General features: G+C 36.8%; 1 protein-coding gene across 1 annotated transcript; it reads left to right on the top strand.

The window, feature by feature from the left end:
* Positions 1 to 35,958: 35,958 nt before the first annotated feature.
* DNTT (DNA nucleotidylexotransferase) lies at positions 35,959 to 128,233 on the top strand. Its single transcript, XM_063338619.1, has 11 exons — positions 35,959 to 36,161; positions 39,522 to 39,696; positions 46,062 to 46,187; positions 56,945 to 57,115; positions 58,347 to 58,418; positions 61,464 to 61,587; positions 62,886 to 63,018; positions 92,845 to 92,947; positions 101,534 to 101,797; positions 103,261 to 103,344; positions 127,779 to 128,233. The coding sequence occupies exons 1-11, from the start codon at positions 35,959 to 35,961 to the stop codon at positions 127,863 to 127,865; spliced, it is 1,542 nt and encodes a 513-aa protein (XP_063194689.1). The 3' UTR covers positions 127,866 to 128,233.
* The last annotated feature ends 15,946 nt before the right edge of the window (positions 128,234 to 144,179 follow it).

The raw sequence follows: 144,179 nt of genomic DNA, 5'->3' as shown, positions 1-144,179 counted from the left end.
ACCTGAGTAGCTGTGCTCTAATGAATCACTTTGCAGAATGGGAGCCATTGTTAACACAAACAGCGATACAACCCCTGATGTATCCAGGAGACAGCTTTGTTGAGCAATGAAGCCAAGCAAACATAATTTCAATGCAGTGCATAAATACATGATAACAATTATTTTAATTTTAAAATAGATCTTAAAGGTCTTTAACTTCAATAGCCACAGAAATGGAATTAGTGGAATTCCTCAGAAGAGGAATCACCCCATTTCAAGATGATATTTTATTCCTCTCCTCTATTTAGTTGCAATCAATTAGCCACACTCTTATGCAAAAAATTCTACAGAGGTCAACAAAGGAAGTTAGAAGATCATATAGTTTTTCAGGCATTGTTCCTGGTATCTGTAAATTCTTATTCTAAAACTCACGTAGAATTCTGTACTAGTAAATGATCTTAATCATGCAAGTTTTATGAAAAAGCTTTTACATAAACAATGGCTTTAAAATATATATTTTCTTTAAAAAACCCCAAACCCCTCTAGGTCATACTTCCTGAGACATTCCCTGCCACAGTTGTGTGCTAATGGCTGATTCTACATATCTCTACTTTCTCTGAAGGGGGAGAAGTGCTGGCTGAGATTTCTGTTGTGCAGCAGGGTTCCTTGAGTCAGAGATGTAAATCAACCCATTAAAATGGGAAATCACAGAAACTGATGAAGTGTGTATGAAGAAAGACAATGTCAGATTATTTCCTGGCACTGTAAGGAATACAAGTTTCATGCTGAAATATGCTTGAATGATAGCTCTTATGAAATACTTGCTTACCAAGAAATGAGATCCATTCATGCCCAGTTTTTCTACAACCACAGCAGATTCAGGCATTCCAAACTAAGGTAAGAAAAAACAGAATTATTACAATTGTATGAAACTTGACATTTATGAACATGCTCAAATACTTAGGGTTGTAGAAATCTTTATACCATTTGACATGGATAATTAGAAAAAGAATATTGGACAGAATAGCAGTAATGATAAGAAATAGGCAGTGACTTCCACATAAGAGATGAAACACGGTATTACCTTTTTCTTAGGAAGACAGATTACAGGGGATAAGGGCGGATAAAATTGTGAATGGGGTAGACAAGAAGAAATTACGAAGCATCAAATGTAACATTAATGGAACAAGGAGCCCAACAGAAATACACTGTGGAACTTTAATTGCTATGAGATGAAAGGAGGCCAGCATTAGAAATGGGTTAAAAGGGAGCTTGTGACAAAAGTCCATCAGTAGCCATGCAGTCACCTCAGGAAGTGGTTACATCACTGACTCCTGGAAAATTAAGGCTATATAAGAGAAAGCTCTGTTGTTACATGGCTGTTTACCAACCCTCTGCACACACGGGCTGCTGCTTGGCTTCAGCAGCAGATGTTTGGGCTAAGTGTGTCTTCCGCTTCCCATGACAAATGGGCATTTCTGGAAAGAATTCAGGTTCAGAAACAGGATTTCTTTTCTGTAACGTGGTGGTGGTGTCTTTTAAGAAAGTTGGTATTGATTACAAATGAAAATGAAACAGGAAAGTCCAGGAGTAGTATCTCTTTATGACAGAAACTAAATAGTAATTTGGAAAAAAAAGCGGTCATTTTGCATTCCATTTATTAAAAAGTAGGATGTCTTCAGCCCTGCTCCATTCCTTAATGAAAATCTCACCGTGTGCTAGATGGTCTCACATGGCTTTTCAAAGAAATTACACTGTTTCGCATGGAAAGTGGGGAAAAAAGTTTAGAAATCTTTTCTTTAAGGATGTACCACTCTTGAAATGAGTTTTTGTATTTGTAATGCTTAGCTGTAAATTCCTGTAGCAGTAATGACCAACTCGGACAACTAACAGAGAAATATTAGTGAAAATAAATTATTCTCATAGAAATATTTATGTGGATTTTCTAATGTAATTATTTCTAGAATACTTAAAACTGATCATGCTTAAAAACATCCAAAGTGTGTTTTATCTACTTTTTTTTGACATGAAAATGTAATATTCAGACAGTTTGTTCGGCCTATAAGCCAATATGCTTGACTTTATAAATTGTGTATTTGTACTATGGTCAGGAGAGAGCTGCTTGTTTGCAATACCGAATAGATCGCAACTCAAAGTAGGGGGTTGCTGCGGGTGTTGGACCACCACTGGTTGGTTGTGGAATGTACTAATTTGCCAATAGTTGCACTGTTGTTGCTGGAGAGTAAAGAATCAAGGTAATGCACAATTTCTGCTCTTGGCTTTTGCCTATCTATTTCTAGTTACTGGCTGTGATGAGCTGCTTTAGTGCTTTGCCTTATGCTATTAATCAACCATGTAACTTTTGTGTAAGGGAAAATTTGATCTTTTTACATGGTTAGTTTGTCAGACAAGCAGACATCTCACTACTGGGATTTAGTGATGATCACTGAACCTCTCATTTGCTTACAAATGTGTTAACTCCATAGCATTAAGATTAGTCCTGAGGAGAGGGACTAGCCTACATGGCAAACACAGACCAAGCAGATAAACTCTGAATGCAACATTGAATATCTCAGTGTTACTGCAATTATGGTGTAGATGCAAGATAACAAGGAAGTACATGCATATGGCCAACAGGTTTCCATTATTAGCTTTGCTTATTTATGAGGAAAAAGCAAAATCAATAGGGTTAATTATTTTTTGGTAGTGAAGTTATTGATTTTATACAAAATGCCTTTCATGAGGCTGGAAACACTTTGCAGAATGGCTAGTTAATAACTTCTGTACTTATGATACAAAAATCTGTTTTGGAGAAATATCATTAAGACTGTTAAAGTTAAGGAAATGCTAAAATTGCACTGTACATATGTACGTATGCCTTGTACATACATATTATGGCACCAAACTCAGTATCCCTCTTCTAGAAGACCCAGCCTCAGTCACAGCGCCTAAAAGCTGATGTTACTTTCTGAACGGCTGTTCAGTATATTGTGTTCTGTTCGTTGCTTACTCCTTGTCTGCTATTCCATACACCTGTACTGCACAGTATTCAAACCTTCTCTGAACCCAGAATGATTTTTCTTTTTTGTTATTCTGAGCTGTTCTACAGCACTCTTCTTAAAATTGTCCAAGTGCTTCAGAAATATTAACTGCTTCTTCTAAGCCCATCCTATGAAATGAAAACTCTATTAGTGAGAGGAGTTGAGGTGCATGAGAAATAAAGCTCATGTAGTATCCAGTGGTTTTGGATGCCTAACTACAGCTATTTAGGATCTGTGAGATATACACGTGTATTTGCATGTTCAATATTTGGCATTTTTACCTTCTGAGCAGAGTTGCCACTATGGTTGCAACTCTCACCTCTCGCCACTTCTGCAAATCGGAGCCTGGAATTTCAAGTCACGCACTCAGGGAATGTCATGTTTTTTTCTGGGTGACGTGCATGGCTTCAGGTAAAAATGCTGAGCTGGGGCAGTGACAGAATCTGATATTTCAAGGCTGAATTGAATCAACGTTGCCGTGAATTCATTCTTTCTTTTTCAGCAAGCCATGGCCTTGTGCACCTTACAATATCTGTAACGGCCCAGAATAGTGCACAAAACATACAGGTTTCTCTGTGTTGAAAGAGACAGATTTTTGTGAATGGAAAAGGCAACACACGAAGAAGCAATTACAGGCTTTTGTAATGTGTATGTAAAAGGGGGCAAATTCAGGTTATAGAGCTAATCCCACTTCTGGCACTTTTAACATTGAGTACTTGTTTCTGCAACCTTAGCAGCACTATTTTAGGGTTCATGTACGTGTATGCCCAGTCTCTGGGCGGGGGGGATCCAGCACAGCCCCCTGGCGCACGGCTGGCTGTGGGAAGGACGCTGGTTCCTGGTGCTCAGGCGCTGGTAGCAGGAGCCGAACAGCTCTGTACGTGGTGGACACAGGCAAATGGCTGCTGCTCCCCAGTGCTAGTCTCTGACAGACAGAATGGCCCAGCACTTAATGCTGGTTATACTGTAGTAATTAGATCACTTAGCTGCTTTAATCAGTGGTGTGAGTGTAAGCATAGACATTAACAGCTTTTTATAAAGTTGGAAGAGTCTCTTAACAAGTATGAAGGCAGTAGTTATGGCGTGCCTGCTGAAATTTCCCTGGAAGCTTCCAAGTTGTTGAACAATTGTTATTAATTTTCTGTCTTGTATTCTCCTGTAGAATTACAGGGTACTTTAAAATCGTTATATCTTCTATTAATTAGTCTGGTTTCCTTTAAGCTGAAAGGCCTTGAGCTAATTAATCCTCTGAGTAGCTGTTCACAGTAATACGTTTGCAGTTTAGCTGATACATTATCGTTATGGTATGAATTAATTCCATGAAACAGGTTAGCTTTCTCAGCGTGGGGACAGTGGTCCACTTGTGATACATCTGCCTTGTAAAACTGTTGTGTTTTTTTTTTTTTTTAAATTGTATGTGCATAAGCATACAATGGAAGCATACAAAGCAAAATGGAAAAATTAATAATAAAAAATGGGCATTTTTAAACTTTGGCCTACTTGTTATGTGGCTACAAATGGAACTCTTGTAGACACTTTTCATAACGCTGTATTATTTTCCTTGAAAAAGACAGAAAAATTGTATATATAAAATTATATAGAGAAAAAAGCATTTAAAAAAACCCAAAAGGAATGTGAAATAAGACTATATATCAAAATGCAGTGAATGCACTCTATTGTGTATGTTAGTTGCAGGTAGAAGTCTAAAACCTGAGTCATAATATTCAGTAAGTTACAAGGAAAAATCTGATATAAAAAAATTGATTTATCACGGAGGATATATTTTACATATTTTGGAGGAGATTATTCAAGTAGTGAAAGGATGACAAGCTTGGAATATTTTGTGCAATTCAGGTTATTTTACATATACTAGAAAGGACATTGCAGAACTAGGAAAGGTACAAGCAGAAAAAAGAGTGATTAAAAAAACCCAACTCAAGTACCTTAAAATTAAGCAACACTTAGAAACTACTGGGGGTATATATGCATTGAGAAGAAAAGATGAACAGTAGATTCTTATTGATGAGCTGTACATTTCAAGGCGCTATTCTTATATCTAGACCCACCTTCAGTTAAATGGTTATTTCTTCCCAGATGGAAATAAATTGTGACATGAAATATCTTTTCTATTATAAGAAATATCCCTGTGAGCAAACATTTTTACATGATTTGCCATGTAGGACATCCTAGCTAATAGCTTCTACCATGAATTAAATTTCTATAAAACCAGGAAAGCACCAAGAAATTTACTTAATAAGTTCTTGGGGGTGACAATTGCTGACTAACCTATTTTCATTACTTTTGAATATCTGTGCTAGATTTAGGACAGGATATCTATTTTTCAAAGGTAAATTCGGTAAGAGTTTCTGCTAGCTGAATATAGACTGGACTGTCTAAAGTGTTACATATACATTCAGTACCTGTCTTAGGAGATCTGCAACTTGAAAAGCTGTCCAGTTCTCAACCTCTTCTTGAGATGGTAGTTTTGTGGCCATGTTGCTATCCAGTGAGAAAGACTTGATCTATGAGTAACACTGACCTATTGCTTCACTGGTTTTTACTGAGCTGCTGTAGAAATCTTAGGAGGAAGTCCTTTTTGCAACTTTCTTCCTGTTTGCTCGCTTAAAGTGAACGCCTATAGAGGGCAATTTAGGAAGTACCAATATTCTATGAGTTACTCTTTCCAGTGTAAGCGAACTGTAAGTCATTATATCAACATATGCAAATGTAAGTCATTACTGAAATCAGTTAAACAAATTCTGCTGCAAATCGGTGTATAAAATATTTCTGACTCATCTTACCAGATGTTTAAATATGTCAACTATTTTTCATAGCTATTACAAAAACAATTAGTGATAGCTTTCTCTTGCCTACCTTGAACTCCTTGATCCAGTTGCTTGGATCTGCCTTCAGCTTGCATTTGACTTGCTTGTGGGTTTTGACATACTGTGCTGTGGTGTTTAGACAGATGAAAATAGAGCTCAGTTGCAGAACCTTTACCAATTGTCAACAAATTCATACCAGTGCTACATTATGTTTTCAAAAGGTAGGGCTACCATGAAATGCTTGTACTGAGTCAGACCGTAAGCTCATCCAGCCCAGCATCTTCTTTTCTGACTGTGGTCAGAAGTGAGCTACCTAGGAAACTGTATAGAAATAGGACAAGCATGTAAGACTTCCATAGTATTCTCGTAGTCTCCAACCAGTTTGAATGCAGGGATTTACTGGTCTGGATATGGTTTCTGTGTATGCTGTGTGCATGTATATAACTTACGTTATACCAATGATTCCCAAATTTGGAGCCATGACCGTTACCCTTGAAGGAGGGAGGTGGGCAGTGGACTGGGCAGGCACAGTCAGGAATTGTTCCTGGGCTGCAGGAGGAGGAAGACAGATGTTTTCAGTGGGGCCTGGGGCTCAGATGGAGTCATAGAATCTTAATATGGCTAGAGTTGGAAGGGACCTTAAAGATCATCTAGTTCCAAGCCCCCTGCCCTGGGCAGGGGCACCTTCCACCAGACCAGGTTGCTCAAAGCAAGTCAAGAGGGAGCAGAGTGGAGGAGGCTCAGGATGGGCCCTTCTGCCCCTTCCCACCCCCGTCCCTGTCCAGCCATCTCCCCTGAGCCGCGTCCCTGCCCCAGCCACAGCCCTTCGCTGCCTCTTCACCTCTAACACAGAACACACTTCCAGTTTGAGAGGAGCGGCATACGTGATTCTTAAATTGGAGAAGGGGGCAGGGAGCATATTCTAAAATGGAGCAAGGGGGAAAAGTTTGAGACATTGCTTTGTAGAACAGGCAATAAAATTGCAAAGATGCAGCTGCTGAAATAAACCCAGATTATTTTGCTCAGCAGTTCTAAGTCACCACAACAGTAGAAATATGAAAGCTTCCATAAAAGGCCGGAGACCAAGGAATGCTGTATTCTGCTTTCCAATTACTCTTCCTGTTTTATTTCCCAGTGCAAAATGGATTTGTGGCACATGTTCAAAGATTAAAATGGGTTTCAGCTAAGTTGAAATGTCTCATCTGCTATCCTTCTTCAAATTTTCCTGCGTCTATTTTTCCTGTTAGATTGACTGACAGGTCAATTGTTGCCAGTGAATACTCTTAACTCTTTACTGTCTTGTAGCTTTGCAGAACATTGAATCTGGCAAAACTTAGCATCTGGAGTTTCAGAAATGCAGAATTGAGGTCGAAGCCTTTGTGTCTTCAACTTTGCCTCCTCAGAATAATCTCCAAGTGCCTGGCTGTGCACACTATAAAAAAGGTATGTTGAATTTCATACTGTTCTGGCTGTGAGTTGTTCCAAGGGGGACAACATCTGCCCGGATGACAAGAGGGAGTGATACTCTCTTCCACTGTGTGCAGGAGTAGAAAGAGTTGCACGCATTCTTTAAGAAATTTTGTTTGCCCAGTTTGAGCACAGGCATAATTGTGTTGGTAATACACAAGTAGGTCTTCATGTATGGTGGAGGTGGGAAGCAGCTGGGTGGGAGATATGTGTGAATTACCATTTTAATGGTTGCTTGGGGGAAACAGCAAAATAACAGATGGCATCAGATGTGAAACATGAAGAAAGTGAAGCACAGCAATGGTGTTATTTCTGCAGCGCAGGCTGAGTTTTGTTACTGAGTAGGTGTAAGCAGTTTTAGTTCAGAACATCTCAAAGGCAGGTTAAAAATAGCTTTTTAAGGATTTTGCAATTTAGTGCATGCTGACAGCAGTACCCACTCCTCTTCTCACCATGGCCCAGCAGGCCACCAGCATTTTCAGAAATACTGGTGTGCAAGGAGCTGCTCCGTGCTGCCTGCTGCCCTCCCCTGTTATATCCCTACACGCCTGGTCATCTGCAGTGTGAGCTGAAGCTCTGCCCCGCCAGGTTGCCCACCTTGCTGTGCCCAGGCCTCCCTCTTCTCTCTGATTGCTCTCCCCAACACTAACATTTTGGCTAATTCTCCTATCATTGCCTGTGTTGATGTTGCCTTAATTTGTATTCAGGGTTTTCAGGAGAGCACTCCCAAGAGGCCAATATTTATGCAGGTCACCTCTCTCCACTGAACGAGACAGAGATCTGTTGGGAAGGTCACATTCAGCTTTGTGTTCCCAAAGGGGCTGTAGCAGAGGTGATTGAACCACAGGGACTGTACCTTGCAAGAAATATTTTGCATTTGTGTTTTAGTCATATTAAAAATGACGACAACAACAAAAAAATTAAAAAAAGGGATGTGGGGGGGCTCATCTGGGATCCTGCAGCTGATCTCTCAGTGCCAATATTGATGTTGGCTTGATCAGTGCTGGAGTTTTCTTTCTTCAAGTGTGTGCAGTAAAAATGCAGAATATTTTCATGCACTTCTACTTGCTTTCCACTACCCTCAAGGGGATTATTTCAAGAATTGTTAGCTAGGAGGACTCCGGATTTGGTTACCAATTCTACTTAGTACGTTCATACCCCTCGTTACCGTATGCAATATACCACCTTTGATGGCAATCCAAGTAAATATATACACTTGAACACATGTAGGCTGTGCGGGCTGCAGTGGGGGGGATCTTTGAGCAGAATATTGAGGCTTCCAGATGAATATGGGCACAGATGCCGTTTCTTTTGAAATGGCCAGGTGCCTACACATAACTTTGAAGCAGATTATAGAGACTTGAATGAGAACAAGCACTAGCCTTGGGCAGCTCATGCTCACTTGCTGTTGGGTATTCCCTGGAGTCTTTTGATCTGGCGTGGACACTGTCAGTCTTCAAATTGTGTTTGAGTACATGTACCCAAACACTGTTATTATTTAATCTGTTATTTTAAACTGTTATATTATTATATATTTACATATTAAATAAAGTACATTTATATATATATAAATAATATTTAATCTGTTACTTTAAACTTGTATCTAACTAGAGACAGTAACACTTTACATCCGTACTGTTCACAATTTCACTCCTCAAAAAAGGTGGAAATTTGATTCTATATATTAAGAAATTTCATTTTTCTGGACCCCTTAGGAAAAATGGTAGCTGGTACTTGAGAACTACCAAATTTCAGAGGAATCTTAGCTAATGTGCGCATTTTTATACACCTCTAAACAGAAGGTCATTTTCATATGTAACTTGTACATAAAGCAGAGTTAACAGGTCTTTACAGTATATATTTGGATTAATTTATTTGCTACAGTCTGGAATGTGCAAGCCACACGAGAGGCGTGTTTTAACAGGCTACAGCTCCTTAGAGTTCCATAAAGTAAGTTCTCAATTTGCCATTTCATAGAAATTTCTAATAAACAGTGTAAAAACTGATTCCTAGATCATACCACTGTCATCTCTTACTAAATACAACTATATATTTTTATGAACATAAACACTAAATGTGTTAAATTATTTCAAAACTTTCGAAGTCAAGTTCTGCTTTGCAAAAACCCGTAGCAGCTGCATGCAACTTACTTTACTGCATATAACACTAGCATACTGCTCTTGGGAAAATAGACTTGAGCAAAATAGCTCAATGAAGTATTACTGTATATAAATGAGCAATTGTCACTGATTTTTTTGCGCATTTTATCCAAAAATAATGAAAGGAACATGACTTACCATATACGAATTTTTCTTCTTCAGGCACACATGTTGGAATTGATTCCAAACAAGTTAAAGGAGCAGTTTCTCATGTGTGCTCTTCCTCCTTAAACTGTCCCATATGTATTTTGTTGTTGTTAGTGTGATTGACAGGCTTGGCATTCACAGCTGGTGGGAGAGAAACATTCTTAAAGTAAAAAGCTGGAATAGTGTCACAGTCTGAATAAGTTCACAGAGAACATCGGAAAATGAAGGCTTACTTAAAGCTATTTGTCTAGAAATTTGATAAAACTTTGCTAATTGTTTTTGTCTCTTTTATTATTTATTTAACAGTAAATAAAAATAATAGAATCAACAGAAATCACAGGGTCTGGAAGGGAGCTTGGGAGATCTAGGCAGGGCATCATCAGAGAGGCAGGATCAAACTAGATCAACTAGAGGAAGTTGAATCAGTCTTGGAAGTCAGTTTGGTAACCCCTTTTTCTAACTGTGAGTGCTTGGGATAGTGTGAGGTTCACCACATCCTTCAGTGGCACAGCAGGAGGAAGAACTCTAATAATTCTGTGCTATACTGCTGCAGGGTGCAAGAGAAGGTGCCCATTGATAAGGCTAACTGTTGTCTCAGCACCAGAGGGGCTGAACCTAGACCTCCTCTCTTTCCTGAGGGAGCAAACCCACTTTCCTTAGCGTCTCTTCCTAAGTAATTATTGTCTTTAGTCTTTTTGTTCTTAGCACTCTTTTCAGTTTGGCTTCGTCTTAATTGAAAAACAGAGTGGCCAAACTGGTCTTGGTATACGATTCTTTATCCTGTGATAACTGCTTCTGTTTCAGGGATATCCCAATGTACGCTAGAAGAGTGCTAATGGAAGGAGTTTCTTAGAAAATTACTTTCTGCAGAAACATTTTTGTCCTGAGGATGGTTTAGGTTAATTGCATTCTGGCATGTGCCTTTAGCCTTAAATTGCTTTTTGGTTTTCAACATTTGTGTTTTGGAATTTCTTGTTGAAATTCTAAAAATTGTGCTACAAGAAGATATTTGAAATCACTTACACAGTGTAGCAATGCTGTATTGCTTAAAATGGACACCTGTTCTTACAATAATAAAACTGTAATGCCAAATTCGTAACAACTTTTGTAACGGTGTGACCTATCTCAGAAGACGATTGTAACTCCAATCGTGGCAGACTGAACAATTTTCCTGGTTTTGCAGAAGAAATGGGGTTTGGGAGCTATAGCTGGTTCCATATGACAACATATACTGCAACAGTGGCAACACATAGTATTGTTTTTTGAGTTGTAATTGCATTTTTAAAATTTTTTGTCCTACTGTGCCAGCCAATTATATGAGGCATGGAAATGAAGTTCAAGAGTCTTGGATTCCCTTTGTGACTGATGTAAATTATTTTTTTTTTGATGGTGTGGATAAGTCAATTATGGAGCCTTTCAGAGGCCAAAGGGAACTCTGCCTGCCTAAATGCTTCATGGATCTTTGAAAATCTCCTTATTTTCTGTCCTAGTGTTTTCTTCCATCCTTGTTTCTGTGAGAGGATTTAGTACTGTAACAGGGAGAACCATAGGGAGCCTTAATATAGCAATGATTTCCCAAATGTTATGAAAGCTTTTGTGTTATGAAATAAGCATGTGGGTTTTGTAGATGTCTGTTCTTATGGTTGTTTTCTTTTTTTTTTTCCCCAGTAAATAGTATCTTTTTGGTTTTACTAACTGCATGTTGTATTCATTTTGTGTACTGTTTGTTTTAAGTTGTAATACAGGGCAATAATCTGTAGAACTTCTTTAAGCAACTATCTCACAAGCCAACATAAAATTCATTGGAGGATTCTGTCATGTAGATTACGTTGTTAAAAAATAATTAACCATTCATGGTAAAGAACAAAACCATGTACTTGTATTACTTAATTGAAATCTCTCTCTATGTAGCCCTAAACAGTAACTCTTAAAACGCATTTCCTTCTTGTGATTGCAAAAGACCCAGACCCAAAGAAGCCTTGAATGGAAGAGAACAAAACCCACAAAAAACAAACCCCAGACCCCAAAAACCTTGCTAAGAATGGTTATCAGCATTGCTGTACTGAGGAGACTATGATTGTATGCTGATTTGAAACATTCCACCTTTGAATCACTTCCTCTGTATTCACTTTGCTGCATAAATATGGCCTCTTTCTTTATTCCACTTGTTTTTCAACCCATTCCTGGGGCATGTCATTTCAGATGAATTTTAATTATTGCCAAATGCTAGGGGGTTTTTTGTTTGCCTGTTTTGTGTTACAGAGGCTGGATACGCGGCATAAAAACCATTTTCTTAAGGACAGTTGCTCTTTCTGTTGTCACTCAGCCTTCTAAAATCTTTTTATATGGATTTTGATTGTTAGTTTGACCTTCTCTTTGAATATAGCAACATATCCAGCCATTATTCTAGAGAAATTTTCCCACATCCAACCATGCATTAAAAATGTACTTATTCTCACATGTATTTGTTTGTAACCTGAATTTTGCACCTAGTTTTCTTTATCTTTTCAAAAATTCATGTTTTTAACTAGTACAATAAAATATAACAGTAATAAAAATCCAACCTGCTACAAAAGTGACATTGTTCATTAGAAATTCTCTTTGATTTTTTTTGAAGGCTGGAATTGATGCTGTAGTGCTTGGTTGTGATATCCTTCACAAGTACTCAATATTCTTTGCAGTTTAACTGAGCCACTTCTTTGATTTTTATTCGTTTGAACACCTTGGCAGAACTTGCTGTCTATTCCTCTAGATTCGTATGTTGGCTTGTATAGTTTGCACTTACATTTTATATCGTTTCTTTATAGAACCTCTCCTTCCTCAAAATTCATCTGTGTTGACTGTTCTCATAAAATATAGGAAAATGTGTATGAACAGATTTCCATCTGGCAACACTTATATGCATTAAAATCTAGTGAGTAAATTTCAAAACAGAAAAATAGCATTATTTCAGTGTCTTGCATTATCATTTAAATAACATTCCTAGGCAGCTTAAACTTGAAAAGCTATGACTGATGCTTATTTTATTGCGTTTGTGTTCTTTTGGTGGATTTTGTTAGTATTATGAATTCTTAGTCTAACACTTTTTATTTCTTTGAGGCTTGTACATTGATACGTGTAGGAGGTCTTTCACCATGTACATGACTCTTGATATGAGATAAATGGAAAAATGTTAAATCCCAGTGGACGTACTAATGCATCATTGCATGGTATTTTACAGTGGAAGATCTCAACAAAAGGTTGACCCTGTAGGTGTTGAAGACTACTGTGAAGTTAGTATGAGAACCAGGGTGATGGTTTGTTTTCTTTGTTGTTTTCTTTTTTTTTTTTTTTTTCTGCATCTACTTCCCAGGTTCAGAGTTCTCTGTCATTGCAATGAGCTTGGCCAACTTCAGCTAGCTGTAGTTAGAGAAAATTCCACGTGATGTTTCTAAGGAATCTGCCCCCTTATGACTTCTAAAGGAGGGCCAGATTTAAATAAAAATACACAAAGATATGAATTCATTTCAACTGTTACAGAATACCACTCATTTTTTTTGAGGTGCAGGCACAGAGGTACATTCTCCATTCTCCACTTGCCCCACACTTCCATTTCACTCCTTATAACGCTTGTAACTTTTGGAACAGCCTTTGATATTTCAGTACATCCAGCTACCAAGCAGCAGTTATGTTGATTTCCACAGTGAACTAGTATTAGTTGAGTTCACTGAATTGATAGAGGTTTGAACCAGAAAAACTTGTTGCAACAGATTTTTGAGTTCTATCTGAAGTATTTGTTGTTAGGATGCATTGTTAACGGGAAATGTAAGGTACGTCATGGGAAAGAGAGCTGCTTGTGTTTTGAAGAGGGATTTCCTTCTGCTTAACATACAGGTTCAGAGAAGAAGGATGACGTTTCTCCTGTGCTCTTCCTCAGCTGGGGAATTTAGAGAGAAGCATCAAAACAATAGTGAAACTTTAGTGTATCATTGTTATAGTATCATCAGTATTATAATGTATACATAGTATGAAGTATATATAGTGGATATATACTATATAGTATAGCAATATAGTAGAGTATTATGATATAGGGTTTCTGTGCTATGGAAACATGCAGGTTTCATTCAAAAACATGTACAGATGAATTCACAAAGGTCATAGCTTCAGTTCTTCTATTTCCTTAGAACAACTGAGATAAAACTGGACAGGGAAGATAACTGGATAGGGGAATAGGACAATGCAAAATCTAGGACTTTTCTGTAGGACAGCAGAAGATCTGAGGGGAACTGCGGTCAGTTGTCATACAAAGGAGGGAAGATCTGTGAATAGAATCTGAGATATAGAGTTGTTTGGACAAGGTGTTTATTGCTTATTGTACCAAGAGAGCATGTGGAAGGAAGGAAGCAGAGAGTAATGGTTTTGGGGAGCCCAAAGGGTTCAGGGAAGCATGTTATTCGCTTTTATAGATAAGAGGAACTGGGTGGAGCATGTGTGTCAGCTGGCCAGCATCCAGATGTTGTTTGCACCAAAAATAAGCAGACCTTCTCCATACTTCCAGTCAACAGAGCCCATTTTCCCTCAAAATGAGGTTGGAAAAATGAACCACTGAGCCTGTTAAATAAGGACAGAAGAAAGGAGGAATTCAAAAGGAAAAGGGGGGGCTTAGAAGATGGGTAGAGAAATTGAAGATATTGACAAAGGGAGGGGGTGTAGAAATGGCAGGGTACAAAAAGTAAAGAAAATGAGAAAGGAGGTGATGTGGAGACAAGCTGTATAAATAGAGAATGTTTCTCAAGGTTTTTGGACTCATAAATAGAGCTTTTACATGTCTAGTGTCCTTAGCCTGCTGACATAGATAAAACTTTATGAGCAGAGTTTATTTGACAGTCAACAGAGAGAGAATATGATAAAATCTCAATAAATAAGAAAGACCTTAAGACCTGAGAGATCTATAGGTTTGGTGGTTGTGTTTTTTTTTTTTTATTCTGACTGCAGTATTTGGGGGGGATGTCAAAAGCATATTTCAGGAGATATTATGTTCATAACAATACTTTTAAAATGAAAGAACTATCAGGAAAAAAATGACAAAAAGTACTTTTTAATTTTTCTTGTTTGAGTCACACAATAATTTCATAACTTTTTATTCTATCTCTTTTTTGTTAGTTTGGTTTTGTATATCATTTAGGTAATGGTAATGTCATCAAACCTCTCTATCAACATGGTATTAAGTGAAATTAGATCTAGGTAAAATGATCTTATGATAACAAGAAAGGCATGGAAGGAAGAAACGTTCAGTGACAAATTCTTCCCCACACCAAATCTGGAGGAGTCTTCTATTCTTATATGCTAAATACAATCAGAATTTAGTATGGTTATGTCCGTTGCCTTTCCATTTTTCTTGTGAACTAGCTTTTGCTTTTGTCAACCTTTCCTCCATAGCTTTATCATCTCCAGTTCAATTGTCACAGAGATGCTCAAGGAAAGCTGTGACTATTCTCGCAGGTATCTTCTTTGCACAGTGCCAGTCGCTTCTTGCAGTATGAATTGATGACAATCCAGAGTTGTTTCAGTTTATTCCTCTCTCCTCTCTTCCAAAGGCAGAAACCATGCTAATGATGTTAGCTTATTTCGAAGTAAGTATGTGCTGCCTATTTGAAAAATGATGGACCTTCCAAATATAATTAGGTAGAGGTTGGATAATGACATGGGATGTACCAAAGGGCAGTTTTGTGGTACCAGATGGAATTAGTGGCAATGAAGGTAGTAGCTGACTACTGCTTGTGTGTGTCTCGCATTGCAAACAGCACCATTAAAGTACATCTCAAGATTTTTGCTATCCCTAGGGAATATACTAGGGAATGTTGGGCTCAATATCCATGCATATTGCAACCTAATGGAGAAAACTCCAGTAACAGCTGCTCTTGTGTGTTGTAAACATTCTTCTGATAAGCTTTTTAAGGATCTAGATATGAGGTGTTCAGTATGCATCCATCTCCTGACAGTATTATAAATATTGTATTTCTGACCTTCAGATTTTCTCTCTTGATCTCTGGTTAAATGATATGTTTGCCAGTTTGACACTGCTGACATTCTGTCTGCTTGGTCTAACATCATTATACCATGATTCCTTGTGATCTCATTGTCATGGGAATGATATATCTCAAATGATGAATATACTTTAAAGCAACGTGGGAAATAAACACACTGGCTAAGCTTCATTTGGAACAAGAATTTTTGTTGCAAAATGCCTTCTTCAGTGACCAGTATAAATGATTTATGTAATGTTGATGTATTTAAGAACATTGCTATTTCATCAGATAATGTAAAAGAGGATGAGCTGCTATTCAGGTGGATACTGGATATCTCAATCATGGTTTTAGGCAGATTTTTCCCTTGCTTTTGATTTAACATGCACTATGTTTCTGGGCTTTTCAGGACAATAAACTGAGCAGTAGTGGAAGTAGAAGCTTCCTGTTTTCCTCCAGTGGTGAATGCCACTTCTCTAGAAATGTTCTCTCGTCTAGAGCTGGTGAAAGTGAACTTCACTTTGAGAAGTGAACCACAAACCATGTGAGGTGAGAAAGAGAAGAAATGAACACATAAAAATTTTGCACTCTGGTATAATTTTTTTTTATATGCTTGTTTTATGCTTTTGAACACACCTTAAAAGCAACCCTGCCTTCGAATTCCATGCCTGTTTTCGGAAGTTGATTGGATGTATGATGTGAATGAGACCTTGATAATGTTACCTACGTTCCTGATAAATTGAAGTCTGTTTTGATTCGAGTATTTTGTGAAAAGTCAGTGTGAGTTTTTTATGCATAACCTTCAGGTCCTCATTCCTTTGTTATTAAAAAGAAATGAAATGAGAACTTAAACATAAAAAAAAAAATTGTCGACAATAAATGTCAGGCTGATAAAAACCTCACCATTGACCTTCAGAACAGTGAGAGTTGACTATGATGTGATTATCCTCTGAGGTCAGAAGTTACAAATCAGATGAAGCAGTGATGACTTTAGTCCTCTGCCACCTACACATTCTGCACATGCATCCTATGCCTCATTTGCCACATCTTTTCCACTGTCCAGAACATGATCTATTATTTCTGCTTGCAATTTTGCTTCTCTCCATTATTGGTGAACTACAGCAGACAATTGAATTCTCTGGCAATTCTCACCTCTTGGTCGGTTCTGCCTCAGTTCATAACCAAAGCACTTAATGTGCTGTATATGTGATTGGCACATGTAAGTGCAAAAGCTCTGGGAGCATACGTTGGCCCTGATACACCTGCATCAGCAAAATGAAATGGAATGGCCCAGAGCTTATAACTGATTACAGATTATTTAATGTCATTGTAAAATTGCTCTTAACTGTAGTTTGTCTCTTCTCTTTCCTGTTAACTTGGGTGGCTGACCTTAGTTTAGTTTGATTTACAGGCACAGAAATGGCTTTATCGTTTAGAGTTACCTCTCCATCACAGTGTGTGCTGAAGGCATTCTGATCCCGTGGCGCTCTCACATCACTGAGGTGATGCCATCGCTGTTGCTTACCCTGCCAGCCCAGCTTTTGGGTTTCTACTGACAGTTTGCAAAGTGCTTTGCGAGCCATGTTTTTGTTTCTGATTTAAAGAAAGTTCAATAACATTTAAGGGGCAATAACTACCAAATAGTTTTGAGATTACATCTGGAAAGCCACACAGTCACTTACTCATTAAATATTTTCTTTCCTTACTGGGGATCTTTCTCGCTTTTCTCCCCATAGCTTTATCTAGCAAGACTTGATAAATAAATGCAGGTCCAAGTGATGTTTAAATTGAGGCACTAGAAGACTTCAGTACTGAAAACTACTTTGCATAGAGAAGGAGTCAATAGAGGTTCTGCTCTGGATGGACTGAGCTCAGAAAGTTCATGATACTATAAATAAGTTTTTTCATTTTCCTTCTCGTTCTCACAATAGATGAATTGCACTCAGCTCTCTTACCTCTTGCTGTGTCTCTCACAGCACGCAAAACCCTCTGACTCAACACTCTCTGCAAAAGCAGAACAGCAGGAGAGCAAGGCCAGAAAAAATGCAGTATTTTTGTGGGGGGTTTCTTAGATTAGTCTCCTTCAGATTTCATATCTGTACCCCAGGAAACTTGAGAGCGCAGGTACTTGCTTGTCAAGAGGCTCTCTGAAACAAAAGCAAGCTGAAACACATCAGTCCTGCACAAGTGTGGTTACGAATCTCGGAGAAGGCGAGGAACATCCTAGGAGGCATGTGATGGCAAACTTTGGCTGGCTTTCTAAAAGACTGGCTTTCATGCTGCTACTGATAGAAAGCTGGCTGGAAAAAAAGTGCCCCTTCTGTTTGATGTGAGGCAATATATTTATACGGATTGCATTTCTGCTTCCTTTTTTTTTTTTCCTGGGTTTCTGTCAATTTGTCTGCCTTAAGATTACAAACTACCTGTGGGGGTGGGGTGTTGTCCCCCTCTTGAAAGATTAGAAGCATCCCAAAAATAAGGCAATTCTATTGTGGAATACACAGCCGCTTTCTGTGTTTACTCACCCTGTCTGTAAGACAGAGCTTTTGTATTTATGGCATTTAATTTTCTAACACAAACATCCTTGACTGTACTACTAAGAAAATATGTTTACAATTAGTTTCTACTGTTAAGTGCAGTTTTAGAAACTCTTAAAAATATTTCTGTGCAACTGCATATAGAATTCTAAAGCACTGTCCTGCAAAAGTAGAGTCTGTCCAAATACAATCAATCTCAGAAAGAGCAAAGTTGAAATGTAGCATTTCATATAAAATGTCTCAGCGATGTTTGATACCTCCATATCAGTAGAAGGATTTAGGAGAAAAGTTGGCTGGAATAACCCTCCCTGCTTCAGAAGGTAGCCACCTTCTTTAAGACCTAGTTATAAAATTTTTACTTAATAGAAGAATTTGTTTCATGAGTATGACTTTGGAAACTTGGAAAGCAAAAATCAAGTGAGCTTCTTGAATGGAGCTGACCCCCCCCACCCCGGTTCGATTCTTGTGCATCCTTTAATGTGCTTGTAGAGAATGGATCTTTAGATTCTTTCTTACGCTCCCAGAAGAGATTAAAATAGTACCGAGAACTATTTATCAGATGTTATATGGGAATGTCAGTATCAAGGCTTAATTTTTGGTGAGGGGGTTTTAGTAGGTTTTTCCCTAATTCCCCAGTGGATTGTATCTGTTGGGCTGTTTGCATGCTTAGAGTGGTCTAATAAATGTTCTAAACCGTTTTTTTTTTTTACATTCACTCTCACAAAATATAGTGCTTGCAAAATTGTCAAGCTGATTATTTTGTTTAGAGATTTAAATTGTAGATCCATCACAGATAAACCCACTCATTTTTATAAACTGAGTAAGCAAAGATAAAAGCACTATCAGAAAGGATGCCTTTTAGCAAACTGTTTTATCAAAATGACCCCAGAACTACTCGGTTAAAGTTCAGGGAGAAGAACTTGAATCAAATAAAGTGCTGTTTATTTCCAGAGAGGATCTGAATCCTTAATGTGCTTTGCTTAACATTACAGGATCTTCTGGGAGGAGTTAGCACTTGCCTTTCTTTGAAGTTGCCAGCTGAATTCTGAAGACTTTTCAAGAGAGCAGAGCACTTTGCTGGACTGACAAAGCACAAAGGTGGTGAAATCACGTTGCTGTTAATGAATGTTTTTCAGTGCATTTTGAGAAGATGAGTTGGAGCTAAAAAGAAGTGAAGGGGCTTGATGGTAACTATGCATAAACATGATGAGGACATAGTATGAGGAATGCATAGAAGCACAAACTGCATTGAGGAATGAGATACCACAGTTGGTTATAGCATGTGAGATACCCTGTGTGGTTTTGGTCAGCACTAGAGTGAAAGTGGGAACAGCAGGAGACTTTTTGAATGGTGAAAGGCATTTTATATTGAGCAGCTTTTAATCTAGCGCAGCTGATTTTATATAATGTCTAACTAGTAAAGCTTTCTTCTAAAAGAGTTGCACAATGAAGTTGCAAATCCATTCTGTACGTTATGAAACGAGTATTTTGAAATAGACTGCTTGATTTGAGGAATGAGTAGTGAACTCAGAGGTGGAAATTTTTCTCACCAAATATACTCTTGCATGCAGCAGAATGTACGTGCACATACTGGACAGTTTTTTCCACTTCTTCGGGAAAATTTATTGAATACCATTTTAATAATATGTCATTTCACTGTGCTACATTTATTTCTTACAAATACAATTTCAAATAATTCACTTCAGTAACAAATCTCCTATCAACAATGCATAGATGTATTTCTAGTCCAGAGTAAGTCCCAATAAGAGCAAGACACTGGGCAGCCAACCCTGATTTAATCAATTATTTTCCTATATATTTGTTCTATATATTTATTCTGAAATTTAACAGTGGTGATCAAAAACTCATTTCAAAGCAAAACAATGAACAATCATCTGCAGCTGCAGACAATCTGCAGTTGCAAATAATCTGAAGTTGCAAATATCCATTATGACATATTTATTCAATGAAACAGTTTCTAACATGAGTCGCAATGCTATAGGCCCAGCTTAACTCTGATGATACATGTACAGTGCATATATGAGATGTTAGCATTTAATTAAGAGAAATACAAAGCATTATAATGCCATGTTGTAACAGACCATAAGGGGGAGTACTTAACAACTACATTGAATCGTTAGAGTTCAGGAGTAGAGACTGAAAGTGTGAGCTTTAATGCAAGGCAGCTGAACGTAGGTAATTTCTTCAACTCTTGTTGACAATGAAAATCATTTTCCTAAAAGAATACTTCATTATTCCAGAACCATTATAATTAGTTTTCAAAATTGGAGCGGTGTTTTTGGTCACTTAGAAAAGAGTGTGATAGTTTCTTTGTTTATTTGACTGGATGGTTAATTTATTAAGCGTAAAATTGGGAATATTTACTCATCCACAACTACTGCTTCTTTTTCTTTCCCATATTTATGCCCTAAACACAGGTTCTGTCAGCAATATTAGCATAGATATTTAATGCATTTCTTTTATGTTGATATTCTTTACCCAGAGACCATTTATTACTGTTGTAACTGAGATAGGAATCTAGCCCACAGTATACATTCATGCAGGAGACATTTGCAGCTGTCAGATAGTTGGCAGCTCATTGGCTTGTTTTGAGATCTGTGGATAAAAAAAAGTGCAGATTAATGACAAGATATAGGATTGTATTTTTTTTGCTAACTGACACTTGCTATCGAGGGGGCTGACTGTTAGTTTACCCTGGTAAATTCCCTGTGGAAGACTATAGTAGAGTAATGCCACACTTTCGAAAGAAAATGTTACACTTTGACTTTTATTTCGGAATCTTCATTTTCGTCTTAAATGCTATTTGCACAATCTAAGCAAATCATAATTACCAAAGTTAGACAGAATTCCTAATGTTACCCTATGTGTCAGCAGTGGAAGTACAACAAATTCAACCTCAGAGCTTTGTACAGGTGTGCGACAGCCTCTCACTGTACCTTCATGAGCAAAATGTTGTGGTAACTCTAGAAGATATTTCCAAAATCTGCTTTTTATTGTGACCAGCATATGAAAAGGAGAAAAGTACTAAAGTGCTTAGTTTCACCTTCTCATTTGTCTGCCAGGGCTGATAATCCTAATGTGCGTACATCACCTGGTAAATAGAAACTATATTATGATATGCCAGATTCTGGCTTTGATACACTTCCTGGTGAATAGATGTTTGCTGATGCTATCATTTCAGGACTCAATGTTTGTTCAGTTTGAAATGAGGTCTTAAATGAAGGCTTTATTTGAAGATGATATACAGCCATTGATTGTAAACCTAATGGATTTTCTCTCTGCTTTTGGATTGATTAAACAGTGATTTCTGAGTTAGAGATCTGGGAATAAGTGATATCGAACACAGACATTCCATGTACGTTTTCGTGCTTCGGTAAGTCAAGTTCAAAGAAGTGTGTCAGCAGTATATTTGAAATGATACCTTAATCTCCATCAAACCATCTCTTAAAATCACCAAAACCTTGAAAGAATTTTCTCTCTTAACAATGAACCAAAAACTATTGTTGCATTTTTTTGAAAGGATTACATTTTTTTTGCCAGTGAGTTTGTGTTTAGGGGAAACAGTGAGTGTGTTCTGAGTCAGAGGCAGTAGTTCTCACTCTCTTCTCAGGTGAACTATTCAAGTATTTGACATTCCTTCCCTTTCCCACCAAATCCAGTGATCACAAAAATTTGGGAATTTAGATGAGCTGTTCTTAGCACAGAATCATCCTCATTTAGGAACATCATCCCTTTGTGTTGATGTAGTTGATACAAATCATTCACTGAACAATTCTTCAGTTCCATTTCAGTTTACTTTTTTAACATTTGGTGGATAAACAGTGCTAGATCAAACACTGGAATCTGGCTTAAAAAAGAAAAAGTCTTTTATTGATTTATTTCCATCTTATGGACAGAATTATTTGGCTTACAAGCTTCAATTAAAAAGAATGAGATTAGTTTCAGAAGAATTTATATCTAGAACAAATCCTATGAAGAAAGAAATTAAACATATATGGATAGTAACAACACTTCTGTGACGCAGATAAGGGTCATACAAGTAATCAGGCTGGAATTTAATTAAGTCTTTTGGCCATTATGCAAGATATTATGGTATAATATTCTTGCCTGGATAGTATAGTAATAAATAGTTGGATAGAAAGAAAACGTGGCCTGGATTTACATACCCCCTTAATCTCTGAATCCCTCAGGAAAAAGTTGCTGTCCTGAATGCTTGGCGATATGGGACTGCTGTCTTCAATAAAGTAGTACCAACTCGTGTTTTCGGCTTCGAGCATTTGCCCTACCCAATACAGACAAAATGTTTTTAGCATTCACAGAAGCGAAATGTGCATACACGTGTGTACACACTGGTATGCAGGTACAAAGCACTTTTTTTTTTTTTCTGCACCGGTTGCGGAGTAAAGGGCACTACTCTTCCCTAGCTCTTACTGAACTCTTGTTTACTTATTCAGGCTTCTGAAAATCTTAAATGAATCACAAGCGATTGAAACACAAGTGTTCTTGCCATCTATTCGATTTGCAGTTACATTAGCTGAAGCAGAGATAATCCAGAAGCTGGCCGTAAACCAGGAATGAAACTGGAAACTACTCAGTGTAGAAATCACAGTACTCATCTTTAGTCATCTTTTCATGAAAGCTTCAAATAGAGATTCATAAATTCATAGGTGTTAAGGTTGCAAGTGACTAACAGTCATTATAGAGCGTGACCATTTCCATAACAGAAATTATGGTGCATGTAAATAAATTCTTCCTTTATATCCTATGACTGTGATTGAGCTAAAGTATATAGTTCATAAAAAATATCAAGCTTTGATAAAAAGTTTCCAGTGTTTGAAAATTTGCCATAATCCAGCTGCACAGAAACTGATGAAGGTGAATGGATCACGTCTGCCATGTATTTCTGGTGGGAGCTTGAATTTATCAAGATAGCTACATTTTTCACCATATCAGTCTAAATCCCATTATGGCTAGTCTTGATACGCCAAAATATGACTATTAAAAATCAAGATAATAGTGAAAAAAATGTTTGCAAGTTCTTTAAACAATAGCATATGTTTAAAAAACCAAACCACAAACAACACCCCCCCAACACTGTTCAGTGCTGTTGTGAAAATCTAACAAAAGCTGGAGATACAACATAAGGTATATGGAACTGGTTGTTCTGAAGTTCATGTTGCCTATGCGCATTTAGGACTCAGTGTTTACAAAACTTAGATAAACCACTTAATGTCACCAGCAGAATGAGGTGAAATAAAGCAGTAGGGTCATGCCCTTATTGGCATTACATCTAACTAATGTTTCTCCAACAGTGCTACTGTTCTGCTAAATTCAGCAGTGTTACCTCTGAGATGTTTAATTAAGATGGGAACTTCTATGTTGACTTGTCTTTTAATCACCTTTTGGAGAATGGAGGCATTTCTTTTCAGTGAACTCAAACTACATAGTAACACCAGCTTCTGCAGAGCAACCAGTGCTGTGTTACAGAAAAACATGGAAAAGAAGTTCTGGGAGAGGAAAAAACTGGAAATAGATTAAATGCTTTCTTTTAAGATTTGTGGATTTTTTAAATTGTCACTTAAAAATTATATTTTAATATAAAAATTAGCCCTAAATTTAAAAATAAAATAAGGAATTAGGAAAACAAGTATTCTGAAATATTTTTATGTTACCTGGATTCATAGCAAATGAAACACGTTGTTCAACCTAAGCCGAATGTGGGTATTTTTTGCATAATTGATACAAGGAATTTAATTTTTGGTTGAATGAACCCTTTCAATCAGAGAGAGAGATTCCATTTCATTTCATGGAAAAAGCTCCACCTTTTCCAATCAAACAAATATTTCTTTCACAATTGTTCAGGAAATGAACAGAAAACACTTTCTTTACCTGCTTGCATTCCTACACCCTGTGTGCTCCTCTGCATTCAGTATAAAGCACTCGCCAGCATGAATGCACTGATTTGCCCAAGAGCTATATTTAATTTGGGGCCTCATAGGGTCACTTTAAAGGATGCAGAAAAGGCTTAGAGTTAGATTACATAGAGAAAAGCTGCAAAAGCTCAGCTGAGAGTTCTGCAGAGGGAAATTATTGTTTGTATGACCACAAAACCAAGCCAGGTGGCTCCTTCTGAGTCAGGTCTGACTCCAGTCTGTCAGACACTGTTAGCCCAAACACAGCTGTTACCTCCCCACACCTAACACACTTACACAAACAGGAAAGTTATTTTTTATATGGGAATTAATTAGCCATAAACTCATTTGGCAATGTGGATGAATAATCCCAGCAATCTTGCCTCCTGCTACCCTAATGTTGTCCACATGCTCCGAATTGCTAGCCCAATAGTCCTTTTCGACATAGGCCATGGAGTCCTATTGAGTTCTGCTCTTAATTCTGCTAAACTCTGAACTCTAAAGATTTAACCTATTCATTAATGTTGTAAAATGATTCATTTTAGCCAAAGTCCAAGCACAGGTTTCAGACTTGCGCCAGTGCTCAGTTAATTTTCTCATTTCTAGACTTAGTCTAAAATCCAGGCAAATGAGCACCATTTTCCCAAAAGCTAATAATTATCCTAACCCGATTGTTGATAGGGATATATTTCGTCACCCATAATAAATGGAGGCTGCTGTGTCCTGGACTAAATCTGGTCTGGTGGCCGTTTTGATACTGATATCTAAGTATACATTATCTGACCTTGTTGATCTGGACCCTGTCCCAAATTTAGGCTTTCTTATCTTAGCTACCATAAGTCCAAGGTTGTTCTTACTAACCATATTTGTAGCCATTTTGAACACCTCTTCTGGGTAAGTACAAACCAAACTTAAACCCAATATAGATTTCTGAACCTACTTCAACCCTTTTTTATTCCCCCTTGTGTCTTTCAGCTATAGCCGTAACCTTTATCCAAAACATCATCCTATTCTATTAACATGCAAAAGCAATATTTATTATCCAAAATATCATGGCCCAGGAGGTAAAATCATATCAAGAGAACTAAATTTCTAAGTACAGTCCTAACCTTACCTTACTGGATCCTGCAGAAGCCATTGCCCTTGATTTCAGGTTGACACTGCTTTGGTCATTCCCTTATTATTTAGAGTGGAAATAAAAGCAGTTCTTCACCTCAAGGTTTGTATACAGATGGGCTGAGGTTTACGTTTCAGGCACAGAGTTAACAGTATCTCAAAAGATTGTGGGGCCAGATACTTGTGTCTGGGGGTTACAGGATTGCTGCTTAATAACTTGCAACATAGGCTTTCTTAAATGCGTATGGTTTAAGCTTGCTGTCTTTGAGTCCTAGGACTGCACTGGAAAACTGTTATGTGTTCTCACAGCTGAAAAAGATTGAAAAGCAATGATCTAAATGGAAGGTGAATGAGTTTGGAGCTTCTAGTCACTTGTGAAAATAAAAAAAATCTGAAGGGTGACACAAATTTACATATATGCCTATTTTGAAATGGGAGGAATGGGGAGAGTATCGACTACTTTTCAGGCATATTCAGCATGAATTAGCGTGGGAAGTGATATATGACTGTTTAGGTGTGTCCACTTAATTTATAGTACCAAAGCAATCTTAACAAGGTTGAGTGTTTTTAATGTATCCATTTAAATGAATGCCTGTAAAACGTGGCTTCTCAGGAAAGAAAGCAACACAGACCTTCAGTCATCACTGTAATGAGAAAATATTCTCAAATTTAACAAGAAAAGAAAACCTGAGCAAACACTGTTTTAATGTATTGCTAAAATCTTTCTTGCTTGCTCTTGAGGCAATTGAGGAGGCTGTATAGCCTTTTCTAAAAGGTAAGTCAGAAAGCAACTGGCTCTACCATCATATTAATGAAGTGCCTTTTCAGCTGATAGTTCTAACATCAGGTTCCTCAGGCTTTGCAAGAGCAAGTTTTCCTTGGTGGTTTAGTGTCAGGTGCAGCAGTGGAGTTCTTTTGACTCAGACATTTTACAGTGAGGCTGAGTTGTAAGTGTTCTTGTCAAATGTGCAGTACTGGGTTGTGAGTAGCAAGGTGGTAACAAATTGTAACTCCATCTGTTATATGTACTAAGCATTTAAAGTAGTTTAATTTTATGAGTATAATGCTCCATTATTTTCCTAATCATTTTTTCTCAATGAATCTGCTAAATTGCTGTGCCAAGCAATGTAAAATAGCCATGAGGACATCTTAGGAATCCAAACACATACAGTAGGACTGAGAATGACTGAAAAAGTCCTGTAAATTACTTTTTCTTTTCCACTTAGTCCTTTAAAACAAACAATTTCTGTCTCTTGCGTTCACCCTTCCATGTTGTACTGCCATTTGTTTACGCTGGTGTTTGTGCTGCAGCTTGTGGGTAGCGCAGCTGCGGAGGTAGTGTGAGGTGATCCTGCGGTGGTTTGCCGTGGAGCGGCGGGGGGTGCGCGCCACGGCTTCGTGTCTCACCACAAAGGCTGGTGGGGGTTTGTGTTTTCTTGTCTGTTGGTTTTGACCAGTGAGTAGTAAAGAGAATATGTATAAATGGTTGTTAAAGATGAAGAGTGTTTGCCCCAACAATTAATTCAGCTAACTGTTAGAACCGGAACTTTAAAACTTTGGCAAAATAATTTTATATGGAACTAAAGAGATAAAAAATTATGTGTGTGTATATATATAGTATATATGTATACACACATAATTTAGAATTAAACGCACATGCTCTAAAGATATTTTAGATACCTTTCGACTTTTATTTGACAGTGTCTATCAGAGAATAGCTACTTAGGGTATTTGTTAATGGCCTGTATCATATGGCCTTGATATATGCCTGCATCCTTGCCATCATCAAATCCTTCTTACTCAGAAACCGCTCTCCTGGACAGAGACAGCTTTTTCCACTCACTGCAGGAAAGTGAAGAATATTATATCTTCTAATATTCTCTCCCTCAATTGTGAAATTTATTATTCCCTCTCAGAAATGTCTGCTCTTAGAGTCTGATTTAGGTAGTTCCTTTAGTCTACCTCTATCAGTATTTATCAAGAAATATTTACAATGCCGTATGCAACCAGAACTGAGTTCATCTGAACCTTTTCTTCCAACCCTCTTAAGCTGAGCATAACCCACAGTCGGTCTCCCCGCCCCCACTTGAGTTATCAACACCTGTACAATGCGCAGGAAAGGATAAAGGAGACATGTTAACTTGCATAACTGGTATGCCAGTGAAATAAGTAACCGGGAAGCCATTGAGTCTGCATAAAGGGAACTATACACAACATATAGCTACTTGTGAGAGAGAATTTTCTGGATTTATGAATGAAAATATCTGATATATGAAAATATACATGGATTTTCCCTCTGCAGGTTGTGCAATATGACACATTTTGTACCTTATTAGATGCCTACACAGGATAATGAACTGACTGACCAAACTTTCTGTAGATACAAAACCATAGTGTTAGCAAAATATAATTTTATCAGTGAACTGCATGGTTCAGTGATTATGACACTTGTATATACAACTTACAATTCTTTAGTCAAATCTGTGTGTATAGTTTGTGTATCATGTCCCATTTTGCTTAAGTAAGCTTTTTGTTACTTGTAAGAGACATCTTGGACTGCTTTCCCATATATTTAAAAGCATGACTACATCTTACGTCGTTATTTTTAATTTTAGTAGTTCACTACTATTGAGGTATCTTCCTCCACAGACTTTTTTGTCTTGACGTGCTTTTTATACCATTCACTTACAGCTGTCAAAGCTGTCGTCTGTGTATGTTGTTATACCCATGTCTTCCTCATTCTTTGGAGGTTATTGTGCAAGTGCTGTGCATGTTATGTTGAGATATTCAGGTGTTCTGTGTGATGAGTCTACATGACACAGACCGGTGGGTAAGGCTGTAGGAGAGAAAAGGCAGTATTTTCCTTGGTGCTTCCTGTAAGTAAATTAGTGGTCTGGCCTAAGTACCAAAATCCACAGGAGATTGTCTCCAAATCCTCCTACTTGACTCATTTGCTTTGGACAGTGAAAGCTGGGTAATAGGTTGGCATCACTTCTATAGTACTTCAATCAAGGTTGTAGAAGAGCAGCCCAGAATAGCTGTGAATGAACTGGTTGGGTTTTGAAAACATGTATGTAGTAATATTGTCAAAATAATTGTTCTTGGCGATATGGTAACTTTGGCATCTACTGGTACCTGCTCTCCATAACCATCAGCATAGTTTCGGGATTTAGGCCTTTCTGTCCTCTAACTTGGCCTGATTTTATGTCTTTGTAATTCCACATATTTCAACAGAGTTAGACAAAATGGAGGCTAAATTTGTCTGTGTATCATGCATGTATTCGTGACACTTTGAATTCTAGTGCATTGTAAAGCTCAAATGATCTGCCAACAGCAAAAGAAAATGATGATATTGAATTGTCCTTAAAAACATCACGAAGTGACTGAATTAAAATGTCCTTAAATTATAAACACTTTAAGCATGTATTTTTAGTAAAATTTTGAGTAAATTGTTGTAACAGAACAGCTTTTGCAAATAGATTTACCTGCTTTATATCCTTCCTGCTGTCATGCTTCATAATACATGATGATAATAATTAGTTTGTCATGGGAATAGAAAACTAGAAGGGTATAGGAAACCTTAGTGGAAGAAAGTCATTGAAGCTTTCTGACAGAAAGTTCTTCAATACAGTGTGGTCTTCTGATTTGTCACTTAACTATTGAATTACTGTCTCCATTCATAGTTATGCGATAGTTCATTGAGTCTGACTTGTCACATAGCAGAAAATTAGCTTTCATTTCTTAAAACTGAATCCTCTCTGCAGCAACGAACACGGGAAACAGGAGTAAAGCTCATAATACAAGAACTTCAATTAAGTGGAATTATACTGTCTCTTTGAATAGTATAAAAATATGTCAAAACTTGTGATGAAATTTCCTAATAAGCAGGTGTGCATCGTAAAATAATGTCATGAGATATACATGTGTGATTTAAGGAGTCAGAAAGATGGCTCTAAAGGCTGCCTTCTCAAAAATATCTAGGGACAGTGTGGTTTTCTTATAAAGATTGATCAACATATGCTCACAGCTAAGTATGCAATCTTACACTGGGACAGGGCTTGCAGGGGCTGTTGCAGCTTTGATTTGACTTAGTGATATTGAATTTTCTGCAAGATGAAACAAGGGAGCAAATTTTGAGGTAGCCTGGAAAAGGAATTGCCAGTGGCTTTGAGAAGTAAACTTTTATGCAGTTGAAAAAAACCTAACTTTCATTGTAGTGAAAGGTAGAGCCATTAAATCTACACTGCGAAATAAAAAACATTTAAGTATTTTGTGATGCCTTAGGCAGCTGCCAAATTATAGGTGAAGTCAGTAAGAAATTGAAAGAATGCTTTTGTGGAAACTGTGTCAAGAGTGGTTTTGGATTAAAAAAATCCAGCTGGATAAAGCAAACTCTTTCTTGCTATGAATTAATCATCCAGCTAGGTTACTTCTGCTGTAATTAGTTCTGCATTAGTGGAACTCAGAACCTCAATAAATCAAAAAGGTGAGAATTCTGCCCCATTCCACTCTGCTTTCTAGCTTCCTTCAGCTCAAGTTTCTAGAATAAAAAAGGCTTCTAATCGATTTTTCCTTCACCTGCAAAATTCACGTCACTCAGATGAGCATCACTTTTGTTTTCTCTCTGGAGATAACACAAAGATACGTGTAGCCTCAATAGCAATTCTTTCAGCGTCTCTGATGCTGGCTCTGACTTTTTTCTACAGCTTACTTCAGCAGAGAGTGCAGAAGGAGCTCTGTCAGGACTCACGGTACTGTTAGCCATTACCTGTTACTTGTGCTCAATAGCCAGAAAGTGAGATAAACATTCTTATCTTGGTGTGATTCACATAAACTTTTGCGAGGACAAGGGGACATACCATATAATATTATTCATAAATTTTTCTTCCCTCTGCAACAACATTATCTATGGTATTTACTCCTATTTACACCTCTCTTGTATTACCTGGTCTGATTATCTCCTCAGCTTGATGATGTGGGAACTGTAAGCCAAAGCAGCTTTCCTGTACTACTGAAAATCAAGTGTATAGTTGAAAGCTTTATGTGAAACATGGCAATAGCCTTTTCCTGCTTTTTATTATTTCGGCTTAAGTACATCTATCTTTATTAAATGCATTACACTTTACTATCTGTAAGTGTAGAAGGCATAAATCTCACACATTCTGCTGTTTGTATATTCTGTAATGTAAACAGATCTAGAACTGCATTTGCAGTGTTATTGCAAGGTGCATCAATTCTACCATCTAGTAACTATTGTAACAACCAATTAAAAGAAGATACGTGATCAATTTAGCTGTTATATTATTATCTTACTAGAGGAGTGGGGGAGGAAATAAGGATCCTTTATGAGAGAATGAAGGCGGCAGGATAAAAATTCTTATATATCAGCATATTAATTTTTAGTATTATCTTTTTACATAAGAAGTTTCTGAAATGTCCACAGGAACATTATTTGGTCATCACTGACAGAAGTAATCTTTTCAACTAACTAAATATAGGCTACGCAAGACCATTTGTGTAGCTCCTCGTCTCTGAAAGGTGGTTTAGTATTTGTTAATTAACAGGAATGTCTGGCAATGAGATGAATGTGAGAGTCTAAATAAATGGTACTCAATATCCAGAGACCTTTACCTTTGTAAACTGTGTTTGGAAGAGATGCATAACTGTCAAAGGACCTGCTGTACCGTGTATATTGATGGGATTATGCAGATATGTCTCTACTTGTTGCTGGGGTGTTCATGAGGCTCTCATGAGACTACAGCATGAAGAAAACCACTGATGTGCCAGCACAAAAAATCAAAGAATAGTCCAATAACAATCACAACAAGGAGCAGCAGCTACCATTAGCAGAGTAACCAAAGGGAGCAGTTGTAAGCCTTGTTACTGAACTGAGAGACTGAAGGAAGAGTGAAAATAATAGTTTCCAGGGAATATAGGCATATTGATGTGGGTAGGAAGTAGCTCCTGCCAGGATTTGTCACCAATTACTTTTCCCCATGCTGTAAGGGGGAACCTTATTGCTCTAATTATTCAGCATTGTGATACCGCTCTTCCCTAGCTTCCTCAGAAAGGGCTTAGAAGAACAAACCCCGATAGCTGTGTATACAGTCAGTTAAAGAAGCTGTCAGCTCTTGGTATGGTTTCTACATGGGGAATTTTTGAGAGGTGTTGCTAAATACATTTTTCTTGTTCAGGTTTTCATCTCCAATTTGGGGGCAAAAAAAGGAAGAAGATAATAAGCAGCTATTCTGGCCACATACATCAGAAATGTTGTACCTTTGATGACAGCAACCACAAGATTTCCTGTCTTCTCTAAGCCTACTTTATCTTACATGTCAAATACCATGATACGGCCAAGTAAGTACATTCAAAGCATGCTATCAGTTCATCAGTTTTTCAAAATTCTTGGTCATCTGGGTATTTTATGGAGTTTATCATCTTTGATGTGAATAACTCAAGCATGTATACTTCAAAGTTGCCCCCTGAAAGTGCTCTAGTAGTTCAAAGCATATAAACACCAAAGGGGATGAGGGAGAATTGATTTTTAAATGTATCTGAACGTTTCCAGACCATACTTATGAACATTTCCTTATCTTTAATAACAGTACCTTTATTCAAAATGCTCGAATCAAATGCAACAGCATGATGTTCTGTTTCTTTATTTTGTAGGCTAGCCAGATTAGTTTACCATGCTTGTTTTGTAAGAAATTAGTATATGGGGGGAAAAAATAGGGACTAAAGAAATAGATTCATGCGATGTATGTTCAAACATGGTTTGCTGGTGCCAGGTGGTAGTGTTCAGGAATGCCAGATACTGAGCCCTTTTGACCGAAGGAATTGTAAGATATTGTTAAGCTCGTTGATTACCTGCTGAACGATAATGAAAGCTTTCCACGTAATGTGGAATAGAGGACAGAAACTGGAGGCCTTCATGAGTCCATATAGCTTCCTGCTGACAAGTGAAGCAGAAGATTGAAGTAAAACAAATAAACGGAAAGATGAAAACAAAGCCTGTACTTGTTTGTAATAGATAAAACTTCACAAAAAAAGTTCTTAAATACCTTATATTTTGGTATATATGTACATCCTTCAAGTTTGTGCTTTCTCTAAGTGTAAGTGGTACAAATTTGGAAAACTTCTATGTAATAACTTCATTAAAAAATATAACTGGATTCCATGAAATTTTTACTAAAACCAGGAAAAACACCTGCCATATTATTTTTAGGCATAGAGAGATTGGTAGAACAGGTATCACCAGTAAAGGGAACACTCAGCAGCCAAAAAGCCAGAATTTAAACAGAAGGAAAGTCATGGCAATATCTGGACAAAAGCAAATATCAGAAGGATTTTAAAATTTCCATGAAATTTCTCATTGCAAAATGCTAAATTACCTAAGACTTTAAAATGAAAAAGCTAAGAAAAATTAATCCTTGCATAAAAATACTGTGTGAAACACTGTTCAGCCTATGTGAAATCAAAAAAAGGTATCCAAACAATCACTTCTCTAGTTTTTATTGATGGTGCTTGAGAGATGCTTTCTCTGAAGGTTAGCGTACTGCAGCTGTGTATTAAAAGCACCTTTCGCTACTCTTCACAGGAAAGCTATATAAAATGGGTAGATAACATTTTATAAAATATTTACAATGCAGTTCACATGAAAGCAGGGCACTAAAAGACTATCTGACAAAAATCAAGAAGATGCAGTGAAAGCATGTGGGAATACCGAAGTTTGGAGGAGCTGAACTGTTCTTTCCAGAAATTTTATTTTCCTGCACTTTTCCTCCCAAGGAAACCCCCTTTGAAGCCAGATCAGTACTCTGGACTTCAGGCTGAGGTGCGTACTAGATACTGCTTTGAGGACTGCTTGGGATGCTGTTGTTGGCACAGACATCACAAGTGGTGAAAGCTGTTTACTTAAATGCCCATCAACACTGGAACAGGTTGCCCAGAGAAGCTGTGGATGCCCCATCCCTGAAAGTGTTCAAGGCCAGGCTGGATGGGGCTTTGAGTAGCCTGGTCTAGTGGGAGGTGTCCCTGCCTATAGCAGAGGGGTTGGAACTAGATGATCTTTAAGGTCCCTTCCAACCCGAACCATTCTATGATTTCTGTACGTCTTGTTCTTAATCTGTGCCTTTGATAGTGCACAAAACTGATCCACAGCAAGAACATCAGAACATGGAAATTTGTCCTAGATTTCCCTCCAGGGCTGTGAACTACTCTGCACTCCAGGAGACTGTACTGAGATGGAAAATTTTCTACAAGTTTCTGTGGTTTTAGGCCACTAATCGTATGTGGTGGAGTGCAAGGTACGTTGTGTGTGGTGTCGTGATTGAGATAATGGGATACTTCTCCTTTGTCATAAGTAAGACACATGCTTTTTCTCTGCTGTATTTGCCCTCTCCCTAATGCATATTCTATTTTCTGTGTTACTATCAAAAATATTATAATGTAATGTTGTGGGAGAGTAGGTTATTCACTCATCTGGGATATGGAAATCCTGTTAATTTTAGAAGGTATGTTTAATAAAATTTCATCATTGGCAGAGACCTTTTCATGTTGTTATACTGTGTTTACTAGACAGAGAAAATCTCTTTGCATTAGATTCAAAGCCAGAAATTGATTTCCAAAGGAGACGGGTGCCTAGGTTGCTTAGATATTTTGAAAATCCCAGTAGGCCTCTGTTTGCAGTTTTTTGGCACCTAAATACCCTTGAAAATCTGGCTCAAGAGTTATTACAGTAACACGAAGGAATAATAACTTATATTTTTCATGCCAGAAGGATTTTACTGGCACTGAGCATCTTGATGTTACACTGGGGGAAATTATATTTACATGTTTGAGAGCACTGAATTAATTATAACATAAAATAAGACTTTGTTTAACATATGTAAAGAATCTGTTCTCAAATACATTATTCCTGGTAGGGCTTGAGATAAAGTAAAGCGTTTTACTAAGGCTAGGAAGACTGTAAACAGGGAGATGGCCAGTGTTCAATGGTTGATTAGTAGTCTGGAAAAAATACACGGAGCAACCAAAAAAGATTGCTCAGCCTTAATGCCAGACTCATCACTATTAACTTTTTTTTTCTTTCTTGCTGCTGTTCTTTTGCTTAAGCCTCTTAAAGTCTTCTTGTCCATTTTCCAGTTCCTATGAAAATACCTCACATAATTTCAAAATAACCTTGAAATGATTTATTTTGACAATTTTAATGTTACGAATCAGAAAGAGGAATAGATATTTTGGCTTCTGGATTATCCTTAGGCAAGGGAAGAAATGACTGGAGTCTAGTCTATATACTGAACTATATATATATATTTTTTTCTTCATGGCCTCAGGAAGACCCCAGAGTTGAAAGCTCTGTATTAAATTTTGATGGTTAGTTTCTGTTCTGACGAAAACTGTTTCTGTGATAATACAGTTGAATCAGCAAGAGATGTAGGGCCGGGAAAATGTCAGTAATACTTTTATAATTTAATTTTAAACTCATGTCCATAATTGCAGGAAACAGGTTTTGATTCATTTTTCCTTAACTCAGGTTGTATATCCATCTGTGATAAAGTGATTGAAAATAAAATTGATAGATCTAACTTAAGCAGGATTTTTCTACCTTGCTTCCTTCCTCCCCTGAACACGAGCAATGAGAATTGCAAGATATAACATTTCTGACACATTCTGAAGGACTGGTAAAATCCAAATTCTCTGCTACACTAAAAATAAAAATCCAACTTGACATGGAAATGGGGATATTTATTGCTGAGGGAGATTTGTGCTGAAATAGATGCACATGCTGTAAACCTGGTTGTTTACGCTCACTTTGCTCTGATGGAAGTTCAGGGTGATACCTAACTGGATCCAACGTAATGTCTGCAACAAATTTTAGTGTAGTTCTCTGATTACCAATACCCCGTCCTCTAGGAGAAGATGGTTCACAGCCTTCAGAGTCTCCTCTGTAGTTGGTTGGAGGTCACTGGGTGCTTAAAAGCAGGAGGGTAGTTACATTTTCCCGGCTGTACCTGCCACAAATAGCAGTATTTCAGGGCAAATAGTAGACAGCAATGTTGTCAATGCATGCCAAAGGTATATTTGCTAGTGTTTTCTCTTTGTCTTTTGTTGCCTTAGTATCAAAACAGCAAAGGATTTCTTTTATTGTAAATTTAATTTCAAAAGCTTATTTTTTTGTTTGCTCTCAAAAAAACCCTATCCGTTTTTAATCAAATTAATTACACAGTAGTAGTAAGTGTACAGGCTATTCTACAATATACTATACTGATATACTGTCATTTAGTTGTATTCTAGGACATAGTTCCTACCTAACAATAGGAAAAATATATTTATATTTCTTTTTAATAAATTGAAAATGAATGTGCCCTGCAACTTGGAAAAGTGAGATTTGGAAAAGATTTGAAAGCAGAAATTGATGGAATGGGCCATTAAACCAGCTAGCGATCTGGTTGGTATTTTGAGATAATTTTGCTATGATCAATATTATTTGGATAAAGGCTTTATAGGTAATGGCTGTTTTAAGGAATTAAAGCATATTTGCACCACCTGTCTGGAGTAGTTCTGTGCAAGAAGTCCCAGCTGGTAGAAAGCAAGTGATGTTTCTGCTTGTGTAGCACCTGTTTTTGATTTCAGAGGGGAAACAGAAGAAAATTACTTCAATGGGTGGGGACATTAAATACAGCTGCTGCCTGGCAGAAAGTGTCTCATCTCCCTTTTACCCAAGTGAAAACACTTCTACCTTGTGTCATGGATAGGATCAGAGCTCCAGCCGTATTCTCCCAGGGGAAGAGACGGAAAGGGATGCATTCCCCAAACCTTTCCTGCAGTTATGAAATAAAGTTCAATAAGTTTGTCATTTTTATTATGCAGAGGAAGATGGGGATGACCAGAAGGACGTTTTTGATGGAGCTGGCAAGAAGAAAAGGTTTCAGAGTAGAAAATGAGCTAAGGTAGGGAAATGTTTATATGTATAGAAATAACATGTAGTAATGCTGCTTGAAGCATTCTGATTTAATAAATGCAGTTATACAAGTGACTGTGGGTTTTGTCTATGTATTTGGTGGATATACTTTGCTCTTCCCACTATAAAGATGCTTCAGGATTTCAGTGCGCGTTCCTAAAGCATAGTTCATTTCTATTGTTTTCTGGGCAGAGAGCAGGGAGAACACAAACATTAGCAAAATTTCTAAATTTTAACCTCTAAAATCCGTGGCTCTAGTTTATCGTAAGTCTGTCAGTCTGTCAGTTTTAATGTCTGTATTTTTCAGTGTGCTGCTTCTCACATGGAAAATAAAAAATGTAAGGTGTGAACTTGCAAATGTTTTTCATGTGATATGTTTCTATGAATTTGTATAGTCTCACTTATTTCCCCCTTGAAGTCAGGTTAAGACTAATATAAACTTAATGGCCAATTCCTGAAATGAAATAAAGTTAAATATACAGGAATGGAAAATGGGGTGGGTTGAGGGGGGCATTTCTCTAGAACATCTCTGGTATTCTAATATTTAATCTTCCTGTGAGTAATACACTAACGTGAGTCTCAAAGTTACTGGCTCATACGTTGGTACAATCTGGAAGAGCATTGGAGAAAAAAAACTAGGAATAAAATACCACAGATATGGCATTTCAGGGTGAAGTAATATACTCCAGCTGCAGATTTGTCTGGTGGTGTTGCAATAAGCCAACTCATTTTGGAAGAAGCCTTCCTCCAAACAGTGCTTTTCATGAGCACTAGTTATATCCTTATGCAGTTTTCCAAAAGCTTGCATCATTATGTAGGTTCTCTGAGAGGCTGGAAGAAAACCAAGTATTGATCATTTCTCTGTATCTGTATGCAGATAGTATCCAACTGTGTCCTCCCTATAACAGCTCATTTCCACAGATTTTTCAATCCCATCAACTTTGAAAGCCTGAGGAAGAAGGGAGGATGAAATAATTTGTAAAGCAAGATTCAAGCAGGTATTGAACAGAAGTAGGCAATTAGCATATGATACAAACCTAATTGAATTCTCGGGGAAAAAAAACCACGAACTGGGCTGTTCCGAATCCTACACTGACAATCCATTGAGGACTGAGTAGAGGCTTTATCTTTATCTGGGCTGCTTTGACACACAGGTATTTATTGCCAATATTTCAGAATTTCTGTAAGTTGTATGCAAGGCAGGTGTTATGTTTAATTTCAGCTTAGCTGCTACTGGATAAAACAGAACTATTTAACTGTTGATTTTTGTTTTTTGAAAATACCAGAGGAAATGCCATGTTTTTTATGTTCTGTGCCAAGAAGAAAGCACAGCTGTACAGGTACCAGAGGAAACTGGTGCACAGTAGCTAAACTGCTGCTGCAAGCGTGATGGCAAAGTTCCCAGATCTGCAGCTTGGTACAGATACATTACATATGAATATTTTATATAAAGTGAAATAAACCACAGGAAGCAGAAGCTCTGTGTCTCTAACTGAATTATTTTTTGTTACTCAAGTAAAGGTGTGACAGTTTAATTAAAGTAGAGCCTAGCAGGGTTAAATAATAATAAAACCAATAGTATTTTATGGACATTCACCTAACCTAGATTTGTAATCTTTTAGATTAAAACAAATTGGGATTTTGAATTTTTTTTTTCGATTGACTCTGACAAGTTGCACAATATGGGCAGAAAAGATTGTGCTGTACCATGACAGTTTTCCTGTTTCTGAAGTACAGTACATTCAATACATTTCTTATATTTCCAAAATATTACATAACTCTCCAATGCATTAAATGTACTATAAGTTTTCTATGGGGTGACTCCAGTATTTGTCATTGCGGTTTGGCAGTTAAATCAGTGACTATTGGTATGAATCGGGGTCCTAGGGATAGGCCAAGGGGTTTTGTTGGCCTCCTAGAAAGTAGTTTGCTTTGAAAGGTTGTGCAGTTTGCCTTTAATAGTTAGCGCACATCAGTTTTGAAGTCCATACTCTACCAGTGGTACCCTGTCTGCTTGGACAGGCTGATGGCTTAGCTTCTCCAGGTGTTACAGAAGGGCTGCAAAGCAATCTGACAGGTCTATTTGAAATGTACTGTACAGGCAAAAGGCTGTCAGCAGCATGGCCTAGCAGGAAGCTATGGAAGCTCGCAAATGGAGGCAGCTGCCATCAGGACAATTTATGTTCCAATTCTAGGCTTATTTCTATAAAAACTGAGTCAAATAATGACACTGTCTGTCTGTGTCTTTCCCCCAAGAAGTTTAGGAGTCTGTTGACAGATATGAGTTAATTTTAGCATATATTTCAGAGGTACTGAGGTGCTAATGGCTTACTGAAGAGTTTCCTCCTTTATCTGTTACTGTCTTTGTGGGGGACAGCACCTTCCTGGGGTGTGTGGAGGGGGAGCAGTAGGAATCACTCAAAATTTCCTACCAAGTTAGTAGTTTTCTAAACTTGATGAAGAATATCAGCAGGCCAGGTAGAAATTTACAGATCATCCTAAGTATGTATGTAATTCTTTTTCTTTAAACATAACTTTGTCCCTGCCCACTATTTTCCTGTGTAAGGTGCAGAACTGTGTCTTTTTAATCATGAACTATGATGGGATTCATTCCAATGTTATTCTAGTACATCAACCCAAACTTGGTGTGATAACCTTTGTGCTACTGCATTTTTAAGAAACGCACACCACATAATCTATTGAACAATAACTCAATCTGTAAATTTTATATTCACTAAACTGAGATATCAGTTTTGTATGAGACTGGCCTCTTAGTAGTAAGGAAGTTGTCTTTAGATGGAGTGCATAATTCATGAGATTCAAGTCACGAACATTTGACAATGCCATATGTAAAGAGCATAATGTAAGTGCAGAGAAGTTAAATTTACAAAAATACATTACTAGCTGTAAAGATTTAAAGAATTATTGTTAACAGACTTTTTTGTACTGTAAAGCCTTCATTCGTTGATCTGGAATATTGGAAAGGGGCTGTCAGGTATTGTGAAGCAGCCTTTTCATTATGGTACTGCTTGTGCAAGCCAAATATTTTCATAGTTGCAAAAAAAGTGTAATAGGATAGTGTCTTACGGAAGGCAAATGATGCTGAAAGAAAGAAAGTGCTGCACTTACAGGAGCTGTCAGGCTAAAGTCTTTCCTCAAAGCAAATTCAGTGACTGGAATAGATATATTGTGATATGAAAACGTAACTGTTTCCCACATCCTAACATACAATATAGACGACAATTTTCAGGAAGTGCATGGTAAGTAAATATGGAAATAGCAGCTCTGTATCTGTGCACGGTTGGGTTCAGGAAAAAAAGAAAGCTTCTTTTTGTGTGCTTCTTGACAGTGACTCTGTCACTCATATTGTGGCCGAGAACAACTCTTACCCGGAGGTGCTGGACTGGCTGAGAGGACAGGCTGTGGGCGACAGCTCCAGGTTTGAACTACTGGATATCTCCTGGTTCACAGCCTGCATGGAAGCGGGAAGACCAGTTGATTCAGAAATGAAGTATCGTCTCATGGTAAGAGATACTTCAGTGCAAATACAGTGGTTGTTTTTTTTATTTTTTAATTTTTTTTTACCTAAAGACATATATACTTGTGATATAATTTTGGAATTTGAAAACTTTTTTTCCCTGAAGTTTACATGAGTAATTCACACAGATTTAACTGATTAAAAAGATTACCTTCTATATCAGTGTCTGGTAATGCTAAGTTACTATGCTGCCACATGTTACAAACTGGTAATATACATCATTTCTGTAAAAAAAACGGTGCTATTAAAGGGAAAATATCCATCAATGAAGCACTTGCTGTTGTTGTGGTACTTGTGGTATTTCCACAAATACTTCAGCATCATGGTAAATATTCCACTGAGAGCAGTGCGTTTTAATGGGCTCCTCATGGAATACTTGGCCTTTTTAAAACGATACGAAAATATTAAAACCTTTGCTGTTTGGAAATGATCAGCTAACTGCTGGGCCCTTGAAGGACCTGTAAAATGAGGGCTGCTGCAGTCAGTGGACATGCAATTACAAACTTGGCACCATCAAGTAAAACTCCACTAAGAAAAAAAGGTTTTATTATATTGTATTATCTCTCAATGGGAGCCGTAAGTCAGAGGATCTTGTGAATGGCAGACTGATTATCTGGTGAATGGTGTTTGACCTTGAAGCAATGGATGATGACATATTTTCCTCCAATCTACATCTGACAAAATTATGTGCTAATTTCTCAAATTGGAGCACAGTGTGAAGCGGTGGTATTCAGCACTCCCAGTGCAGACTGTAAATTGTGCGTTAGGTGTGTGTGTGTAGATGGTAGATGGTGTGTTAGGGATGCTGGGGCGTGCTGTGGCCAGCGCGATGACAGCACGTGCTGCTGGGCCGTGAAATAGACCCTGCACTGCAGCAGGGTGAACCCATTTCCTTGTTCTGCCTGTGCTCCAGCATCACTACGATGGATTTAACGTGCGCTGGTAAAGAAATTAATTCATACATCAAGAGAATTATAGGTCTGCTCTAAAGCTCTCTGAAGGAAAGAGAGGGATTCCTGCTGATTTCTGAGGGTCTGGGTTATTGGGTCTGGGTCCGGGTCCGTGCGAACTGTGACCCCTCTGCAAAATGGTAACTGGGAAACCCATAAACACTGGGACCACAGCAGGATCCGCAGCGTGTACCTTCCTGTGAGGCAGAGGATGCCTGAATATTTAACAGCAATATTGCACTGTTTGCTGCTGCTTCATCCTGATGTTTACATTCTGAAGGATGACTCATAAATACCACCCTTCCCCAAGAAAAACCGTAGCTCCTGATTGATTTTTTTCAGTCATCTTTCATTGCCAGAAACTATTTTCCAGGATTTTATATGTAAGAATTACTGTTTAATAACACGTCGGGGGGGGAGGAGTGAATACACCAGATGGAGCTGTCGCTCTCAGACTCAGCATAATTCCATGACAGAACATGTTTGTATTTGCAATCCTTCTAATGAAGTATTTTTGCAGTATATTTATAATATTTTCAGTGAATCTGCTGGAGGGAGCGTAGACCAAAGAAATTAATGCAAAATAGAAAAAACCTGAGAAACTTGAAACTACTGCATTATGTAATCTTACAGGCAAACAGGTCATAAAAATACAAATACTGGAAATGCAATGAAGTTCGCTAAACAAGAAATAAATCCAAAACATGATCAAAATCTTATGATCTTTGAGAGTTTCACATCAGGATTAAAAGTAAACCAAATTGCCCTTTATGTACGTTCTTAATTTCAGCAGTGCGTGAAGATTTATAGATTCAGATATCTCAGAGAATATCTTTTCATAGAATTTTTTTTATTTTTAAAGCAAGAAATGCCTCTTTCTCCAAAATGTTTCCAATGACACTGAATCTTAATTTTAAATTTTTTTTAATTTCTTTTTATTCTTTTTTTTAAATCAATGAGAAGATCATTGCAAGTTGAACTGCCTTAGTTTTCTTTTATATATAAAAGTCTCTTTGGAATGCTGCAGGAGCAGAAACTTCTGAAAAAGGTAGCAGCGCTGTCAGGAGATCATTATTATACTTTGAGACTGGCTCTGCAAGTACAAACTTCTGTTTTTATTGAAACGTAGAGTGCAATAAGCAAGCCAGTGACAGCTGTACCATTAACTTTAAAGCTTACAGTTAAGACCAGTCTTAATTATATAGTCACTCTAAAGTAAAAAACATTTTTGTAAAGTAAACAGGGAAGGAGGAGAAAGAATTCTAGAAGTTCAGCAAATTTAAAAATAATTTTATTGTTGCAGTGTCACCATGATTATTTTTTTTTTCTGCCTTGAGAAAAGAGGAAGGATTGAAGTAAAGGTTAATTTTCTTTTTAAGTACTAGACTGAACTCGTACATAATGTAATTTAATTGGAGTTTCTATGAAGACAAATTTGGTCCATTATGTCAGTCTTGTAAAATGTGAAATGAAAGTGAATTAACGAACCTTGAACTTAGGCTACACCATGAAGGCTTTGAGGTAAAAGGAATAGATTGCAGTGGGGGAATGTTTTGGGTGAAATCTCATCTTACATGTAGGTTAGTGGTAAAATTTCCATTAATATCAATAACAGTAAGATTTCATCTTTCAGATCTTACAGTAGCCTATTTGGAAGGTTGTTCTTCATTCGGGACATTTGTTTTAATACATTACTAAAAAGAAATGTCCTTCTCCGTGCAAAACAGGGGGAATAAAGTCAGGGTTACAGACCATTAGCTAACATATTAATTACAATTGTCATTAAAGTACATCTTTCAGTGGTTGTGAATGACGTGAGAGATGCTCTGATGATAGTGATTTATAGTGTATAAAATGTTGGGTGACCAGATCCAAGATGGTCTGAATTCTTATTGATTCATTTGGTAACAGTTTACTTTTATAGTTAATAGCCATCATTTAATTTAATAGGCTATGGAAATGTGGTAGCCAAACATCCGCTTTAAAGGGAAATCAAAATATTTTTCTGGCAAAGGAATGCCTTTGTCCAGAGACGCTTTTCCAACCACAAGCAGATGGGCATTCTGGACAATAGCAGGACACACACATTAATGTGTATGCAAGGGCATCCCCGCATGCTGGAAAGTAGTGCTGTTTCCTGGGTAATGGAAAAGAAAGAGGCAGAGGGGAAGCTGTCAGAGGGATATAAAGAAAGGAAGAGAACCCTAAGTGGGTGCATCCTCAGCAGCATTAGGAACTCTGCTGTGACTGTGTCTCATCTGCCTTTTCCTCAGTCAGAACCCAAAAGCTGTTAGTTAGTTATTTTTCTTAGAAAGGAAAAGAGATTTTTTTTTTTCCTTGAACAAAGGATTTCCCTCCATATTAGGAAAAGGAAGTACCGCATCTTTTGATCCCTTGCCGTATCATGTAACAGGCAACTCATATTTAACATTTTCCAGAGTCTCACACTGTTACCCGTGAAAGAGAGAGGCTCTAACTAATGGAAGAAATCCTTCATACTGACAGTCAGAGTTTGCCAGAAAATAAAATGAAGCTTATAAACTGGCTGCCTTCTCTTCATAAAATGCTGGATATCAGCAGAACTTATTATTCGATCAGTGCCGTCTGGACTTTACAAAGCTGCTGGCTGTTGAATAATGCGGCCTGACAGAGTCTCTAGTATCTGCACACCTTATTCACTGCTGCTCCATTTTCTCTCTCTTTGTTTTGTTATTTTCTATGTCATTATACTTCTTTGTTTGCATATTAAAAAAAAATAGTTTGACAAAGAGCAAAGTAGTCCCCTACAAGATTAATTCTGCAACTAAGTCTCTCTGGTGTACAGACTGATGCTAGTGGTACAGGCTGATTTTCCTGCTTATGCCGTGTGGAAAATGTCACCGGGGAGGAGCAGCAGTGCCGTTCACTGTTACTGCCGCCTGGATGTGGGGTACAAACTCTGACTAGCTCTAGCAATTAAGTAGCCTAGACATTTGGATATTTTTCAGTGGTTGCACCTGTGCAGCGTACCATAATTGTATTTTAATGTAGTGGAGTTATCTGCAAAAAAAAGGAATTTCAATGCTTACATTTTTCTCATATCCGTACTTGTTTCTTCCCAGTACTACAAATTATTTTGAGGTAGTGTGAGTTTCCAGGATTGCTTGTTCTACACTGTAATTGCTACTAGATGAAACTTGAGGTTTGTCCCATAATCTGTACAAATGATTCTAGCCCATCTGGTCTTCCCACCAAAAAGCAGTATCAATCCTGTTGCTATGTACTGCTGATGATAGGAAATCAGCTGTCTAGTTCTCATGCAGGCATCATAATATTCCCTACAAATCAGACTATAGTAATTACTGTTTGCTAGATGTTTTTGCTGTTGATTTCTAGCTGAAGTTTCTTCTGTTGTTATATATAATCAAGTCCTGTTAATTAAAAGCATAACTATTACTGATTAAGAAAAATGCTCGAATACCTTTGCTAAGGCAGGAACAGTCTATCACCCTTTTAAACACATAGAGTTTTTGCATTAATTTTGCTCTCATCCACAATGCCAGGTAATGCTACGTGTAGGGCTCTTGTTCTTTGTGTGTCTATGTCCTAATGAAGATAATAACTTGTTATATATTCTATTCAGTAATGTTCTGTTTGTTCACAGTATTTGCAGCTGGCACTATCATTTCAAGCAGTGTATTATCTGTAATCAATAATAGTTTATATGATTTTAAATCACTTTTAAAGTATAATTCATGAATGTGTGCAAAAGTGGATGAGTTGTGCTGTTGATCCTGGCTAAAACCCCTTTCAGTTATTCCCAAGAGTGGTCTTACACATAAAATAGCTTCCTTCCTTTCAGTGTGTACTATGAAAACTGCCATATAATTCACTGCTCCTTCAGCTGTGCAAGCAAATGCCTTTTTTGTGTGTGTGAATACTGTTATTTAACTACTCTGTATCAAATACAAAGGCAATTTAGCATGAAATTATACGTGGGAGTTGTGTGTGTGAAGGCACATACGCATATTTATAGGCTTGCCTAGCACAGATGCCAGCTTTATGTCTGCATGTCTTTGGGTACGGGGAGAAAGGGCTCATCGTTCCATTATCGGGGTGAAAATTTCCTCTATGTATCTTTGTGATATTTTCTGTTGTTGCTGTTGAGCCGTTTCCCTGTGGCTTTTGGATAGTGCAATACATTTTTGACAGGTCTGCCAAATGTTTTCAGACAAAATGACAAATAGCAAAAAATACACAGAAATGCTGAGAACACTTTGGGTGTTTCCAGAGTATTTCAGATTTGGGCACTTTCAACGAAAGCAAAAGAACTAAAGGACTGGGCATATAAAGCAGCAGAAAAGCTGGTACAAGATTGTCTTTTTCCAGTTGCTCACTGGTCAGAACACTCGCATGTTGAAGACTCATGCTCAGGACTCTCTTGCCAATGGGCGTATGACTCTGTGTATCCTGCCTTTCAGGAGCATTCCCTTCCCACTCTGCTGGGCTGGGTTGCCCACAGACTTTTTTGTTGATCTTGGTTGGTTTTGCATAGAGCAAAATTAGGTGAAAAGCAAACGAGCATGTAGGTGACCTGGTGCTTGGGAAACTCCCATTTAAGATTTGGCACCTGGTTCCTTTTCCTTGCTCCAGTGAACACCTAAAAATGATGTCTGAATTGGATCAGCATGTACAGAGGGGGCTGAGTGAGGAACCACATCAGAAGGTGAACACAGGCTGTCGGATGAAAGGATGGAGGTGACTCTTCCATGGCTGTTTGTAAATGTTTCCTTTGCTTTATAATGACCCCAAAATAGAACATTTAGCTTAATGAATTAAATCCAAACCAAAAAATTTTTCTTTTATTTCACCTGGAAAAGAGGAAAGGTTTATTTTGAAGTCATACAAACTTTTTTCTTCCACCACAGAATTTAGCTGCAGATTGAAAAAGTCAGTTATTTGAGCATCTCTATTTTTATTTTCTCCTTGGTCTAATATCCCTGATCTTATATTGAACCATCTAGTGTTTTCTGGGAAAATTCTCTGTTCTTTCAAGCTTATCTGCTCTTAAAGCTTTGTAGTTTTTCAATCTTACTGCAATAATAAGAGTAGTAGTAGAGAGACTTACCACATAGAAAGATGCTTTTTTTTTTAATGACAGTGCTATTGAAAGCTCCATGCAAGAATTTACTGCAGAAAATGAAAAAAAACCCCACAGTAATCACCAGATGAACTGCTATTGTCAGTGCAGCCAACATGAAATTAAATGTTTTTCCTAGGAAGATGGTAGGAGCATTATTATTCTCTTTAAAGGTACATATTTTGGGCTCATGTAATGTATTTTTTGCGTTTTAAGCTATTTGACAGGTGTGTCACTAACCCTTCTCCCCCCCCCCCCCCCCCCTTTTTTTTTTCTTGTTAGGAACAGGATCAGTCTCCTCCTTTGAATACACCTGAATCAGAAGTGCCATCATTTATTGCAAGCAAAGTATCTGAGTATTCATGCCAAAGGAAGACAACTTTAAATAACTACAACAAGAAATTCACGGTAATAATTATTCTACCATTAAATAAAACTAGCATAATAAAATAATTAATACAGTGCTTGCATCAATATTTTCTATGGCAAATTCACGAGTTAAACAGGAAGCACAATGATAACAATTTTTAAAAGTTATAAATCTGCCATACTTAAATTAAAATTGAGTGCAAGCTTAATTACATTCTTTGAGTACTGCTGAAAGCTTAACACAGTGGATCTTTAAATACGCTAATAGCTTGTAAACACATGAATTTTTAAAACAAATGACAAACAATATTCTGAAAATGTCTTTTAGCCTCTCATCATGGTCTTATTTGACAAGTTGGAAGTAATGATAAGCAAAAGTTTGGTTTAGGTCAGTCCAAGATACTTCAAAATCGCTGTGCTGCCTTCTCTTTTGCCTAAGTGTTCAGTTCTTCAAAGTGTGGTTGTAAGCTTCGGTTTTTCACAATTGCTTAGTTATGAAAACAGATTGCATGATCAATGTAATTACTTTAACATGATGAAAAAACACCTTAAATTGTCTAGTTAAATAGACTCTTAGAGACTGTCATATATCCTATTTAATGCTCATAACATTACACAGTTCAGTAGGTATGAAGAGCCCGAGTCACCTGGTCTAAATTCCTCTTAAGTTATTGTGCCTAATGGCTCCTCTTGGCTGGCTTTAGATACTCAGTGACAACTATTCAATAGGAAATATTTGACACAGAGACTCAACTGTAGTATTGTCTGAATAAATCTGGCATAGTTACATTCATACCTTTCAACTATAATAAGAAACACCCTGTCATCTTCCTAAAGTTTTTTTTTAATTTATAATTTTTATGCTTTTACTTTGTGTGTCTGCCTATAAATACGCTCAAATGTTTCAAGTAAATATTATTTGTACGATCTATATAAAAAGAATAACAACAGATACCAGTAATTTGAGAATAAAAAACATTTACAAGGTAAATACTAAAACCTCTGGGAATTCAGAAATATAGATAAACCTAAGAGCAACTCCAAAATGTCTTGATCTGGGAATGCACAGTTAAAAATTAAACAGCCTAAATTCTGCCTCGTAGTGATGCTTTGAAATAATCATCAATTATACCAATTATATAATACTGTTTATGGTACTCAAGTAGTTTAAACTGTTTGCTTATTTAAGAAAAAAAATTCCCTTTTTGAGAAACCTGATGGGAATTGAATTTTGACCCTGCTCTGAGCCTGAGGTTGGACTAGAGACCACCTGAGCTCCCTTCCAACCCCAATGATTCCAACATTCTCAAAACTGCTTCTTTTGAAATGAGTATCATGCCCCAGGTCCTGCTAGAAAAACAAGGGTGAGAATGTTACAGTTTAGCCTGTTGAAAGCAGTCATGCTTTTTCACTGTTTACAAATATCAAACACATGCTGCTGTAGGGGAAGGCGTCAGACAAAATATAGTGTGACCCAAAGAATCTGTAAAATACCAGCCTTCTTGGAGAAATAGGAAGTAAGTGGCTTAGTTCTACGCTTCATGAAAACAGTGGAATGTGGGAGTCTAGCTCTTTATTGAATTTTCTGTAGTAGGATGTTTTGTCAGTAATGCTGAAGGTAAAAAATCAAAAGTAATTGTGATGGATAATGGCAAAGTACAATGGCTGCTCCTGGAAGGCACAAAGCTGTTGATTTTTAATTATCATTAACATTCTGAGGACAAAAAGGTCTAGAATATGGTAGTTCCCTTTTTAAAGATATCTTTTAAAATTATTTTTAAATTTTGAAATATCTAATATCTTTATTTGTAAAATCACACAGTGTTTTTCCATTTTCAAGGACTGAGTGCTATAACTCTAGTGAATATATAGTTCGTCTTCCAGCAGTTGAATTACCTGAATTTAGTCTGAGATTCAGTTCAAATGAAAACTACGATAGCAGCAACATATTTATTGAATGATTGCTGTTATACCGGTGTTTCACAGAGAGGCAGTCCCTAAATTACTTCCAGGTTTATCACTGCAGCAGTCTTAATGTCAGATCACAAATTGTATTTGATAAATGAATTTAGCTGAACGCATTAGAAGCAGGGCAGTTCGATGACTGAAGCACTGAGAGTCCCTTCTGCTATCCTATATATCAAACACTTCCGAGTCTGGGTAGAAATGAGGTTTCGTAGTGACAAAGGTGGCAGTTTCTCAGCCTCGTACTTTGAGAATAACAGTTCTGAGTTCATGCTGTATTTTATTTCTGGAGGTGGTACTGGCCAAGTTGATAATGCGTATGAGCCTGTCTAGCATCTGCACCTTGACAGTTGTAATGTAACTCCTTACGGCTGTTGCTCCTTTTCCTCACAACCAAAGCTTGCAAGGACAGCTGAAGGCTTGAGTGTTTATGGACTGCAAGAGCTGCCCATTCTCTGGAGGCCTGCCAGTTAGTCTGCCTCACATCACAGGAGCCTGATTTTCAGTTTTGCTGTTGTTTTGTCGGTCTTGTATTAAACCTGTAATTCACGTTCTCAAATAAAAGTGTTTCAACAGATTTTTCAGTGCGAGCACTTAGCAAATGCACTGAAGCATTGGTATAACTCACTTGTGCATGCTGTGGGCAGCCAACCATTAAATGACAGATTTTCCCTGGCTCAATGCTGTACATCCTGAAAATTAGGTCCAAACCATCTTGAATTATGTGTTGATGATAGTATTTTGTTATAACAACTTTATTCTATGAACCAGGGTTGTTCCTTTTTCTTACAGATTTTCTGTTTTGTTTTGTTAGCTTGAAAATAATGTATTTCTATCTTGCCTATAACAAGGGCACAAAGCTATTATTTGCTTATGTGTTCTTGGATGAACTCATGGATTCTTCCTTTTACTGGACTTTGCCCTGATACCGTGTATCAAATTCCTCTTTCAAATGAGTAGTAGTTGTGTTTGAGAAAGAGTAGTAGTTATGTTTGACATCTTTCAGTCTTTTCAGAAGAGCAGGAAAACAGCCACTTACGGGCAGTGATGTGCTGATTTCTTGGGAGAGACGCTTTTGGAGACTTGGTTTCTGGAGAAATTGGTAATTAGTGATCGGTTTTATTCTTGAGTCCTGTTCTGTATATATTTTACCCTGAAAGCCCATTTACTTAAAGCAAATACCAGAGATATTAAATGAGAGCTCATGAGGACAATGTGGTGGTTTAACACACTAGATGATTTCTGTGTTCAGTTGTCTCGTTTCCTTTCTATTCTAATAGCCAGAAAATAACTTACAGGAAGACGCAACAAACCAGTTTTACATCATGTAAGAAGCTACAGAAGGGTTGGCAAAGACTGTGCAGATGTGAAGGTTTCATGACTCTGTTCAGTATGGGGCAAATCCTATGCAAATTAATTTTTTATAAGCCATTGAATAGTAGCAAGGCCTGTCGTGCGAATAGACTAAGTGTGCCAAATTGCGTGCCAAGGAGGAGACAGTGGCATTGTGTGGCAGTTCATGGAGGAGAAATGCAACCACTTCAGACTTGTGGGGCCTCATGCAGTCTTTGTGTCACTGTGCGTCGCATACTGTGGCCTCATGGCACAGAGATTGAGAACCACCACTGCTACGAGCTTTACTGATTTGGATGCTTCAGGAACGCACCTGAACGTGTAGCCCTGGCTCCGCAGGTGAACTGTAGCTTTTCAGATGCCTAAAGACACAAAACAGAAGGGCAAATCATTTCACTGGAGGCTGTACCTTAGCATGCTTCCTTTATGTTTGTCTTAAACATTAATGTTATTATGGAATATAATATTACAATACTGTTCTCTGGCTCCCTTGTAAATAGCTAGCCATCCTCCCCCTCTCGCACTGAAAATATACAATTGGAGGCTGCATTGTGTTTTCATGTGGTAAAATAAATGGAGTCATTCTGCTGTGCCCGAGAGGGGTTGTTGGATTTGAATATTAATACCAGACTGCAGTGAAATTCAGAAAGACATTCTTCTGTGAGGAAAATACAATTTAATTCTTACAGAAGAAACTAATTAAGTCAGAGGAAAATGGTTCTGTGATTCTGAGGCTTATTGCTAATGCTACTGAATGTTACTCCGCTTTGGCTGTTACTCATGGTAATGAGAATGTGGATGTTTAGCATGGGAAAGATGCCTGGTTTCCTTTCCACTCTGTTAGAGGAAAAAAAAAATAAATCCTTTTTTTATTTGCTTTTGTTTTTTATCCTACAGAAGCACGTATCAGTTATGCCAGGGGCTCAAGCATTTATTATTATTCCATTTTAAAACAGACCTCAGGAGAACCTCAACTTTAATTTTATAATGAAGTTGGGAGCTCTATAGGTAGAAAACCACTAACTGAACGCATAGTCTTAATAACAGGTACTGTCTTACTGACATAGCTTACCTCAGTAAAAATTCTCCAGACATTGCATCAACATTGCAAATTTTATAAATATATGTGAACTGTATACCTATCCAAAATGAACTGGTGGTTTGGTTGAAGGAGGAAATGTCTCTTCTCATTTTTAAGGTAAGTGGGAGGGTGCTCCCTAAAATACAGACAGGATATAAATACACCTGCACTTTTTGCTAGCCCAAATTTCTATGTATACATGAAGTCTATGCTGCTTTCTTTGACCATATTAATCTGTGTAGTATGCATTTAGCATTTTGTCTTTCTTATTACTCCACGTGTTTTTATCTAGGGCGGTGTTATGTGATTGACACTGTAACTGCATTTTTGTGCTCTGTCAGCAAATCTTTTCTCATAATTGTCTTGTTTTCTTTCACATTATGCGGAAAAATATGGAAACTTCTCAAGAGTACTATTTTCTGTTGTAAGAAATGAACCTGTTATTATTGGTTAATACGAGAGGCAGCTGGTGCTAACAGATATTTATTTCTAATAACAGTGTGAATACAAGGAACCTGAGATTGTGCACATTATGCTATTACTCTTATTCACTCAGCTCCTTTGTTTCTTGACCTGATGTAAGATGACATGATAATATCTTTGGACCTGGGCAAGTATTGGGCTTTTCAGTTCAGATACCAAAAATAAAATTAAAATAATTCCAATTGAACAAAAATTGATCATTTTATTTATTTGGAAATCACTATAGTCAACACTACAGATTGGCTCAGATTGCTTAATTCTCCTTGAAATAAGCACCTGAAAGTATTTATTTTCTCTCTCTGCCTATATAAAAGGTATTCACATGCCCTGTTTCTTCCCATTGACAGATGAAATTAGGATTTACACTGGGAAAAGTGTGAAGAAAATTATTTGAATGAATGATTTGGTCTAAATCTCTTTAAAATCACTTTGATCCATTTTCAATGGACACCAACCACTGGCAACAGCAATGTGGTGAGAACTAGGACCCACCCTTTGGATTTACGACTTACTAAATAAACTTCAAGTAGAAAACAGGGATTGAGAGGAAAAGCAATTTAACTCAAATTGGTGTTCTGAGTGTAATAGCCCTTCAGCCAGGTATCATGTAGGATTTTTTTTTTCTTTGTTTGTTTAGCAAACTTTGCTATTTAGCTCTTCAGCAGATTAAGTTCACCTGTACAATGGTATGTTATTATTTTTTTTATTTGTGCTGCAGTAGCATTTCCAGGCTCAAGTAAGATAGAGGCCTTTTTTATAAGAGATGCTGTACAAACACATTGTAAAAGACAATTCAAGCCTGGAGAGTTCACAACCCTCGTAGACAGCAAATGAAAGATAGCAAGGGAAACAATGGCAGGGAGATCTGAGGCAGCTTTCCAAGGTCACTCAGCAGAGGAGCAGTGGGTGTAGGCACGGGAATAAGACAAGCGCCCTGACCACGAAGCTGTAATGCTTTCTTTAAAAAACAGATTAGATTTAAAATATGTTCTTGGTGGTATAATATTGGTGATGTCTGTTCTTGCAGAGTCTTAAACTGAAGTTATTAAAGACTATTTTGTAAGTAGCAATGGAACTGCTCTGACAATCTTGTTGAAACAAGCAGGGTAGGATGAGGCATGGCATGGGACCATTGGCTTCCTTTGCTTTTCTGAATGTGAGTAGACTCGTGCTCTGGTATTCATGTTGAAAGTTGTTGGGTTATCTGATCAGCAGTCAAAAACCAGCATAGCATTATTGATTGCCATTTTTTTCTGAGAATCATTCTTATGCATTTGTTGAGAATCTTTCTCTTTGTGTTGACTTCTGTCTTCTGGTTTTTAGTGTTTATAATATAATACTTTAGTGTGCATTTTTATATGTGCAAGACGATTACTGGTAACTTTGCTTTGTTAATGATATTTTATCTTATTGGTTCTTAAATACTGGATATTAAATGAGCTGCAAAATTTCTGTCAGTACATCCATGCTCTTCCTTATTTTTAACATAATTCAACAAAATCTTTGGGTACTTTTGTATCTGACCTGCTGGGATCTGGAAGTCCATTACATCCCCAAGTTTTTCCATAGCCCAAATCTCACCAACGTACATTTTACAATTTCTGATACAGATGGAAAATTTGCAATAACTGAAGAACTGAATTGTAGCCCAGCTATCTTTCACATTTAATTAGAGCAGCCCCTGCAGAATAGCCTGGAGATTATTAAAAACCCACATGTTGGAAATCTTTGGAAATTTAGTTTCCTGTTAAACCTTTTAAACGGGCAATCTGAGTATTGACCTGATTGATAAAAAGATGGTGAGGTGCTTAATGTAAGAAATACGAATATTTAGAATAAATGAGGGGTCAGTAACTCTCCTTTTTTATATCACCATAAGTAGATTTCACGAGAGATCTAATAGATTGCACGTTTTTTCTCAGCTAATATAGGAGTTTCATGTGCTTTTTCTCTCTGGAATATTATTCTATATGGACTATAATATTCAGTAGACAGCAACTCCACTTGGAATCAGTTGCTTTCTTTTTTTAAAGCAGAAAGATTTTATCAAAAAGAATGTCAAAAGCAGCTTTATGTAAAAGGACAGATCTGTAATTAATTGCAGCATTTGCAAGCAATGTTTTGTACCGGAATAATGAATATTCAATACTATTTAATTGTTTATTTAAAACAGCTTAATGAGCTTTGCAAAGGCAGGAAAACACTGAAAAATGCAAACTAGAATGATAAACATGCTTTGATTGTATTTTCTCATTGACTGTCAACAGCCTCTGAGTAAAACGCTACATGTGATTGTCTTTTTCAATAATGGTGGTGACACAGCTTTTCTGAAAACTGCCCTCCCGCTAGTAGGAAGGGGCCAATACCTCTCTAAAACAGCAGTGCTGCTGGTATATGCAGACATTTATCATGATGGCTGATTATTCAGTGTAGAATACATCTATTTAAATGTGTGTGTGAGAAGGCCGCCTGTTGGGAGTGAGAAAAAACATCCCTAGAGTTTTTGAGCCTCCTAATCAAGAAGATGACTTTGCCGGTCTCTGTCATTACTACATACTGCTGAGCAGGTACTTGCGAGAAGTGTTTTCTGTCTGTTTTGCCTGCATAGACTATTTTAACAAGAAGGTAGCAACTATACCTTTTTGGTTCTGTCCCCTGATTAATCCTGCTAGTGTTAACCAGAGTAAGAAATTTCTTGCCAGACACTGATTTCTTGAGTATTGACGGGGGACAAATTGTAAAGAGAGAAAAAGGAAGCAAAAGTGATCATAATTTGGGGAATAGAACTGTAAACCTCTCTTAAGGCAAGAATTAACACCTTCTACTGCACAGTAGGAAAGAATCTTTGAAGCTGATCAAGAATAAAAAGAATAAGAACTGGGAAGAATATCCAAAAAAAACCACAGCAGAGGAAACGCCTGACTCCTGTCACCCGGCTTGTGAAATGTATTTCTCCATTTACTTTGCAGTACTGTGTATGCTGTGTTTTTTCTTCCATATGCAAGCTGGGATGAAGCCATGTTGCTTGTGACCTCAAATTAGTAGTTTCCCCTTTTTCTGCATTAGTTTTCTTTCCAGATAGGAACTATAATGTGCACCTGTCTTTAACCAAAAAGTATATAATTAAATACAACATAATCTGTCAAGCAAATAAAGATCTTAAATGTAGGAAAGAAGAAAAAAGAATAGCAATTGAATAAATCCAACAATTAGCCACTGCAAGAACTTTAAAGGCAGCTGTAAGGAAGGAAGGGTTTTTTGCACTATTTTTGTAACTGAATATTCTTTTTGGGTTTTTTGTGTGTGGTTTTTTTTTTTTTTTTGTTCCCTCCCTCCCCTCCCCCCCTCAAAGGAGTGTTCTCCCCCCTCCCTTTGATTCCTTATACCCAAGGGCTAGTAGAATGTAAATAGTGGTAGAAACTTCCAGATCAAGCATCTCGTTAAACAGCTCTCTATCTCAAGAGGTCTTCCATGAAATGTTATGAAAATGGCATTCAGAGCACTTACTAATCAGGGTAATTGGGGTAGCTGGTAAATAAATGTGCAGCTAAGGGGAGGATTCTTCCAGTGAGATGGACAATAGGTGACTGATTCTCAGAGAAATCAAGGAGGGAAGTTATACTGAGGATACAGAACAAAGAAAATTCTCTGTAGCAAGCCCTAATTAACTGTTTTTACACACTTTAACATGGTAGCACAGAAAAAAAAAAAAAGGAAAGTGAAATGTTTGTTTCATCTAAGGTACCTATTTCTTCCAAAGAGATACTGTCAAACCAATTCATATCTCATATTTTTGATTTGTTAAGAGGAAAGTTTTGCAAATCGTAGGGTCAGTAGAGACAACATTTTCTAGAAGATTTTGATTAAAACCTTCATTTTGCTTCAATGAGACTATAATGTTTATAATCTGAACAACGCAACAAATCATTTTTCTGGAACTGACCAAACAATGAAATGTAATACGTTCATAATATACATTCATTGTGAAAGGTACATTAAATTTTAAGAAGCTGTTCTATTTTAATGATCTAAATGACTGTACCTCCAGTAAAATCTTGTTGTTGTTGAAATTAGGCTGTATTCCTTCAATGCAGAGTGACAGATGCTGTTCTGACTTCTGTGGATGTAATAAAGGGATGACTTCACTGGACTTGCTGTCACGTCAGTTAGTGGACTTGGAACTGACTCCAGTTCACTTGGAGATATTACGCATGTAGCAGGATGTGCAAGGCCTTGCTGGTTTTTACTTGGCTTTATCTTCCAATGTAGAACATGTTAATGCAAACATAAAAATCAAAACAAAATAAAAAAATTATTTTTCTTTAAACTATATAATAATACATTTAATTACAACTGAAATGACATCTGAGCCTAGATATGAACAGTGATCCCATAAACACTGAGGGCAGGAAAAAGCTGTTTAATCTTATTCCTTCCTACTATCCGCTGTGGTCATTGTTCTAGTAAGCTATTTGCTGTCGATATCTGTATCACAGAGTGTTACTTATCCTTGTTCCAAAACCGTTTCTGAACAGACACTTGGTCTACAGCTCAGTAAAGTGATAATTGCAGGCAGATGCACGCTGACAGCCACTTTGATATTTTGTAATGCCTCATGGGTCAAAGAAGAAACAGGACTAAGTTGGAAAACAGGAAGGCAATGCAGCAGCTGATATAGTGGGAGATATGGCCCTTTGAAGACCAGGACCTGTTGGCTGCTCTTTAGAGACTGGCTGAAAAGTAAGAAAGGGGATCTCCAGAAGGAGAGCAGGATGCGGGGCAGCGTGGGAGCTTTGCAAGGCTGGATGGTTTATAGTCCGTAGCCTGCCCTGTGCTGTTGGAATAGCGCACCAGACCATCCCTAACAGCCAGGTGCGGGATGCATTTTAGATAAATATTTTGCACAGTGAAAGTCTCTTCTGGAAATGGTGCACTCTTAAAAGTCTCTGAAGAAACCACTTAATTTTGCAGTCTTGAAAATTTATGAGGTTTTGTGCAAGGTTTCATTAAGAACTCAGATTTCCAGCTGCTAATCAGCTGCAAGCCTTCGTAAGTTCTTACCTTGGGTTATTCACAAACTTTTTTTGCAGCATTTGTTCTCTCCCAAAATACAGTATCCTACAATGGGAAACTAAAATAACCCTGCCTCTTTTCATCACCACTGTGTGATCTGTTCCTTGCGTTTCATTTCTAAAAATTGTTGCTATTAAGATTTATAAACTCTGAGGGGGAGGGAGACTCCAAAGCTGCATAAATGACATGTGGATAGTTAAAAAAAATAAAGAAAAAAGAATTGTACCAGCAATCTCCAGGTGGTTTTGAGTGCCACGTTGAATAAACCAAGCCATGGATAGCTGAAGAACCATAAAGAAAATATATTTCTATTTGCATAGGTCATACATCTAAAAAATGAGGAAAAAGCAAGTTTGTTCCTTAAATTACAAAATAGAAACATGGCTGCAAATTCAAAAAGAAGATGATGATTTCTAGTATTGACACAGACTCCTGTTTGGTTGTGTGTGAAAAGGAAGTTATCATGTACTGACTTGCTGGATTACTCGCGTTTGGGCACAATTCTAAATATTATAGTGCGATTTCATGCTGATTTATTATATCTGCATAGAGTATGGAAAGTTTATTTCACAAAAGCTGTTAAAGTTTGGCCTTGTTACAAATAAGAGTCTTTTCCCACATTTGTCTCTAAAATACAATTTTTATGATACTTAGAAAATTTCAAGTGTTTAGAAAATTATGATGAATTTTTTTTGTATGAACTGTATCTTTTCACCCTAGTATAAGGAAATCATTCTTGAATTAGCGTACAAAGTAACCTTTATAAGGAGCATACTGAGTAGTTTAAGCTTTTATTAACCTTTAACTTTTTTTCTACACCTCTCCTCTTTCCTCTCCCCAGGATGCCCTTGAGGTAATGGCTGAAAATTATGAGTTCAAAGAAAATGAAATATTCTGCCTGGAATTTCTGAGAGCAGCTTCTGTGCTGAAATGCCTTCCATTTCCAGTAACCAGAATGAAAGATATACAAGGGTTGCCCTGCATGGGAGACCGAGTCAGAGATGTCATTGAGGTAACATACCTCTGAATTATCTGCCAATTGATTCTTTTACAGATCTACTTTTAGAGGTCACGGAGTGGAGCATTGATATCTCTGTGTATTTACACAACCTTCTGTATTTCCTGTAATAACGTTACATTATCCTTGTTACTAAGAATGCAATGGTTTCTGGAAACCTTTTGTCGTAACAAGGTTCTGTCATGGAACACCTACCCTTCATAATAAATACAAATTAGTACATAATGCAGTATCATCTTTCTATGTAATTTTTAAAAGCCTCTCTGATTTGGATGTGACAGGTTAACTGGTAATAGTTCTGTTCGTGTGACTTCTGCCCTTGGCAACATCACTTTGCTCACCTGAATGCTTTATTAGAAATACTATTTTTGCAGAACTGGTAAATATTTTAGTACTTTAGTGTTAAACCCTGCCTTTCTCTGAGTTATAGCAGAGCCTTTTATTCTGGTGATGGATGAACTTTACAATCTTACTGGAGCTTTGAGTATTCCCTGCATTTTTCTTTAATTCTTAGCCTTTTCAGGACCCCACATCTTGGGTGCTGTTATTCCAGCAGGCAGCTGGTCAGGGGGTCTCAGCTGTCTGGCGAGGTCATTGCTGAGTGTTGTGATTCACTCTGGCTCCTTGTTTGCTTCGCTCCGCTAGTCAAGAATGTAGCCTCTGAGGTGCCCTTTGTACCTGCTACCTGGGGACTGAGGTGACTTGTTGGGGTTTTGTTGGTGGGTTTTTTGGTGGTATTTTTTTTTTTTTTTTTTAGTTTTTATCAGAAAGACTAAAGGAACTGTATACTCAAGAATATATATTTCTGTTCCTACAATGCTCTTGCTTTTAAGAGAAGTAAATGCAACCAAATAATGAAATCTAATTTTCAAGACAACTCATTGATAGCTTATGATAAATAACTGCTTTCTGGCTGTGAATTTATGAGTAAATAAGTACTGTGAAATATATTCCGTGGTCCCAGTTTCTACTTCATCCTTGAGTAAATTTATGAGTAAATAAGTACTGTGAAATTTATTCTGTGGTTCCAGTTTCTCCTTCATCCCTCAGTAATTTTCTTTCTTAAAAAGGATTGCAGAATTTGATCCTAATGGAATAAAACAGTACACTCACTAAGGATGCTCTTCATGTTTGCACAGATTGATAAGACTTTCTTTTAGATTATTTTACTACATTTTATTGTAAACTTGTTATTTTTTTTAAAGTAATGTTTTTCTTTGTTTAGGAGATTATTGAAGAAGGGGAGAGTTCTAGAGCTGAAGAAGTGTTAAATGATGAACGATACAAATCATTTAAGGTATATCTTTTGAAGTTTGTTGCTGCTGCTTAAAATTTCCCTCCCTTTAGTAGAATTTAGACATAACCATAGATTTTATTATAAAGCAACATCCAATATCAAGAACAAAGAAAGGTCTTTAATAAAGAGAAAGAGAGAGAGAGAAATAGTGATAGAGTAAAGAATAATGGTGAAATCAGTTACCTTTCTAATTAATGTGATGCATACACAGTCCCTTGTAAGCTTGAACTAAACAATCTTTTTCCTGAAAACTAATGTAATGCATACTCTTTTCTGTAAGTTTAACCCAATGGGGGTTTTTGTTCTTTTTTGTTGTTGTTGTTGTTTTTGTCGGTTGATTATCATTATAACACTACACCATCTTATTCTGGCATTAAGAAAATACCACGTGAAGAAGATGACTCAGATCTATTTTAATTCTCTTTTGTGTGAGGCAGAAGGAAAAGGACTGGAGATATTTCTTTGTTAGGCAAATTGTAGATTCAGAATCATGGTCACACATCTCAAAGTTACAGGGAATCTAAACTGCATGAATACTCCAGTTCCCATTTCTTAACTATTCAGTGAATTCTCCACTGGAAAAATATTTTTTCAATTTTATCTGCAGTTTTAATCTCTAAAAATATCATGTTTGGGTCTTCAGAAAAATTCAAATCAGAGAGTAAAATGAATGGGACTGTTTAATTCTCCCCTGAATTACTCACTTTTGCTTCAGATATTGAAAAGCTCTTCCATTCTCTCTGACCTGTAATACAAGTATGAAAGGATGTTCAGTGATAGTTGTTGATGCCATCTACAGCACTACTCAGAAAAGACGTGTAGGTTCACATGTATAGCAGGATTCAGGCAACAGACTGGCTTATTAATGGTAATAGAGATTGAGGATCAGCCATTAAGTCTTATGTTTCAGTGTTTAAGAAAATTTCTTGGAGATTAGAATGAAACCTATCAGGGGACAGATTACCTCCAATATGCTTTATGCCTGGTTTCACGTGCCAAATTACAACAAATTTATGTGGTTCTTTTGTATAGCTGAACCTGTGTTCAGCTGAACCTGTCTCAACGTTTTGGCTAAATGGGCTGTAGCCAGTTTTTCCCAACAATTTTTTATGTGTATCTAAGAAAGCCATGAAGAATCCCATTTTACTAGTGAATTCCTAAATTTTAGTGTTTAACATGTTTGCAGTAGCTGCTGCAAATCACTTGTCATGACTTAGAAGATCACTGTTGGTCCCAGGACCATGGTTATGAAACGACTGAAATAACTTATACAGTCTGTGGTTTAGATGTAGGGTATGTGAATGACATGGTCAGTTTGCCTCCTTATGGAAGTGGATGCCACAGAGGACAAGTTCATATAATTCACTTTCACCAGCTGGAAAAGAGCAATGCTTGCATACACAATGGAAGAAATGGGCTACCTGCTACTCGCACTGCACTCCTGGCAATGTCTCTAAACTGACATCTATAAATATGCTGAATAATAATGCATCTTAGAATGGAAAGAAAAAAATGTGTGGTTTTTTTTTTCTAAAAATTTACAGTGGGATAGAATCCATTTTCTTTAGTTCTCTATCCCAATATTAATTAAGTGTCTTGGAATAGTTCTAAACCCAGTAGTAGACCCTTTTGAAAATCTTTTAGCACTAGCAAAAGCATTAAAAGATAACAATCTAAGTATTTAAAAAATCACATTCTTTCATAAAGACCCATGATTTGGACAAAGAATACGTAATTTCATCCATTATATACAAAATGTAGGGTAATTCCTATTTAATATTATCCAAGATTTTAATTCTTCTCTTTTCTTTATCTTAATTATTTCCAAAGAATTAATCTCATTAGAAAAACACAAAATAAAGCTAGCATGGTTGGAATTCATAGGTTGTAGATTCAATGGAAAACAGCAGTTATTCGTGTCTTACACAGCTACTCATTGAATTCTATAAAAGTACAAAGAAACTATTGAGAGCTTCAGTATTGACAAATTGAACATAAAGAACGTGCTTTTGGGCAAGCATGAAAGTTTTCCCTCTTGCTTTCATATCAGTGTTCATCTGAGATATTGATCCACTGAATAATGCTTACAACTGTGACATTTTGCTTTACATCCTTTCGTGGGGAATAAGTTACTGTACAAAATGACTTTGGAATAAATGGAATATAACCATACTAAAACTTCAGAGACTGGTAGATTTGGTCTTTGTTTTTTTTTTTAGTGGGCAAAATAGTGACATCTGTGCTCCAAATAAGACATATAAGAATTTAGCTTGGCTCACATGAGGATTGAAGAATTGTAAGACTGTTACATGCAAACAAATGAAAGTTACCATTTGTATTTGAAATTGAATCCCATTTTGGAACACAGACCCCTGAAACATATGGGTTTCATAGAATGCAGTATAAGAGTAGATTAGTTATCTTTATGTACTTATCATCTGTTTCCATGCCCCATTGAGACCCATTGCCCTCGATGCAGAATTTAAAGAGCCACAAGGTTCCCACTGACTCCATCTTGTGGGAATGCGGCATCACCAACATCGTGTGTACAACTGAGAGCTGGTGGAACATGTAAGACAAAATCATAATGTCAGTCAAATTAGGAAGATAGTCTTGAGACATCTCTTATTCTATGAAGTCAGAGTAAGGGAATCCAGCTACTTAACATTATTGTTTGCATTTATATTAAGAAATGCAGTAAAAATAAAGACTACTATCCTTATTCCAAACCTTAGTTGAAAGTGTGCATTTAGGTAAATCACATAAAGCTGCTGGGGCTATTAACAATATATAAACAATACGATATTATTATTTAGATTTCACTTTGAGAACTGTCCATGTATAAAAAAAACAGTCTGTTCAACACCACTATGCAAAGAAAGCAAGCTGAATCTGTATGTTTGTATTATACTATTATTTATCTTTGATGTAGAATAAACTCAGCCCAGTATTTTCCCTGTGAGAACTCATTGATACCTGCTTATTGTTAATTCACTGCTCCTTTAGAACACAACGCTGATATGTGTGTTCTTCTACTGACCTTAGCAATTTACTTCAGTCTTTGGAGTGGGAGTGAAGACATCTGAGAAATGGTACAGAATGGGTTTACGAACTGTGGAAGAGGTAAAAGCTGTCAAGACCTTGAAGCTCTCAAAAATGCAGAAAGCAGGTAAGGTGAAAGCCTCATAAAAAGTTGTATTTTGGTGCTCTAAGAACTTGGTAACAGAATCAGAGGAGCAGGCAAAGTTCATTTATACATCCATTTTCTTGCTGCAGTCTCTTGTGATTATTAAATTATTGGGTTAAAATATTTGGACTAACAGAGCTCCTAATTAAAAATAGTGTCATTCAAAACATACGAATATGGGTATTTTTAAAAATTGCTTACACAGATACCCAGTGAAATCTGCTCTTATATGCAAAACAATTAGTGGGTCATTATTGCACAAGTCATGAAAAAATTACAACGTAAGGAAAGCCCAGAACTGCTTTTCAGAGGAGACCTGTCTCCTTCAAGGCATTCCTACTTCAGTGATAAATCAAGATTTGTAATAAAGTACTTGTAAAATTACTTCCATAACCATAGCACATCTTAACTTTAAAGTGTTAAACATGGCCAAACAAATAATGTTCCTTCCACATAGGTTTTTTTTTTTGTGTGCCATTTCCGTAAATAAAGGAACTCATTTAAACAAAGGAATCAGTTACATTAAGAAAAGATTATATAGCAAGAGATTAAAATAACGTAAGTTGATTTTTTGCTTTAAACCCATATGTTTTACATCACCTCAGAATCCCTTGGATCAGCATCATCCGTTGTCCACATTCATGCTCCTTTGTCCTTTTTTCTTTTATATATCGTCCAAATGTGAAGCAAGCGGCAGGACTGGGCTCTTTTGATACAAGCTCTGTGATCAGACATAAAGATAGCTGAGATATTTCACATCCCTCTGAACCCTGTACTTGGGTAGAACCCCGTCATTTCAGGAGAAGCACCTTTTAAAGCAGGATGTCCAGAAATGCTGTTGATGGGAAGTCAGGGTAATTTATAAATATTCAGGTTCTCAGCAAGGGCAGCAATTATCCCAACTGCTAAATTATAATGACAAATATAAACTCTAAGGACAAAGATGAGGGAAGGGCTAGGCTGTCTTTTGCCTGCGATCCCCCACACCCAAGGCAGGAGGCTGACCCCAGGAATGGTGGGGAGGAAGGAAGACTCTTGAAGAAGCTGGATCAAAACATATTTCTTCCCACAAGGTGTCCTGAAACAAGTCTATAGTTTCATGTTCAAGGTCGAGCATTTCTTAATTCTTCCCATTGGATAGGGTTCCCTTGCCCATGGTACGAGTTGCGTGGTTTAACTTCTTGGTGAGAATTGGCTATTTCACATGGGGCTTACCTAACACTATGTAGATTTTGGTAATTCCACAGAGTGATCGGCACTTCTTTGCCTTTGATTTCCAGGGTTTCTCTACTATGAGGACCTTGTTAGCTGTGTATCTAAGGCAGAAGCGGATGCAGTAAGCTTGATTGTCAAGAATACTGTGTGTACGTTTCTACCAGATGCTTTAGTTACCATAACTGGTGGTTTCAGGAGGTGAGTGAAAACAAATGAGGTCACTTGGCTATTTTATTCATGTACACACAAAATGATGTTCGTGTCTTGGAAAAATCAAAAAAGCTTAGTGGGAAATTATAAGTTTGTTTCCAATGTGTTTTTTTTTGTTTGTTTTGTTTTCAAACAGGAGAGCAATCCTACGACATTCCGAGGTGCTTCTGTTTTATATAGATGGTATATAGATGGTTGGTTTGTCAGAACAAAATCTACCTACGAATAGCTTGCTGGAAAAATGATGTTTAGATCACATACTGTACTTGAGCTTTTTTTTTTTCTCTTTTAGTGGATCTGAATTCCCAGGGCTGAGACTATTGTAAGGCCATGCTTGAAAGAAAGATACAACGTCATTAAGGCAATCTTTGTGTTTGCTGGTTTGGGCTTTTTTTAAGAGAACTTGCTCACATGAGATTGAATTGTGCTAAGGCAGAGTTTGTAGTGTTAGAGGTATACTTTGCAGTAAACACTGACTAAACCGAATATAAAGTACTGACTAAACTGAATATACACTAACCTCTGTACAGATGGGGTGATCTCAGAATATCTTTCCTGGGTGATTTTTGTTCCTAAAGATTTTGGTCTTGCTCTGTAAAACCAAACCTGGAACTGTTGCTCGGGACATACACAATTCATTCTTTCAGCACTTACTTGAGAGCTTTCCTAAAGCCACATAGCAAAGTATTGACACTGGGAATGGTCTTCAGGAGTATCGGGTTCCTTGCTCTGTACTCAGTCCCCCGTTATATGTCACTACTTGTAGTATGCGTCATGCTCATAAATCTTCTGTATTAATTATGTGCCTTTCAATATGCAGAGAATGTATTAAAAACCTAAGTTTCAAAATGTCAGTCCTAAATGATATTTTACCAGCCCATGGAACAAACGCTGCAGTGTAGGATTTGTAGAAAACTTGATTTAATCAAGTTTAAACAAATTATTATTTGTTTCTTTCATCATTATGTAAATATTTTAATAAAAGTAGTAAGCAAATTTTATTAATCAAACAACTTGACTCCCTCATACTATACCTTGTACACTACTAACATAAGAGAAAAAATAGCTCATGATTGCCCTGAATAATATATTAGTTCCCCAGGACCCAGATTTATCTTGTTTTGTATATTTATTTCATAACTTGGAAAAAATAAGCAGTTGATTGTGTTCCTCCAGGTTTGACTGGAGAGTTGAAAGTCAGGAGTCTCATAAACCTTATTTACTATGTGGGAGAACTGGATGAATTACAAGGAAAAGAACTGCCATTAGCGGTCTACAGTCATGGAGATTCAGTAGGGGAGATATGAACTACAGGAAAGGTGCGGTTTTTTTTTCCCCAAAGCTATGAAACAAACACACGGCTGGATATATTTAATGAGGTACTAGACCTTTTCCATTAGATTTCTGGAATTTCATGAAATCAGAGCTTGCAGTAGTTCTTTTAATTAAAATTAGGAAGCCTAGTATAAAATTCAAGTAAATAATACCTTTTTTGAAACCCCAGCAAACTTGTTCATGGTCTTTTCTTTGGTTTGATTTAGCTTTCACCTTTAGTCTTCTGTATTGCTTCTTGTACTAGTCTTAATGCTAATTGGGGTTTATAGAAGCCATAGTCGTGGATGGTGGTAGATGAGACATCTTTCAGGTATAAATGAAGGAGCAGTTCAAAGGGTTAAGAGCAAACACAAGAGAAGCCACTTATCTAAAGTATAAAAGCATTGGGGCATCAGTCCGTCAGTAGTCAAATTGCAAGCACAAGTGCAGGAACAGACTTGTCTGTCAGTTGTATGTTAGAGAGCAACAGGAAAACAAAAAGAAGGATGGGCAATGCACTGTGGAAGTGATGCAGTCTTGAAGAGAAAAGACAAGGATATTTTGAGCACAGGTTTGATAGTCTGGAGACTGTGTTAGGACACTGCTTGTGTCAAGGAAGCAGGATTAAGTCAGTAGTGATCCATTTGCAGATTAGGTAGTACTGGAGACTACTGTTTGTGTTGTTCTAATTCGGAATGGTGGAAGATTCAGGGAGAAAAAAAGACCATAGACAAGAAGTGAAAACCAAATTACTGCTGTGGATCTATGTGGTTTAATCAAAATACTAGACCTGCAAGTTGTTAGAGTAAGGCATGAAAATTGTAAAAGCTGATGAAATCTTACTGAGAACATACCAAGATCTGTTTTTCTGACCAGTTGTGTACAATTTATTTTTTCTTTTGCTCTAAATTTCTGTAGTTTCAGCTTAGCCCCCAAATTCTTTCTTTTACCTCTTCTCAAGGGTCATATTACTGAAGCAGACTTCAGAGTCTGATACTTCCTTGATGCCTTTGCTTTCCGATTCTTTCATCTTTCTGCCTGTCTTCACGAAACAATAACTCATAAAATATTTTTAATCAGAAGTGTTTTCCTTGTGTCTTTGGTTGGAAGTGGCAATAATACTGTGTTTGGTTGAAGGCAACTCTCTTTTCAGCTATCTGAATCCATAAAGGAATACAAAGACTTAAAAGTAACTGAAATAAGGGGTTGTGGTGGCAACCCTTCAGTATCTCCCCAATTTGAAATCATTCAGGAACAGAAAAGAATAAATTAATGAAGTCTGGATGAGTTTATGCTTTGTTATTCCCCTACAGAAACACTTAGCTAAGCATCTGTAAAACATCTTCCTTGAGTTTCAGTTGGTATAGTTTCATATGAGTTTCATATGAGAGATCGGGAGAATTTTTTTCTTTTTTTAAGATCTATTTCTGACACTTCTCTGGGTCATTTTGAAACAGAAATTACAACACTGAAATGTATGGAAATACAGAAGTAGAACAATTGTAGCTATGAAATAAATAAATTGCACCCACACAGTGTGGAATATATTTCATTGTCTATCTAGTGAGGTCTACCAGCTCGACTGTATAGAAGGAAGTATTAAAGATGCTGACAGTGCAATATAAAACATACCATGGACAATGTTATCAGAAAGACTGAACTTACCATGCAGTCTATTTGAATCAGGAATTGGCATGGCATTATTTTCAGTGCTCAGCCTCTCTTATTTTGAATTGCTGAGATTTAAGACTGTTTTCTTCTTAAAGTTAATGAAACAAATTCTGAGGTGGGAGTAGCACCTGATATTACAGGTTACAAAAGCCACCGAGGGTGAAGTTTCCCTTCCAGCACTGAGTTAAAGAGAGGTCCCGGCATGGGGATAAAAGAAATTTGATTTTAGTGTGTGACATCCCTGATTAATACTGTGTTTGTCCCAAGTATCTCCAAGTCAGAAGTGTAGTTTAGGCTAATGAAAGTTATCACTTTTAAATGAGAGTTAAATGAGAATTTTTTTTCCTGGTTATGAAGAATGTAATCCTATACTATGAAGAGAATTAAGAGTTTTTCCAGTAGTAATAGCATTACCTCATCTTGTATATACTAGTGCCTGTTACAGAAAATATGATTTCTATTAGCAATGTGTTAATGCTATTTATTAATAATATTAGCATTGTTGTGGGTTTGTTAGTAATGACAAGTAGACAGAGAACTTCATACTAGGTTTCATGATGGTGAAACTGGAGTAGTTTTCCCCCTTTCTCCCATAGCTCCATGTTAGAAAATGGCTTCACAGTGACTTCAGTAAAAGGTTGGCATGGGGCATGGGCTGAACCATTATCACCACTTTCTGCAAGATCCTGGGTTTTGCCAACGTGATTTACCTGATATTTGGTTTTGCCGCAAGAGCTGATCTAGATTGAGGGATTCCTAAGAGCAAAAATACTTGGAGAAAGTATCAAACAGTGTATGTATTTTATGGCTTCAGTCACTGTACTTATTATTCTTATCTCAATACACACACTCACAAACACTAAATTTGAGTGCAGAAGTTCAGAAAAGGATCTGGAATAATAATTGAATAAAATTATAAGAATAAATCATCGCGTTCATTAACTGCACTATGGCTTTCTGTTAGTCTTTCTGCGTGCTTTGTCCATATGATTCACGGTTTATAAATTAGGTTTCAGCTTTCTTGTGTTCCATGTAGCACACTCAAATAGTTGTGGTTACCTCTGCAGCAGCAGGATTGTACAGCTATGATATAAGCACATAATGCCTGTTGATAATATAGTAAATTGTATTTTACCTAGGCATCCTGTTGGTATCACAATTTCAGTTCTGACTTCCTTAAATGAGACTTACTCAGACATACTTATGTTAGCCTCTTCTGCCTTTGCCTTAAGGTAGAGTGAAGTAGACTAAGGACTGACTTTGTTTTAGATAAGTTTTCATATTGCAGTTCTTAAGAAGGTGTCCAAGTGTCTTGGGCAATGCATCAAGGAGAATAACTAGTGCCTTTCGTGTACTTGTTTGTCTGAGTGGGAGGCTAATTCCCCTCTCCTGCATGAGTCTTCAGGGAAGTTTTGCCTCAGACTCTCTTATTATTGAATTCTGTTCTAACCTGAGCCTAATTATAGATCACTATCTCCTTGTTTGAATTTTATATTATCTTTTAGAAATCAGGTTTTGAGGCTCTGTAACATTTGAAGATAAGGATTGCTAATAGAAAAGCAATGAAGAGTGCAAAGGACAGGGTCAGTGTGTTTGTCAGGCAGCACCACCACGTTTTTGTACATTAAAATGCAAAAGTTTCTTTCCTGTGTGCAGTGACATTTCATACAAGGCAAAAGAATGCATAAAGGAATGACATGGCTCAGGACTCTGGTCTTTCCTGTTGTATATCAAGAAGATTGTTTAAAGGTATTCCTCCTTTCAATCTCAGAAATAAAGTGAAATGAAATAGCTGGGACAAAGAAACACTTCCAGAGGTTATTTTACAGACTCACACACTGATGAATAACGAATGTTATTGTGGCACCTTCATTTCAGAAATGAGACTTCTGTAGGGCATCTGGATTCGTAATTATCTGAATGTATTGACACATGCTTATAAATGAGAGAATGTGAGGTCTTGTTGTATACTCAAGACTTCATGGTTTATTTAACTGAGCTAGTCATGTAGCCTCTGAGTGAATTCCTTGATAAATCCGTATAAAGAGCTCTATTTGACCTTTTCATATTGGATGCTCCTAATAAAAATATTCTTCAGCAGGCTGTAGAGGTTCTATGATGAGGCTAGAGCACCTGTCTTGACTCCAAATCTTTGTTAGGTTCTGAGAAATAAATGTATTTGAAGTCCTGTTAGGAAAATTGTTTTCTTTTTGCTCGGATCTAGGATTAAAATAGTGCCAGACTTCAAACGAATATAATTAATTTAGCTAAAGCTGCTTTCATTAAGTTTTTGGACAAACTCCTAAGCAGAGGTTCCTTATTCTACTCACATCTTGTCGTTACAGCGTATCTTTGAATTTACGATATTCTTAGATACAGTTATTTCTATGCTTTTCTTTTTTACTCCAAAACACAAACTATAATAAGGGAAGATATAAACTGTACCCAGCTGCTCAAGTCCAAATGCTGTAATTTCTGCTCACTTTCTTCCACTGCTGTTATAACAAGTAACATTTTTATCTGCTGTTATTTCATTTTGTCAGGGAGAGATCTGCTATAAAGGAGCTGTGAGGCAAGCTGCTCACTGAGCATTTGAGCTGATATGGTAGTTTGCACTCCAGCAACAGACTGAAGAGACTGTTCGGACATCATTCATGAGCACAGCTTTGCCTCTGATAAACTACAGTCCGCGCTGGATGAGGCTTTTAAGTCAGTGATGTTCTAATCTGATCTGGTTGGTCTTATAGTTTAGCAAAACAGCTTCACGTTACCGAACTCCCCAAGTTTAGAAGTGTTTGACCTTGAGGTATTGGGTTGCTCTGAATAAAAATATTCTGTGTCAGGAGTTAGACGCACTACAACTGGGGAAGAACAGAGGTCATCACTAGTTCCTGCTTCTAATTTTCTGTAACCCATTAAAAACTAAGTTGAGAAAGAAGAAAATAATTTTTATCCAAATTAATGGCTAGTCAAGTCAATTTAGAAGATAATCTATTGGAGTAATATTCAGACACTTCCTTTTGTCACTAGAGCTTTGATTATTTTTCCACTAGTTTCATCTATTATTAGCCATGATGAATCATGGAGTAGAAGCTGATGCATAAGGTATCTGGGAGTCACGGACAAGAACAACTTTGTAAGAATCCATGAGACAGCCAAGTACTCAGCACAGTGTACTCTTTCAAAACCTTTCAAAAACTGTATTGTTGATACAAGATTTTTTTACATGCCCTACTCTACTCAAACCTTTACCACTTTCACAGGTTTATCAGCCCATAAGAAGGATGCTGTTTAGTTACATACCTCTCTTCTCTCTTAAGTTACTTCACGTGCTGGGTCCAGAGTGAAGGTGGCAATGCCACTGGTTTCTGGGAACCCAGAGGTTTTGCACTGTATATGTAGAGCCAGAAACTTGCTAGATTATCCTTACGGTTTCCCTGAATACCTACACATCCTGAAATTAATTTGTAACAACTTTAGCAGTTTTTAGCGTTTTCTATTTCCTATCATCACTGATGATGACTACTAGTAAGCCAGAACAGTGCAAACAATGTGCATACAGCAAGATATGAAAACCCAGATTATATTATTTTAGGAATATTACAACAAAGCCTTCTGTATTAGCTTTTTTTTTTTAAAAAAAAAAAACAAAACAAAACAAACCACCAAACTGAATTGGAAAAAATGAGAATGAAAGCCAAAACTAGGAGCTAGGAGTAATGTATTTCCTTGTCAGGCAGTCAATCTGAAATTTTATGTATGTACTGATATATGATCAGATTTGTTACCCTTTTAATTCTAGACAAAGTTTCTATATGAAACTGGCTAAAATCTTTAAAATTACTGCATTGATGATTGCTTTGTGATATTTACAGTAATCGTTATACAGAGTCTAAGGAATATTTGCAGTAGCATTTTTAGATTACAAAGGCAAACTTGTAGAGGTAAAGCAATATATCACAAGTACATTACTAGGAGTAAGATAAGGTATTGTCTTAAAAATAGATTATTTCTTTACAGTTCACATAAAAGTAGTGATTTGTTCATCTGATATCCAAATCTGATATTTAATGTTAAAATGAAAACCAAAGTGTGCAATTAATAGAAAAAATGCAAGAATTTATAGTAAAGATGCAACTATTTCTAGTGTAATAACAGGACTAAAATTCACGGGACTAACTGGTTTTGACCACAAATTGTATGTAGGTTGCCTTTTCCCATAAGAATTTACTCTAAAATAGTGTATGAGAGAAAGTTTTCGGTTGACCTTAGGCTGATAACTACATAGATCAATTTGGTCGTTATCAGAGGCAGAAATGCCCTGTTACAGAGAATGCTGCTGATAGATATGGTATGATGCAAAAGTTTAAAGGCAGCAACAAAAAAAATAAAAATGAGTTGGAATAAGAGCAGATGATTTATGTATGTACATCTATGTGTGTACAGTAATAACAAACACCTATGTATACAAAGACTCTATATATAAAGAAGGAACATAATGACACCTAATCATGGTATTCAAAGAATTTTTCTCCTTCAGCTTTTTTTTCTGATTTGCACTTTAAGGTCACTTTCAATCTTTTTTGGTACGTAAGGGTCAGCCATTTGACAATTCTGGCTTTCTGAATTATATGGAAATATTTTTAGAATGCTTGCCGCTGCATTAAACCAAAATGTTAATGGCTTCACTAAGTCAAATTAAATTTTAATGGCCATAGTTTAATTTTTCTTTTAGCCTGTTCACATCCTTTAAGTAGCATTAAATGTGATTCAGTTGTCTTCTAATATCACAGCTGACCTGAATAGCCTTTTCAATTAGCCTTTTAGATGAAGCAGATCTGATACATTTTAAATAAATAAAGATCTCTTTTTATTGGTTAAATGCTGATATTCACAGCTCATTTAATCCATTTATTGAGATGCAATGTCAAAAGAACAACAGTTGCTTTGTGCAATGTTGGTGAATAATGTGTAGAAATGAGACCAAAAAACAAAAAATCACAGCATCTTTGTTTTGTAAGCGAATGGAATTTAAGAAAGAGGAACTCAGAAAGATCTATTTAAGGTCTTAAGAAAGATGCATGACTGAGAAATGAAGAAAATTATTTTCCAAGAAGTTACACACTGAAAACATTTTAGGAAACGGTGAGGAAAAATAGTGGCCTAAAAATGCAGAGTTCCCTCATCAATTTATTCTGACATTTTGCAAATAATCTAATCTTTAAACAGTAGATGGATGTCCCATGTTTTTTAAATCTGTTAATTTTATATTAATGTAATATGTTTTTATTTAATCTTTTCATGGATTATTTTAGTGTTTACAATGTAATATGTATACAAAAAAGGAATAGAAATTTTTATAAATGTATTATAGTTCATTCAAAAGTGTCTTTGATGTTTCCATAATTCCATTTGATGTTTATTCTCATTTTTGGATGACAGTTTCTGAAAACCTTCACTATATAACGGAGACGGCCTACTGTGATAAAACCTTCACTGTGTATGGGGGCAGGCGTGGGGAAAGAGGCTTCTGGGTTTACTGCTCAGCGTGGGATACAACAAAAACAATCTGGGATGTCTGTTATGTTGAAGAACTGGGTTGCGGATGATTTGGACTGTAGATTTATCTTTTCCTGTGGCTTTGGTTATCAAAGTGCAAGAGAATGGTATTGTCATTAGCTGGAGAAGATATCACCACTGGCTTAAGTTTTGCTGTTTTAGTTGCTTGTATGAGTGTCAGATTATGAACCTGCCCACAAGTAACTTGCTTTCTCCTGCTGTAAAGTCCTAGCTCTGAAACAAATACCAGTCTATCATGACAGCTGGCTCATTAGACTCAGCTAAGTGGAAAGAAGCGGTGACAGCTGTCAGTACAAATAACAGTACTCCCAGCTCCAAACTCCAGTGGCTTGCGGAGTGGCACCCTTTAAGATAATATACCATTAGAATTCCAAAATGTTAAAACAGATTTTGCATTATTTACACAATTATCCAGACGAGATTGCCAAAGTGAATGTTTTGAAAAGTTATAAAAGAAGACTATTTATAGTATGTATATACAGTATATATATATTTATGGAGCTATTTATAGTCCCAATATATCAGTGAAATATACTTAATAACCTATATTCTACTGACCATTCCCTTTTTAAAAAGGTTAGCAATAAAAATTGTCGTGATTTTTATTATGCTAAATTAACTAATAATTATTCATTCAGCATTTTAAAACAATTAACAGATGCAGTATTGGTTACTATTAACATTATGAAAATTAAACCTGTAAATTACTAAGTTCTGGTATGACTTATATTGAAAACACTTATCTTTTTTTAATTATTATTTATTTATTTTATTTTTGGAAGGGGAAATGCTCTGCCTTTCCTTGGACATGATTCTCCCAAATACACAATTCTTCCAATATACAAATACGTCATTTTTCAGTGAGCGTAAAACACATTAAATAAGCTCACAAAAGGTCTTTTGCACAAGACACAGGCATCGGTGCTGATACAGTGTGAACAGGAGACCATTTCGTCCAAAAAAATCACATCAAATGCAATGGCCGCAGGCATTGTTATAACATACAGTCTGGGGCTGGGGCAGGGGGGCAGGTAGCATGATACAGAGCATGTACTAAAATTGATTTATCGGTGTAATTTTATAAGTCTGAAAATCTGCTTCCTACACTAAGGGTGAACTATTGCTCTTTGAATGTTTTGGTAATTTGGGAGTAGATGAGCATGATATGTCATGGGGGAATAAAAGCTGTTCTGATTAAAAGGAAGCTGTACAAATAATTGGTACCTAAGATTAACATGTACAGAAATGTATTCACAGACTGAATGAGCTTCATTTTCAAAATCTGTAGAGAGAATGACAAGTAATTCTTTACAAGAAAAATCTCAGGCAAGATCAATGATGATAACCTTAGAACTATTTTGTAGCAGTCGTGTTATATGTGCTGCAGTTAATTTGAAGTGCATAAAATAGGGCTCATGCAGTTTGCAGACTCATTCTTTTTCATGCCACTGATATTAGATATATTATAATAGGAATATTATAAAGAAAGAATATTAATATCTAATTTTCAGTAAGTTTTGAATTTTATCACGATTCACCGTGTATAAGAAAGTCTCAATCCAGTGAAGATTTGATAAAAACTTTTTGGAGTTTTATTTTAAAGGCGTTTCACTGATGTTTGGGTTGTGTTTTTTGGTTGTTTTTTTTTAAATACTGGGGCAGAATTTGTATATCACTGGGTATAGAGATGTTCTATAACACCATTGATATGTTTTGGCTTGCAATATTCACATTGTCAGCATACAGAAACTAAGATCGTGAATGGAGTACATCGCACATTTATATTTAGGATTAGTTGGAAAATATGTGCCAAAATGTTTATAAGCATTGTTTGTTTTCTGTGAAAATTTTCAGTTCTTCATTAAAGAAGTGGACATAAATGTTATTCTGTTGTCTCGTAGAGGTTATAATTCAAGTGATTTGTATTTCTTTAGTGAAATTTTTTTTTTAGTCAGAATTTCTTTTTCATGACGAGCCTCAGTTATAAAAGTTTCATGCAATATTGTGTCATTTCACCTAAAGACAGGGGTATGTGCATGGTGGGAGAGGTAGTCAGAAGCACAGAAACCTCTGTGAAGTGTTACAATGCCTTTTCAAGATCACTGAAATGTGTTGATTCGGGGTTTGGACAAGAAATTGAAATGACAACTTGGATTAAAACATTTCTTTCTCATTTCTATTTAACAGTCCACACAAATCCTTCTACTTTCTCTTATTTTCCTGACCAACTCTGCTAAATCCTCCTTGTAAATAACACATAGACTGATTATATATAGAGAATAAACTATCAATTACAATTACTATCACTCACAATTTGTAGCAAAATCAAGCACCAGCAAGTGTTTTTCCAGTCATTAGAGATTTTTTTAATGGTTGGAGTTTTTGGCCTTTTACATGGATATTCCAGGGAGGCATCATATTTTCAAGTACTGCTCTGAAAAGTCACAATAATCAGAGTATCTCTTCTGAACATTTGGCATGAAGACAGCTAATATCATGCATTGATTTCTGAAATGCTCAGCCAGTGAATTTAAACAGTCTGATTTTAATACTCAGGCCAGGAAGTATGATGAAGTAGGATATTTAAAATCTACTACTTGAAAAGTATTTGCTGTAAATGGGTGAGCACTAAAGGTTTTACAGGCTGCCTCACAAATAAATAGCTATAGAGTAAAATATATTCATGATAGTACATAAAACTGGTAAGTAAAAATCTAAAAGTTATAGAGCATTAGGTACAAGGAGGACTATTAAGATAGTGGAATATATTCAGGGAAAGATGAAGTAGCAAGATAAAAAGAGACAGGAGATTTCAGATAAGGTGGTAAGATAAAAGAAAAACACGAAGAACAAGAGGTCAAATCAAAGACGTACATGGCCTTGATGAGATAGGGATGCGTATTTCCTTAGATAGTTCTGCTGCTTAGATTTTATCTATAAAATACTTTCATTGGGGTTCACCTGCTAAAAGGAGAATGCCTTACAAAATCCAAGCAACTCAAGGTGGGAAAGAGACAGATAGTAACACTGTCTTTGTAACACTGAAGACCTGCAAAAGAAAGCGGTACTTGAGTCTAAAGGCAAATCGAATCAAACTCCGCATAAAGGCAAATTGCTACAAAACTCTGCCAGCAGTCCTCAACTAAGTTCCCGGCAGTAAAGTCAGGTGTAAGGTAGCATTAATGGGCCAAGCATAGAGCCTGATTGATTATGATTAAGAGATTTAATTAATGTGTTCAGAAAGAATAGTGCTAATGATGCTTAGCCAACTTTCTGTCAGACGTACATAGGTGTACCAGAAAACAAGTGTCTATTTCTTATTTTGTTTCAGACAATTTTACTTAAGCGTCTGGTTGCCTATGAACTCTGATGCCTGTCCCTAAGCAATTCAGGACAGATGTAGAAATTATTCCTTACATTTTGTCTCGTTTGCAGTCTTCCTTGCATGTGTTTTGCTTCCTTGCATGTGTTTTGCTTCCTTTGAGAGCTTTCTGATGCCTCAAATGTTTTCAGATATATTTCTGACTATTCATACAGCAAGATAATTTTTGTTTGTTAGTATGCCTTACTCATAAGTTTTTCAGGGCATCTATGCCAGAGATGAAGTTGTTCTGAATATTTTGCTCTCTCTTAGCGAGCAGTTACAAAGATGAACAATGTTATTCTGTGGTTCACTATTTGCAAAAGAGATTTTGCAGGCTCAGTTGCCGCACAGTTCAGGGTTTGCAGGATCAAATGCCTGTTGTTTAGAGTCATAGAATCATAGAATTGCCTACGTTGGAAGGGACCTTTCAGATCATCTAGTCCAACCATCAACCTGAGTCAAGAGATTAAACGTTCTAATTTAAATATGTAAGGTACTGCATTACTTTTATCATGGCTTTATTCCTAGAAAGCTGGCTTGAAAACAGGATATTTATAGCAGTTTACTCATTGCTGATTTACTCTTTAGCAGAAGTCAAAGTTTATTACAGGCTAGCTAGTTGCTGTAAAGATGGTTGACAGCACAAGCAAGGAACGATATTTTCCTGGCAGATAATCCTGAGAAAAGCAGCATCGGTGACCTTGTACTATGCTTAGAGCAACCAGAGGGTACATCTTGCAGATCCCTGTGAGCAAGAATAGCCATAACGTTTTAACGAAGTGTGACATGATCATGCTAGTGGTGTAGGGGCATTATAATGAGGAGGTAACTGCTGGCTGTATTATTTATTTTTTTTTTTTGTTAGGATGTGAGTCAGACAGGGCATTTTCTACATGTCAAATAACAAGGAAAAGATTAAAAAGGTTAAAAATAAATTATGTAGGAAATGCCTGAATTACAAGATATAGCCAGAAATAGTCCTTCTAGTTGCTTTCAGTTTAGGAATGGTGGAATTTATCATGGATTGTTGCTGCGCTGTGGAAGAGTTGGATGGAAATGTTTCAGGCAATCTTTTTGAAGAATGGAAAATTAGCATTAAATAGAGAGCAGCAAAACCTGGTGAGATAGACTCAGTTATAATCATCAGCTGTGAGAGCTGTTCTGTGATACTACTAGGGGCAATCTTGGAGAACAAAAAACCAAACCTAACAAAAAATTGATTCCCTCATCTCACATGCAAGTTTATAAACTCACGTAAACTCATATTAATTCATAAACTAATAACCTTACACTATATTAAGTTAATGATCAAAGATTGCAGAAAATTTGCCTATTAACTTGGAACATAGACACAGTTCTAGTGGGTAAACACAGCAAACATTCCTGGTTATTTGATCTTATTGCAGAGGTTACTGTGTCCAGTTGCACCTAGTTCGTTTGCTTTACTAATAGTATCCTCATTGACCATTGTTGCTTATGAAATATCTTGATGTTGATATTACAGCATACGCTCATATCACTACCATAAGTAGTACTACATCCAGACTTGATAAATGTAGATCATATCTCCACCATTCAAATATCATAAATGAAATGTGAAAAATCTATTGGTACATTCCAGCTAAAAGGTTGGTGGGAGCCTTGACACTGATTTCAGCTTAATCCTCACAAAAGAGAAGGATGCGTTCATCTGATTGTTTCAAAATTTGAACCGGCAAGAAATGGTGACCCAGGAAATGCATCTTTGCATTTCACCTAAAGAAATAAAAATATGTAGTTACAGTGAAGACACCCTTAAAATGCCCCATAACCTGAGGTCATACAACAAAGTGGATTCAAAAAGTCAAGATTATATTCAGAAAGAAGTCAGAACAAGAGTTTACAGAAGTGACTGGTTGTTTGAGAGACTCTGTAAATACATGGCTAGAGCTTTACCATTTCTGAATCAGAAAAAAGGGCACAGAAAGAACATTCACAAGTTACATTCTCAAACAGAATATCTCCTTGTCGTGGTTTGGGAATTAAGGAAGTGGGTTAATAGTAATCAGAGAAGTTTTCAATTTAGGATTAAATCAACTAAGCCAACTTCATGAGCTCCTTAGACTGATGGAGGATCATGTTTTAAAGCAGAGCAAGGGAATTTTGTAAATTCCCTTTAACAAGATTTCACTATGGAGAGATTTACTTGAAGTAGAAGGTAGATTTAATGTCTACACTTTAAAAGGCTTTTCTGGTATGGTTATACTTGTAGAATATATTGGCAGCCTTTCTCTATGAAGATGCAGTGTTCCTTTGCCAGTACAGTTTAAATGATTTTCTCAAGTCGAATAACCTACATTGGCCTAAAGGGTGTAACTGTTTCAGCTCCAGGGAACTGCAGTGTGATTGCACACGACGCAGCTATCTTGGCAAAACACTGATGTAGACCAAGTAGAGAAGTTTTTATTTCAATTTGTGTTTGAAAACTGAGGGCAAAACAGGTGTAGTTGGTGCGAAATATGTTCATTTTAATAGTAAATATTTTCTCTGTAAAAGTCTAGTTTTCTAAATATATGCCACAGGTTAAAAGTAAGCTTCTCTTCCCTTAGACAAAACTAGGTCTCAAAAGAGAGCAATCTCATTTTCTCTAGATTATACTTCTGTAAGCTTCTCAACTACGTTACCTGCGGTAGGGCTATGCAATTGTAGTTATGGGAAACCCATATGTCAGCCCAATCCTGGAAATACTTAACAGTGCACTCTAAAAATTCAAACGAGTGAGCAATGTTGTTAAAACTAAACAGATTGTACACATACTTGAAGTTTAAACTGTGCATAATTTTTCAGTACATTAGTAAAAGCTTAGTGTCTTGATAGGAAGGTGAGACTCAAACTCACCATCCTGCAGCGGTGTGCTAGCAGCTACACAACTGTTTAATTTGAAATTAGCAGATATTATATTCCATTAGCTGGAATAGATTAATAAAATATCTTAAAGTAATCACAACTAAAGTAGAATTATACATATTGCCACGAAATACTAGAACGTTCAACTTCATAAATCAGCTTCTCCTGTCCTTGTGACTAACCCAAATACATGAACAATTACTGGCACTCCTCAGCCATCACACCACCAGCTCAAACAGAAGTCTTAATCCTATTTTATGTTAGAATTTGGTGTGTGTCTTTTTTTGGGTCTTTTTTTTTTTTCCTCTCCCCCCTCCCCCAAGTGGATGCAAGCAATGTATTTCTCACTTCAAGGAATTTTAATAGAAAACCTGTCATGTTTATATAATTTCCAGTACAGCTGAGCAGGAAGCAAATAGAAACCTTTATTTTTATGGTGGTTTGATTCTACAGATTGTCCCATCACTGCCAAATAAGTGAAACTCAGGCTGAACATCTAATATCATTCAGACATGCTGAAAATGCACGTTTCCTTCCTTGCATGAACATTAATATTGTCTTTTAAATTGTTTAAAGTGAATGTTTTGATTTTTGGAAATGCCAAAGCAGACATGCACGAAAAGGAACATTTTGATGGCAGTTTCTCTGACAAAGGGATATGACAAAGGAATAATCTGTTTGAAACTCTCAAGAGAATTAGCTAGAGAGAATTAAAGTGGGGTGGGATTGAATGCACATTTTCAATCTACCACCAGCAAGCTTCAATACAGCAAAAATTGTTGCTATAAAGCTATTTGTTAATTTTGTTGTAGTGTTAGTATAGAGGAATACCTTTTTCTTTCTTCTTTCAAAATAAAATATATCTTAAATATCAGCTTATATATATTAATGAGATTCTGAGCAAGTAGAATAGAAATATAATTCTGAACCAAACAATTCCCTCTTGGACAGTAAAAATCTAAACTAGTAAATGGAAACTGCCTTAGTTGCAAAATCATTTTTTCCAGTTAGAAAAAAGTGTGACAAATAGCTTCATAAAAGCATTTTTAAATATACAGCTTTCATAATTAATAATGCAGACTGTTGTCTACTTATTTCAGTGAATAATTTGAATGCAGCTGACCTTTCTGTTTTCCCTGCTGCATTATTAATGATGTTGAAGAGATCACTAGGTTATTGTTCTAGCAATATATAACTTGCTTAGTTGAGGTTTTGGTTTGCAACTAATGATGATTGAAATCTGGCACCTGAGCAGATTATGTAGCAGCTGAGATGGAAACAACAACCTGGAAATCTTTCTGACTTACAAATCCAGAATGTCAGTGCATTTCAAACATTCAGTTCCACCTTTAGGCATTTGGAGTATGATGTATAATCTACTGCCAGCTCTTGATTACCCCATCTAAATACCTCAGAATGGCAAACTTCAGTCTGGCGGAACACCAGCAGAAGGTGGACGCAGCACCTGAATTTGTCTTGAATCAGAACAGTATCTATATATAATGATTAATCTAGATCCAGAAGAGTCCAGCTCTCTCCCAGTTTGTGGTAGCCTGTCCTGAAAAGTTCTGGTCACCAGCTACCTCCAAAGAAGTCATATGGAAGTCCTAAATACCCTAACCTTCTCCTTTCATCATCTCTTTTCTTTTTTTTTTTTTTTTACTCCCAAAGTTCTTTCTGAGAGTTCATTGAAACATCTGGCATTTTTGAGTGCTCTGATCTCTTTGTTGTATTCTTCATAAAGAGTTGTAGGTGGATTTCCTTGGCTCTCCATCTGCATAATTCTAAAGTCTAGTTAAGCCTTTGAATTAGGCCAAGAGACATTAGGTATTTCAAGGTGTCTGAGCAGGTCTAGTCTAAGATGCCTGCTCTTATAAATAATAAAAATGTACCTTATCTCCAGTCAAGCCTGATTCTTACGTACTTGCCTGCGTATTGGAAAGTGTTCTTTTTTTCCCCTGCAGATTTCAGAATAATTAAAATTTTACATTTTTTGGTCACCAAAGATACTGTACCACTGTCATACAGACTGCTTCTTAAGAGTGAGACAGTTTGCTCCATGTTTTCATAGAATATACTGACAGAAAAGTTTACACATGCAAAACTAGATAGATGTTTTAAGACTAAAGTATCATCTGCATACCCAGATGATATTTCAGCTGAATATATGAGATCACAAATCCCCATCAATACTCATCGGAGTGTATATCTTTTTCAAAGACAATTGAAGAGGCTTTTCTTTGCCATTGATTGGCACTCAGCAAAATTTATGTATGCAGGAAGTTTCTATGATGTCATTTGAAATGCTTGATTGGAATGGAGTGTAATTTGAAGGATTTGCCAAGACAGCGAAAGCAAAACTTCAGCAATGTGGTTCATGACTTTAAATAAAACTGTGACAGACTGGTATAGTATGTTTCATAAGCTTTAAAAGCTTGAAATTATATGGACAGCTTCCAGGTACAGTTGCATTATTCACATGAAATGATTCAAAGCTTAAGCATAGTTTTGTTTTGGTTGGTGGAATAGTGAATTTACTTCAAATATAGAATTCAGAGAGCCTAGAGCTGATAGTAGCAAAAAGTCTTCTTGTGTGCAAGCCAAAAAGGGATAAATATTCAATATTAGTGTATAATTGGTGACAGCCACATTCAGTCATTTATGTCATGGAAAGCTGGAAGAAAATAATGCCATCATAGGCAGTACAACTATTACGATACATAGAGATAGCCATACTTTCTAATTAAGAAGTGACTAAATTCTTACATGACCATTATCCTATTTTGCTGTGTCAGTAGAAAACAGGCTGGTACAGGTGTAGTTTTATAAACAATTTTAATAGCGTGTAATAAATTTAGTTGAAATTTAATTTTGTAACTGTTTTTCACAATTTATGTTTTAACAGCTCTGAAGTAGAGTTAAGCTTGAAGGGAATTAATTTTAGCATGAGAGTAATAGGTGGACCTCCTCAAGATAATGCATACAAAAATAGGTCAATCAGATTGTCTGTAATGCTTTTGTTTCATAGAAACGTAGAATGGTTAGAGTTAGAAGAGACCTTAAAGATCATCTAGTTCCAACTGCCGGGCCATGGGCAGGGACACCATGGCAAGGATTTGTGGAATAATGTTTTATGGTCAATTTTTTTTTTTTTTTTTAGATCTTCGATTTTTGACTTCCATTAAATTTTGCATAATGTTCCACAGCATAATATTTTGCTTAGATACCCATGTATAAAAGAATGCTTATGCAGATTTATTTTAAACTGAATACGCTTTGAAATAAACATTTGGCTAAAAGTCCACAGAAGCCAATACATAAACCTGCCATTGACCATTCCTTCCTTTCATGAGGTAGGGAAATAAATCTTTTTGACATTTTGCATTCTAATTTTTTTAACTCATTATATAATTTTAATGCAGATAATCTGATAGAGCTTTATAAGATCAGTGGATAACTTTAAATTTAGCAGTAGTGCTCGTCACTTACGTTCTTCAGTTGAACAACCATTTTTTGATTTATCTTTCTTTTTATAGCATTGAAGTAACATCAAATATCTTCTAAAGCAAAGCTTGAAAAAAGACATCAGCACGACATGAAGAGGAGTACCCAGGTGTCTTGTACTCTGAGAAACAGTGCCTAGGTTCCTTTTGGGTCATAAAAATAGACGACACATACAGTCAAGCATAGCATGACATACGCTCGGTCTTTGAAAGTGCATTTAATGAGAGACTAGGTGAACGGCATGCATTACTATACTTCCTTGAAGCAATGTAGTCACTGAGGGTGAAATTAGGTTTTAAGTAAGATTTAAGTGGTATTGCGCAAGTTTCGCACTGGTTCTCCTCACTTCAGTGATTTTCAGCCTTAGAGCATAACTTGAAGTATCCAGAGATGTGATCCCTTCTGCTGCAGCAGGTGTCACTTCTTTATCCTGACTTGATACAAGAAAGATCTCTTAAGTAGTGCATTCTCTGCATTGTTAGGTGTTTCCATAAAATTCTCTTTGAATGGCAGCTACTGATGCGCCATAGCCGTGTTATCCTGCTTGAATAAATGAGAAACCATAAGTGCTTGGTTTTTGTATCCAGTATTAAAACTATATTTCCTTATGCTGTATAAGTAAAGTTGCTGCTTCTAAAGGGAAGGGGATTTTTCCATTGCTACTTCATTGCAGAGCTGGATTAACTTAAAAAATAAAATAAATAGCTTCGACGGTTATGGAAAATGAGTTTTTCCCCCAGTGAATTAGAATTAGTGTTACATTGGGCAAAAAAAGTAGCATTTTAATGAAGTGTCCACCCTCAAGCAGCTCTTCCAGAGAAGACACCAGTGAATCTTTGCCAAATATTTTATTTAGTTCAGCTGGGTTTATGTTGAATTTCTTAGCTGCTATATGCTATCTTTGGCAATTGGAACCTTTGTAGAAGCCTGATTTATAGCTGCCCATGAGAACACTGGTTCAGTTTTCACTATGTTTTCAGTTCAGAGACAGTCTAATCTAAAATTATTTTATTTTTAAATCAGTGGGAAAAGTTATTCTGCAGATAAAGTTACAACATCAATTATCTTCTTTTACCCACAAATTACCTTAAAATGAGTCAGAGTATCTCTCGTAACTGTATGGTATCTTTTCAGTTAAATATATCATGAATTCAGTTTTAATTTTAATTGTTTTTGCTGGTGGCAGAATTTATTTCAGTTAATTTGGTTTGATTATTGCTATTTCAGACATTAATCAGCATCCTATTAAACCAGCTCACAGATATTAATTATGCCCCAAAATAGCTCTATGATGTACAGTCAGGGAAGAATTAATTCTCATGGGACAGGAATTCCTGAATTTCCTTTGATATGAAACTCAGTCACTTTGGGTTTAGATTTCCAGAAATATTTAACTTTTTATCAGCTTGTTCAAACCAATAGGGTGACTGAAATGCCAGGCACTAAAATCAGAGTCCAGCTACAAAATGTTTCTGCAAGTATTTTCCCACACTGGCACTTCTTATTTCAACAGGAATTTTATAGTACTCTACCACCTATATGGCATTAGAAAGAATATATATATTGGCACTGGCTGGGAACCACTAGTGTCAAACTACCTTCAAAGGCAACTAGGATCTAATTCAAATAACAAACCAGGAGAACAGACATTTTCCCAAGAAGCCAGATATTCCCATATCTATCTTCCACAGAGCCCTGATCAGATCTTGCTTTGTTTTCCTCGTTATGTCAGACATACTACTTTATTTTTGAAAAGCAGGGACTGGCTGCATATGTAGACTGTGGTAGGATTCATTCACTTGGGGTGAAATAACAAATGACACCTGCCACAGAAACTTGCAGTGTAAAGTGGGGAGGATCCGTCTTGGTTATTCATTTTTTAATAACCATGGGTAAAATTATGATCTAGGAGTTGTATTTATCCGTTGCTTAAAATAACCTGATAATCTATACAGCGCTCTCTTCCTATTTACCACCCCAGTCCTGCAAGGAAGGCTTCCCTAAGTTTCGCTTCTAGAATCAGAGTGAGCTATGATTCCAAAAACTACAACCTTTGGGAAGCTTAGTATGTCTTCCTGCGATAAATGGTATAGATGAGCCTTCTGACTATCTATTTGATGAACTATAAAATGGTGTCTTGCCTCTGGCATCCTCGTCAATCTTAAGTCTTTGTCATGTTTAAGGTAGAAGTATAAAGATCATGCACCTAGAGAGCAAGTGAAGCTGGTAGTAGGGTTTGGCATGTTTGAGTGCCCCAAGTTTATTCTGGCTGAATGCTCCCTCCTCCACTCTCCCTCCGCTGACAAAGTAATCGTTGCATGGTGCAAGTCAGTCTTGCAAACAATTACTTTTTGCATTCTGCTGTCTCTGCTTTCCCTGTGTCAGTGTTTTTGGATTGTTAACTTTGGTTGAGCTGCTTTTGCAGTTCAGTGAGCGTTTATTTTCTTGCTGCCTGCTCTATATGTATGTGAACCACCATTGCATTGACACTGTTGAATCTAAATGTTGTTTTGAAAATGTGGAATTGACTTGAATATTAAGGAAAACTGCCTGGCTAAAGCTGACAGTGATTTGAAGAACAGCTTATGCGTGGTGTACAGGGTTTAGCAGGTCATTTATGATGGCAATGGACAAGTATAGTATTATGCTGCTGTTAATACTCTACAGTATTGATCAGAATATGTAATTAAGAGTTTCTGAGGAAATAACTTCAAATAAATGTTACAGCATTTTATTGTAGTTTGGAAGATCCTTTCTGTCACAAACAAGATAATTTTCTAACTTTTCTTTTTTTAGCTATTACCCTGTTCTTCTTGCAAATGAAATGAGAATGTTGCAAACGTTATAATTTCTTCCATTCAGCAAAATCCTTCAGCATGAAATCACGGTTGCAGAAACCCTTGCACAGATATGGTTCTGTTCATTTCCTTGGAAAGCCCCTTGTTCCCTTCCTGTCAGTGTACTAATTACATACCTAGCAAAGGTCAATGTCCTTTTGAGTCAATATAGCCGCTTACTCTAGGTCCAGATTTCACACCTGAGAAAAGGTCAGAAGAAAATGCTGAAATAATTACTTTCTGATTAAATTCTAATTCAGTAAATTCACTCAGGCAAAGTATTCTGAGAATTTTACTTACTGGTCTACTTTGTGTTTATATTTCATTAAACTGATAGTAACTTATACCCCAATATTGAACATTATGAAACAAGGTTTTGAAAATCTGTAGTATTACAGCCAAGAATTGTTCTTGGCTGAATGAAATCTGTGACTACTTTTGCAATCAATGGAATTTTTCTCCTCTGGCTGTTAAACAGTCCAGGATTTTACCTTCTATGTAATAGTTGTAGCACTGTCACATATCAGTACTTCCAGCTTAAAGATATTTTTTTTCCTCTTTATAATGGGGTTTATACAAGAAAAATGTGTAGTTCCTCATAGTTTGAGTGACAGTAACTCAGAATTATTTTAATATCTGGCTGTAAGAAATCGTCCATCTCTTGCTCAAGGTCTCAGCAAAGACTGCTTAATAAGCAAATCCACAGGCATGCAAACAACCTGGGATTTGGCATAAAAATTCCTGTTCCTCTTCTGAGAAAGGTACATGCTGGTGGGAGACAGGTAGTAGAAGTGTCTTAATCGGGACTGTGGTACTTAGAGACAGAATTACCATGCCACTTCTATTTGGTCAAACTTAACTGCTGTCAAATAGTAGTTCTATGTTGTCAATACAGCGGGAGTAAATCAGACCTCGCATAGGGAATACCTCCCTAAAGTAAAAATACGGCATCAATATCAGAATAGTCAGAACAAAATCTTTGGACTACGTATGCATGTGTGTGCATGTTTGATTATAGCTGTAATTATATGTTTGACTCTGCATGCACACTGAGGCTACTAGAGTTTTGCCTCAGGAACATGCATTTTGTGGTAACTATAAAGGGTTTGTTTTCTGTATCTAAAAGGAGTGATTCTGCTACTTATCCAAGATTTTTCTTTGCTGCTTAAAGAAAAGTTCATTGTGCTATATCCCAATTTGTCCATTCCTTCAGTTATGTGTAATCTTCTGCAGCATTTAATCCCTTTTCCTTTGCCGCACAATCATCATTTCTGCAATTGCATTTAGTCTTCCTAGATGTTTACACATATCGCTCATCTATATTCAAGGAAATATTCAAATGGACTCACATATTTTCAAATCCCTTGGGGGTGTGTGTCTGGAAGCCGGCCTCCCTGCATTTCCCAAATGAAGACTGCAGAGATGACGACACTTAATTTAACATGTAATGAATTCACATATTTCTTTCCACAAACAAAGGACTTATCATTTTTTTTTATATCAGCTTTCAGCATTTTAGCTAGTATCCTGCTTGCTATAGAAATGAATTTCAGCTGGACTGCTTTTAATCTGGAATTTTTGGAAAGGAGGGAGAGATGTTCTCTGGTATTTTGTGCGCGCTCTCTACGTGCTGTCTAAGGCCCGCTCCATGTAGTTCGTGTCTGAGATTACTTTCACTGATTTTTCTAGCTTTCTGTATCAAAATACAACTAGACAATAAAATGGTCAGGAAAGTGAGAGTTTAAAAATCTTACCAGTTTTATGGTGAATATTGTTTGCATAGCAATTCCTGGCAGCCTGGCTTGTTTTGCTGTTTTTGCTAATAGCAATCGTTCCCAGGAAGCTATTTCACAGCTATGTGTTTTTTCTTATTCAATGTGAAGGCTGCAAATTATATGGATAAAACAGTCATTAACATTTTTTAAAACCATTTCAATCTGCCAAATCTGAATATTAATATTATCATAAATGTACTCTTTTAGTAAATACAATCCAGTTTCATCAAACTAACTCAGCTAATATCCAATGTTAAAGTGTTCATATGCCTTCCTCCACAATCAATATTTTCCCACAATTTTTACAGGAATAAAAAGTTTGGTCAAATAGAAAGAAGCCTGAAATATCTGTGTCAAATCTGTTTCTGTTCTCCATTTCCCCCCACTTCATTATGTTATATTTTGTGGCAGTCAAGTGAGTGTATGAGTTGAAGATTTATTATGTAATTAGCGATATGCAGTTAATTTGCTTCATTCCAGGAACCCCACATAAATTTATGCTTCTTTATTATTTAATATAGTTGATCAGACATTGGAAGTGAGCACCTGTTAGTTGTTGGTCTTCCAGGTTCTTAAATTATGTATGCTTGACTTCATGCAAGTGATTTATGTCTCTGATATCAGTGGTGGTGTTCTCATGTGTAAAGTTCAGTATGCCTGTGTAAACACGCAAGGATTTAGCACACATGCAACCTCATTCAATCCTTACAAATGCTATCATTATGCAACAAGAATTTTGTCTGAATAAGGAATAAATAGGATTTGCTTAAGAAATGAAGACTTGGCCATGCTGTGACTGATACAAAATGAAAAAAAAACCAAATTATTCGGAAATTTTCCATCTGTTTTTTGAGAAACAGAAATACAAGTTGTCCAGCTTGTCTCCAGTCCAGGGTCTGCGAGTGCGGAGCCAGTGGGCCGCAGTCATCTCTGGTGATCTTTCTGAGCAGCTGTTGAATACTTTTTCTTCTTCTGAATATTAAGTGCCTTCTTCCTCAAAAAGAGTGTTCAAGTGCCCTTCCTAAGATGATTTTGACAGTCTATTGAATCACAGAATGTGGCAGCTGTGAAGGAAGAGTATTTCAGACTGCTCTGGAAAGCCTGATGCTAAATTGGATTCCTGGTCCAAAATGTTTAGCCAACAAAGCAAAGTTCACTTTGCATTTCTAATCAGAAGTCAGGCAAATAATTTGTTATTTAGCCAACAAGGACAGATCCAAGGTAAATCATTCAACCTGAGAACTGTTTTCCCACAGAAGTGAAGTCAGAGTTTTGCTTGAGAAGGATTTGTAAAAATTATTATAATCCCCCTTTGAATGAAGTGTGAACCTCTGAAAACATGAAAATGCGGTTTGTAAAGCAAAACATCACAGTGACCCATTACCAAATAACCTAAATAAACCAAAGACTGATCTAGTACAGTATTCAAGCTTTTAAAGTCAGAAGTTGTTTTTATGATCTTTTAGTACTGCAGGTAGGTCATTCAGTTAATCACTGTAATGGTTTGAAGGACTTCACAGAAGACTTCTATCCAAGTTCTGGTTTATTCTGGTTTATTCCACAGCGGGGTAACAGTTGGATTGTCAAATGAGAGAAAAATTTTACACCTATGAGAATATGATTCTAGGAACTTGAAAACTAACAGGTGGAATAAGAGGGCTGCACCCAAGAAAACAAAAAATCTAATTCAGAGCCTGTAAAATCAAAATTCCAGGGAAACAAAAAAAAAACCCCAAAACATAGATCTGTGTATTCCTTCTTATTGTTCCCATAGTCTGAATGCTAAGCAGACGAGTGAAAATGCCAATGGATTAGAGCATAAAATATTTTTAAAAATAAATTACTCATATTGGGGAAAAAAAGGGTGGAATAGTATTGTAGGACAAAATTATAAAGACCTGAAAGAAAACTGGAGATAGAGGAAGCCAGTGAAGAAAAACTACAGTACAGCCAGCTTAGCTGGAAAATGCAGGGCTGTGTGTATGTGCTGTGACTAACGGCAGGCTTGGATAGGTCTGACCGGAGCTGAAGAAAGGGCTTGCTCTTGGAGAAGGGCCCTCACAATTGAATGGAGCCAATAGAGAAGATGGTGGTGAACAAATCTAGGACTTAGACTGCAACATTTCAAAGGAGAAGCACAACACAATGTCAATAGTAAAGATAATAATAAATAATTTTTATGACAGATCCATTAAAGGTACTGTGCTGTCTGTGATTTTACTTTGATGCTTGTATTTCATAGAAATATGCCTGAGCAGGAGATGCAGTTACTCTTATAAACATAGGCTGTTGATGTTCACTTTGTATTTCATGCACTTTAAGGGCTTGCAAGGTTAAGGAAAGCTCATATTTTGCCTAATGCAAGCAGGTATGTGGAAACAGAGTATCATCTTCTGTATCCATTTGAACTCTGTATAAGCACAAAGATTGCTAAATGGTTTTCAGGGTTTTGACACATAACTCATTGCTGCAAAAATGTGGTTTAAGCTCCTCCATTAGTGAAGTTTTGTGAGTGGTAGAGAAATGTCAGTCCATCTTTCCTCAACTAAAGTCAGTTTATCAGAACTGTCATTGGGATTTCAATGACATTATATTGGGGATTTCATTACATAATATCCTGGGATTTCAAAATACTCTGCACAACTACCACTCTAAAATGTCTAATCATGCAGATGTTATCCTTGTAGAGTAAGACAATATGCTTATCCTTTGCCATACATTTATATATCTAAGTTTTAGTCATAATGATAGCTATGTTTGATGACTTGGAATCTAGATTTTGTATTAAAACAACAACAGCAGAAAGGAAAATTCTAACAGCCTTAAAGATTAGTTGACTACTAAGAAACACTTACCAGCTTTATACAAGTTTAGTCAGCCAAGAATTGAACAGTTAATTAACAGTGCTCTGTCTTTTATAGTCTTCAGGCTTGAATAAATTATTAGGACAAAACCTAAGCTGCAATTTCAGTTCTGCAATGTGCCTGTTTCCTTATAGCTCCAGCCCAACAAGGATTTAGGTTCAGATTTAAAGAAAAGAAAAAGAAGATGTCAGTGGATCTGAATAGCAAATCCAAAGGTTGAATCCTGTTCCAAGTCCTTCCCTGTTCCCTGATTGCTCTGCTCCTAGGGGCACCTACACTTTTGCTTCATAAGAGCCCCAGCATTTCCAGATGTAAGCAAATAATTTCCCAGATCCTGCTTATGCCCAGGTGGAATCTGGAAACTAGACAGATTATCACTCTTATTTCATAGGAGGCCTAGAAAAAAGGCAAGCTCTGAGCAACACTCATACACATTAAGAGGATGTATACTATTTTTTCTAAAATGTCAGTGCAGCTGTTTTCATTTTTAAAATAGTACTCAAATTTTATATAAAAGCCTTGTGATTAGAGTATGTAGGCAGTGGTGTGCCAGAATCAAATCCCTACATCTCCCACCATCCATTAGTGTGCCAAAATCACGAGCCTGGGTAGATTTATGCCACCCTGCAGCATAAAATGGGAGATGATGGAGCCAGGAAAAGAAAGTGTGATGTAGCATACTGACTAGGGTGCCCATTTAGAGATGAGAACTCTTAAGACTCTGCTCCCTGCACCAAGCACTGGCTCTGTGTTTTGTATTTGACAGCCAATGGATCACAAATAACTTGGCTGTGAAAACATCAGTGTCCTCCTTCCTGGATGAGTGGTTCTAATCCAATAGCTAATAACAAGTAAGTAAATAACTTGTGGATGCTGGCATGGACCCAAAGGCTATCTCTGAATTCTGGTCCTGGAACTGTATCCTGGTGGAAGGCAGAAGGAGAGGAGATTGAGGACGTGTCTCCTGTGAAGCAGGAACGTTGCCAATATTCCTAACTGAGAAAAATGAGGCAATAAAAAGATGAGGAATCACTGCACCAATCTGTGGGCTACCAAATGCAAGACAAAACCAGGCACTGATAGCATCAATTTGGTGTTTTTCAAGCAAAGTCTTTGTTTTCATTTTAAGTGAATGATGCTTAGTTAACCCCCTTGAGTCTCTGGATCATGGTGGAGCCCATCTGTAGCCCTGTGTGAGGAACCTGCTCTCTTGAATGTGGTGGGGTTTGAAAAAGACTACAGCAGCATTACTCTTGGTGAGCTTCAGGAATGAACAAGAGATTGAGATTTCATCTCTGAGGCGCTTAATCGTGTGATGAATTCTGGGTTTTTATATCCAGTTTGAAGACCAGAGGTCTGGCAACTTGGTGTTTAACTTGTATATAATCAATTCCTGTCTCATATCTAGTATTTAGGTATACAGTCAGCTTGAGCTTCAATTATGTGTTTAGAGAGTTAATTGTTGATAAACAAATATATATGTTTATGTACTTCCTGAGCTAGGGGCAGAGCACCTTGGCACTATCCAATCCTATGTGCCCTTTATGTCATTTTATGAATGCTCATGGTTGTATTTTTGTATGTGTACATACACAAATATATAAATATATATATACGTGAGAAGCCCTACTCTGCTGAAATCAATGGCCACGTTCCCTTCAGCTTCAATAGAATGATGGTCTGAATCCACGTGCATTTTACTGCATCTTTTTGCATGATTTACAAGATGTGAGTAACATATATTATACAGCTTTTTAATTTACTAGATTGTTTTTCTATTTTAAGGACGATAATAAATTTTTCTAGGATGAAATACATTATTTGGTAAAGAGGAAATGTGGAAATTAGACTAAATGTTCCAGTAAGAGCCTGACAAATTCAGTCAGAAATTAATCCAATGTGAATTAGTTCAAAGAGAAGCTGAAATATAACTCTGACAATAACAGTAATTTTATATTGTGTGCTTTTATATGAGATTTAAACACTCTAACTTCACAAATGAAAAGCATTTCGATAAATGGCCTTTGTCTTGGGAAATAGATGGCCAGTGAAACACCTTGGATTTCTTGGGATTGTATGGCTGGATTGATGCAGGATTTTGTAGATGTGGTTAACCTAAAATACGTATGTGTTGAGTGCCAGAGGAAGAATTGTGACTTGGCACCCGATTCCATTAGCTTCCTATTTCTTCCTTTGATTTTTTTTTTTTTTTTTTTTAGTAATTTTAGGCAAGTTTTCTAATGTCACGTTCTGCATTTCTAAGATAGGAATAGTAAATGCCTTCCCTTTGAAAAAACATTTTGAGACATGTAAGTAAAAAGTGCTATGTAAGAGCTTTGGATTATTATGGTAATTTAAGAGATAATGACTGTCATCCTACAAAATAACTCAGAAAGTGTTACATGGAATACAAAATGTTTTTTAACTTCTTGAGTTTGAATTGCTGTTCAGTTTCTAAGCCTAGACTGATGCTTTGTTTGAAACTTCTTTTGAAATAATTTCCACCTGTTTAAGCAGTTTTGACTTTGCTGCAGACACGGCACAATAGTTGCATTATAGTGAGGTAGACGGCTTCTCAAATGTAAAACCTCGATTTTCATTTCCTTACATCTTACTGCTGATGCTGTTCAACTATCCATCAGTTAGATGATTTCCTGTCACACAAATGGCAGTTGGCATGTCTGCCAATCAGTTCTGTTCCTGCAAATTTCCAAGTTTAAGAAATCAGATTCAGTTTTAGGCACTATTTGAAGAGAATGATCTATTTAATTAAATACAAAAAAGCAAACCTTTTGGCTTTTGCAGTTCCCATTTTCACTGCTTGTATAACAATTCACGAGTTCTCTGAGCACTGGACAAAGTGTTGAACTTAAACACACCTGAGCTATAACATCACGTACCCTTGTCAATGTCAGCAAGACTAGACTTGAACACAGGAAAAGGATTTGGAGGTGTGCTACACAATTATGTGTCACCACTCAGCCTTTGAGTGCTTACTCCACCTCCTGCCTACTGCACCTAGTTGCAGAAATGTCTCCTCTACTCCTTTCTTCTTAGGCTGGCCTGGTCCCAGCCAATAAATAGATGTGTATGCAGTCCCTGTTGTGCTGTTTATACCAAAATGAAAACCCTGTATTGGTTCTGCGACCCTCAGATGGATTGCACTCGAAGATAAATTTTCGGATGTCCTCAAACATTTTATAATTCTTCAGGGAAACATTCCGATAGCGTGCTTTTGCCTGTTTTCCAATGATAGCTACATCTTAATCTGACTTATGTTTAACGCATTTGGTAAGTGGATGAAAGGCAAGCTGAATGCTTAGACTTAAATGAAGAAAAACAAGAGGTTATGGCATCATTTTTCATTAAGAACATTTACAATTAAACTTTGTGCATATGGATTTAATTGTGAAATCCTTAGTGGGTGTAATAAACAAGCTTTAGTCACATTAAGGCTGAACTGTTCTTGAAAAAAATCAAGCTCAATCTCTTTAAAAAGCACTGTTATATTTTAAAAGAGAAGAAATGTAAAATACTCAGAGATTTTATGTCTGCCATTAAAAGAAACAATAAAATTATTCATAATCATAGTTTTGTTCATTAAAGTGTCCATCAAAAGCTAAAGAAGAATATTTAAGCCTGCATATATTGCTGCACCGCGTTCATAATATGCACATAATGTGTATTTTGATTATGATTTTTCATCCAAAGATGACTGAAACCTTTTCTGTGATTTAAGGGGAAGAAAGAGGGAGATTTAACATGACCAAATGGATCTGCAGTATCTAGTTGAACAACAGAGAAAATACATCAAAAAGCTTAAATTATTGCTTAACAAAGAACACTGACAGAGCTGATAAAAGAAATAGAAGATTCCAATTTGATTATGTTTCAAGAAACATTGCTATCGCTCTATGCCACAAACACTTTTTATAATGCAGCAAAAATATTCTCTTCGAAAGTAGTTTGAAATTCAACAGGAACTTAACTTTTTCGGTCTTGTTATTAATTGCTTATAGGGGTAAGAAGATTGGACATGATATAGATTTTTTGATCACCAATCCAGGATCAAAAGAAGATGAAGAACTTCTCCATAAAGTTGTCGACTTATGGAAAAAGCAGGTATGAACTAAATAACATTTGGCCAAAAAAGACATATTCTAATAGCACTAAATTAAGCCTATATAGTGCTTAAAGAATATTGACTCCTTTTTATAAATGACTGCAATATTTTGAAATTGGATACTGCTCTATTTGGTTATTAATCACAGTGATCTAGGTGCATCCTCCAGCTCTGAATGCTGAAGTTGAAAGTTATATCAGAATTACTCTACACACATTCTGTTATAACTTACCCTAAGAATATGCAGCTAGTCAGAGGTAAGAAATCAAGCTGGGTGCAGTTTTGAGTGACTCGGCGAAACTGTTCTTATACTTGAAACAAAACTGTATTTGTTTAATTCCTCCATGAGATGGGAGTGTGTTCTCCCAAGGGGAACCGCTTCAGGGAGTTCCAGCTTTAAGTGTGGTGGATCTGGGTGACCTCGTGGTGTGAGGTGAGCAAGTCTGAAAGCCCTGGAATTCTCGCTTCCTTTCAGCCCATACATTAGCATTTTTCCTGGGTTCTGTTGGAATGTTGTCAAAATTGGCATAGTCTTCCATGATGTCTGGGTTTGGAAGGATGCACACATTTCACAGAGGAGTTGTTCATCTAAGGGGTTTGGTTTGTTTTTTCTGTTCATCTTTTTTCAGTTTCAAGAGCTTTAAAGTTGGAAGGGTCTGAATTATAACAGGTGCAGTTACCTCAAAATATTCCTAGATCAGAAATCAAGTACGTTGGGAATGATAAGACTTCATTTCTTCTTCTACCTTTCTAGCCAGCTAAGATATTTTCAGCATTTACTACCTGTACTGTTCAAAGCAATTGAGTACATTTCAACAAGTAAAAGGTCAACGCTGTGCCTGAGGTGAATCACCAAATGCTCCGCTGCTAAGTAAAGTCACCGTTCATTGCAGAGAGCCTGGAGAGAATGCTTTTGAATTGATTCTTGAACTATGTACTGTAATTAATGTGTAATGGGTTAACACATGAAAGACATTGAAAACATTCAACCAGACAAAATCTTATCTGACTGTATAAAGTTATCTGTTTCAGGTGGGCAAAACCTTTCAACTGGCTTTAATGGAAGGGCTTCAAACTTGTTTTTTCCTGGTAAAATACAAACTTAACTGAATTCCCCTTCTTTCAGTTGACTTCTGGTCTTTGAAACATTAACAGATTATTATTAATTTTTTAGATTTCTGAGGCTTCCATCCTATTTCTGTATGGAAAGTGCATGCATTGAAGTAGATTGCTAGCAGGTATAATTATCATACTCCAATCCAAAGCAGTGAAGCTGTGGCAATTAATGAATGCTGAGGAGCTACTGTGTTTATATATTTTTATTTTTTCCTCAGTCATTCTACTCTCTTTATTCTGAGAAAAGTTGCATTTCTTCTTGGAAGCTGTCCTTTTACCTTCTTAAGCAAACTTGAAGCCATCTGTTGGTCCTCCAAAAATCCTGTTTATTATCACACATAAGAAAGGAAAAGTGGCAACAGGCTGAGGTTAGAGCCTGCCCCTAGTGCAGCCTTTCACTCCTTCTCCCATTCCATCACACTCCACTTACATTAATGAGAGCAATGACTGTGATCTGAGAAGTCTGGCAACTGCTGAAGCTTTTCAGGTCACTCCAAGCTGCTTTCATTAAATGGAACTGAAAGGAAAGAAATAGAAAATAAATTGTTCTTGCTGATTTATTTTTTTTTAAGGATGAGGTTTGGCAGAAGTGAGTGGAGGGAGAGTATGGGAGGTCAAGGGTGGCCAAGGGTTTGATGAAAAGATTACAATTCCTCTAGGAATCCCAGCATGAAGAAAATGTCAGAAGGGGAGATGCACAATGGCCATAGAAACTAAACCCAAACAAGCTGGGAATTGTTTAAAGCTATGGACAAATATTTTCTGTGTTCTGTTTGTCCTCCACAATTTTTATGGCTTATACTACCAGCTACACTGCCTATCTACTGTGGCAGTTGTAATATACAGGCTCTTACTGGCACTACTAAAAAATAAGCTGCCAGCAAAATCAAAATGCAAAAAAGAAAGAGAGGAGTTATACTCCTCTTGCCTTTTTATTACCTTCGATTTCTAAGAGCCGGGGGCGGGGGACATAAAAAAGCCCCCAAACCTAAAGCACTTTTATACTTTTTGACAGTACACCTGTCGTCTGCTTCACAGCTTTTCACTTCTGTACTACTGCTTCAAAGCCCAAATTCATCAAAGAACATCACTGAGGTCACAACGTTCACTTCCTTTCGGCAGCTCGTAGCAAAGGATTCCGCAATGTTTAACTTCTAAACTATGGACCTCAGCCTTATTTAAATAGTTTAAAAGGGCCTTTTTCTCAGCCGAAAAGTTTAATGTAACAAGATCCTTCTGTTGAAAGCTGTTGAAAACTAAGTGGTTAAATCAACACCATCATGCTCTTTGATGCAGCTCACCAGGGATAAATGGGCCGAAGAACAGAGAAAACAAAGTCTCCGTTGAGCCTCAAAGTAGAGTGGCAAAACAGAAAAGCTGCAGTGCAGTACACAGGTTATGCTTTTAATGGTTCCAAAAAGCTTAATAAAGAAAGTAAGAAATTACTGCTGTGGGTTAGAGCTTGGAAGTCTGTGGGAAAACAGGCTGAGCCATCTGTGTCGATGCAGCTTCATTCATGTACTCTGTAAAGACATTTTCATTTTTTGCTTCAAACCTATATAGCTATATTTAGCACTGTTCCTGTTGTTACATATGTACTTTCAGCAAAGAGATACCGTTACTGCAGGCACTCCTGCTCTCTTCATTTTTTTCCCTTTGTATTCATGTAAGTATAAAGTTGCATTTTTCTTTCGGCTTTTAGGAAAATGAGGCATGTAGATGCCTCCCTGTGCTTACTTATTTTAGTGTATTAGTTGTCTGGTTTAGACTCTATTATTCACCCTTGCTGAGGGAAACGTGTCAGGAAGGGGAAGGCTTGATGTTCCATTAAGGTCCAGTAAGGTGGATGGTAAGGAGCAAGTAACCGGCCTCACTTTTTCATTGCTGGAAACAGTTTCTTGTAAACAGTGCTCACAGAACAGCAGCACTTTCATTATTGAGTGACAGCTGGATTTCAGCAGCAACAACACCTGTTTCTAAGACGAGATACAAAAAAAAGTTAGGAGGGTGGAGCAAAGAGCTTATTTTTTTCAAATGAATGCCCTGCTCATAAGATGCAGAGCTCTTTTGTGAACACACGTTGTCTCACCTGGACATGAGAGAACTTGCCTTAAATCACTTTAGGCAGAGGATGGGGCAGCAGTGGCATTTCTTATGATATCTGATTTTCTGGTGTATCATATATCTGTACATGGGTAAGTATGTATGTATGTATATGCCTCTATCTATCTTTTAATTGATCTTGCTTACCAGTGCAAATGCTCATGGCCTAGAGAGAGGGAAACATCTTCATTCTTGGACTCCAGTGCTGGCCTGTCTATTGCTGTCAAAACCAGGCTGTTCAGGACATGCCCACAATTGGACCATTCTCATGTACAGGGAACTTCAAGATGAAAAAGGGACCAAGGCAGCTGTGTGATTATGCAGCAGCTGCAAAGTTTTGTATTGCTAATTAAGTCTTTGATGCCATTTGCTAATGATTCCTCACCCTAACAGGCTTGACTGCTCCCAGGCATCAGTTCCTTGAGCTGTTCCACTTTATAGAATTCCATCTGTCTCACCTAGGTAGAGATATTTCTGAACTAACATGCTTACATCCTATTTTGGATTAGGTATAAGTATTTCACTTTAAAAAAAAAAATCCAGTTTCACTGTATTAAACCACCTTATAAGGAAACGAAGTGCAACAATGTATATATACAATATTTATACATTTCAGAAGAACATACTGGATTACATTTTCAGGTTGTATAAAATGGTCCTACTTAGCTTGAACAGAATTAATACAGCTACCAACAATTATGAATAATTACAGCTTGTAACATTAAAAATAGGATAGGATTTCATTCAATTAAAAATGACAAAGAATGCTAATGAACATATTTGGATTGATTTTTCAGCTACTGATTACATATTTTTCTAAAAATTCACACTTCTCAGTTTGATCATGGATTTACTCCAATATCAATGCTATTGATGTGCTAGCACTTAATCTATTTAAGTAAAAGTGCATAATCATTCTAAAAAGGGAAAATTGTTGTGGGTATTAACATGACTGCCCTAAAAAAATGCATTTGGTTTTGATGATGTTGTAAATCTGAGAAATGAAAATGCCCACATTTTAAAACTTGATTGTGTAAACAAGGTCTACAGCACTTTATGGTGTATAGATCAAGCCGAAATTTGCAAAGAACTGCAGATTCCCTGACATAAAGTAATGAGAAGGCTGCTGTTCTGCAGATAGCGGTAGCCAAAACTTCTCACAGTCTTCACATCTGACTTCCCCTTTAGGCAATACTTTTTCAAAACGTACAGAAGTGCCATTTCAGCTTTACTTTATGGGGTGATGGTGATGTCCAGTGGCTAATCAAATTAGGTTAATTGGAAACATTATCCCAATGGATATCTCCTAGGCTTTGGCTCCTATTTAAAGGTGATATTCTGGCTTTAAATCAGGTTGCAACTGCTTGTTGAACTCAGCACTGGTGTAATTCTTGCCTAATTACATATATTTTTTTTTAAGTTGAGGTAGGTATTTACGGTGCTCTTATGCTCTTCCTCTTATGCTCTCTTCCTATTAGACTTAGAAATTGCCCAGCCAACAAACTATGGAAAAAAACTACAGAATAAGCCAGAGAGAGGTAGTCCTAAAATATCTTTCTAGTCACACTTGCTTACTGTGTATTCAAATGTATTCAAGCAGAGGAAACAGCCTAGTCAACAAGGGAAAACAGCAGTAGGAAGGCTCCAATAATGATTTGTTTTAACAACTTCATGATTGTTTGATGTTACATCTCAGGGTCTCCAGGGACTGTTCACTTGAAGTTCCTAAATATGAACAAAGGGAGGACCTTGAGTAAGTGCGGTATCCAGGATGACTTTAAGTAAAGGGAACTTCTTCATTTTTAATGCGGGTAATGCAGCAGAGTGACATGTCAAATTTACACTGTTTCCATTTACAACTACATATTCCTGTAATGAGTAGCAAGCTGGAAAATATGACTCAGAAAACTAAGTAAAGCTGATGCAGAAGAGATCTATCTATAAGATGATAACACAACTAAGGGTTAGAAGGAAAATATTGATGAAGCAGAGGACACAATTTATGTCTTGAAAGGCCTAAGCATTTTATGTCAAGGCCATTTTATCTATTACAGACACACAGGTAATACATAATAATATATCTCCTTGAGAGCTTACAGCTAAAAATCCAAATATGGGGTCCTGGTGGCCATGTGTGACTGTCCCCAGATCTCACTGAGACAAAACACTCCCTAGGTGCTCGTCTGCTTGCCTGTGAAGAGAGAAACCACTGCAGGCTATGATGTCTTGCTGGATTTCTCAAGTGGTCAGAAACAAAAATCCTACTGAGACTTCCCACCTATAGTAGGAATCCATAGAATCATAGAATGGTTAGAGTTTGAAGGGACCTTAAAGATCATCTGGTTCCAACCTCTCTGCCCTGGGCAGGGACACCTCCCACTAGACCAGGCTGCTCAAAGCCCCATCCAGCCTGGCCTTGAACACCTCCAGGGATGGGGCAGCCACAACTTTCCTGGGCAACCTGTTCCAATGTCTCTTGTAGTTCATGTAAAGATGGGCTTTAATTCCTAATTTCTTGCACCAAAACTGAGGAGATTTAAACAAAGAGGACACAAACACTGATACAGGTGGTGACAGATGTGCAAAACTGGTGATCTGAGCACACTGTCTACAAACAGCATACAGGTACTGGAAATGTAGGCACTTGGAACTATAACATAAGACTTTACCAAAACTTAATCTAGTTAGAATTCTGCCTAGGAAAATAAATTAGAATCATAGAATGTGTTGGGTTGGAAGGGATCTTTAAAGGTCATCTAGTCCAACCCCCCTGCAGTAAGCAGGGACATCTTCAACTGGATCAGATTGCTCAGAGCCTCATCAGGCCCGGCCCTGAATGTCTCCATGGATGGGGCCTCCACCACAACTCTGGGCAACCTGTTCCAGTGTTTCAAATTATTTAGATTCATTCTGGGATACCCTATGTAATGCCCCAAATCTCAAAGAGAAAAAAGGAAAATGAAGCAAAAAGTAAGAAAGCACTGATGAAGTTGCTAAAAGATTTTTATAGAGAATGGGAAGAATGTCAGTGCTTAATAAAATCTTGAAGTCATCAATTAATGGTCAATGATCAATGAGATTAAAAGCATTTTTTAGCATTAAAAGCAACAAAATTAACCTGAAGGCAGGCATAGTTTCATAAGAAAGAGTGAGATAATAAGCAGTTATGCATTAACATCCAACAGCTGTTTTGAGTCTATATTTGGAAATAGCAAGCGTCAGTGCCTTGTGACGTTGGGGTAAAATTAAGAAAAAATTACTATCTGTTTTAAAGAGGGATGTGAGAGAGCACCTGCTAAAATTAAGCCTTTTCAAATCAGCAGACTTGGAAACTAGTAATCCAAGAGAATGAGCTACATAAGGAGTTTTCTCGTATTAGTTTATAATAAATCTTCAAAATCAGTAAAAATTCCAAAGAAGTGAAAGAATGTCAATGCAAGTCAAATGGTTATTATTTAAAAGGTTGGCCAAATGACCCATAAAAGAGCCTGTGACCAATTCCCAGTGAAATAATGGGATCGTTAATTTGGAACTATCATCAACAAAAACCTGGAGCCTGAAAATATACCTATCAGTGTCTCTTCATGGAAATCATATCTTGTTTAAGTGTTTTTGTTATGCTTTTTTTTGGTTAGGATTATAGCTCTGAGTGATAAAAGTAATTTTATTGCTGTGAAGTATTCTCTAAGGTATTTAACATATTATCATGTAAAGAAATCTGAGAAGTGGGTTTGATCAATGTGTAGGTTTAAAGAAATGTAAAAAGAGGTATGAAGAAACGTGACAGTTGTAGTCTTATCGATCTTGAAGATGAAAACTAATGAATTTATCTAGTCAGAATGTGAAGTTAGGAAATTCAGTTTAGTAGTTTTCCTTCTAGTAATAACAATTAAGCACCTAATAGACTATGAAGAAAGTGGTTTATACACTATTGTTGCTAACCTTTCTAACAAAGTGAAATTTTTTTTGCAAAGGCAAATCTCAGAAGACTCCACACTCTGTGAAATCAGGAGCTCGGAGGCGGCAGTCACAGTGGTCTCCTATATTTTATGAATCTAGAAAAGCTAAATTAATGCTGAGTGTACCAGGACTTAGGCACACATCTAAGTGTTTTCATCTTATAGAACCACTCTCAGAAAGCGTAATCTTTTTGCCAGCTGAGCCCTCCTACTAGAGATGGCTTCAGTGGCACTGAGCATTGTTATATATTATTATACATCAGGCTCCATTTCTGTTCTGAAGACTCAAGGATGACTGAAGGAAGTGGTGTGATGAATAGTATCTGCTTTATTTCTTTGTTATTGTGTATTTGATGTTTTGTATTCTTTAAAAAGGATGTGCTGGGCAGCAGAAGGAGGGGTGGTGCTCCCTGTCTTGTCCCAGGTGCTCTGCTTTCGGTGATGAGAGGTTTTCTGGATGGTGAGGGGAAATTGCACTTTACCTGAGGGCAGCTGAACACGCAGAGCTCTAAGAAGCTTTGGGAGTGCAGGGTAACTCTGAGATGTCCAGCAAATCAGTAGCCTTGGAAGCTGCCTAGAAATGTAAAGAACAGGCATAGAGACAGGCCTGAGGAATGTCAGAAAGATGCTTTTTCTAAGAGACTGGAGGGGTTAGTGCAGAGTTTACTGCAACCCCGGGAGCCATTGAAAGGTTGTTGGCTGCAGAACAAGGCTGGAAGAATGCACTACCTCTTTCCGCTGAGCCCTTCCTACAGTGCTGGATTAGAAGGAATTAATTTACAACGCTCTATTACTTCCATTTTTCTCACTCTGAATGTTCTTTATTATAAAAAGAAAGTCTTGTTTATGCTTTAATAAAATCTGGCTCTTGAGGATCAATAGGTTTTTGGTGCACTCCCTTCAAACAAAAGGCATGGGCAGGGCCGTTCCATGTCTCTAGAGACTCCAGACCTTGTCACAAGAAAATCTCACACAACAGACACAGACCAAATGCTCTGTTTGGAATCTGTCAGCAAGACTGTGCTCTGGACTAGTCTGTTTTTCTAGATGTCTGCCACATGGGAAAGCATCAGTCCCTGCTGAGAAATTTCTGTTGACATCAACTACAATAGGCTTAGGAGGAAAGGATGGAGGGGAAGAATTGCAGATATTGCATCCTTAGTACAGGGCAGGACATGACCACTCTCAGATGACTACCACTGCAGATTTCCCTCAAAGGATCTGGTAATATTTTCCCAAATGTTGCAGCTGTTTCTTTTTCTCTGCTTATCCCAGATTTGGCCCTGCACAGTTCTGTGTTTACTGAAGGTGCATTTTATATGAATTTTTAAAAACAACTGTCTAGAAACTCTGGAATTACAGTAAAACCAGTCCAGCAATTCAATGTGAGCAATGTTTTCTCTTTAGGGCTTACTCCTATACTGTGATATCATTGAATCAACATTTGTAAAAGAACAGCTACCAAGCCGAAAAGTTGATGCCATGGATCATTTTCAGAAGTGTTTTGCAATTTTAAAATTATATCAGCCAAGAGTAGACAACAGCAGTTACAACACATCAAAAACCATTGATATGGCACAAGTCAAAGACTGGAAGGCAATCCGCGTTGATCTGGTCATAACCCCCTTTGAGCAATATGCATATGCTCTGTTGGGCTGGACGGGCTCCAGGGTAAGTAACCACAACAGTTTATGTTTTCTTAGCATTGCTAACCTATTTTTTCCTGTTGCAGGACTATTCGAGGTTCTTCCATTTAAAAAAAATGTTCCTGCTCTCCACACGTCACATTTCATGCTGTCATCAGCCCGTGATCATAGGTTGGAGCTGATGAACTCTTCACTGACGTTTATGGATGTCTCTCTAGAGGAGTTAACATCTCTTTTCCTCGGAGCTTAGCATTTAGGTTCATGGACCAAAGAGCTACATTTTCAGTCAGTTGAGATGTCTTTTTACATCATACTAGTGTTAACAAGCAATTTGAAAGGTTACGGAGTAGAGAGATTATTTGGAAAGTGTCACAGAATTTTACAGAAAATTAAACATTTGAGGAAGAGATGTTCTGAATTGGAACTTAATTGTTTTGTAGGAAATTGAAAGCAATTTGACGTATTTCTTTTTGGATTAGAAAAAATTGGTTGTATTAATTGAGTGTTTAAAATCGTAAAAAAAATGGAAAATTTTAAAAGTTACACATTAGGTTTGAACTAGAATTAAATATGTTTTGATTGATATTTTAATAAGTTAAGAGAACTTGAAATGGTAGCTACTGTCACAATAGACACTGTAGTCAGTGGGTATAACATCACATAGTACAATATTTTCAAAATAAAAAAATTCTATCTAAATACAAACTCAAAACTTAAATGATTAATCTCTTTCCAGACAGAATTATTTTATAATCTGTTCTGCATGCTTGCCTTCTGATGTTCATTTTCTTAGGGAGTGATTACATGGTATAACAGAGACCTCCTGAGCCTGCTCTGACTGATCTTTTTGATATGCTAGAAGCAGTTACAGGTGCATTGCCACTCTGTTCTACTCAGGTTAATTGGAAGTTAATTGCCTGTTTTAGAGCAGGCAAAATGCTGCAACTGATGTATTCTCCTGCTGAGCTGATGAGTTACTTCAGCCACTTTTCTGTTTTGAGATAATAAAATGTATTTATTTGGACCTTGGATTAAGTCCTCCAGCTTCAGGGTCCTTCATATTCTGGAAGTGTTTGGCTACTTAAAAGCCCTTCTCTCAACTCTGTAGGTGGGTGCCTACACTAAAAATGCACTTTGTGAGGCCCTTTGGTTGAGCAGGCAATGACTCTGTCTTTCTCTGCCTCACTCAGCTCCTACTCCCTGTTGAGATAATTCACCTACGGACTGTGGGAGCCCATCATAGGCATGGAAAGTAAGCTTACTTTCTTGTACAGTGCCCAACTATTCTCAGACTAACCAACTGAAAAGATGGACTATTGCTTATCAAAACATTGTCCTTTCAGAGTATCCATTTTTTCAGCCTATTGTCTTTTAATAGAGGTCATTTTTACATGTTTGTTTATTATTTGCTTTGGTGTTGGAGCTCTTACACAAGGGATAACCGTTTTTATTTGTCAGAGTTGCTCATATTTGCTATATCTTTTACAGCAATTTGGACGTGATTTGAGGAGATATGCTACTCATGAAAGGAAGATGATAGTGGATAACCATGCCTTATATGACAGGAAAAAGGTACTGTTTATACTCAGAAATAAAGCTATCATGTTTTTATTTCTGAGTATGTGTTTTCATTTTATTTTTGATATTCAAGAATATAGAATATTTTAGCTTGATTCTCTATCTATTTTGTGGTAAAACAGTCCCCTCTTCACACAATTTAGCTTCACAGGCAGAGCCTGATTAAATCTGAACAAGTAAATACAGAAATCTTTTTTGGCATTGCTGAGGTAATTTCTGAAATTTTACAAGAAACATACAGTAGACAATGGTATTACAAGGAATTGTGCAACCTTCACAAAACTGAGAAAAACTCATCTGCAAGTATTTGTAAAAACTATTTTACTGTCCCGTTTCAGAACAAAAGGTCATTTCCGTGTCACAGGCACATTTTCAAAAGGGATTGTGCTGACATTTCAAAGGAAAAAGGGATATTGAGTGGTACAGGCTCAACTAGAAGGCCTGAGGAAGTTTTTCTGGAGTGTGATACTAAGTGGAGACCAGGGATCATCCTGCTTTTAAAGCCCTGCATTCAAAAGTCTGTGTGGCGTTCTGTTTAGTCAGGCTTGCTAATCTTGGTAGTAATCGGTAGTATTTCTGGTCTAAATGCTCTTGGCTGCAGTTACACAGATCTCTGCATTTATTTGGCTTAATGTCTGTATTTGTATTAGGCCATTTTAATAATAAGCAAAAATCAATATTGAAGATGTTTATTGATGTCATTATAGGGGAAGGCAAAAGTACCACGTCAAGACTTTACATTAATCTTTCCTTTATATTCCTCAAAGAATGGAGACTGCTCTTAGCATCTCTACTTACATGCAGCATTGTCTCGTTGTTTGTGAGACGCAGCAGTGATTTAAGCCCTCACTCCATTTCAGCTGTCTCCGTAAGTGCTTCTTGGGCTCAGATGCTATAGCATCCTCAGTTCACATACAAACCTGGGGAAATGATCAGACTAATGATGCATTTAGTCAAATATCCTGTCTCCAACAATTGTCAATATTAGATGCTGCAGAAGAAAATATAAAGTTGCATAATAGATAAATATGCCATCAAATGTCTAAGGGGGGATGTTTCTTCACGAACTCAGGGATGATGTCAGCATTCAAAATATAAACTCTTTGCATCAACATAATATAGCAAATGTTATTATCTGCAAGTTAATATGAGCTCTGTTAAATAGCTTTTTGGGTGTAACAGATAACTGCACTAGGGAAATACAAGGAATTTAAGAAATGCCACTGTTATTTTTTGTGTGCAGCAAAATTTACTTGCCTGGTGTAGAAGTATATATCATTAAATCTGTTTTACCCAGAACCCTGATGCATTCAGTGATGCAAAATGGACACTGTTCATTCATGAAGAGCATCAATCAGTATTATTTGTTCTGTATTGTGTTTAGGCTTCATATCTGACATACCATTCAAATCCTTCTGGGAAAGAATATTTGAGTTTCCATATGAGTCTCACTGGACTAGCCAGGATGTTTCACAGATAAGTAATGAGTTTATCTTCACAATGCCTTCTGGGAAGAAAGATGCTCTTGTCTTCCCAAATTTTCAAGTAAAGAACTGAGACAGAGAAAGATATAAGGCCCTAGTTTTGCCTGAATTTTGTCCTGTTGAGTGTCTGCCTCAGGACTTTGAAAAATGTGTGGAATTGTGTATGTCCATGACATGTTTCCCAAAGCCATCAGCTGTAGCTGTAACTTAATTTCCAGACTTTCTATCTGTCAACTTACATTTCCTCACTGCACTACCCAAAAACAAAGAAAAAGAATTAGTGTATGAAATGAGAAGAAAGATTAAAAAAAATGTTTCCTGTTACGTTTTATGATGCAGGAATTCTATGACAAGGGATAAGGAAAAAAAAAATCCAAGTCTTTAGGGCAAATTTGAACTGTCTCGAACCATTAAGTCCTTACTCTAGGACTTCCATATATCAGATGAATTACGTGAATGGATCAAATGTCCCTTTCCACTGGGGACTCTGTTTGCTTTCATATGTTTGCCTCCCCTCTCCCCCCAAAATACCTAAGCCTCCCTTTTCTCATTTAATCCCAGACATTTTACTTCCAAATTTTATTTTCTGCTGCAAAACACAGACATACTACAGGTTTCAAAACAAGAAGTCATGACAGTATCTTGACACAGAAGAATACTGTTCTTGTCTCTGCTGTATTCTCAGAAATAGCTAAATTACACTAGCTGAAATTTTCTATAAAGAAAGAAAATTCTAAGGCAGATACTCAATATGAAAAGTTTCAGACCAGGCAGCACTGAAATTATAACGTACTTAAAACAGGGACATTTATCAAGTAGTGCCATTCTAACAAGAAGCAAGGCGACATCCCCTGCCCTGCTTCTAAGTATTCTACTATTTATAATCTCATGTGTTAAATTCGAATATTTTATTCTTATTTTTAACTTTGCAATTCAATTTTGTATTATTCCCGTCATGGACATTTTGAACAAAAAGCCTTCCATACTGCCACCAAAAGTGTAATAAAGTCAAGAATGTGCATAATACAGCAATGGTGTCTGTAACTGTGAAAGTTGAGGTGGTGACCCATAGCGGAAGACAAGTTTGCAGTACGTTGTGTGGCTGCCAAGGCTGATTAATTTTTAGGGTCATCAGGTTGGTAAGCTTAAAATCAGTGCTGCAAATATGTAGTAACTTTAGTGCTGTTTCAGGGAACATATATCCAAATCGTGAAATGTTTATGGTTTTTCTTCTTAATTTAATTATGAAGACTAGAGAATCTTCATTGTAATTCTGGTGCTTTTATTTAAAAAACATTTCACTAGGGGGGAACACTAAAAACATGGATGTTTTAACTGTATCATCTCTTAAATTTAGATTGGAACATGAACACGTGTATTTCATAGGGACATTTTTCTTTGTGGTAGGAAATCTTCCTTTCTCAAAAGAAAGCTTCCTCAAAGGTAAAGACAATCAGGAAGCAGATATCCTTGTGCAAGCTGCTCAAGATCCCTCAATACAACCTTAATTAATGTTAATTAGGCACCATCCGTAAAAACTGAATCACATCTTTTCCATATTTCTCTTCTTGTTTGCTGAAGAGAGGTGACCTGATGTCACTGGCTCTGTCCAGGCAGACAAACTTTCAAGCACGAGACTGTAACAGTCACTGGGGTGTAATTCAGCAGCAGGGCCAAACCCTTTCTGCTTCATTCTTCTTTTATAACTCTTGTGTGTGTATACAGCAAAAGGGATAGAAAGGTCAGGGAGAGCCAAACTAGTTCTCCATCCTGATGAAGACCAAATCCTTTCTTTGAAAACACTTGCCTGTGGTCAATTTAAAATTTTGCAATTTTGGTGTAAGAAGTTAATAAACCATGCTATAGCAAATATACTTTGATTATTTATTTTTTTGATGGAACGTAACAGCACCTGTAAGAGAATGTCTTTTGTTATAAAAGACAATAGTTTCCTGGTTTGCTCTACATTCCAATGTATAATTTGATATACTTTATTCTTCTGTGTTAATATTTATCAGCCCTTGGCACTGGAGCTTCCACTGTGGCCCACTGCCTGAAATGTGATGCGTGTCAGAGAATCCCAGATTCCGGCGTTCAAGGGGAGAGTCCTGGTTCCTTTAATGTATTTCCAAAGGGATTCTGACAGGAATAGGGAGCATTAACACGGCAGTTAGGAATCAATTACATAGCTTTGCAGAGGGGAACAAAAGGAACAGATATTTCCTCCAGGGACTCGTTACAAAGTTACACTGTGAAATTATTCCTCAGCCTTGATTTTTTTTTTTTTTTCCTAATGTGAATCTTTTTGATATATCTGTGGGTTTGGGAAGACAGTGTGCAACTACTAAACTAATGATTTTTTCAGTTCTGTAATAAAAAGGGCATTTTGTAGATCTTTGGCAAGAAAATTGTGACAACAAAAATTGAATATTTACTACCAATTATCTGTCAGCCTCTTTTTCATATAGGATTAGTGGATGTCCAAGTCTGTGCCTCTTTAGAACTGTGTCCTAAAGCTATGGAAATCTGCACTCGTATATACCAACTCGAAGTATGACGTTTCTGTGATTTACACCAGCTGGAAATCAAACCTTACAATGATTCCTACACTTATGGAATGAAGGAGTTTGTTGATCAGCCATCAGGAAGAAAGGGCAATTGTGTATTCCCTGTGTCTTGTTATTATTGCTGTTGCACTGGTTACAAATGGTGCCGCCACGCGTTCACGAACCAGGCCAATAAAATTCTCCCTGTAAAACTTTCCTGATCCATGAAAGAACAATATTCTCTCTAAGTAAAGTAGAAGTGCTTTTGCAAAAATTAATTTCCTTTTTCCATGGGAATTGTAAATCAGGTCAGCTGAACAATAGGCCCTTCCTTAGAAAAATTAAGGTCTTTAAGCTGGAAACTGTGGCATCACTGGTTGTTTTTACACCCCTCCGTGTTGGATTGGGAGTCATTTATCCCTTAACCAACTGTAAAGAATTTCTGGTTACAACATGCACGGTGTCTAGACTTCATCAGGAGCTAATAAGAGTGTAAGCGCTGACTGCTGTTACGTATCTATGTAACGTGGTCATCGGTTCACTGCCTGAACTGCAGTTTTCAGTCTGCGGGCATATAAACAGTTTGTCACATACTGAGATTTGAAGGGCACTTTCTTTGCAATGATTAGAAGTTTGTGATGTACTAAGGCAGTCATTAGCAAGTTCTGACAACATCCCGACAGCTTTTTAACTGGAAGATATGGAGGGAGATCTAGCGGCTTTAACTAAAGAAGATATAGCTCTAAACCCTGTTTTATTTTTAAACAGCTGTCTTTAAGCTGAATAACTAACATTGCGTGAGAATGCAATAAATGTGTGATTTACTTCCACTTTAATGTTTTATTATCTTTAAAGTGATTTTTAAAGTGGCTCGAAAACCACGGGCTTTCTATTCTTAAAGGAGTAGCTGTCCTTGAAGTATGAGTGCTTCTCCCATTTTACAGTGTCAGCAACCTGGAATAAGATTCAGGAAATGCAAAGGCTGTTGGTTGCTCCCTTACCAAACTCTGGTGCTGTTAGGTAGAGCAAAGTATCCTTGTCATGCAGAAGGGCACTGTGGAGAGTGTCTGAAGCTGGACTCTATGATATTGGATTTTTGCACTCTTCACCAGGAGGCTTGGTAAGACTTAACGTGGAATGACTGTTCTCCCACGAAATGGCTCTCAGACTCAAGTGTGTGCTTTTCATCAGTAAGAATATGACTGAAGGAAAAGGTTCCTCTTTCTCCAGAATACGAAATGCTACAGTCCAGTCAGCTTATAAACTTAGCATCATCTTTACCTTTGAGGTTCGCTCCACCGTAAATATAATGTCTTCTTAGCTGTCTGTACTCTTCATGCCTTTAATTTTTCTCTATGATTAATCTCATCCAAGTCTCCATTTCTTCATTTGACGTCGTTTCATTCAGTTTTGTAGACTCCAAAAGTTTTGTAGACTCCAGTGTTGCTGCCTACTTTGTCCTGAGTACTACTAACGCCGCTTCAAAATCCAGGGAATGACTGTAAAAAGGATAGCTACAACTTAGTGGTGTAAAGTTCCTTTCCTTCCCATGGTATCAAAAGGATCCAGTAGGCCCTTGTGAGTTACCTAGAGAGCTGCTGTAGCTCTAGAAGACATAAGCTATGTCTTTCTGCTGAAATTAAAATCAACCAATTCTAAATATAGCTTAGTTTCCAGACTGTAAGCACTAAAATGAAATTAAATTTTGAAACATTTCATCATCAAGAAAAGTTGTGTTTTTAATTTAAGCTGATTTTTTTTAACTTCTGTTATTCTGACGTTTGCTGTTAGCTGCTCTTTGGCATTGCTGCAAAACCTTTTTGTTGCTTGTTACTCATAAAATTCCACAGGAACATAAATATGTTGGATTCCTTTCTTTTTTTTTTTTTTTTCCCCCTGACTGACTCCCTGGATGTTATCTGAGGTTGCAGCTCGGCGTTTCATTAATACCAGACTGTTGTGATCCTGTTCTTCCTCATGGCTCATCCATTTGCAGATCCAATTCAGATACCCAGTCTTTGTTATAAACAGCTGTAGATTTGGTGCAGTCCGGCTCTTTGAAGACCTCTCTGCTCCCTCTAGTTCTCTATGTGTAGTCACTGGATACAAAAGGTCCTTCTTCAGCTTCCAAAAAACCTCCCAAGACACTATGCCTGTCACTGGTATCTGAAGTGTTTACACTGATGACTGCGAAGACAGTCATCCCAAAAACTTCCATTCCTGTTGAGGAAGTACAGCCTACATAACCGTTAGTCTTTAAAGGAAAGGCTGAATGAGGCAGCTGAAAATAAAGTGATGCTTTGTCAGTTTGATTTTTCAGGGTGTGCACTGTCCAAGCTCTGAACTTGGAAATGTCTTAAGTGCACAGCCAAATCACTCTGAAATGTGTATGTAAAATTTTGCACGTACTGCTGGTGTTTTGGCTCAACAGAGAAAACAATCCAGAACAGCTGTTAACATGTGTGGAAGGCATTCCTATGCAGACTAGAAATAACATCTGGAGATGACCTACTCTATTTGTGCCTTTTCTTACTCTGCAGTAGGTCTGTTCTTGCCTAGTACATATCTCTTTTCTGGTTTCACTTTGTAACAGGGCATCATGTCAGGATGGTAGACTGATGTGATTAGAGTCAGCCAAAGGATCATGTACCTGTTCAGACATGTGACATCAGAGGGCATATTCAAACAATTTTTAGCTTTTCATGTTCTCTGAACGTTTTCTGATTCCTCTTTTAATCCTGATTTGGCTTGTGAAAAGCAACATGAGAAGGAATAGAGCATTTTGACATTTGGAATGAAGTGACGATTGTGCGAGCTGAAGAGATCATGTACATCATTGTAAGATGGCATGAGGAAGGAGGATGGTCCAGAGGTTTGACTAATAGCTTGCAACTTGGGTCCCATTGTAGCCAAATTTTCTCTGTAGTTTTGAGCAAGTCATTTAACCTTCCTTGATCTCACTTCCCAACAGTAAAACCTAATTCCCACAATGCAAAGGTACAGTGAGGATAAGTAGTTAAACGCTGTGGCAAATCCTAGTTTGATTTAATGAAGGATTTTGATCACTCAGAGTTTTGCCTTTTCTTATAAATGGGAGAAAGAACAAATGTTTAATGAAGAATTTTGATCATTCAAAATCTGCTTGTTCTCCTAATCAGAGGGAAAGTCAAAATGTTGACACTTTCTGCAAAGGGAAATGTTTTTTCACTCAGCTTTAGAAACAATCCACAGATTGGACTGTTCCAAACCTCCAAAGCTCAGACAGCTCTTGGGGCTGCAAGCTCAGAGGTGTTTGGCTTGGCTGGCTGCTCCAGGCTCATGGAGCCAATAACCTCTGGGGACGCCGGCTCTGATGTCATTAAAATGACTTATTTGAATTCAGGCTCCTAGTAGCCTGTCAAGCAAGTTGTTGAGAAGATGGACAAGCTGTCAGGAGCTGAAATAGGCTGATTTTTAAAATTGCCTGGTAAACTAGATTCTATTGGATTATTTTTTTTCAGGGCAATATTATGATATCATTTTTGCAGAACACCCAGGTTTAAGTGAGTAAGAAAACTCCAACAAAACAAAATTCGTTAGTGTTTTGCTGAATAGGTCCATTCACAAGGCAATGGGATATTATGTTTGTGTGACTATACATGTGTCAAGTAGAAATGTTCCCTAGAACTGTCTTTTCTCTGGGAATCCTAGGAAGTTGTATTCCAGTCATTCTCAGGCAGCAGCATCCATATATCGTGTTTCTCCGTAGAGCTTGGTGTAAGGATGCCCCAAACCTAAGTCCAGAAGATGCTTCTGAAAGGTCTACTGTGCTATGCAAAGCCCAGCCCTACCACTTATGCTGTGGATAAATTTGAATTTTTAAAACTCAAGGATTTATCGTCCTTTTTTACTATTACTTCCTACCAAAAATTCCTCATCTGAATTAATTTAAAATCATTAACAAATACTTCAGAACCCATATTGTTAGAAAACAAGCTGCTTTTTGGTTATTTTTACATTTTGGCAACTGGAAACTATTCCTTGTAGCTACAGTGAAGAAGAATGCTTAAAACTTCCCCACTGTACTTCACACAGTTTCAGCTGTGGTGCGATTCTCTATTGCTTTTTCCTTTCAGTCAAGGTATATTCACTGTACTTGATGCTGTTTGCTGTTCAGCTTTTACTCAGAGCCAAAGAGCCTGGGAGAAGTCTGCTGTGTTCAGTGCCTGAGCTGTAATCATTTGCCATTTCATAGGACAAGACTCTGCATAAAACAGGAACTAGTTTCAGCTGCTCCATGCCAGAACTTCTGACTGATATATTGCCTCAAATCATTATCTTTTGAGTACATAAGCGAGCAAGTGGGACTTAGGCTGAATGAGAGGTGGGATGGGCTCCATGCCTTAAGCTGCTGCAGGTACTTCTCTTCCTGTTATGTGGCGGGAGGTTTCGAGGGATGGCATGTGGAACAGCTTCATGGATCATGGCCGCATAGAAAGTGTCTCTGCCCTGCACCTTTATTGCATCACTACTCAGCGGAGATCCTCAAGTTGGTTGTGGGGTCCAAGGGTTGGATTCGTCTGTAGATTTAGATTTTTATCTTATATAAACCCATATGTATTTACAATAATATTCCAGAAAATCACTTTTAAGTCCAATTATTACTTTATGCAGTTCAAGGTAGCAAAATGAAGTGATGTAAATAATTACCATTGCTTTTTTGTGAAAGAGTAGCTGGGGTTCCTAGGGTATAATAGATGGATTAAATTATTAGCGTATGAATGTTCTTGCACTAACATTGTAGGTTGTTAGGTTTTTGTAAGAGGAGAGTCACAAGCTCAATGTTATTTTGAAGAGACATTGGAGCAGAAAGCAATTCTTAGTTTTATGTCCTATGAAAACTTAAGATGGGAAATAGTTGCCTTAATGTTTTCTATTGTTAAAGAAATATTAGAAAAAATATGACACTCTGCACAGAAGACTCTATATGATTGATGACAATTTTGCATTTAAAAAGCATTGTGTGAATTTGAATGGCATTAAATGTTATTTAGTTGTTGAATAGCAAGAGAGGCGGTTTATATAACTGCTCTGAATAGTAAATTCAAAAGATGCTCTGAAAACTTCATAATGGGACCTAGCTTTGCAAAACATTAAATGCTGTGCAGTTACAATGAAAATAGTAAAACTCCACGATCCCAACTTTTTTTTAAGAGACTATTTAGTTTTTCTTGGGAAACCAGTATAAGAATGAAAGGGGAATTTTATCACGGGATTTCTTCCACACTGTGAAGATCACTATTGCAGAGTCTTTAATCACTTGCCTGCGGAAACCATTTCTATTTAGGAAAATCCTTAACTGACTCTTCAGGCAGGGCTTGCCCTGTCTGTCTTTGCATATATCTGTAAAGCCAAACGAAGGTCTGATTACAGCCCAGGAAAATGACTATTATATGACTATAATGCTTTGATGATCTGGATCAAGGGTGTGTGTAAGTTTGCTGAGTTCTGCTCCTATCCATCTTTTGCTCAAGTAGTTGCTTCACAGACAGCCACAGTGTTCGGAGCAGGCAGCCCATCCAGTCGTGTCTGGCAACATACTTGAACTTCTAGCTTCCCCCATGATATTAAAATTTTTCTCTGGATGAGTCTGAGTCCACGTTGCTGGCATGCCACTTAGCCAGTAACTTGTATTTGAAATAAGTCTTACCTTCCAATCAACAGTGACTGTGTTGGTTGGAAAAGTTATGTTTGTGTGGTGACTTGGCTTAGAGGATGGAAGCAGCTTTGAGGAAGCCAGACTGATTGCAGATGGCTGTGTGATACCTGCACTTCCAGAACTTTGTAAACAGCTCGCCTAATAAAAAGTCAGCTTTGTTCTCCAAGCATTGATTCTTTTCTGTCACTACCCAATATGTTATTTCTCAAAAACATGTATCACTGAGAAGAAGAGCTGGCTAGGATTCTATACCCTCGTTTTATTGCATAAAGATGTGTAATATTCACACGTGTTTAACTGCGTATTCAGTATTTATAGTCTCAAAATTAGTTTTCTTGTGTCATCTGAGAACTAATCCACTCTACCTTTCACTGAAAAAAGATGCCTCAGAAGTTTACTTGCACAGTTAGAGACATGTTTTATGATTCTTTAAAAACTGGATGTTATAGTCTTTGGCAGATGCTACTCTAAAACTATGAAGTTATAACGGTGTGACAGTCAGCCTTGAGAACATCTTGATGAATTAAACATGCTGCAGCTGCAGAGTTTGCTTTAGATGTTTGCAATAATGACTGGATTAAAGCTAAAGTAAACATAAAGATCCAAAGTTTCTAATATTGATTTCCAATGTGATCAGTTGTTCACACAATCATTACTGCAATTAAACACTGAGTCATTGTAAACAGATGCACATACTTTCGTTTATGTTCCAATTCTTCTCTCTCTCAGGAAAGTGGAAATTGCATATGTGATTTGGGGGATTTGTTCTTTTTGCACCTGGTCTATTTTTTAAACTTAGGAATTAAAATAATCTACTTTCTTACCTCTTGGTAAATTAAAAAATGATTATGCATTTTCTTCCAAAGTGTGCTTTCCCCCAGTGTTCTCTTAGCAGTTTAAATGTTTCACATATAGCATATGATAGTTCAGTTTTACAAAGTCTGCATATAATTCATGTATATATTTACCTAAATTTAATCCCTTTGTAATATCAAGCTGTACATCTAACACAAAGATGAATGTACCTAATTGTTTTTTTCTTTGCGTGGTGTGTTTTCTGAAAAGTTCAGTGAAACCTATATTGCTAATGAAAAGAGAGAGCTCTCAAAATACATAAGTAGGTGCAGATCCAAAATATTTTGACTATACTTTTTAATTCATTTTAATTTCTAGGGCAGTACGGAGCCAACCATTTTCAAGTGTTTTAATTCCATTATTCAATCAGTATGCTTGGGTAAGTTATTGAAAGTAGGGCAACTAACAAAGCCTTGGATTTTCTGTTAAAAGAAAAAAGAAATTGAATGAGCAGAAGCTAGGTAGAGAGGAAGCTGCCAAAGGAAAGAGCCAAGAGCCAGAAAGGAAAATGGGGTATGGAGTGGGAGTGAGAATGGGAAGTCTGTGGTAGAAGTACAGATTTGATAAGGAAGCGCAGAGTGGCTGGATAAAGCAATGAGGAATGGAAAGGGTACATTTGATTTGCGGCTGCATTGTGGAAAAAATCTGGTTTGGTTGAAGAGACTGAGCTGAAAAAGCGCATGAAAAAGGAATGACTGTGGAGAGATACGAGTGGAGGTTTGATGGACTAAAAATGAATTAAATTAGTCAGGCTAATGCTCTAAGCTAGCAACAAGAAATGGGTAAACTTTCAATTGCCCCAAATAACTGAGTAAGCCGTCTTTATCTCACTTTACTCTGGATATGGCATGAGTGGAGCCTGAAGCTACGTTAGAAATCTGAGATAAAAGATTAAGGCTACAACTTGGTATAAGGAAGAAGGGAAGAGGTGGAATTAGAACAGATACAGATTGTAAAAACTCAGCTTGCTAAAACTGATCGATCCCACACTGGCCTGCAAACCAAGATTGTTGTCAGTGCTGGCAGCAAGCATTTGGTAGCCCTGTGGCACCGTGTATTTTCTGCCTAGTGAAAAAACTAGGATGTTACAGGAATTGAAGGAAGCAGTATTTCTTTGAAGAAAAAGAACTCTCTATGCATATACATACGAAAACTGAATTAAGGTTATAATGCAATCAACCACGTTCTGGGGTTCCTTAAATTACAGGTCTTTGATTTTGCAGTCTCAATAATGTTCTTTTGAAGTGGTTTGTTTATAATAATCCCATATGAATTACACTCAACTGTTTCATAAAATCCAGGATTCTGCGTTTTTCTTGTTTCATTCACTCATGTGAAGCTTTATAAAGAAAAATAAAATAAGCCAATTTAACAGTATGTGACAAGCTAAAGCTACTGTACATAACATAGACCTAAAGCAAAACAGAAGTGTAGCTGAAGTAGGAAAGGAAGTAATCCCTGTTAATCTTTTTAGTGACTTTGTGACAGGACACAGAACTACAGTGGGCAATAAGTTTTTGTTCTGTTTTTGTTTACAACAATGTGCTATTTAACGTGTTAAAATTTTTGCCCAGGTTGTCAGATAGGAAGTTCCAACTTTCCCTTCACTTTGTGTGCCCAAAACTGAAAACGTATTCTTGTAGTCTGGATGGTAACGTATTATGCTCTTTATTTATTGTGGAATGCTTTTAGCTATTAAATTTGTAATGGGAAATTGGATGCATAACTATGTAGTATTTTGCAACAAAGTAACCACAAATCCGTCATTTTAAACAGTGAATAGTTCCATTTTATGCACAGCACGGTCTTGTTCACCAACTAAATTTTAGCAAATAAAAACATGCTTATTCAGTTAATAGAACACATAATAGTAATGTTTTTTAATACTTTATTTTTCAAAGTGTCAGCACTGGTCTTTTTCTTCCTCTTTCATCAAAGCTACTTGGAGTAAGTACTTTGCATGTAGAAAGCCTGAAGACATCATGTTATGAAATAGTTAATAGGATAACTGCCTAAAATATCCTAACATTAGCCTGATTAGTCTGTTTCACTCAGTGAATCTCCTTTTTATTGTTCAGAAACTTAATATGAATAAACCTATAACTAGAGTTAGAGAGCAGTTGTAAGAGAAATATTCAAGTATGGTGTTTCTGAGTAAAAGCATGGGACGTGTCCAGTGGTAAAATGAAACGACAATTTATGATTCTGGCTTCTATTTCCTTCAAAAATTATTCATGCCCAGAATTATTAGAATAAATTCCACTGCACTATTTTGCATCAATACCATTACACATGATTTTGCCTGAGGGTATTGAGTCAACGGGTAATGCTTGTAATACTGCTTTTTCAATCATGGTTTGTTATAATGTCATTTCAAAGAGTCATTTTTTTCTCTCTGATTTATTTATCATCTTATTTGTAGCTGGATTAGGAACAGAAGAGTTTTTATTTTAGAGCAGGCAGGGTGATGTGAATATTACTAAAAAAAATACCAGTTAAACATGAAAATTACATTTGGAGATAATATAATGTCAGAGGCACTTCAGGTTATTTGCTACTGGAAACCGTTACGACACCATCAAAGGGAAAATGCACAGTGTCTAAACAGTGCTGTGGAATATTATTGTTGAACTTGATGAAATACTTCTCATTTCAGCACAATTAGTACTTCAGCATGTATGTTCTATAATTACAATGAAATTGTTTGTGCTGTTGATAGTCTCATTCATAAACACAGCATAAATATTTAGCAAAATGTCTGATTACAAGCAGAGCAAAAATCACCAACACCCAGTCTTAAAATGAAACCTCTCCAGAAAAAAAAAAAAAAAGAAAAAAAAAAGATTGGGAAAAACAAGAAAGGAAAAACACCTGAAAACCGTTAGTTGTATTACTTAGGAAAGTACTAGAAGACGGATGCCCACATACTCTAGTAATCCACAAAATGTTAAAAATATGTACTGACCATAATGAAGATAAATACTACTCAGAGTCAAATACACTAATGGGTAATTACTACACTGTTCCTTAGGGCTTGATTCTGTCATGTTTTTTCATCAAGCGGTGTCTTATTCTGAGAACGTTGTCTCACTGGCTAGCGATGGAATAAGATGCTGTCCCTCTCAGGCTGCCTGGCAGTATGAATACCAGGACCGTGGAGAAGTTTCATTTTTCCACGTTACTTTCTGACGGTGTTCATACTACAGAAGATAATCATTGAATACAATTATTTGAAATCTCTTTTTTAATGACAGGATTGTATGCATTTTTATCTGGAAATTGCTTTACTTAGACTTCCTCCCTCTTCCCCTCCTTCCTCTATTCCCTCCCCTCCCTCTCCATAAAATCATTTAGCTCTCTCTGAAAGTTACCGATTACAGTGATTCTTGTTAGCACTTTGTCTACCCTAATGAGTCAGCTAATGATTTCAGAGTAGCCGCCACCATTTTATGGATTGGTGTTACATTGTATTGCCATACTTTCATTGTAGATTGAAGGCACTCAACCTCATATCACTCCGTGTTCTGCAGGAACTTATGGATCTTCTGTAACACTTTCTGTGTATCTGCTTTACACGGTTCTGGGTCTGTAACTGGTGTAAAATTGCAAAGTTATTTGCTACACTGAAGCTCTGAGCAGATTTATGTTTTCCACCAAAGATGTACACCATTCATTCTTGTAAAACTAACAGTAGCATAGAGAAGGAAGAGAAAATAGCTGGCTTCCTGACCCGTGTTTGCAAAGTATGCCTTCATCTTGGTCATTACAAGTCAGTAAAGAGGGAGTGGAGCTGGTTGCAATGCTGAAGGTAAGCTGCGTGGCAGAACATGACAGACCTGAATGGAAATCGTGGTGCAGGGGCTACACCTGTTTATTGATGGCCATAAATACATGGATTGAGGAGGCGCACATCCAGCTGTTGAAAGAAAATAGAATCATAGTCCCTGTGGGTAAACATTGATATTGCCAAATTCTGCTATTGAAGTCAATAATTTTTACATGGCGATGGCAGCACTGGGCTCCTGTTAGTTGTTTTAGTAAAAATATCTATATACTACCATGTGTATTTCTTTTCAACATATAGCATATAAAATAAAATCACAGCCCACTGTCTTGGTTAAGGTCATGCTCAATGACTCATATTCTATGTGTTAAGGGTAGGAAATAGCATGGAGCTAGATATTCAGGAAAGATTTTAAAGAAATATGCTTGAGAGAGGCTAGCTTTCCCTCATATCTCTTGTATTATTATGAATCATGCTAATCAAGTACTGTTGTTTGTCTTTAGGTTAGTTAATTCAAATATAGACACAAGCATATGGTAATAACCTCAGCAAAATGCTTCTTTTCTTTGAAATTTGTTCCTTTTTACTGCTGTGGAGGGTTATCATGCGTTTTCTTATAGGTTTCTTCAAACCTTGTGGCTTACACCTTTCAGAGCTATTAGCTGGCCCAGTTAATGCACAAGCTCTGTCTGCGAGAAACCACTCCAGAAACTGATTGCTTTTGATAATGAGGAAGGTGGAAATATCTTTTTGCCAAAACTTGTTGTTTTGAACAGGAAGTGATTGAAACAAAGTTTGTAACATCCTTCCTCAGCCTCCCTTACAGCTGCTGGTTTTGCTGAGTCACTTTGCAGGCACTTTTCAATCAGAAACCCACTCTCTCAGAAATCCATTAAGATAAAACAAAAACAAGTTAATGTTTTCTATTCAATCTGCTGCAGAGCTTTATTAAGACCCAAATAAGTTTATCTAGACTATTGCTTTTCCCCCACCTCCTCTTTCCATTACTTTCTATTCTAGGTGCCCTTTCGTTGTTGCTTCTTGGCTCGCTGGTGATTGGAGTAAATTTGGTTGGAGTAAAATTTTCTGAGGCGTTTCATTAGAGATTATAGTCTGATTTAACATCTACCTGAAAAAGCGAGTTGGAAATGTCTAAAATAAAATTCCACTGAATATTTCTTTTCATTATTTTCTTCAGTTTTACCTCCCTGACTTGCTACGTGTGTTGCACACGTTCTCCGTGTGAAAGCGCTGAACTGCGGAGGCTCCTCAGCGTGTTCAGTATTGTAAGAAGTGTTAGCACAAGAAGCACCATTAGGAGGTCATGTCAAGTCAATCATTCAGTAACACTCTCCTCCATCCTGTTTTTTTGTCTTTAATAGCCTGTTACTGACATTCTCCCTTTTGTCCTTCTCTCCTCTTTTATTTTTAACTTGTTTTTAGAAAATGTCCCTAGCTTCTCCATACTTATGATTGCAGGAGAAACCTAATTGAAGTTGATGGGGATCAAGAATATAATCAACTCAGTGTTTATTTTGGAACTTGCAATAACTTAATTGTCAATAAATAAAACATCCAACTAGTTGTGCCATGGAGTGAGTTTGGATAATTTTTCATCAATCAGTCTGTATAATCTGATTACCTCTCTTCTGGGTGACCTTTCTGGGAGAAGATGTAAGTTTGTAGCTGAAATAGAACATATGTTCTCCCTGTCTGTCTTCTCTTCTCTTGGGGATTTCCTGACTCAGTTTCGTTGACAGCAATCCTTGTACTTGTCACATCCAAGAATTCCTAGACATCTGCATTCGGTGGTTGGCCTTGGAACTCGACTTTTTGTTTGAAAAATATGCTTTCCTTGACAGAGGCTGACTTTTCTGTGACCTCAGTGTTTTCGAGTTTTCTCTTGGTTGTGAGCTAATGGAGATATTCAGGCTACTGAGGCAGAGCAGGCTTCCCAGGTGAAAAGCAGCAGTGAACTTGCATGATTTCATAAGGCTTGTTTGCTAAGGTTCACCAGAAATCCACGCAGCTCACTGTAGTCAAATGAAAAAGCCTGTAGCCTTGGACTGTGTTTAGTTTTGCACTGAGAACTTATATTTCTCCTATTACTGAATTTGTGTACTGTCGGAACTAATATTTAACTCTTGAAAATTGATATAAAGCATTAGGTGTGTGCCTAAGGACTTTTAACTTCCAGTTGAAAAAAATCCATGCAGCAGAACTGAATTATTGAATCATATGAATTTCTTCATATAAAATTGAGCCAGAAAGATGCATGCTCTTCTAATGCAATATTATTTTTTTTGCAAAATTTTAACAGTTAAGATAACATATTGTTTTCTTTCTGGCCTCTTTGTTCCTTCTTTTTTCCTTACCTCTCAGGCAGACCTCATTTCTGTTTTAAAAAAATTTTGTAGTGTAAGCCCCAAAACTCTCTTTCTTGCAATTCTGATCATACAATAAATGAAAATGTGACTAGATCAAGAATGTCTGTTTATTTCTTTTCTCCTCAGTCTTCTGTGAGTTAGAAGAAGCTGCTTGAGGAAATTGTCACATATTGCATTTAATAATCGTACATCAAGAAACAATTTTATGTACTACAACTACCTTTTCAGAAAGATTTCACCAATGGTTGTTTTAGCATTCATAGAAATGTTCCCATAAAAGTGACAGTTGTTTGCACCTATTCCAACTTGTTTGTTTTATTTGTAATAATTCTTATTTCTAGCATTTTCACAGATGAAAAATAATTTAATGCTATCTACAGAAGATAGCTGTAGTCAATGTAAGAATTGCAGGAAATGTTACAATGAAAATACTTCTCTGTATTGTTTTGTGGACACAGGATTGTGCAGACTGTTTTATGCAACAATCAGACTCCCTTGTTAGCTGAACGATTTCGGCATGGTATGCAGGAGTTTAGGTGAATATAATCTGAAAGTCATAGAATAATGAAATATATACCTACATTGTAAGGTATACATTATGAAAGGCTGATTTATTAGAAGTAACATTTTCCTAAAAGTTTCTGCAGTACTGGTGTGACCTGTGTCCAGTGTTGGTGCATCAACACTTGCTCTAGCAAAAATGGCCCAGTGGCAGAGAACAGACAGGGTAACACACTCAGGTCCCACTGCTAATCATGTGGAAAGTATTTGCTATTTGATATCATAATTATGTTTCTGCCTTCACAATTCTTTCTGTAAGCTCATTTTATTCATTTAATTAACAGCTATTTATAATTTTTTTACAGTGTATAGATTTTATTTGAGCAAATGGAATCAGAGAAAAAGAGAGTGTGAGCAGTTTAATAGCTTTGCTCCTTTAATAAGCCATCTTAGTATATTCTGTAAATTGTAGGTCTTTGGTGTTACTTTGCACTGCTTCACTGAATGCAGTGGCCTTTCATATCTAGAGAAGTGCTTTCATATCTTCGAAGCTATGACAAGCAATGTTAAGTAGCATCATCTCTGCATTAGTACCAAGTATCTTTAATTAAAAATCTTCGATTGACTTGGCATAAGTGATGACATGTGAAGGTGTCCCTAAAGCGACAAACACGCATGTAAGATAAATTTAGGGTGCATTACGGTATCTGTTGCTATGGTTGATTAAGAAAGTTCTTTTATTACTGTCACTCATCTACAATTGACTTTACCCACAAAACATTTTTAGAACGGACCCTGTCCAAGCACAGTGAACAGTTAAGTTCCAAGTTTGCAAATAACAGGCTGTCCTCTTCTCTTCTGTTGTTCATTTATCATTGTCATGCTTACTGCCACTGTAATAATTCCAGACATGTAAAGTGATGGGAGTTTAGTCTGCTTGGTATTTATCATTCAGTATACGGGAAATCCTACAAAGTTAGATGTGATTTTATTTCCATTATATCTCCATTTTAATAATTCAAAAAAGGAAAGCAAAGATTAGGGTAATTGAACTGATGGAATAGATATCACATGTGAAACACCATATAAAAATTAGTGAGAAAAGTCCAAAATTAAATGAGAAAATCCCTAACTACCCTATGTAAGAGTTTGCCATTTTAAAACATGCAACATCATCAGGATACAAAGAAAATGTTAGAATAAATGTATATGTTAAAGACATTCCTGGATACTTGTCTAGAAGCAAGGTTGTATGAAATAATTTTGTAATTTGTTAACAAGATACTGTTATATTCTGTGTGGTGTCATGTGTCGTCCCTGTTTTGTTCGTGTCCTCCCCCCCGCCCCCCCCAATTTATTTGATGAAACAGTATGTCAGCAGGAGTCCAGACAGAACTTAATGATTATGACCCTTCAGGGTCTTTTGCAAAAGCAGGGAGTGATCCTCCTACACAATGTCATAGTTTTCCAAAGGATAATGAAATCCACTGGAGTATGACTGTATTCTTTCTGAATTACAGCTGTAGAGCAAATAAAAGTCAGCACTATGAAAAGAGTAAGAAAAATGGGATACAGAAGGAAATTCTTTGGTCTTTGAAAGGCCGTGATTTTGCTATGACTTATTCAAGAATAAATGTTCAAATAATGTATAAAGTAGAGTTAGTCCAGTAATCAACTAGAAAACTTCATAGTTACTTCCAGTTTCTCAGCTAATACCAAGCATGATAAGGAATTAAAGAATGAAATTAATCAAATTTCCATGTGTCTCGTCTACAGAATGGTGGGTTGCATGTGTGCATATGCGGTACATACAAACCTGGAGTACTTTGCTCTCCGGCAGATTGTGCTGGTTCAGAACCATTAAATCCCATTCCATCAATGATACTGTCTACATGGTCCTACTGTCTTTTATTTTGAGGTAGTTGTATTCAAACTAACTTTTTAAGTTCATCTTGAGATGGGGAAAATAATAATGAAATGCCATGGTGACAGACTGAGAGTTATTTATGGTATTACTCAATTATAATTAGATAACTCAATTTGGTATTTTGCAACACACTGTTATTACCAAGCTATTTGGTAATGAACAGTAGGATATCAGTCTACTTGGAATCTGATTAAATGTGTGCCTTTCAAGAAGGCTGAGTTAATGTTAATGGAGAGCTTGAGTAGACTTGGTTTCAGGAACTCTGTGTACACAAATCTGGCAGAGCAGTTGCAGGCAGAGCAAAAGCTTCGATGTCTCCTGAGTGAGAAACCTCAGCAAAGTGGTCTTTTGTTCAGTGCAGTGTCAGGAGGTTGCTGTCACTGCAGTATTTTTCCTTCCTGACCAAAGAGTGGAAAGGAAGATGGATGGCCACCGTAGAGGCAAGTGTGGGCTGGGTGTCTAAGCGGTTTAGTTTCATTTCAACAGCCTAAAGAATTTATCTGGGCTCACTGAAAAGTACAGGTTGCTTAATACATGCACAGTGTATATCCAGTGGCCTAAATTTTTATATAATAGCAAGATCCTTTGTGTTATGAAAGTCAAGAATTTGTGCACAGTAATTTCTAGTAACCTCTGATTTTCTGAGATCTTTTCTCTTATGTCTTTACTGGTGGACAAATTGCTAACCATATTTTAAAGTTTCCTATCTTGACCTATAGGCTCAACCTACTTACATTGAACTACTCAAGAAGCAGGTTAAAGAGACACATCAAGGTACTCCAAAAACTGAAGAGAAAAAGGGGTCTGAGGTACTTTCCAGTGCATTCAACTTTTCCCGATTTTTTAAACGACATATATACAAAATCAGTAAAATAAGTATTCCCCACCCCCCAAAAAAAATATGTGCTGTTGGACAATGCTGATTTATATAACTAAAACTAGAATTCCACTTTATTGAGTAATAGTTTTGTATTGCTGGCTTCGTCATATTAAAACGTGAGATGAAACCAAGTGACAATAGTAGTATAACATCTGTTTGAACTTTAGCAGTGCTAGTTAGGATATCATCAAGCAGTGCTAGCTCTGTGCCTTCACTTCCTGCTTCTCTTTCATCAAAAGTATTATTGATAGTTACTGCCAAAATGAAAAATAAGAGGTAGCAGTTCACATAAGAAAACATTTGGATGGCAGCTGTTCTACGTTAGGTGTAGTTAATGGTCATGTTTGCAACCACAAATGTAATATTTACATCCATTGAAATAACAGAATTGATTAAATGGGATAAGAGCAGAGTGATACCAGCTGCTTCAGAGCATTGTTTTTTGTATGTTTGATTGATGTTGATTGGGCATGTCTTGGATCTGCTGAATATTATTAAGAAGCTGAAAACAATCACAACTATGCAAGCAGTTCATTACTTCTCTTGAGCAAAAAGAAAAGAAAAAAGGATGAAAGAACAGTAGTGAAAGTAATAATCAAATTTGCATCACTGTATAAGCTCTGCATAGATTGACAAAGAAGCAAAATCATAGGTTATGATTAACATTAATAACACTTACATTGCTAAAGTCGTTGGCAGATATCAGCTAGAGATTAATTTAGAAACATGGCTTGTAGCTACTGAGAATGGTATTCAGCATCAGATACTTTGTATTAGAAATTTTCCCTGTCAAGCAAATGAAATGAGTTTTGCTTGCAGAAAAACATAACGTGACAGAACAAAAGAAATGGGATGCAATTTGGGGTCCCAGAGATATGAAGAGCTTCTATTAAAGAGTATCTATAACATCTGTCTACATGCCTAAGATCTTTTTTCTTGTTTTCCTTTTTTGCAGTAATGTACGTGTATGGATTGCCCTCTCTTGTTCTTAATAATAGCAAAAGAAAAAACAAAACAAAACAAAAGCCCTAAAATCCTGTGCTCCCAGGACATGCTCTAGGAAAGAAATATCCCCAGTATTGTTACCCAATGGGCAATATTCCATCTCATATCTCCTTTTCTTTTATTCTGTTCAGTATCTTGTTTCCTACCATTTTTTCTAGTCTTCTGTATATGAAAAAAGATCATTTTGCCTGGTCAGTGTTTTTCATAGGTTCCTTTTATTCCTGAATCTGACATTTGAACTTCTTAGATAAAAAGAACATTATTTGTCTATGCTTTATAAGTGTTCTCTACTATTGCAGACACAACTTTGAACTGTCAGTTCATTGTGGATACGTGATTGTTTTCAGCTTTTCATGCTCCTGCAATACTCTGCAGTTGTCTGGGGCACTTTCCTAGAGTCTAAATATTCATATGCTAAGATATTCATGGTGGAGGATAAAATACCTTAGAAAAGAGGAGACTTTTTTTATGCTACTGGTGTCAAAGCAGAAAGGAAGACCATGTTTGTCCTGATTTGATTTAAAAAAGAAATAGTAAAATCCCTGAAGCAATGGGCAAAATTATTCCCTCAAATTTCTGATATGGTGTGTCTGAATATAAAAATTATCTCATAGAAGCCAAATTCTTTATGGACAAGTGAAAAAAAAATTATTAAGTACTGAGCACACTATTAACAAAACTCTGATCCATATGGAGTGTATGACTGCCTGAAACCAATGCCTTTATAGTGGAGCTTAATACAATGCCCACTGACTCCAGTGGGAAAAAATTTATTTGAGTGGGTTTAGTTTGGATAAAGTGCAATTGATATACAACAGTTCTGCAAATGCAAATCTGGGGAATATAAATGCCAAAGAATTAATGTGATAAGCAAGCGTGGCAAGGCACTATTTGTGAAGGTTGCACTGTACATGTTGATACCAGACAGTAGAGAAACAGATACAATTTTAAAAGTTACTTTCTGTTTTTCATTAATAAAACAGAATACCTATATAACTTCTTGTTGCCATAATTTCCATTGGCTCTAATTATTTGCCTAATTAAAGATGAACTATCTCAAAATAGTGAAAATGTTCTGTATTACTTCACTGTACAGCAATAATTTGCTAAGATAAATGACTTAGTAACTTCAGATGGATTCAAGAGGATATCATCCAGACAGCTCTTAAATACCTACTTCGCTTGTTGGGAACTCTGGAAGAGCAGAATCAGAACGTTGTATTCTGTCCTTTCTGTCCTCCCAAGCTCAAGGGAACACTGATGGTCTCTGTCTCTATTCACTCAGGAGCATCTAACCTCTACCATTCAATTTAGTCTTCATAACCTTTCTAGCACAGTTAAACTGGCTTTCATTCTACTTTGTGTCATTGAAAAATAGCTGTTAGGAAAGCTGCCCGCTTTACTACTCTGACTGTTGGAGCTGAGCGGTGTCGATGAAAGATGGGCTTTTCTGTAGAGCTGGACTTAGAACTTCAAATTTCAAGTAACCCTACAATGAAATGGAAACAGGTTTCTAATTTGGTTGAATCCCTGATAAAGTTTGACTTCAGCTGACAATGTTAGATTTCACTTTAGGGGTTCAGTTCTTCATTGTGCCTTGGCAAAACTGTGGTTCATGACAGGACTGAGATATGGATCAGGCACTGTAAAGAATGGGACTGATGGAGAATATCAATAAGCCAGTGGGTACCAACTGATGAGGTGAATTTTACTGATAATATCCAAGCATATTTCAGGGGCAGTATGAGGCTGCCCTGGGCTCGGTGGTTTTGGCTATTTTTTCTGCCTCATTCTTCTTTCTGCTTCCATTGATGCAGCAGCTTAGACAGTGGTATGCAGCTTTCACATGCTCTGGTGCTATAGAGCTTGGCCAGGCTGCATCCCCAAGTGTTTCCTACCAGTGTTGTTGTTCTTTTCTGGTGACTGATGAGTAACAGGAGCGTTGAAAGGAGAAAGATCGAAGTGCCAGTATCCAGAAGCAGGATCTACCTGTTCCAGTAATCTGCCTGCCTGCTGCTTTCTGAGTCCCTTGAGTTATGTGATCTCAATGGGAGTAAGAGACAGGGAAGCACCATCCGGATCAGGGAGTGAAGGAGAGCAAGGAGGAGAGAACACAGAGGAAAAAGAAGGAAAAGCTGTGAATCTCTGGTGCCAGAAGTTGTTCCACCATGACATGGGCCTGCTCTGATCTAGGCATGGACTCCTCTTCCTGACCCATTCCCATGGGTATGCTGGACAGTGTAACCGTCCTGGAGGCAGTGCTTGGCAGCTGAGAAAGCAGAAGTGCTGGTAGAAGTGTTCCTAAACTTTACAGTAGTCAGAGATTTTCCTGACTAAGTGGAATTCATCAGTGGGTAGTTTTTTAGACAGCATCTCCTCTTTCACAGTAGAAAGTAAATCTAGAAGATTATGAAACCTTAACCCTGAAGTTTTCATGACACGAGTCTGAGATTGTTCAGAGCTGAAGACCGATTGAGACAAATGATTCAGGAATTGCTGAAGTATTAAGTATTCTTTTTCAATAGAAATGAGTTCATTCTTGCTTCCAAACTCCTGTAAATGGTAAGGTTTCACTGTTTCAATATTTTTCTACCTTAGCAGCTTTTTTAATTAATATTGTATTTCAGCGATGAAAGGAATGCATAAGGCTACATACTTTACTACATCAGTCATCTTAGGGGAGGTAGGTTTGTGAGGTGGTTCCTGTGCAAGAATACTATCTTGTATTATCAAAACTTCAGATATGAAAAAACAAAACTGTTTTTTACTGTAAATCATTCATTAGGAGTATATGAGTAAATAAGAAAAAATTTTTAAAAAGGTGCAATTGTTGATCCTTCATTTCAGCTTACTTTTCAGATGGAATATTTTCTTTTCAGATAAGCCTTTGGTAAGTATTAGAAATTTGGAAAGCAGTGATGCTTTTGATGCTTGGCTATACATGGTTAGTGTAACCACTGAATCAGTGAATCAGTTTGAATGCATCTATAGAGAAAATTACTATATTAATTCAAAAAACATTGATTTTATTAAGAAAGTCAAGCTATTGACCCTCATGGAAGGGAAATGTAGGTTTTATTTGAGTTCTAGTCCTAATACTTGTGCACAGAGTCTTGAAAAGTAAACCAAAACAGAGTTGTAAACTAGTCATTAGAACTGAAAGCATCAAGCAGCATTAGAATTATTTTTTAACTTGCTTTGACATTTCAAGGTCAGCACACTGATAAAGACAGCGTGCTCTGTAGAGGATACAATGGGTAGAACTGTCAAAAATTAACTCCTTTTAAACAGCAAAAAACATCAATTGACATTTCCCTTTAACATCCTTATTGACTTCTTTTTTTGTTTAATTCTTTCACAGAGGATCTTTCTCAAAGCTGGAAGTGAGGAAGAAATCTTTGCACATCTTGGCTTGGATTATGTCGAACCATGGGAAAGGAATGCTTAAAATGATTTGCAATGGTCTTTCTGCCAATCTTGCAGTCTGATTTAGATATAAATAAAATACGTGTCTCTATGACAACTAAAGAATTTTAAAAATTTATTAGTGAGAAGAAATTATACGTGCTGATGTTCGTAGCAAAGAAGAATTTAAGTTCTTCTGAATCCTTTCCGGTCTTTTCTGGTTTAGTTTTTGAAGTTTTGTACATGGGAGTGACAAGACAGAACTTGTTTTTGGGGACAAAAACTTGAAACTGGTGAGATTTTTGCTTGTAATAGGGATTTAACATTCCTATGAGTAATGCTTGTTAAAATACTGCCAGCTATGACAATACCTAAATAATATAAAATATTCGAGCTGAGTCCAAAAATTACTGAAATGCATGCTTATCTTTATCTGAATTTCTTAAGTGTTTTGCTGAATCTATATATAATCTATATATATATATATAAGGCTTAATGACCTAGGCAGTAATTAGTCTGGCAGTCTCACCGAGCAGAGTCTTCAGTTGTAATATTTTTCCATGTGGGGCACCACTCTATATAAACCATAAACAAGTTGAGAATTCAGTGACATAAAAATATTTCACAGGAAGGGATTTTGGAAAGTAAAAGAGGAATAATTCAGTAGCAATCTTCAATTGTGAGATAAAAATACTATAGATTTGGAGTACTGATTTGGACTAAAGAAGATTCAAGTGGTGATGTGATGGTCCTCAATCAGGAATTTGAATTATAACCTGCATGAAAACAACTGCTTGAACTGTCAGGCTGATGGCTCCTCTGGGATGAGAACTTTTAATTGTGCTCAATTTAGATAGATAGCTGGAAATTTATTTGTTAGTAGATGTATATGCATTGGATTGGAAGTCTTACCTGAGCTGTTTGGTTATTGGCTGCTCTAGAATGGTATTCCCTCTTTTTGTTCAGAAATTAATCTTAGTTGTGGGAGACTTTCTCATAAAAGTAATCCTATGAGACATTTTGGTTTCAGAAAATTTCCAGGTAGCTCTTCTGACTGTAATGATAATGAACAATTTGTAACACATTTATCCTTTAATGAACAAGGGCATTTAGTGCTTTAGTACATGAAGTTACTTGTCGGGGGCGGCTAGCAGAAAAGTACAAGTATACAAGAAATTCGAGGGCATGCCGACCTTGCAGACCTGAGACAAATAAATCTGAGGAGCCAGGGAACAACTGGCCTTGCAGGTCTGAGATAAATAACCTTGAAGAAGTAGGGAGTAGGCAACAAGTTATCACTGTAGCTTTTAGCACATTCCAAAACTGTAGCTTCTAGCATGTAGCGAAACCGCAAGTAGGAGGGATTATTGTAATGAAACATTTAGAGCTAAGCCAATTAGAAATGATAGAATTTGTGTAATTTATGTAACTGTTAAGTAGCTGTATAAAAAGCTTTCCGACGCGTCTAATAAACCGACATCTTGCTTGCATCAAGCAGCGTCCCGTCTCTCAATCGCGGCAGTTACTTACTGACCATTCATTTGTCATTTGTAGAATAAAGGTGATTAAGAACACCGAGACTGGTCAAATAATTTTCTTTCTTAAAAGTCTGAACTTTTTTCCTGTTAAGACTGAGTTTTATATGCAACCACATCTTTCTGGTTGTTAAAATAGGTAGTAGCTGTATTTTTCTGAAATGTTTTCGTTTATTATTGTGGTTAGACTCCGTACTATAAAAACACTTTGAAAATATCAGTTCACATTAAATTATAATTATTGGTTGCCCAGATCTTTTAGGATACAGTTCATGCATCTCATTTTCTATCTTCTCTACTGCATTCATGAAAAATACTCTCATTCATTTTTATGCATTTACTTGCCAGGGTAAAATGTTACAGGATCAGGCACAAAAGTAGCTGTAGGAAAATGAAGCCTGTTTCTGAAGAAAGGATCAGGTTTTTCTATGAGGACCTCATTCAATAAAAACACTCACAGGTAGTGGGAAGATTTCCTAAGCCTTAGCAAACAACCTGAAACAAAAGCTAAACAGGAATGGCTTTATCAGACTTACTGCAAGAAATGGATGTTATGCTATGAATCCATTCTATAATTGGTGATAATCCTAATTTTATAGTACAAGCAATTTAAATTCTGTAATTTAAACCTAATTTGATGCCATTAGTAGAAATAGAGGCAAGACTTTTTTTTTTTTTACAGATATAGGTGACATGATAGTTTTGATACTAAGAAAAGTATGCTGATTTTGCTTACTCATTCCGTTCAACTGAGGAATGCACTTTTAAGAGAACTGCACTGCAAACTATTCTAAAACCTCAGTCAGAGACTTAGAAAAATGTGATAACAGCATAGAGTTTTATTCTTGCCTGTGCCAATAGAACCATCCTTTTAAAGTGCAGTTTTGCTAACCGAACTGAAAATATAAGGCTACTTTCTAAATTGCTCTAAGTAGAAAGCACTGGCACTGCTTTATTGTGCTGGTGTATGAAGCACTTTCTCTGTGGTTTGTATCAGGATGCTGACTCTTAAGTAGCAATGACATTTTTCAGTCCTAGTGGAAGAGAACAGTACCTTATCTAAATATACTTACTACTTGGCCAAAATTTATCAGAAATTATACATTCCTGTTGTGCTGTTTCTGCATACTTCAAGCTACAGAGGAAATATGAAACATTCTGATTTCCACATAAAGAAATGTTTGAAATTCATAACTCCCATCTTGCCTGCCAGTGCATCGCTTATAATTATACCACCTGTGGGGGAGAAGATACCAAACACAAGTTCTGTCAGCTCCTTCAAGACTGGAAGAAAACAGCATATCACTTTATTCTTTTATTTCCCTCATTTTTTCTGAACTTTTTTTAGAATATATTTTACAGAGAATGAAAAACAGGATTACTCATGGGATCAAGTATTATAAAAAACTACAGAATTGTTAAATGAGGGCTTAGATTTAACAGAAGGTCAGCTTAGATGACCAGGATGGCTTGACTATGAAGAAGATAGCTTCTGTTATGAACACCTCATTTGAAGAAGCTGGTAGCCCAGTCACTATCATAGCTACTGTATGCAGGATCATCCCTGATGGCACTAGCCAAATTCATTGTCCGTGTAATGTCAGAGCCAGAAAAGCAGAAACTCAGGTTTTAGTAAATAAACTCTGAATCATAACATGATGTTCCTGCATCAATTAAATCTAGTCCTACAGTTCTGAACAGCCTCAGCCCTGTAATGATTTCAGTTGTTCTTGATGGCGCTAGTCAACTGAGACTATAATTAGAAAAGACAGAAGTCATACAGGAGAACTGGAATGGAACAGGTTAAAGACAAGAAAACCTCTATCAGTTGCGCATATCTGGATCCATGAGAACAGTGAAAACACCCTACGGTGTGGTGGAACTGTTGGAGTCAATGGTAATGAAGCTTCTGCACTCATGAAGGACAGGTGAGGCCTGGGGGCCCGGAAAAGGGCAAATGCTTGTAAAAAGAACAGAACGATGTTTATAATAGGAGGAAGGGAAGAGAGAAATTCAGATCAGTGCACTTAATACCTCCTAAATTGCTAGAATGATTAATAGACTTTATTTTTAAAGCACCTAGAGGAAAACAAAGTGATAACTTATTGGTAACTTGTTCATCAGAAACAAATAATATCAAACTAATTCAGTTGTCAAGTCCCTGGAGGCTGATTTTTAAAATGTCTGTCTCTCCTCCCCTGCTTCTATGCCAAGGCAATTTGGAAAATAGTAAGAGGAGAAGGGTCATTGGTTTTATAAGCATCTACATGCCAACTTCCTAAAAATCAATCAATGACTCTCTCTCCGGGAAAAACAGGTAAAAGTTAAAAAGAAAACCACTGTATTTCTTTCATGGTTTATGGTAATTTGTGATTTGTTGAATACCCCAGATAATGTTTTTCAGTGACAAACATGGTATAACATGCATTGTATAGGCAACATAGTGCAGTCTTTAAAAAAAAATATCAAACAAATCCAAGTTCACAGTTATACAAATGCTTTGCTACAAATCTCTTAAGGCAAAAGCAATGAGGTATGTTTAGATTGGTGGGTAATAATGTAGTTAATGTCATCAGTGAATCTAGGTGGTATAATATACTAAAGGAAGAGCTTATTGTATCTACACAATTCTACAGAATTGCAATGTAAATATTCATACAGCTGGCATTATAAACTTGAAGCCACACAGACTTTCTAGAAATTACTGGAAATCTGAGAACTGCTGCTATGTTATGTAAATAACTCCAGAACTTTAAAAAAAAAAAAAAAAAACAACAATGAAAACCAAAACCATAACCCAAAGATCTGCATACCTTATACTCCCCAAATGAAATGTGTTTTCTATAGCTTATGGCCAGGATTGTTTGGATTTCTCAGGTAAGATCATTCTTATGCCTTACTATGAAAAGTATTCTTTCACTTGTTGAACAACTATTTCTTTCTATGATACAGTTTCCTTCAGCAACTACAGTTGAAATAATCAAGTCCTAGGTCTAAAAGGTTAATTGAAGGAGTCACATAAACAAATGGAGACAAGGAGCTCTGAAAACCTTCCATAAAGGTTAAACTTCTGCTGGTACGGCTGTCAGTCCTCTAGTTAGGATACAATGCTTCTGGCTTTGCCTTTAAGGGCCCAACAGGGGCCATATCCCTAAAAATGTCACGTGTATAGCTACAGGTAAGTCAGAACTTTCCACTTCTAAATTCAACTAATAGCTCTCTCTGTACACACATCAAGAGCCTCCTTTCTTTCTTTTCTTGTCTTTTCCTCTTTTTTTTTTTTTTTTTTAAAATGTTTCATTTTACCAAGAGAACCAAGTAATCTTTGCCCCTGCTGTGCAGATATACTAAGTGCCTTTTATTTCAGTCAGGATGCATCAGGTGTAACTGGTTTTAGCTGATGACGCTCCTTAGGAAAAAAGATCAGTTCACAGTCATGGCCAGCATTCCTCCTTTAGGATCTAATGTACTTGGGATGAATTGTGCCTTTTTACAGCTTCTTTTGCGTGATTTGTGGTATTATACATTAGGTCTGTCAAATTCTAACTCTGGAGTGGCTCTATTTATTTTTAACTAAAAAAATGGATCTTTGAATGTGGAAATCAAGTGTCTTCTCAGGTGTCCTGTGTCTCTGCCATAATTCTACTGTGCATGTGTAGCCTCATATCTTGCTCAGGTGTCCGCAAAGCGGGTTGCTCTAGGAGCAACTGCTCTTAGTACTTAGAATCCCAAATCTCTCTACCTTGATCATTTATTCCACATTTGAATTTCAGTCCCTTTTCCCTGTATTCAGTGTTAGAGTGATTTGTAGCTAGAACGTGATTCTGTGGTGGCCAAAATAAATGCCAGTTTAAGTGCTGAACATTAAAAACACAAACCTCACAAACAGTATTCATCAGCTTCTATTTGTCCCCTGTCTTATCCCTGGTCTCTGCTTCTTTCAGTTTGCATGGTCATTTCCTTGTTTGAAGGTTGTGTCGAATACAGTGAAAATGTACTTTGTGCTACCCTGGCCTAAGGTGCTTTGCTGAAGCCAAATATGCTCTGTTCCAGTATCATCTCATACAATGTCAAATTATAACTAGGAAAGACTTTCCTCCATGAATGCTCTTCAAACCCCTTAGTTTACTTAATGTAAAAATGTATTTAATGACTTCTTCAATAAATGTGTATTACAGGCAACCCATAAAATCTTAACACTATTTTTCACCTAATGCCTCTAAAAAAAATAGTATTCTTGAATACTACTGGAAATACAGACAATCCATATGTGTCACACTGTGGGGGCTACTGAACTACATATCCCAGAATCCCAGGTGCCTCAGGTAAATGTTATATCAGTTAGTTGATTAGGATCAATCACCTGCAGCTGATGACTGACTGTGGGTGGAGAGACGATGTGTTGGGTAAGTACGAAAGCTCCCAGTTTCCTGTGTTTTAGTAAGTAAACATTCTTATTTGAAAAACAAGCTCCTTACTTATTTATTTATTGATGTTGGCATTTGATTCTAGTTCCTTTGTGACTGTGCAGCAAAAAATACTGCTGCGTGGTATATTGCCTTTTGTGCTGCATTCTCTCCAAAATCAACATGTTAATTCAAAGGGAGTTTTGGAAATGGCAAAGCTTCCTAATTAATTTGCCATTATTTATGAAGTTATAGGGGAAAAACACTTGTATGAATCCAACTCAGAAGCATTTCTATTAAATAAAGAAAGCTTTTCTAGCAAAGTAGCATTATTTCATGTATTTGTTGCTATATATACACACACTATATCCAAATTGTCCTACGTTTTCTGTCAGCTTCAGTGTCTTTTTCTCTTCAGGAAGCTATGTATTAAGATATAATAGAAAATAGCAAGAAAAGTCTCCATTTTTAAAGACTAGGTGATTTCTCTGACAGTGGAAGTGTAGATTATATTCCAGAAATTGGTGGTTGCAACACTGGGGAAATAAGAGCAAATAATAAAAACCTTATCCAAGTACTTAGAAGATAAACTAGTAATCTTCGTATATTTCTAACCACTAAAAGAGATGATTTGGAATTGTCTTCACAGCTGGGCAGAGAGGCTGAGGAGTTAATATAGCTTAAAAATGGAGCTTGACAAGGTTATGTGATTGTGTGACTAGGTAGGAGCGTTTCTGCAGTCGGAAACTACTGCTGATGATACAAGTCTGAAAGCATTCAATTTTCAGTAGCCTAAGGATGGGTGGAAAGACCATATGGTCCTGTGGATTCCATAACTGTACTCTATGAATCTCACGCTTCAATATGCAATGGCTAGGAAATTTTGCTTCTGCACTTCTCTGAAACACAAAAGATCAAAGTTGTTGAGCAGGATAGCCAAGATCTATTGCTTCTGGTGATCCTGAAATCTTTGTGTTCTTGTTTAAACTATATTATGATATATGAGCTGATTGTCTATGTTTTAAACTAAACTACGGTATCAGAGATACAATTCAGTGCCTTTTGGCCTCCTGCGTTACACTTCTGAGTGTGTTAAAGGCTGCTAGAAAGTATTTTTTGTGTTGGCGGTACGTGAGTGGGAAGTGGTTGTTCTGGAAACCCTTCCAGACTAGTTGCAGGGCTGTAGCTGTTGCAGGGCACTTGACAAATGATGGATGATATAATTTGAATCCTTCATGATACCAACACACAAAAAAGAAGCCAAATACCACAAATATCAGTATCTGTTTGGACAAGACATTAGAATTACAGAGGGACTACGGATATTTCTCTCCCATTCTGTCTCGCCCCTGGTTAGATCTGACTTCACTAGGGGAGGGGACACGTATCTGAGGAACTCCGCTCACAGCTACAGAATAAGTGCTGTCCTCCTGCTCCTTGTGGAAGGGACTTTCTTTACCTACTTGCCTGAAGGACCCAGAGGTTCCCTTGTACTGCATACGACTAGAAAGTGGGACATTGAACATCTTTAAGCAAATTTCTGTCAGATACAAATAAATGGGGCCTAATGAACCACATATTTAAAAAATGAAGCTGCAAGCCGCTCTGGTACATGTATGTATGCAGGGAAAGACTTTCAAAAGAACCCAAGTGAGAAAGAAAGTACAGATGAGTGGGCCACTCCACTGTGAATTTTAGTGACAGATGGCTGCTAAGACAGTCCACACCAGATGATAAATGACTATACATTAAAGCTTACAAGCCACAAATAAACACTAAAAATGCCTCCAAGAAACATTTGAACTGAAGTTTAATGATCATACAAAATTACTAGCAAATCAAGAAGTACAAGATGTTAAAAAGAAGAAAGGCTGAACATAGAATAAACATTCTTCTGACGCAAGGAAGGGATGGATAGGTATGAAGACTAATCAGAGCCGTCAGTGATGAACTTTATATTACAATTATACTAATCCCTGAGAAAACGAAAGAAGAACCTCAATAAGATGTGGTAAACCCCCTAGAAGCAAGTACTTCTCATGCCAAATAACATGGGTACAGACTAAATCATGCAAAATCAAACTTTGGTGTATAAGGTAGGACAAATTAGCCAAGACAAGTGGGCAAGAATAATGAAAATGAGTAATGATGAGCTATTATGAGTTATAAATTTTAAGATAAGGTTGTAATATTTGTAAAACAATAATGGAGGCACACCTGAGAGCTGAAGTAAATTACATTAAATTAATAGAGTTCAAGAAAAAGCAAATTACATAAAACCTCATAGTATGATAAACATCTGTCTCAATGGGCTAGTTGTGACAAACCACTGTTGTGAGTAATTATTTTTTACTGGTGGGAAAGAGGAATAGTCTCTTCAAAAGTATCCAGCTTCCAGATTCTATAATCTGAGCAATTTCTTATAAAAGAAGCAAATGGCATTGAGAGTTATTGAAACAGGAGACCTTAATTGGAGAGCGTTTAATTTAAGGAGCAAATAATGTTAAAAAGACACATGAATTTCATAAAAAAATAGCAGCAAAAATAATTTTCTACAGGCAGAGTTTTACCATATAAAAGGGAATACTGTCATGGGTAACTCATTTTTGTAGCAAGACCTTCTGTTCTCCACCAGAAGCCCCCCAGACTAACTAGTGTATTGATACTAAGATCTAAATTACAGTATTGGCAACAGCTAAGAGTTTTTGAAAACCATTAGGTCTAGGGAGATTTTGATTGAAATAATGGAGCAAGAAAATTGTAAATTTACTTTAGAAGACACTGGATCTGTATTAACAGAGAAATATGTTCATTAGTTTGTATGTTAAATGTGATTTGGACTGGATGAAGAATTGCCATTCTAAATTACATCGCCATTTTAAGTTACCCACTCATGACATATTTAATAATCTTTTTTTCTCCAAAATTTTTCTCTGTTTTTCTGCAAAGTTTTTGCTTGTGTAGATGGGGAAAACTGTTCATTTTCCCTTTTTATCTCTTCAAAAAGATCACGAAACCAGACATATAATGTTAAGTACTAGTTGAATTTCACTGCAAATATTTTATCTAAAAGCAGACAGAGAAGAGATAACACACTCTCAAATGATTATGCTGATATATCAATCATAGGATGCCACCCAGTTCTCTAAGGGAACAGAAATTTAAACCAAATTCTTAGCCTTCTATATGTGTGATTCATATTCTTGTTGTTGTATCGATTTTTTTACTGTAAAATGCAAAAGCCATGTTTTTAGCTTTTGGTATTCATAGAAAGCTTATCAAGTATTATTACGAGTTCTAGTGCCACATCAGACCAGTGGTCTTTCCACTGCTGTGTCCTTTCTTTGATCTGGGTTATTTTGTAATCTGCACAACACTTCCTTAAGTCCTTAGTGCTTAATTAAACATGCCAGTCTTTTCGGTGCAAAACCAAGCAAACTGCATAAACCCAAACAAATATTAAGACACCTAACAGCAGCATAGTGTTGGGCAATGATCGACTTATGTGTATGAGGAGATATTTGCTCTCACCCAGCACAAACCAGACTCTAGGCTTCTGAATCAGGAGAACTGTTTCAGTTCACATTGTGCTGATTTTAAACTGATGAAAGGTTTGTTGTCTTTAAAGAAGGCTGGGCTCATTTATGCCAGTGGAAGAACTGGATTATGCTCGCAATGTGTGGGATGAAATTTATGGAAGGAAAAAGTAATCTAACAATAGAAAGTTTGTTTGAATCAAGACAAATATGTAATTGCAGTCAGAAAGTAAGCAGAGCGTTCATTTATGTGACAATATATGTTGGATACTGTAAAAAAGAGAATACTGTTGGGACCTGCATATGTTATTTGATACATCCTATTTAGGAATTTACTTAGCAGGGTACTCCAGACACTTCTTAGCAGCATTCTAGATTCCAGGATCCCTAAATAATGGGGGGAAAAAATATGTAAATTGAGAAAGAAATAAAAAATAATTTGGATTTATTTATTTATGTATTTTTTATTTAGCAGGACTGTCATCATGCCCAAGAATAGTGAAGTTACTAACTTTATCTGGCAAAATATTGTTCAACTTGCAGTTACTTCACTTTATTTATGATGTAAGGACCTCATGAAGTAAGTTTGTCAGGTTTTCTTTATGAGTATGTATTACTCAGAATTAGCTCATAGCTTAGAAAATTAGGAAGTCTGCAAAAGTAATTTCATCTTTGAAGTTAAATATTTAACAACCACAAACAGAATAAGTATGCACAGATCAAACAAAGGTAATAACAAAGTGTTATTTCTCTTGCCCCCTTTTTTTTTATTCTAGTTTTTTGATAAATCTTACCTTTCTCTGTAATGGAGGAAAAAAAATTGGTTTCCTGATTGTATTACCAAACTAATTGATTTTTACAAAGATGCTATGGCTATTAAAAATATCTTATCAAAACAGAAAACTCAGTTTATGGAATGCATTAGCATTCATGACTGATAATGCAAATGTGAATTATGTCACGGTACACTCAATATACCATCTGCTCCAGAAAGAAAAAACATCTGTTGGTAAATGTAAACTGTGGAGCTTATGCACTGTGCAATATGTTCAGATACTGTATGGAATAAATAAATTGGACGTTGGCAATCTATTGTGATAGGAGCATTCAACTACTTTCTTGTCTTGCAAAGAGGAAGAGCTCAGCTGCAAGTATTTTGAGACGGTGGAGGAAATTATTGTGCCGTGTCCCATCCAGATGGTTTTTGCTGAAGCCAGTCACCAACAGGCTGCTGCAGTCATCACCTGCAGTTATACGATGCTTTAACATAGCATGGACATAGATGAATATGCTCCTCTACAGTAGAAGTTTCTGTGCTTGAATTTTCATGATGATGATGATGAGACTGCCATTTGTGATATTGTTGGCTGTATTTTCTGGCTTATAGCATGAAATTCATGATCATGAAACATGTATACTCATATGTATGAATGATCAAGAAGACTGTTGCATCTTTAATAATGCATCAACACATGAATATAACTGTATATTTTAAATGTGCTGCACAAATATAAAAAAATAGAAAATAGGCAGTAGTTTTAGAATTCTAAGGGCTTATAAGTACTAATCTAATCTTATAAAATCTAAAATCTAGCCCTTGTAAAATTGGGTGTTTTTCTGATTTAGGGTATCCTGTTTTCAAATTCATTTGTTCAATTGATTTTTAAGGACTTAGACAAAGAAATCCTTTTCTTTTTTTTTTTTTTTTAAAACTGAGTGGAACAGCTGAGGCAGAGGTGACAGTCCCAGAACACCACTGTTCTGCATCCATATGCTGTCGTAGAAAAGGGTAGCACCAACTTCAGAAATTTCCTTGACTGCTCTCCATCCGTTCGTGTCAGCTCGTGGAAAGCACGAAGGGTTTTTAACATATTTAACAAACTGTTAAGGATGCAGAAATGCATATTTGAATTTATATCTAAAAAGGCAGAAAACTTAGAAAAATGTCAGGATTTTTGTTTCCATTTAAACTTTTTTTTTTTTTTTTGTTCTCCACATTTTGAGAAGGAATTTATTTATTTAAGTATCTTAAACTGCTAATGTTTATTTGCCAGGGAATAAAAGCCATTCTGTTGTATGCACAATGATGGTGTTACTCCATTGTGGTGTAATCCAAATGATTGGAACCTCTTTCTCAAGAAGGAGATTTGGGCTTCTGTAATTCTTCTCCACAAGAATACTTATGATGCTTTCATAGTCAGCCTCCCATTGCTTTCAAACTTTTTACTCTAGTGTTGTCCTTGCATGTCACCGTTTCTTTTTTTTCAGTTTTCCAGCATGTTCACATTCACTTTCAGGCCACAGATAGTAATGGAAGAATGCTGCAGACAAAATATGTTTAAACTATTTGTTTGGATCAAACTTATCAGTCTACTGTTCTTTGTGCTACTGCTAATACCTGTCGTACTCTTGACTCCATGTATCCATTACCTGAGAGAACTTTTTATCCTTAAAGACATCCTTAAGATGTCAATTGAAGCAAGTCCCACAAATCTTTGTATTGGTGTTAGTTAGCAAGTTTAGTCACCTGCAACAGAACTGACTGACCAAACATGTGATGAAAAATCTTTGGAAATATAAACACTAAAAAAGGGTAGATGGAGCAGTTCTTAAAAACTATATGTTAAATTGTACTCTTTGCTACATATAATTTGTCCAGCTATACTACCTAGAGCTGTGCTCTAGTAGTAGTTACTTTTAACCCATTATCTGTGATGTAACTGAGCTACGCATCTTCTCTTAGTAGACCTAGCTTAAATTTTTGCTTCTGTCAATCTTTCCTGGGACTTGTAGTTTATTCTACTCCTTTTTAAAACATTGGGGTGCAGGTATGTTTTTCAGGTCTCCCCTGTACAAACAGAGATAAATTATACTGTTGAACATAAATGGTTTAGAAAATTCCAGAGAAGATGCAGGCAACAGTGTTTTTGATAAGCTCCAATTTGTCAAAAAATAGATTTGGAAATATGCACAGGTTCACAGCCATCTTGCTCTAAGAAATAAAAGCACAGCACAAGATATCATTACCCAGATAATAAGAGTGGTCTATCTTTCTTAGTTGAAATAAAGATAAGTTAATAGAATGGACATTAGGCTTAAATATCAATCACCAGAGTAGCAGCTCTCTTCTCTTTTTTGTATTTGGACTGAATGTTGGACATAGGAATGGCTATGTACTAAAGAGAAAAACAGCAGCTAAACAACCTTTGCCACTAAGAATAACCTGCTTTTTTTTTTTTTGTTGAGTTTAGATGGAAAATGTTACGGCACATCCAGTAGCGGGGAACAGACAAATGATGTAAGAACAATAAAAATGCCTGAGGGACAGAAGGTGTTGAAGGAAGATATAGTTGAGTATCAGCATCCATGCAGGGGCACGCAAACATTGCCAAAGAATTTGGCCTCTAAGTGCCAGCGTATAAATTAGGAACAGTGCTGGGCCAAGAATGGAATGCTCTGAGGGACATCAGAGCTGAGCTTATGCTCTGTAGTAAATTAAAAATCCCACAGCAGCCCAAGGTCAGAAACTGATCACCAGTCTGCAAATTACTGCTAGACGAGACTAATATAGGCAGTGTAGGAAAAAGATAGTACTTTAAATCTCCTCATTAGAGTCCTATGGTGCAGTGATGACTGAAAGAACACAAAGAAGCGTACAAAAACCTGAAATTATTTTAAAATTTTAATATTTGCTAAGTCATGTAATTCTGAAATACTTCATAGCAGATTTAAAGGAGATATGGCCTTTGGATGCAAAAGGCAACTAACTGAAAGCTTACACAATATAGGAGGCTTCTAAGTTGAGTGATTGTACTAACAGCAAAGCAAAGCAAAATGGCAGTCAAAAACATTTGGCAAAAATTTAGAAGGTGTAAAAAAAAAAATTATCAGCAGTAAAGTTTATAAATTATTACTGCAATATTTCAGCTTGAGGAAACAAAAATAAAACTGTAGCTATATGATCGGTGTTTTTTATACTACTTAATGTAGACTGCACTCTGTGAATCCAGGGACTTTCTTGAACAGGTGTTTACACTTGGCAGGAAACATGGAAGTGTGTATTGAATAGTAGGTGCTGGTGCCTGCTGTGGAGGTGCAAAATACAACTCGATCATTGAGAATCTGTAGAATACATCAGAAATCTTGTTTGACAGTATTTAAAATGAGGTAATAAAGTCTGAGGAAACAGACAAGGGAGTGAAATCCAAGAAGCAAAGGGGATGTGGAGAGTGAGGCAGTAACAGAATTCAAAAGAAGCTGCTCTCTCCTGGGAGAGAGCGGAGGTGCTGGCAGTTGACAGGCCAAGATGAAGGGCTGTCTTATAAGCCTGACAACAGTGGAAAATGGACACAGAAGAGCTGGAGGAATAAAAGTTTTTTAAAAATAATGCTTTAGTAAATAAGGCCTGAAGAGAGAAAGTTGTTATAAAGCTAAATACAAATAAAAGTGTGAAGTAAATGAAACGCTCATAAGGAATTAAAGCAATGGCTGTGATTCTCCAGATCTCACTTCACCAAGCAGTTGGCCTGTCTTTTTTGCAGGGCTGCAAGAGACAGGACAGTGGTGGAGTTCTCTTCCAATGTAGGATGAGATTTAGTTATGGTGCAGATTGCCATCTCTCCTCCTATGTGATCACAAAAATCCTTCTCTTTTCTCAATCTGTTTTAAGATTAAAATGACACATTACTAAGTCAAAGTAGATGTAAGGCTGGTAGGAAGCCTCCAATGCAAATACAAGATTCAGTGGTTAAAATAGGATCAAAGAAATTAATAAGCATTATGCAATTTACCTCTAGTTATGAGGGAGGATTTTCTGTAGCTTTCATGTTAGTTACATTCTTCACTTGAAAATGCTGCATTATTTATTGTATGCATAAAACTTGATTCTCTAAGGTCTGTGAAGAGCTTTTTTATTAAAAAGAAGTGGCAGTATGTTCTGTTTCTTGATATCACACCAACAGCAAACATTGAAGTCATGAGTGCTGCTACCTCCCTTGATTTGTATCAAGAGTACATTTAAAATTTACATTAATTTTTTTTCAGAGGATCATGGTTCTAATAGACTGATGGATATTTAAAATGTGAAAGATGACAGGTTGATTAGTTTTTGTTTGTACAACTTTAAAAGCTAAGAATGTAACATAAATAATACAGTATGTTATTTTCAACTGCTGAAGAACCAGAAGAGCAGTTACTCAGAACATCATTTCCTGTTTACTGAGATACTTTGCAGAAACTGTGCTACTGTGGTGAGAATATTGTATATATATTCAAACTGTGCACTCATTATACACAGCAGTTAAATTTAAATTATTATGAGCTATTTGGCATTCTATTTGGCATGGGAAACACCATGGTTTCTGGCTTTAACAGTTAAGTGGATTGTGTTTCTAATAAAGAGAGATCTTGCAGTATGGTAAACTATAATTTTCAGCTGGTGTCCACAAGATATGGTTTTAGCCCTGCTATAACTTACATGTCTGCTCTTGTTTCCTCTCTGTTTATGTTCTACTTCTTTCTACTCATATATCAACTGTAGATGTTTTCAGGTCACTCATTTCATTTTTTTAAACATTGTCATTTTCAAAGAAGCAATGAAAATACAATGCGATGTGAATGTATAACGTGTAATGTGAAACATCTGTTTGGTTTCCTTATTGCTAGAACTCAGTGGCAGCCAGCTCATGGATTAGATGCTGGTTATAGTTACCCACAGTATCTCAGGTACCCACAAACTATTTTCTATTTCCATATGCACTGATGGTCATAGCGTGGGTCTACTGCAGGGAGGAGAAATGGCAGCTGCGATGGCGATACAAGGCAGCTAGAAAAAGCCTGCCTGGAAGCAGCTAAAGCATAGGTCTGGAAAGAGGAATGAGGGATTTTAAAATGAGGGGAGATTAAAATAGGAAGCTGAAAGAGAGGTTACTTTGCAAAATGTGCTGTTTCTCCACATCTGTTTATCTTCTCCATATTAGTCCTAATAGTGTTGTGTACTTCTAAACATCTCATTTGCAGTAATGCCTGAAACTTTTAAGCAACATTTGAGTTGTCAAAACTCAACTGATTAAACATGTGGACTATTCTCCAGGGCACTATAAGATAACAGATGATATTTAAGAGCGAACTAATGCTTAAAACCTCTTTACAGTGTAGATTGGAATAATTATTTTCATTACATAATTAAGGTACTGACACACAGAGTAACATAACCAGTTGTTCAAGGTACCTGGCAGATAAGCAAGGAAAAGGTCTTGAAGATTAGTCCTGTCTTTGACACACTAGCCCACACTATGAAAACGCTTGTTCTGACTGGACTAAGTCTTTTTTTTATGTGGAACATACTACTAAGACTTTGTCAGGGTAGCTACTATTTTGAAAATGTTTGAAATGATGATGAAAATGATTTCTATTTCTTTGTGGGAAGGAATCCTGAACGGAATCATGCTGACAAGTTTGCCATTGTGCTAATAACTCCCTGGTTGTGCTCAATGTTTACATTATTTTCTAAAACTACTGAAGGAACAATCACTTAAATCACAGGAACAAAAACAGCTTTAATTTCCCCCTTTTAAAAATAATGTCGGGGTTTTAAGAGCATATGAAACAGAGATCTGTGATCCTTGTCCCAAAGGAAACGACCTTTGTTCTTCCTATGGTTGTGCTCTCTAGTTGTTTTCTGTTTCTTTTGTTCTGTACTTTATATACTTGAAAATTATTCCTGAAAGAATCTTTCCCAGAAACTATATGCCACCTTGGGTCCCTTGGACTCAATGTGCATTAGTAGGTGGGAGGTATTAGCTACCCTTCTGGAGTGCATCTCCTGCAAGCCGAAGTGTGGTGAACAGGAATAATCAGGAAATTTGCTCCAAAAAGTCAT

Source organism: Chroicocephalus ridibundus, chromosome 6, assembly GCF_963924245.1.
Source record: "Chroicocephalus ridibundus chromosome 6, bChrRid1.1, whole genome shotgun sequence".
Taxonomy (NCBI): Eukaryota; Metazoa; Chordata; class Aves; order Charadriiformes; family Laridae; genus Chroicocephalus; species Chroicocephalus ridibundus.
This window is presented reverse-complemented; position numbering and strand designations above follow the sequence as displayed.

Coding starts and splice junctions, on each gene's coding strand:
- DNTT (XM_063338619.1), top strand. CDS start 35,959: ATGGATAGGATCAGAGCTCCAGCCGTATTCTCCCAGGGGAAGAGACGG. Junction 57,116..58,346: donor GAGTCAGAGATGTCATTGAG/GTAACATACCTC, acceptor TTCTTTGTTTAG/GAGATTATTGAAGAAGGGGA. Junction 63,019..92,844: donor ATAACTGGTGGTTTCAGGAG/GTGAGTGAAAAC, acceptor AATTGCTTATAG/GGGTAAGAAGATTGGACATG.